At 42.7% G+C, this 144,179-nt stretch overlaps 1 protein-coding gene across 1 annotated transcript; it reads left to right on the top strand.

Annotated features, from left to right (window-relative positions):
• The first annotated feature begins 31,575 nt into the window (after positions 1–31,575).
• LOC138830002 (DENN domain-containing protein 5B-like) lies at positions 31,576–133,866 on the top strand. The gene is made up of 22 exons (XM_070026478.1): positions 31,576–31,594; positions 37,126–37,191; positions 40,224–40,333; positions 54,164–54,830; positions 68,820–69,007; positions 77,055–77,591; positions 82,169–82,400; positions 87,668–87,818; positions 92,412–92,505; positions 96,844–96,975; positions 97,934–98,086; positions 100,160–100,238; positions 102,910–102,991; positions 109,698–109,826; positions 112,204–112,325; positions 115,893–116,038; positions 124,479–124,597; positions 125,488–125,675; positions 126,497–126,579; positions 126,735–126,861; positions 128,955–129,129; positions 133,638–133,866. Exons 1-22 carry the CDS (start codon positions 31,576–31,578, stop codon positions 133,819–133,821), a joined length of 3,783 nt encoding a protein of 1,260 aa, XP_069882579.1. The 3' UTR covers positions 133,822–133,866.
• The last annotated feature ends 10,313 nt before the right edge of the window (positions 133,867–144,179 follow it).

Genomic DNA, 144,179 nt, shown 5'->3' with positions numbered 1-144,179 from the left:
CATTTCCTAGTGTCTTCTGCAATTTCTTTCTTTAACTTTTTATAGTTCTCATTAAATAGTTCTTTACATCTTTGGTTAGGTTAATTCCTAAATATTTTATTTTTCGGGAGGTTATTGTGAATGGGGTTGCTCCCTTTATTTCCCTCTCTTCCTGTACATTATCAGTGTATAGGAAGGCAACTGATTTTTGTGGGTTCATTTTGTATCCTGCTATTTTGCCGAAGTGATTTATGATTTCTAAGAGTTTGTGGATGGAGTTTTTGGGATCGTGGAGGTATAGTATCATGTCGTCTGCAAAAAGGGATAGTTTAACTTCTTCTTTCCCTATGCGGATCCCTTTAATGTCTTTTTCTTGCCTTATTGCCCTGGCTAAGGGTTCTAGGACTATATTGAAGAGGAGTGGAGACAGTGGGCATCCTTGCCTGGTTCCTGATTTTAGGAGAATTGGTTGTAGCTTTTCCCCATTAAGTATAATATTGGCTATTGGTCTGTCATAAATGGCTTTTATTGTTTTTAGAAATGTTCCTTCTTGGTTTGGAAAAAATTATATTAAGTGAAGTAAGCCAGGCCCAAAGAAGCATAGGTCCCATGGTTTCCCTTATTTGCAATATCTAGTATAGGTATGAGTCAAGCGGAAAAGATCAGATAATGTGATGTTAGGAAAAGGAACCCTTAAATATGTATTTTAATGTTTTCGTTTCTTTCATGCATGTGTTTCTAACGCATTTATAAGAGTATTTCTTTGTTGCTTTGTATGTCCCTCCCCCACAGTGTAACCCCCGCTTTCACTATATTTGATGTCAGTATAACATGTGGAGGAGATGGGGACAAACAAGTCGTTTAAGGATTCAGGTGGACCTGTTGCAACAATGAGAAGAACAAAATGTCATGTCAAAACCAGCTTTACAATGTCGGTGTGGGGGGGGAGGGGAGTATAATTGGGTGGGGGGAGGGGGGTAAAATTGGGTGGGGGGAGGGGGGAGGCCGGGAAGGGAAGTGAAGGGTAAACAAAGGAGGAGGCTGCAATGCTTGGTAAGAAATATATGCATTATCCTGCCCATGTAATTGTAGCCCCCCTGTACAGTATGTTCTCAAATAAAATAAAATACAATTAAAAAAAAAAAAAAAAAAAAAAAAAGAAATGTTCCTTCTATTCCTATTTTCTCCAGAGCTTTTAGCATGAATGAATGTTGAATTTTGTCAAAGGCCTTTTCTGCATCTGTAGGGATAATCATGTGATTCTTGACCTTGGCTCTGTTGATATGTTGGATTACATTTATTGACTTACGTATGTTAAACCATCCCTGTGTCTCTGGGATGAAGCCTACCTGGTCATAGTGAATTATTTTTTTTATGTGTTTCTGGATTCTGTTAGCTAGAATCTTGTTAAGGATCTTTGCATCTGTGTTCATTAAGGAGATTGGCCTGTAATACTCCTTTTTGGCCATCCTTTTTGCCTGGTTTGGGGATGAGTGTGATATCGGCTTTGTAGAATGAGTTTGGGATAGCTCCTTCCTTCTCTGTTTCTCTGAAGAGCTTGAGGAGTATGGGTATTAGTTCTTGTTTAAAGGTCTTATAGAATTCTGCTGTGAATCCATCTGGTCCTGGGCTTTTTTTTGTTGGAAGACTTTTGATAGCTTCCTGTATCTCATTATAGGATATTGGCTTATTTAATTGGTTAACTTCTTCTTTGCTCAGTTTGGGCAACTTGTATTTCTCTAAAAATGCATCCATTTCTGCCCGATTTTCTTCCTTTAGAGAGTATAGCTTTTGAAAGTAGTCTGTTAGAATTGTTTGGATATCTTGGGTACGTGTGGTGATGTTTCCCGTGGCATCCCTAATCCTATTAATATGGGTTTCCTCTCTTCTTTTTTTAATTAATCTAGCCAATGGGCCATCAATTTTGTTTATTTTTTCAAAGAACCAGCTTTTTGTTTGGTTTATTTTGGTTATGGTTTTCTGATTTTCTAATTGGTTAATCTCTGCTTTTAATTTGGTTATCTGGCTTCTTCTAGTAGCTTTAGGTCCAATTTTTTCCTGTTTTTCTAGCTGTTTTAATTGCAACATGAGATTATTTACTTGGTCTGTCTCCATTCTCTTGATGTGGGCACTGAGGGCAATAAATTTGCCCCTCAGGACTGCTTTTGCTATGTCCCACAAGTTTCTTTGTGAGGTGTTTTCATTTTCATTGAGTTGTAGGAAATGCTTTATTTCTTCTCTGATCTCTTCTGTTATCCAGGCATTGTTAACGAGTGTGCTGTTCAATTTCCATGTATTGGAGAAATTTCTGCAGTATGCTTTGTTATTGAGAGCTAGCTTGATTCCACTGTGGTCAGATAGGATACAGGGGATTATGTCGATCCCTTTGTATTTGCTTAAGTTCCTTGCATGAACTATGATATGGTCTATTTTGGAGAAAGTTCCGTGAGCTGCTGAGAAGAATGTGTACTGTGTTGTTTTAGGGTGAAATACTCGGTAGATGTCAGTTAATTCCGCTTGAAGTATGGCCTCTCTTAATTCGGTAGCTTCTTTGCCAATCCTCTGGTTGGTAGACCTGTCCTTTGGTGAGAGTGGTGTGTTAAAGTCTCCTAGTATTATCGTATTGGGATCTATTTTATTCTGTAAGTTTGAGAGCATTTGTTTGATATATCTGGGTGCACCAATATTTGGGGCATATAAGTTGATGATGGTTATATCCTCCTCTTGGATTGTTCCCTTTATTAACATGTAGTGTCCGTCCTTGTGTTTCTGTACTGATTTTAATTAAAAGTTTATTTTGTCAGATATCAGGATAGCTACACCTGCTTTCTTACTGGGGGCGTTTGATTGGTAGATCCTTTTCCACCCCTTCACTCTGAGTTTGTATGTTTGGCTGAGAGGTGGTTCTCCTGAAGGCAACAGATGGATGGGTCTTGTTTACTGATCCAGTCCTCAGTTCGTTTTCTTTTAATTGGAGAATTCAGCCCATTTATATTAAGAGAAAGTATAGAGAGATGCATTGTTGTCCCTGCCATTCCGTTTTCCTAAGTTTTTCTTCTTTCCTTTCCTCCTGTGCTTGCTCAGTTAGACTTTGAGTAACGCCTGTTTGGGGCAGGCCCCAGTTCCTGGCTGCTTTCTTCAGGTTGTGTCCCCCCTCTTAGAATTCTTTGTAATGCTGGCTTAATGTTTATGTATTCATTTAGTTTTTCTTTGCTATTAAAAGTTTTCAGTTCTCCATCGAATGTGAATGCTAACTTTGCCGGGTATATCAGTCTGGGTTGGCAGTTATTGGCTCTGAGGGCTCGTATGGTGCTTTCCCAGGCTTTTCTTGCATTCATTGTTTGTGGAGAGATCTGCAGTGATTCTTTTTTTTTTCCCGTTGTAGTATAGCTCCTTCTTCATTTTTGCTGCATGCAGGATTGTTTCCTTATTATTCAGATCTATCATTTTTACTATAATGTGTCTAGAAGTGTTTCTCCTGGGGTGTTGCTTGTTGGGTGTTCGATAAGCTTTTGTGATGTAGTTAAGATGGTCGTTTTTGAGGTGGGGAAAATTTTCATTGATTATATTGTTAAATAGGTGTTGCATTCCCTTGCTCTGGAATTCCTCACCTTCGTCCACTCCAATTATGCGAAGGTTAAATTTTTTAGCATTATCTGCTTGCTCTTGAATATCCCTTTGGTTTGAGTGATTTTTCCATATCTGTCACTTTTTGGTCCAGTTGGTGTATTCTGTCTTCTGTATCTGACACTCTACCTTCCATTTCATTCACTCTGTTGACAGTGGCTTCTATTGTGGTTTGCATGGAGGAAATGGATCCCTTTATGGATTCAATGTTGGTTCTCAGAGTACTGATCTCACCTCTCAATGAGGTATGCATTACCTCTAATTTGGCGTTTATCTCACTTCTTACTGAGGTTTGTGCAGCTTCTATTTTTGCATGCATCTCTTGTTTGATACCCTGTATCTCTTTGGATAGTTCATCCTTGTGCTCTTTCAATTTCTGATCAATTTCTCGCTTTATTTCTTGAGTCATTGCCTCCAGCAACCCTTGGATGTAGCTTTTGTCTTCCATTCCTGCTTTGCTCCCATTGGGGCTCTCCCCTGTGTGGCTGCTGGCTTTTGAGGTGAGCTTGCTGTCCTGGGTGGTGGTAAACCTTGTGATTTTTCTCTGTGATTTTCGCATGGAGGTTCAGGAGACTGCTCTTCAATTTTGTTTTGGTGTGTCTGTCTTTGCTTGGTTGCTGATTCTGTATTGGTAGAGAGAGTCTGTGCCTGATCTGGGTTCTGTTGGGAGCCTATTTCCAGCTGCTATTCTGACTTACTTAGGATTCTCAGCTCTCTGCTGTAGATTGCTGGCAGTTCCCGCCTTTGGAAGGGTTGAGCAGCCTAGACTGCTTGTGTTTGCTCCTATGGGTGCTCTTGTGAAGAACAGATGCTCTGGATGCACTCTCCCAAATACTGGAGTCTGCTATGGGCTCCTGATGTGTTTTTGTTTGTTTGTTTTGGGCTGGTTGTGGGCTTGAACTCTAGGTTTAGGTGCTGTCCCTCAGCTTTTCAGCTCAAGGCTGGCACCCTACCATTTGAGCCACAGCACCACTTCTGACCCTTTTTGCTTTTGTGATGCTGAGGAATCAGATCCAGGGCCTCATACATCCAAGACTATCACTCTATTGCTGAGCCGCCTTAACAGTCTGAGCTCCTGCTTACTATCAGGTGCTGGCAGCCTGTGTTGCCCAATTCCCAGTCTAGGGATATGGGTGGAGTTTTGGTGGGGTTTGGGCTTCTCTTGTCCTGGGCCTCCAGATCTTTTGTTGTCACAGGCGTGCTTCCCGGGGAGTGTTGTTTCCTGGTTTTCTCCCCTCTGTTGAGGTGTATGCTCAGCTTTTTACTTCAGTTGGGAAGAGTTGGTTGTGTTGTTCAGGCGCCGGATCCCCGGGCCTGGTTCCGGCCCCAGCCTGGAGCTCGCTCGTTAGGCCTGTGCTGATGTGTATACCACCTAGGTTATGCAGCCTGGAGCGCACTCGTTAGGCCTGTGCTGATGTGTATACCACCTAGGTTATACAGCCTGGGGGACACAGTTCAAATTTCTTCTACTGTTGGTAGTCTTGACCCAGGGGCGCTGTTCCTGGCTTGGGCATTTAAGCTCCCTTCCAGGGGCGCTCTTGCTCTAGCCTGGCCAGCTGAGTGTGCTCCACGGGCTGGTGGAGCTCTCAAACAGTTCCCAGTTTTAGTGGGTCCTGTGGTCCGGGTGCTGGGGTAGGGAGTCTAGGTCAGGGTCTGGGGATTCCCTCCAGCTCTGGTCTCCCTTGAGGGATACACTTCCCCTGTGGGGTACTCACCCTGGAGCTGGTTGTTTCTGTGTGGTGTAGGTCGTCAGTTGTTGTTGCTATCCGAGTTCGGTTGGGGTGGTTGCGGGCTGGGTTGGGCGGTTGTGGCTCTGTGTGATTCTTTTCTGTCTCCGCCTCTGTCGAAGCTGTCGGGTCAAAAGTGTCCACGCTCAGGCAGCTTCTTTGCGGTGTCTCTGGGGCCCAAGCGGCCCCGCCGGGTCGTTGCTATCGCGATTGGGCGGGTGGTCTGCCGACAGGGTCCCTTTGTTGGATGCTGGTGCGGAGCGGCTTTGGCGGGATGGAGCCTCTCTGCTCGGGTGGAGAGTGAGGGGTGGGTGTGGGATCCTCGTGGAGACTTCCGGCTGGTAGGTTTCTCTGTTCCTGGCGATCTGCTGTTCTGCAAACCGGTACCTGGTGATCTGAAAGTGGCCCCCTGTGTCTCTGGGGCTCCCGCAGCCCCCGCCGGGCTGGCTGGCCGGCGGCTTGGGGCACTGCCGCGCTGCCAGTAAAGGTTGGGGGAGGGGTCTTCGCTTTTTTCTGTTCCGAAATTCTTCTTTTTCTCTTTCTTTTTTTGTTATTCTCCGCCTCTGGTTTTTCTCTGAGTGTTCGTCTTTTTGTTGTTGTCGGTCTCTTGGGGAGATTAAGCGTTGGAACTCGGACTCTCTTTTTGGTTGGAGAGAGCTGTGGCGTTTCCCTACTGCCCCATCGCCATCTTGGTACTATATTTTATTTTTAAGGTAGGATCTTTTTAAATTTGCCTAGGCTTGATCTTGAACTCTTTTATTTTCTTGCCTTCACCTCTCTAGCAGCTGGGATTACAGGCATGTACCACCACACTTGCCCCATATTTCATTTTAGACTTCATATTGCCAATTTACTCTTCTTTTGATATTTTTTATTTTTTTAAGATGTGGGGCTTAAACTCAACTTAGGTGCGGTTCCTAAGCTCTTTTGCTCAAGGCTAGTAGCACTCTACCACTTGAGTCACAGCTCCACTTCCAGCTGCAGCTCCACTTCCACTTTTAGTAATTTATTGGAGATAAAGAGTCTCATGGACTTTTGGGCCTGGGCTGGCTTTAAACTGTCATCCTCAGATCTCAGCCTGAGTAGGATTATAGGCATGAGCCACTGGCACCTGGCTAGCTAAATATTTTATTTATTTTTTGGTCAGTCATGGGGCTTGAACTCTGGGCCCAGGGGCCTGTCCCTCAGCTCTTCAGCTCAAGGCTAGTGCTCTACCACATGAGCCACAGTACTACTTCTGGCTTTTTCTCCTTATGTGGTGCTGAGGAATCGAATCCAGGGCCCCATGCATGCAAGGCAAGCACTCTACCACTGAGCCACTTTCCTAGCCTAGCTCAATATTTTTATGAAGCACAATTTGTATTAAGTCATTGAAATACTGTATATTAAAAGGGTTTCCCACACAGTATTTTTCAATAATTTTCAAAAGGTGATTGTATCCCTTTTCTAGACTGAACCTGCATCTAATATCAAAGAAGAATAATAGGAATGTAGATCTGAGCATTCATATATTTTATAATATTTGATAGTTTTTTTCCCCCTGTTGTGGGGCTTGAACTCTGTGCCTGGACACTGTCCGTGAGCTCTTCAGCTCAAGGCAAGCCCTCTGCCACTTGAACCGCAACATCACTTCCGGTTTTCTGGTGGTTAATTGGAGTTTCTGGGAATTTCCTGCCTGGGGCTGGCTTTTAATTGTGATTCTTAGATCTCAGTCTCCCTGAGTAGCTAGGATTATAGGCATGAGCCACTAGTGCCAGGCTATGTTTTATAATATTTCATAGTTACTGTGAACTTAGGTATTACTTCTTTATCTAGGTCATGAGTATGAAATCTAAGACTAGAAGGTCAGAGTCTCAACCTATATAAGAAAGAACTTTGGAGATGGTGCAGCCCAAGTTCATGAATTAATAAGTCTCAGAAAACTGATCCCCAAGGAAATTGTGACTTGTTAAAATCAGACGTCATTTTGTAATGGCCGACCCAGAACTTGATCCCAGATCTTATCATCCTTTAGTAACCTTTTCTCTCATTTTATAAAATCATATTCAGTTAGACAGTTTTGTTTTTTTTTTCTAAGCTAGAACATGGTCTCCTTCACCTCAAATAAAAAATTTTGTCATTATTCTTTAATAAGTTAGTACCACAATCTAGCCAGTTGCGAAAGTCAGTAACCTAGAGTTATCCTCCCTTGTTTCCCTCGTGAATTTTTTTTCTTCTTGTGCTGGTACTGGGGTTTGAACTGAGGGCCTGGGTTCTATCCCTTAGCTTTTCACTCAAGGCTTACCCTCTACAATTTTTTTAAACTTTTTTTCTTTTTTTTTTTTGTCAGTCATGGGGCTTGAACTCTGGGCCTGAACTCTGTCTCTCAGCTCTTCAGCTCAAGGCTCGTGTTCTACCACTTGAGCTACAGTGCCATTTCTAGTTTTCTGGTGGTTTATTGGAGATAAAAGTCTCATGGACTTTCCTGTCTGGGCTGGCTTTGAGCCGCAATCCTCACATCTCAGCCTCCTGAGTAGCTAGGATTATAGGCGTGAGCTACCGGTGCCCAGCTTTTTTACATTTTTAAAAATTATCATATAAAGTAGTTGTACAAAGAAGTTCCCATTCTACAAAACAGTATATGGGTACAAGGAATCTGACAACATTGTCTCCCATCACTCCTAACCCATACCTTCTCTCACTTTTTCTTTAATTGAGATTAGGTGATTATATAAATTTCACATATTTTTTCACAGTATTGTGGAACAGTTATACTTAGTTAAAGTCACAAACACATTTTAACCTTCACAAGGCAAATCATCATTATCATGGTCTATAAAATTTGTGAATTCTGTGAGCTTTGACAATACAAATTATTTCTTCCACGTCAGGTGATGATTACATTTCTTTCCTTTTGCTTAGTGTAGACTGTTCCCTCCTTCCCTCTCATTCCTCCCTTCCCATCGCTGTCTTTGGGTTGCTTAGGTCTTTTTCTTCTATGTCCAGTGCAGCTGATGGGCCCCTTTATTGTATGTTGTTCCGTTTCCACTTATTCTGTTCCCCCTTCTCTGGCTTCCTTCCATTGCAAGCATATATCTCCCATATATATGGTCAAGAACATGGAGTCATTTAGCAATGATATGACAAAGTGGGTGTCTATCCTTTGTTTCTTGAATCCTGTTTACTTTGTCATATCTTGCATTTTGACTCTAGCATCCTCATATCAGGGAGACATGTGGTGTTTGTCTCTTTGTTCTTGGCTTACTTCGCTCAAAATAATCAGCTCTAGTTTCATCCATGTCCCTGCAAATGCCATTATTTTGACCTTTCTAATGGCTGCATAATATTCCATTGTATACAGGTACCACAATTTTTGGACCCACTCATCAGTAGTGGGGCATCTGGGTTGTTTCCAAATCTTGGCTCTTGTGAACAGTGCTGCAATAAACATGGAGTCGCATGTGTCTTTGTATACTGGCTCCTGTTGTTCTGACCCTCTACAATTTGACCCACAGCTCCACTTCTGGCTTTTTGATGGTTAATTGGACACAGGAGTCTCATGGGCTTTTCTGCTCTGACTGTCTTTGAACCATGATTCTCAGATCTCATCCTCATAAGTAGCTAGAATTATAGGCATGAGCCATCAGCACATGACTTTCCACATCTAATTTTATCCTTGGGTCCCTTTGATTTTATCACCTACATAGACCTCATTTATTCACTTCTCTCTATTCTTCCACCTTCCTACTTTACTATTGAATAACTGGCTAATTTTCTCTCACATCCATTCTGGCCGACCTCCATTCTGTTCACACCACAGCCAGAATGCAATTTTCAAGATGGAGACTTTTCTCTCTGTCTGCCAGGTCACTTATATTCCACTTAAAACCATCACATGTGATTCAAGTGATAGAGACCTTGCCTGGTAGAATGAGGCTGTGAGTTTTAAATCTTGAATACAGAAAACATACTACTTTATTTTAATTTAATTTAATTTTGTTGGTTGTGGGGGTTGAACTCAGTGCCTCTTTGTGCTCAAGGCTAGCTTTCTACCACTTGAACCACAGTGCCACTTGCAGTTTTTTTGAGTAGTTAATTGGAGATAAGAGTCTCATGGAGACTTTTCTGCCCAGGCTGGCTTTGAACCACAGTCTTCTCAGGTCTCAGCTACCTGAGTATCTAGGATTCCAGGTGTGAGCCACCAGTGCCCAGCACAACTTTATTTTTTATTTTTAGCATCTCACTTTGTAGCCCAGGCTGGCCTGGAACTCAGAGATGAGATCCCCACATCGCAGCCTTTCCAGTGCCCAGATTATACACTTGACTATTCTATTTTGAAGTAATTTCAGATTTGTGGAAGATTTCCAAAGACAGTACAGACCTCCAAATATTATGCTTGTTAGATAGACTAATCAGACTTCATCCCTGAGGCCAAATACCTGATAAAAACACTTAAGTTAGGCAATAATGACTCACACCAGTAATCTTAATGACTTGGAGACTGAGATCTGAGAGTTGTGATTCAAAACCAGTCTGTGAAAAAAAAGTCCCTGAGACTCTTATCTCCAGTTAACCACCAAAAAAGCTGCAAATGAAGCTTTGGCTTAAGTGATAGAGCTCTAGCCTTGGGCCAGACAAGCTCGTGGACTGTGCCAGGCCTGAGTTCAAGCCTCGACTGATACATGCAAACACACACACTTAAGAGAGGAAGGGTTTCTTTTGGCTCATGGTTTCAGAAGTTAAGAGTCCTCAGCTGCTCCCATCTCTGTGATCCTGGGGGTAAGCATCATGGCAAGGTCATGTAGTGGAGCAAAGCAGCTCACTTCCCAGTAGAAAGAGCAAGAGAGAACAGAGAGTGATTAGGGATAAGGTATAGTTTTTCAGGGCACTACCCTGTGACATTTCCTTCAGTTAACCCCATCTCCTAAAGTTTCTGTCATCTCTCAAAAACCTTCACACATGAGCTTGTTGGGACAAACCAAACCAAAATACTAGGCTAGTGCTCACCCATTGAGCTGTCTCCTATTCATCACACTGCACTTACTTATATGTCTTTACTTTCTTTGAATTTGTAGAGAGCTGCTTCTGAAAAGATTGTAAAATTAAAGGTGTATCAATTGTAACACTTTGCAGCTTGTGCATTATTTTACAACTGACTACTTCTAAAGGAAATAAGGATGATAGAATAGAGCATGCATAGCCAGAGGTCACTAATGGACTTGAGACAAGAAGGTCATAGGATTTCACATTTTCTGGGTTATTTTTGTGTATATCTAGTCTGTTTTCTTCAGTGGTCTGAGCTTCCCAATATATGTTGTCAATTGAAAAGATGAGTCCTAGGACATCTTTTTTGCTCAAGGCTTACCACTCTATCACCTGGAGCCACAATTTCAGTTCCAGTTTTTAGGTGGTTAATTGGAGATCAGTATCTCATGGACTTCCTGCCCTAGCTGGCTTTGAACCATGATCCTCAGATCTCAGTCTCCTGAGTAGCTAGGATTACAGACATGAGCCAACAACATCCCTCCTTCCTCTCTCTATTTTTTTCTTTTCTTTCCTTCTTTTTTCTGTCAGTCATGGGGCTTGAACTCAGGGACTGGGTGCTGTCCCTGAGCTTTTGTTATCAAGGCGTTACCACTTTGAGCTACAGCACCACTTTCTGTTTTCTGTGGTTATTGGAAATAAGAGGCTCGTGGCCTTTCCTTTCCTGGGCTGGTTTTGAACTGGGCTCCTCAGATCTTAGCCTTCTGAGTAGCTAGGAGTACAGGCATGAGCCGCCAATGCCCAACTTCAAACACATTTAAAGTGAACAAATCAGTGGTTTTACATACAGTCATGGAGTTGTACAATTGTCATCACGATCAATTTTAGAATATTTCCATCTTCCCCAAATGAGACCATATACCTGGTTGAGAACAGTTGGCCAAACCTGTAATTCTAGCTAGTGGAGAAGCAGAGATTGGGGGATCAAGGTTTGAGGCCAGCTCAGTCATAAAAGTTCAAGGCTCCTTCTCAAATGAGCATGGTGGCACACCTGTTATCCTAGCCACAGGGAAAGCACAAGTGGGCTTACAGCTCAGGCTATGCTAGGCAAAGAGAAAAACACGGCCTGAAAAAATAACCATTGAATAAAGGCATGGGAGGTGTGGCTTAAAGTCTTAGATTGCTGCTTAGCAAGCATAAGGCTCAGTTCAAATGCCAGTACCACACACACAAAACAAAGAAACCCTATACCTGGGATAGAAATGTAGCTCCATTGTAATGGACACTTGAGTAGCTTATATGCAGGCCTGGGTTCAGTGCTAAGCAACAGCAACAAACACACACATACCACAATTTATGCTTATTCCCCATTTTCACTTTTCTTCAGTCCCTGACAACAAATCTACTTCATATTTCCACAGAACTGTCCTGTCCTGCCTGTTTCGCATAAATAGAATCATATGATGTTTGACTTTTTTTTGGGGGGGGTCCAGTTATGGGGCCTGAACTCTGGGCCTGGGCGTAGTCCCTCAGCTCTTCAGCTCAAGGCTAGTGCTCTAGCACTTGAGCCACAGCGCCACTTCCGGCTTTTTACTGTTTGCTTATGTGGTGCTGAGGAATCGAACCCAGGGCCTCATGCATGCAAGGCAAGCGCTCTACCACTGAGCCATCTTCCCAGCCCCTGATGTTTGACTTCAAGGTTCATTTCTGTTGTAGCACATATTGGTACTTCTGTTTATTGTGAGATGTCATTCCATTTTATAGAAATAACTACTTTTGCATTGATCAATTATGCATTTAGAATTTTAAAAAAATACTTATTATAAAGGTGATAGTGGAGGATTATAGTTAGTATAAGGTAATGAGTACATTTCATTTTGAACACTGTTATCCCCTCTCTCCTTTTCTCCTGCTTTCCACTGTCCTCCCTTAGATTACTGCCACTTTTTTAGCTCTTATAAATAGTAGTCCTGTGAACAATTGTGTGCTGGCTTTTGCATGAAGTATATTTTCAATAATTTTGGGTATGGAATTGCTGGTTCATAAACATCTATATTTAATTATTTAAGAAATGATCAGGGACTGTGAATGGGGCTTAGCAGTAGAGTGCTTGCTTAGCATGCATGAAGCCCTGGGTTCAATTCCTCAGTACTGCGTAAACAGAAAAAGCCGGAGGTGGTGCTGTGGCTCAAGTGGTAGAGTACTAGTCTTGAGCACAGAGAGGCTCAGGGATGACGCGTGCGCGTGTGTGTGCGCGCGCACACACACACACACACACACACACACACACGGAATCAGCCTGTGTTCCAGGGCATATATAATTACATATAAATGCATATAGTATTTTCTGTATTCACACACACACACACACACACACACACACACACACACACACACACACACACACGGAATCAGCCTGTTTTCCAGGGTATATATAGTTACATACAAATGCATATAGTATTTTCTGTATTTACCATCTACATTCCCACCATCAATGTGTTGGGGCAGTTTCTGTAAATCCTAGTTAACATGTTAATGCCTATTCTTGTAGCCTTTCTAGTGGGTTGTGGTCTTGTGTGGTTTGGATGTGCATTTACCTGCTACCTGAGGAAGAATGTTGAACATCTTTTTATGTGTGTACTGCACATTTGCATATCTTCTTTAGAGTTTTTTTTGTTTTTGTTTGGTTGTTTTTGGTGGTCATGGGGCTTGAACTCTGGGCTTGGATGCTGTCCCTGTGCTTTTCAGCTCAAGGTGAGCGCTCTACCGCTTGAGCCACAGCACCACTTCTGGTTTTATTGGAGATAAGAGTCTCATGAACTCTTCTGCCTGGGCTGGCCTTGAACCGAGATCCTCAGATCTCAGCCTCCTGAGTAGCTAGGATTACAGGTGTGAGCCACTGATGCCCAGCTTTTAGAGTTTTTTTTTTTTTCTTTTTTTTTTGGGGGGGGGGTCCGGTCGTGGGGCCTGAACTCTGGGCCTGGGCGCTGTCCCTCAGCTCTTCAGCTCAAGGCTAGCACTCTACCACTTGAGCCATAGCGCCACTTCTGGCTTTTTTCTTTTTGCTTATGTGGTGCTGAGGAATCGAACCCAAGGCCTCATGCATGCAATGCAAGTGCTCTACCACTGAGCCACCTTCCCAGCCCGAGGTTTTTTTTGTTTTGTTTATTTATTTATTTACAGTACTGAGTTTGAACTCAGGATATCAAGCTTGCTATGCAGAAGTCTACCTTTGAGTCTTGGCTTCAATTATTTTTTTTGAGTTGGAGGCTCACTTCTGGCCCAGGCACTACTTAGTACCTTCCTCCACCTATTTTAGGCTTCCCATTGTAACTGTGCTACCATGCTTACCTTCTTCCATTGGATGGAGTCTCATGGACTTTTACTATCTGAGCTGGATTGGAACCACAGTCCTCATAATCTCAGCCTTTCAATTAGCTAGGATTACAGATAAGAGCCTCTATCACATTGGCTGAGGGGTGGAATTTTAACAGATGAAGAAAGGGAGCAGGAGAATAGGGACACAGGCCTAAGAAATGAGAGAATCATTAAAGTTAGTAAGAGAGGACAGGGAAAACATTCTCTGTCTCTCCTTACTTACATTGTCCTCTGCTTATCTTAAATGCACATTACTCAAATTTCAAGGATATTTCTTCTTTTGCAAATATCAAAGTGTTGTGGCTAGCTCATTTAATTTGATTCATCCATCCAGGCTTAAGGAAATAATTATTGAAGGTCAGTTTTAATGCAGGCATTCTGGGACCTGTTAGTGAGGTCAGACTAGTTAGCAAAACCAGACAATATCCTTGCTTTCTGTGGAATTTATTTTCTAGAGAGATTATCATGTGTGAGAAAACACTGTCTTATTTGAGGCAGCCTTTATCCCAGTTTCATTAACAAATCTGGGTCTACTTTGTTCTTGCTTTTATTGATTTTACTGGTTTGAGCTATAACTCTTTACAGCGTTCACCTTTTCAGACTAACATTTCCATCTTTTTAATTTTTTTATCTTTATTTTTTGCCAATCTTGGGGCTTGAACTCAGGGTCTGGGCACTGTCCCTGAGCCTCTCTTTGTTCACTTTATCTATCACTTGAGCCACAGTGCCACTTTCTGCTTTTTCTGGTTTTTTTTTTTTTTCTTTGTTTCTTTTCTGAGGAATCAAACCCAGGGCTTCATGCATATTAGGCAGGTACTCTACCACTAAGCCACATTCCCAGCCTAACATTTTAATCTTTAACACATGCACAGGCATGCATACACATTTAGCAGCAGCAGCAGCTCATTATCTATCCTTCCTGGCATTTTAGTTTTTGTGTACTATAGTTGAATTCTCTTCTCCTACTGTAGTCCTGGCCATCTAATAAACTGTTAAACTGAAGTATAAAAATTCACATGAACATTTTTATTTATTCTTGTTGGTCATGGGGCAGGATGCTGTCCCGTCCCTTGAGCTCTTTTTGCTTAAGGCTAGTGTTCTACGACTTAGAGCCACAGAACCACTCTGGTTTTTTTTTTGGTGGTTAATTGGAGATGAGTCTCATGGAATTTCTTGCCTGGGCTGGCTTTGAACTGCAATTCTCAGATCTCAGTCTCCTGAGAAGCTAGAATTACAGATGTGAGCCACAATGGCCTGGCTTAATTGCAATTATTTTAAAATTTTACTTTTTGAGTTTTTTTTTTGGTCTTTTGTGGGGCTTAAACTCGGCCTGGGCGCTGTCCCTCAGCTCTTCGGCTCAAGGCTAGCACTCTACCACTTGAGCCACAGCGACGCTCCTGGTTTTCTGGTGTTTTATTGGGAGATAAGAATCTCACGACGCAAGGGCTGGGAAGGTGCCTCAGTGGTAGAGCCCTTGCCTTGCATGCATGAGGCCTTGGGTTCGATTCCTCAGCACCACATAAGCAAAAAGAAAAAAGCCAGAAGTGACGCTGTGGTTCAAGTGGTAGAGTAGCCTTGAGCTGAAGAGCTGAGGGACCGCGCCCAGGCCCAAACTTCAGGCCCCACTACCGGACAAAAAAAAAAAAAAAAAAGAATCTCATGCAAACTTTTTCTCCCTTCCTCCCTCCTTCCCTCCCTTCCTCTTTCTTTCCCTTCTTCTCTTCCTTCCTTCCTTCCTTCCTTCCTTCCTTCCTTCCTTCCTTCCCTCCTTCCTTCCTTCCTTCCTTCCTTCCTTCCTTCCTTCCTTCCTTCCTTCCCTCCTTCCCTCCTTCCTTCCTTCCTTCCCTCCTTCCTTCCTCTTCCCTCCCTCCTTCCTGCCTTCCTTCCTCTTCCTTCCCTCCCTCCCTCCCTCCCTCCTTCTTTTCCCCCCTACTCCCTTTCCCCCTCCCCCCTCAAGAAACCGTTGTCCTTTGTCTGCCAGCCTGGTGCACTCCAGGGGAAACCCGGCCACTCTTCCGCTCTGTCCTGTGCTGTGTTCTCCACCCTGGCACTGGGGATAAAGATGCACACCCTCCCCTTGACCCTCCACCCTGCTCTCCACCATACCCCGTCTCTCCTCCACCAAACCCTAAAATAAATATAAACTAAAAATTATAAAAAATAAAGAAAAAAAAATAAAAAAATATAAAAGAATCTCACGCAAAAAAACAAAAAAGGGGCTGGGAAGGTGGCTCAGTGGTAGAGCGCTTGCCTTGCATGCATGAGGCCCGTGTACGATTCCTCAGCACCACATAAGCAGAAAAAGCTGGAAGTGGTGCTGTGGCTCAAGTGATAGAGCACTAGCCTTGAGCTGAAGAGCTGTGAGACAGCAGCGCCCAGACCCAGAGTTCAGGCACCATGACTGGCAAAAAGGAAAAAAAAAAAAATCTCATGGACTTCCCTGCTTTCCTGCCTGAGATGGCTTTGAACCGTGATCCTCAGATCTTAGCCTCCTGAGTAGCTAGGATTACAGGCATGAGCCACCAGCACCCAGCAAAAGTATGTTACTTTTGGACAATGTCATCCTTCCCTCTCTCTCTCCCAGTTTACATGCATATTGTAAACATTCTCTTAAGGACATACATGTATGTTTCTATGAACTTTTTGTTTTAGAATCAAGGCTTTTCCTTTGAATAAGGATTCTGCCAACTAATGATTTTTGTACACTGCTTTACATAAACATTGTCAATAATGAGCTATCTATAATTTTTAGTTTTTTGTTTCTTTTAAGTCAAGTGTGCAAAAATCCTAGTTTTCTTATTTGTTTTGTTCATGCAAATTATATAGGTTTGCTTAAAAGGGGAATTAAATTGTGAATGTGGTACAACTGTATTAGAAGGTTGGAAATGACCCTTGGAAAGCAGATTTAAGCAGAGAAAGCATGAGAGCTATTGTCCCTGAGCACATAGCCAGCCAGGACCACCCAGCTGTTGCAGGTCCCAGGGGAGGACATTAGTACACGTGTCAGTTAAGGAGGGAGAACTTGCTTAAGAACACATCTGTGTCCTTTTTTCTTTTTCTCTTTCTTTCTTTCTTTCTTTCTTTCTTTCTTTCTTTCTTTCTTTCTTTCTTTCTTTCTTTCTTTCTTTCTTTCTTTCTTTCTTTTTTTGTCGGTTGTGGAGCTTGAACTCTGGGCCTGGGCACTGTCCCTAAACTCTTTAGCTCAAGGTGAGCACGCTACCACCTGAGCCACAGCACCATTTCTGGTTTTCTGAGTGGTTTATTGGAGATAAGAGTCTCACAGCCTTTCCTGCCCAGGCTGGCTTTGAACCACGATCCTCAGATCTCAGCCTCCTGAGTAGCTAGAATTACAGGTATGAGCCACCAGTACCTGGCTTGTCTTTTTTGAGTACACATTAGTTTACTCTTTTACAACATATATTCCACTAGTATGATTGCTTTGTTTTCTTTTTCTTTTTCTTTCAATGAAGAAGATTGAAGGCATGGCCTCACACGTGTAAGCACACATTTTCCCACTGAGCTCATTCACAAGTCTAATTGTTCACTTTCCTCATGGGATTTTTTTTCAGTTTTTGAGGACATTCCCATTTTGTTATAATTCAGTTCCTAGTACATAGATCCTTGGCATATACTTATATATTCACTTCAAGAACAATTGACTGTAAACTCAATGTAATTTAACTATGATGAGGCAAACATGAAAAAGTTCAGTGTGATTCTTTGTTTCTACTCTCTTCAGAGTAAGTCCACCATATCTGCACTTGTTGAGCTTGGGTGTCAGATTTTATTTTTTGCCAGTCCTGGGTTTTGAACTCAGGGCCTGGGTGCTGTCCCTAAGCCTCTCTGTGCTCAAGGCTGGCACTCTACCACTTGAGCCATGGCGTCACTTCTGGCTTTTTCTGTTTATGTGACACTGAGGAATCGAACCTAGGGTTTCATGCATGCTAGGCAAACTATCAGTATGCCACATTTGAGGCACCCTCCCTTTTTTTTATGTGCCAGTCCTGGGGTCTGAACTCAGGGTCTGGGTACTGTCCCTGAGCCTCTCTGTGCTCAAGGCTAGCACTTTACCACTTGAGCCACAGCATCACTTCCAGTTTTCTGGTAGTTAAGAGTCTCACAGACTTGCCTGCCTGAGCTGTGATCCTCAGATCTCAGCCTCCTGAGTAGCTAGGATTACAGGTATGAGCCACTGGCATCTGGCTCTGTGAGACTCTCATAATCACTTAACTACCAAAAGCTAGAAGTGGAGCTGTGGCTCAAGTAGTATAGCACTGGTCTTGAGCAAAATTAAAAGGTTAGGGACAGTGCACAAAGCCTGAGTTCAGGCCCCAGAACTGGCATAAAGAGAAGAAAAAGAAAAAAAAAAGAAAAAAAAAGAAAAATAATTTCTGTTTTATTTTCCATTTACAGGAATTCTTTAAAATTTTGGCCATAATTTCTTTTTTTCCAGATATAAGGGCATTTAATTTTGAAAGTTACAAAGTTACAGCTGGGCACCAGTGGCTCATGCCTGTAATTTTAGCTACTCACGATACTGGGATATGAGGAATGAGTTCAAAGCCAGACAGGGCAGCAAAGTCCATTAGACTCTAATCTCCAGTTAACCACCAAAAAAGCCAGAAATGGAGTTGTAGCTCAAGAGGTAGAGTGCTAGCCTGAGGTCAAGCCCCAGGACCAGCACCAAAACAAAACAAAACAAAACAAAACAGTTCAATTTAGAGATTTTAAGGATTCCTTAGGGAACTCAGTGATTGGTCAGTTTATTACTGGCAGGAGTATAATTCCAGTCCTAAATCTAAGGTTTGGGGGGAAAATTGACTAGAGTGTTAGAATATATCAGTTATTTATTACTTCATTACTGATTATCTTAAAGAGTGGTTTAAGCCATCAATGAAATACTATTTGTTATGGTGTATAGGCTGGGAGGCAGTTATTCTATTTCTAGTACTGTTGGTTGGGATCGTTGACGTGGCTGGTATTTGCATTGCTTCTCACACTGATTTGGTAGCTGTAAGGCTGGCACTAGCTGGGCTTCTCCTTACTTCTCATGTCATCTCTTTAGATGGCAGCTAGATTCCAATAATAGGAGTAGCCAGGACTCTTAGAAGCTGAATTTGGTTCACTGGAACATTTCTGCTATATTCTGCTTGTTAAAGCAAGTCATATAAGGCCAGCCCAAACTTCTCTTGGTGGAAGTAAAGGGGCATGTGTATACAGGGCAGGAAAGAAGTAATGTGGGCTATGTTTTGAGACATTTTATCTGAAGGAAGTACATAAAGAATGCCCGAAAAAAAGATTGTTTAATTAAAAATATGATTATCATCCTCCCTTTCTTTACTTCCTGGTTGCTATTCTGCTCCACCACTTCCTCCTCACCAAACCTCAGATCAGATGCAGGTGTTGTCTGTGTAGTGCTGTGTACAAAGACAGTGATGGCAGGGAGACAAAGGTGGGTCATCCGAGAAGGCCAGAGAGGAAGCTGGTGGGAAAATGGGGAGTCAATTTTCCTGGAGAACATTGTGACCACCTGTTGACTGTGATCTCTGTAGAGTGTATGAAGAAACTTACTTCTCTTGGCTGCCTGTTCAGTCGTGGAGGAAGCTCTGAGAGGAAGGCTATTCACATAGGAGATCTCACTTCCTGTGAGGGTGGTGGAGGGTAGGACTGAGCAAGTCTGCCTATTAGCATCTGTTTGGGCGTGGGTGAGCCTGTAAGGAATCCCTGTTACTTGGCATTTCTGACACCCTTATTACCTTGATTAAATAAAATTGCTAATGAAGATTTTGAGACTCTCAAAAATAGGATAGTTTTTAACATCCATGTGTGCTAGGAATCAGCCTTCTTTCCTTCTAACACACTAATTTGCCCTTTACCACATATTCTGCTTCTAGTGTCCTAACACGTGAGCAAAAAGTGAGATTAAAAAGGCTTGGCGGGGGAAGTGGCGCTGTAGCTCAAATGGTAGAGTGCTAGTCTTGAGCTGAATTGCTCAGGGTCAGTGCCCAGGCCCAGAGTTCAAGCCCCAAGACTGCCAAAAAAAAAAAAAATATCCAATCTCTTTGGGCTGGGAAGGTGGCTCAGTGGTAGAGCGCTTGCCTTGCATGTATGAGGCCCTGGGTTCTATTCCAGCACCACATAAAGAAAAAAAAAAAGAAATGTACTCAAAAAGGCTTGGCGGGGCTGGGAAGGTGGCTTAGTGGTAGAGCGCTTGCCTTGCATGCCTGAGGCCCTGGGTTCAATTCCTCAGTACCACATAAGCAAAAGGAAAAAAGCCGGAAGTGGCGCTGTGGCTCAAGTGGTAGAGCGTTAGCCTTGAGCTGAAGAGCTGAGGGACAGCGCCCAGGCCCAGAGTTCAGGCCCCATGACCGGACCCCCCCCCCCAAAAAAAAAGGCTTGGCATAGCCAGGTATTGGTGTCTTAAGCCTGTAATCCTAGCTACTCAGGGGGTGGAGATCTGAGGATTGTGGTTCAAAGCCAGCCCAGGCAGGGAAGTCTGTGACACTCGTCTCCAATTTGCCACCAGAAAGCTGTAAGTGGAACTGTGGCTCAAAGTGTAGAACACTAGCCTTGAGCAAAAAGCTCAGGGAGAGTGCCCAGGCCCTGAATTCAAGCCCCAGGACTGGGAGAGTGGAGGGGAGGCTTGGCAGGAGGATCAAGATTTTGAGGCCAGCTTGAACTACACAATGAGACCCCGTGTAGTTCAAACACAAACACAACACACAAAACAAGCAAAGCCCAGTAATTTTTGCTCAAGACAAGAAAGAGGCTTACTGGGCTATTATAGCTGTTAATAAGAACACTATAGTACCACTTTACTGATGAGCAAACTTACCTAAGCACAGCCAAATAGCTAAGTATGCTGACATTTGCAATAGCCACTCTTGTTGCATAGTCACTCCAGCAGTCAGGATCAGCATGCTCTTTCTGGGTTTGGTTATAGACCCAAGTGTGTCATATACATACCTGTGAAGGAAAACATAATGACCTGTTAATACTGCAGTGGCTCACATGCCATTTTAAAAATTGAGGCAAAATTCAAATAACAGACCTTTTATTTATTTTTATGCCGGTACTGGAGCTTGAGCTCATGTCCTGGGGGATGTATGTAGCTCTAGGCCATAGCTTGAGCCATAGCTCCACTTCTGGCTTTTAGGTGGTTACTTAGAGATAAAAGTCTCATGGAAAGCCAGGCACAGGTGGCTCACACCTGTAATCCTAGCTACTCAGGAGGCTGTGATCTGAGGATCATGGTTCAAAGCCAGCCCGGGCAGAAAAGTCTGTGAGACTCTTATCTCCAGTTAAGCACCAGAAAACTGAAAGTGGTACTGTGGCTTAAGTGGTAGGGACAGCACCCAGGCCCAGAGTTCACCCACAACTGACCAAAAAAAAAAAAAAAAAAAGTCTCATGAACTTTACTGCCTTGACTGGCTTTGAACCTTGATCCTCACATCTCAGCTTCCTGAGCAGCTAGGATTACAGGCATGATTCAGTATCTTGCTCTGTTGTTATGTTTTTGTGAGATCAAGAAGGAACTGGAGAAATTAATGTGTTTAAAGATGTAAGATTTTTTTCCACACATCTCTATTAGGTTAAAGAATGAACTGCCACCTCCCTTGACCTAAAAAGAAAGGTATAAAAAGAAAAATAACTTCTTTAGATAGTAGTACTCCAGTGATGTAAAAGAAAACAAACACATGACTGTGGACAAGCAGCATTGGTGATTATGGGACACACTAGGAATAATATTAGCAATCTTAATAGCTTTCAATTTCTGAACCAGCCACATTCCTTCATTTATGAAATCAGGATCTTCCAACTCTCAGAGGAAGGTACATGCATTTAGGACTGCAAAATACAGCATATTTCAGTTCCCAATATGACCATGTCTTCCTAAGAAGTTTCCAAAGATAATTTGACTTTGATTTTAGCCCAATAGTGTACTATACAATGTGATATAAATTCAATAAATGAAAATTTAGAGCAATGACTCTTGTAAATGGGGAATGTTTCAATGGAAATGTAAACTGAACTAGGAGCAAATGTTTGCTAAATAGGCAAGGATTGAGGGGAAGATATTTTTTTTGTGGGTGCTAGGTCTAGGGCTTGAACTCAGGGTCTCAGCACTGTCCATTAGCTTTTTTGTTCAAGGCTGGTTCTCACAACTTGAGCCATATCTCTATTTCCAACTTTTTGGTGGCTAATTGGAGAAAAACCCAGGCTCACTTCAAACCTCAATCCTCAGCTCTCAGCCTCCTGAGTAATTAGGACTACAGGTGGGAAGGGAGGATATTTTAAAATGAAGGATAACATTTGTAAGGGCACAAAAGGGTGAGAGGATGACAGCAAGTTAATTACTATAGCTAATATGAAAGAGAAGAGAAGGGCGACTGAGGGAATCAGTGATGAAATACAAGTTTTATATTACAGACTAAGGAATTTAGACTGTTATTCAACCCATAAAGAGGTACTGAAATTTTTTTTTTCTGTCTCCTCCCACCCCTAAAGCTTTTTTTTTTTTTTTCTTCTTTTTTCTTTTTTTGTCAGTCATGGGGCGTGAACTCTGGGCCTGGGCTCTGTCCCTCAGCTCTTGAGCTCAAGGCTAGCATTCTACCACTTGAGCCACAGTGCCACTTCCAGTTTTCTCATGGTTAATTGGAGATAAGAGTCTTAGAGACTTCCCTGCCTGGGCTGGTTTTGAACAGCGACCCTCAGATTTCAGCCTCCTGAGTAGCTAGGATTATAGGCATGAGCCACTGGTGCCTGGCGCTTCTTCTTTTTTTGGTGCCAGTCCTGGGGCTTGAACACAGATCCTCTGTGCTATCTCTAAACTTCTTTTGCTCAAGGTTAGTGCTCTGCCACTTGAGCCACAGCTCCACTTCTGGGTTTTTGGTGGTTGTTAGGTTTTTAAAAAGAGGTAGGTGAGTAAGAACCGCACCAGCACGCACGTGGTATTCAGGTAAGGGGTAGGTTTATTCAGTAGACCTGCTTGGACCAGGCAAGGGTGGCACTCCACGTGGCTGGGAAAGGCCTGGGAATGAGAGAGCTGGGAAGAGAGGAAAGAGAGAGAAAAGAGCAGAGAGAGGGGTAAGAACAGTAGCACTCACGTGGTATTCAGGTAAGGGGTAGACCTGCTGGGACCAGGCAAGGTTGGCACTCCACGTGGCTGAGAAAGAGAGAGAGCAAGAGAGCAAGAAAAGAGCAGCAAGAGCTAGAAACGAACAGAGAGAGAAAAGAAGGGAGAGTCTGGGCCTGGGCTAGGCCTTATGTAGGGTATGGGTGGGGAAAGGTGTGGCCACATCAAATTCAGATGTGACCTCTTCCAGGTGTCCCAGTTGCCTAGGTAACGCAGGTACTGGGTGGAGACTTTGCTGCGAGGAGGGTGGAGTCTGCTCGCCATCCAGGTGCAGACCTTACAGTGGTCAAGTGAAGATGGAGTCTCACAGACTTTCCTGCCCAGTCAGGCTTCAAACTACAGTCCTCAGATCTCAGCTTCCTGCATAGCTAGGATTACAGGCATGAGCCACTGGTGCTCAGTAGTACTGAAGCATTTTAGGAAGGGAATTGTGTGTGTGTGTGTGTGTGTGTGTGTGTGTGTGTGTGTGTGTGTGTGTGTGTGTGTGTGTGTGCAAGTGCACGCGCACTTAAACTAAGGGCCTGAGAACTGTACCTATTATAAGCTTTTTTTTTTTTTTTCCTCAAGGCTAGCACTGTAGCACTTGGAACTCTACTTCCATAGGCAGGGAATTAATGCTTAGGCTAGCATATTATTAAGAAAATGGTTTTGACAGCAGTATGGTAGGAGTCTAATTCACATGGAGAAGGAGAGGAAGTTAGCATTGCAGGTGGTTACTTAAATATGCTGGGTGTGGGGGGTCAGGAAGCTGGAGGAAGCAGGAATCCTTTAGAAATCAGTGATCAGCTTGGATGGTAGAAGCCTTCACTGGTATAGAATACCAGGAATAGAGAGGCCATTTACATCTCTCCCTCTCCCCCCCAACACACACACACACACACACACACACTTTTCTTGGGTTTTGTTGGCATCTTGTATAGGACAGCCTGATAAAAATACAAGTGTTTTTTAAGGTTGAACTGAAAAATAGTCACTGAATTTTCTGATTAATAGAATACCTACCTTCTACAGTTTAATCTATAAAAATAAGTATTGGTTAAATTTTTAATGCTAAAATGAATAACAGTGGTATATCCTATATCTGTACAGTAGAATTTTAGGCTTTATCTCTGAGCTTGTATATATCATTGACATTGATAAAACCTTCCCTCTTGTCTATGACCCTTATTCAATTAATTTAATTCCCTTGACATTTTTATTTCCAGGTGATCCTTGATGGTGAATTCAAACGAAACTACACTCAGTGATCTCAGGCTGTGTTGCTCGGCATGGAAGCCACTTAGTCTCATGTGCCTATTGAGTATTTGACACTTAGTGCAAAATGAGATATCTATAGATGTCAGATCCTTACTGAATTTCAGAGACTTGCTATCTTGCTAATAGTTTTGCATATTGATTATATGTTGAAGTAATATTTGGGTATAGGGATTAAACATAACATTAAATCATTATTATTTTGCCATGTTCAGTCTAAGAAATGTCTGAATGGATAACAAACACATTTAGCAGATAGGGCAATATGATAGAGAGATATCAGAAAGTGACTTTTTTTTTTTTGTCAGTCTTGGGGCTTGAACTGTGGGTGTGGGCGCTGTCCCTTAGTGCTTTAGCTCAAGGCTAGCACTGTGCCACTTGAGCCACAGAGCCACTTCCCATTTTCTGGTGGTTAATTGGAGATTAGTCTCATGGACTTTTCTGCTTGGGCTGGCTTTGAACAGTGATCTTCAGATCTCAACCTCTTGAGTAGCTAGGATTACAAGTGTGAGCCACCAGCACCAGGCATGAAAGTGACTTTCTTATTAGAAAGTTTCTGCTAATTGGTTCAGGATTACTCTTGAGGTGATGAAAGTATTCTAAAATTCGATAATGCTGATGTTGCATAACTCAGTAAATATAATAAAAATCACTGAATTATGTACTTTAAAAGGGCAAATGGGATTGGAGGCATAGCTCAAGTGGTAGAACACTTGCTTAGCAAGTAACCTCCCACATAAACAGAAGGGCAAATAGTAGGATATGTGGGATATATCTCAATAAAACTGTTAAGAAAAACAGCTCATAGGCTCATGCCTGTAAATCTTGGCTATTTAGGAGGATGAGATCTGAGGATCATGGTTCAAAGCCAGCCCAGGCAGACAAGTCTGTAAGATCCTACTTCCAATTAAACACCCAAAAGCTGGAAGCACATGTGTGACTCAAGTGATAGAGCACCTGCTTTGAGTGAAAAAGCCAAGTGAAAGAAGGAGGTCCTGAGCCGGGCGCTGGTGGCTCACGCCTGTAATCCTAGCTACTCAGGAGGCTGAGATCTGAGGATCGCGGTTCAAAGCCAGCCCAGGCAGGAAAGACCGTGAGACTCCTATCTCCAATAAACGACCAGAAAACCGGAAGTGGCTGTAGCTCAAGTGGTAGAGTGCTCGCCTTGAGCTGAAGAGCTGAGGGACAGCGCCCAGGCCCAGAGTTCAAGCCCCACGAACGACAAAAAAAAAAAAAAGAAAAAAAAAAAGAAGGAGGTCCTGAGTTCAGGCTTCATACCACCACAAAAACAAAACAAGAAATTTGAAGGGGTTCAATTTGCACTTGCATATGTTGCAGTAGTTACTTATTGGCCTTTTAATAAAACTTGCGTGAGCAGACACAGTAAGCAACTATATGCTCAAGATTTATTATGATTAGAAAGGAATGGACTGTCCCATTTAACTCATTTGCTAGCCTCACAGATCTAGTTGTGTTTTTAGGAAACTGTAGTGGCCACTTTCTGTGGGTAGAAAGAACCCAGCAGGTGAATAGGGAAAAGTTTGTACCTACTATTTGAGGAATCTAGCCTTTAACAGAGGTATTCGATATTCACTATGTTCTGGATCTTGTTAGACATGCCTTCCCTAATACTTTAGATTCATACTGCCAAAAAAGTCTCCTTCCTCCAAGTCATTCATGCAAATTTCTTTCCCATTTGCTATTATCTGAAGTTACTAACATTGTCCAGCTAGTCACCAAGTAATCCAGAAAGAGATCCAGTACATTTGATGCATCTCTTTTCCTAATACCCCCTCTCCAAGTGATTTCTTCTTTTTTTTGGGGGGGGGGTCCAGTGGTGGGGCCTGAACTCTGGGCCTGTGCGCTGTCCCTCAGCTCTTCAGCTCAAGGCTAGCGCTCTACCACTTGAGCCACAGTGCCACTTCTGACTTTTTTCTTTTTGCTTATGTGGTGCTGAGGAATCGAACCCAGGGCCTCAGGCATGCAAGCAAGCGCTCTACCACTGAGCCACCTTCTCAGCCCCTCCAAGTGATTTCTATAGAAGTGCCAAAGTACAGAAAAGAAGCTGGGCTCCAATTTTACTCTTATGAACAAAAACTCTTTGCATAAATTTTACGCAGCAGCTGCATTTGTCGTAGTCCCTTCCTGAGCAGCCTTGTGGCTGCTTTCCCAACCTTTCTGACACAGGTTTTAATGCTGATGAGTCCCAAAAAAATTGTAGGACAGAGCTCCCTGCAGAAGAAAGGATGAACACAATTACACACACGCGCACACTCACACACACACGCATACACATGCACACCAGCTGCAGGTGCAACAATTCTAGGCTGTCAAATGAGGACTGTTTCCTTGTTTTTGAAGATGAGGTAAAATTAACACAAACAGAAAAAAAAATAAGATTTAAGAAAAGAATAAAAGCAAACTAGTCACCCATATCAGTTACGATGCAGTAGGTATGAAATCCAGATGCTTTTTAAGTCACTTGGAGAAGGAAAGGTAATATACAGTACGAAGGTTTAACTAAAAGTCATGTGAAGCCAGTCATCAGTGGCTTACACCTGTAACTCTAGATACTCAGGCTGAGATCTGAGGACCACAGTTTGAAACCCAGCTCAAGCAAGAAAGTATGTGAAACCTTCAATTAACCACCAAAAAAGGTCCAAGTGGAGCTGTGACTCAAGTGGTAGAGTGCTAGCTGTGACTAGCTCAGGAACATCTCCCAGGCCCTGAGTTCAAGCCTCAGGACCAGCACCAAAAAAAAAAAAATCAAGTGAAAGATTTGCTTGCTATTCATCCTAGAAAAGTAATATATTTGAATTGTGCTTCAAAGCCCACATATTATATTTAAGAAACAGTGCTTAGCCCAGCTCTATGTGCTTCATGTGCAACCCTTGTCTTAGCCTAAGGATTCAGGGTGGTCATTTAATACTGGAGGACACAACCTTTGGGTATCTGGGTAGTTTAATTCAAGTCAAAGTTGTCTTTAACCGTAGACCACAGAACTGCGCATCTGGATCCTCCTAAGGTAAAATAAGAGTGGAGAAAAGGATGGATTGCGTAGTCTCCTTAAAAGTTATTCTAGCCCAACACTGTATAAACTATTTCTTTAGGCACTGTTATTTTCTAAATTATTTGAAGCAAATATTATTTACAGAACAATCTTTGATAGAGGTAATTGTAGCAGAGAGGAAGAGTTAAGAGGAACCATGTAATTAAAGAACCCAAATGTAAGAGGTATCACTTCCAGAGCATCAGTTTACAAGGTTCCCATCTTCCCCTTTTACTCTCTCCCCTTTTCTCCATCCTCTCTCCTTCTCTCCCTGCTAGTGTTCCAATTTGCTCACAGATCTCACACACATGTGCACATATGTGCTGGTACCAAGTCTTGAAATTCAGGGCACTGAACCCTGGGCACTGTACCTGAGCTTTTTTGCTCAAGGCTAGTGCTTTACCACTTGAGCCATAGCTCCATTTCCAGCTTTTTTTTGATGGCTAATTCCAGAGAATAGTCTCACAGACTTTGCTGCCTAGACTGGCTTTAAACCACTATCCTGAGTAGCTAGGCATGAGCTATTAGTACCTGGCTGGGACTCTCAACTTTTAACCCCGATAGAAGGAGTTGAGCATAGGAGGATCCCCTTGTAGACTACAGGGGCAGAGTACATAGCTGAGAGTAGGAAGGACGGGTACACAAAGGGAAAAGGGGAGTGTGGAGATAAGGGTGTGAGACAGAAAGGCATAGGGAAGGTTAATGCTGTAGTGGTATTCCATGACATCTCTTAGATCCCAGAGTAGTGGTTCATCTCCCAGCATTTGTGAGCTCTGCATTTGGAAGCTTCTAGACTTTGATATCAGCTCCTCTAACTTCTCTATTTTACCTTCCCAGTTTGGGATCAGTAAAATCTATTCATTTAAGCTAGGGAGATAAACACAACTTTTAATAACATTGTTCCTTCGGGAAATGAACTCTTCCACATTTTACAGACTGTTTGTTAGTCAGCTTTCTATTGCTATGGTAAAATACCTAAGAAAGTCAAGTTAAAGGAAGAAGGATTTATTTTGGTTTCATGGTTTCAGCCCACAGTCAGCTGGGCCCAATGGCTTTGGGTCTGAGATGAGTCAGAACATCACTGTTGTGGGAATGGGTGGAGGATGAGACTAATTTATCTCATGGTGACAGTAGGGACTGGTGACAAGACACTCTCCCAGTGACCTATTTCGCCCAACTAGGCCCATCTGCTATGAACTTACAGTTGGCTAACCCACTGATGAAGTTAGTGCCATGCAGTCACCATCTGGGGACATAGTCTTCAATGCATGTATTTAGGGGACCTTCCACATCCAAACCATTCATTGGAACATCAGTGAATAGAACCTTCAGTAAAATTGAGAGTATTAACTTTAAAGCTTGTGATTTTAGATAAGTCCTTCCTTTTTATCAACTCATCTGTCTATGTACTTCTCACTCAGATTGTATGATTGTTTTCACTGTCCTTTTTTTTTTGCTCATCTTGACTAAGATAGTTTCACCTGTGTCTTAAGGGAAAAATAGCAGTAGCCAAGACAAAATTAGGACACTGGGCATTTAGTCAGGGTGTTAGCTACTCAGAGTTCACTCCAAGGTCAAGCTGGAGGAACTTATCACAAAAGAATATACAGACAGATTTGCCTGAATTAGCTAATAGAGAATGGATAGGGCTTAGGAATGAGAGGCTCTTGTGGACTATAGTGGGCTGATTTATTCCTGTAGAGTGAAGTTATTACTAAAATAGAGTAGAGCAGACAAGCTGGCAGTCAGAGCTCTACACTTAAAGTCAGGGAAAAGTACAAAGGGACTTTCATCCTATCTCTGACATTTTATTTGTTTTGAAAAATGTGAAGCAAGTAAATGTGAAATAAGTTGTTCGTTATTTATGTTCTGTGTGAAATATTTTCTAGTTATCAAAAGCAAAATAATGGCTGGGTGTGTAACTCAATGGCAGGGCATCTGATTAATTTAGCAAGGCCCTGAGTTCCATTTCAGGATGGGGGTTGGGAGGTAGGGGGAGAAGATGTGACTCAAATGGTAGAATGTCAGCTTTGAGAAAAAAAAAAAATCTAAGTGAACTGAGCACTAGTGGTTCATGCCTGTAATCCTGGATACTCAAAAGGCTGAGATCTGAGGATCCTGGTTCAAAGCAACCCAGGCAGGAAAGTTGGTAAGACTTTTGTCTCTAATTAACCACCAAAAAGAAGTGGAGCTGTGGCTCAAATGGTAGAGTGAAAAAGCCTGGGACCAGCACCAAAAAAACAAAAAGATCTAAGTGGGGCTGGGAATGTGGCTTAGTGGTAGAGTGCTTGCCTAGCATGCATGAAGCCCTGGGTTCAGTTTTTTTTTTTGGTGGGTCATGGGGCTTGAACTCTGGGCTCAGGCACTGTCCCTATACTCTTCGGCTCAAGGCGTGCACTCTAACACTTGAGCCACAGTGCTACTTCCAGTTTTCTAGTGGTTTATTGGAGATAAGAGTCTGATGGACTTTCCTGCCCAGGCTGGCTTTGAACCATGATCCTCAGATCTCAGCCTCCTGAGTAGCTAGGATTACAGGAGTGAGCCACCAGCGCCCAGCTTGTGTTAATTCTTCAGTACCACATAAACAGAAAAGGCCAGAAGTGGTCCTGTGGCTCAAGTGGTAGAGCACTAATCTTGAACAAAAGAAGCTCAGGGATAGTGCCTAGGCCCCAAGTTCAAGCCCCAGGACTGGCAAAAACAAAGATCAGGACTCTCCCTGAGTTCTAGTCCCAGTACTGGCATGAGAATAAGGAAGGAAGAGAGGGAGGGAGGGAGGAAGTGAAGAAGGAAAGAAGGAAGGAAAAGAAATTACCTTAAAAGTTAATTGCACAAGAGACAAAGGAAAAGAACTTAATATACAAATTGGATTATTAGCTTTTGAATAAGCAGTTATTAATGGCAATCACTTGAAGGAGCATGTAAATGCTACACTTGTTCTGCAGTAAAAGAATTGATAAAGATCATCCAAAATGAAAGAACAGATGCAATGAAGAAGTGAAAATAAATAAGTGGGGGGAAAAACAGCTCAAAGCTCCTTTATGGCTTGGGCTTAACTTCTTTTAGGCATGATATATTCTAGCATTCATTGTGTATCATTAGAGGATATAAATATGTAAAAAGAGCTGGACACAGCTGGCTCATGCCTGTAATCCTAGCTACACTGGAGACTGAGATCTGAGAATTGGGGTTCAAAGCCAGCCCAAGCAAGAAAGTCCATGAGACTCTTATCTCCAATTAACCACCAGAAGTGGCGCTGTGGCTCAAGTAGTAAATGGCTAGCCTTGAGCTGAAGAGCTGAGGGACAGTGCCCAGGACCAGAGTTCAAGACCCATGACACTCCCCCCCCCCCCCAAAAAAAAAAAAAAGCGAAATCAAATTCAAGATTACTGCTGGGCGCTGGTAACTCAAACTTGTAATCCTAGCTACTCAGGAGGCTGAGATCTGAGGATTGTGGTTCAAAGCCAGCTGGGACAGGAAAGTCTGTGAAACTCTTATCTCCAATAAACCACCAGAAAGCCGGAAGTGGCGCTGTAGCTCAAGTGATAGAGTGCTCGCCTTGAGCTGAAGAGCTGAGGGACTGTGCTCAGGCCCAGAGTTCAAGCCCCATGACCAACAACAAAACAAAACAACAACAAAAAAAAAACCTGTACACCTAGTGTTTGCATCCATACACTGATAGGAAGAAGAATATCTTTTTTGGAAAGGCAGAGTCAGATAAATCTTTTGGCTAGCCCATATACAAAATTTCTCATTTACTTTTTTGTGTATGTGTGCACAGGTCTTGAGGCTTGAACTCTGGGTCTGGGTGCTGTCCTTGAGTTTTTTAGCTCAAGATTAGTGTTCTGTACTACTTAAGCCACAGCTTTACCTTTCTCTTATTTTGGTGATTAATTTAGGATAGATTCTCACATACTTTTCTTCCCATGGCTGGCTTTGATCTACAGACCTAAGATCTCAGCCTCCTGAGTAGTTTAGAAGAACGTGTGTAAGTCACCAGCACTTGTCTCTTATTTACTCTTGCAGTTTCTGCTATACTACATTCTATGCAGGCCATAGGGATTTGATGGCAAACCTCATAAACCTCTACCCTCAAAGAACTGAACATTTTCCCAGATAAAAAGCACTGTACACTTAGATTTGGCCAAGAATTTCCAGGTGGGACAACAGGGCACTGATGGGAGAAGTGTTTTTGGCAAACAGAACAACACATGTAAAGGCTAAGTTGAAGCATTGTCGCACATTTGAAGATCAGCTAGAAATTGCTTAAGTACAGAGCACAAAAGGGATGGGAAAGACCTGCAGAAAGGATTAAGATATAAACAGATTTTGAAGCCTTGAGCAGGTTCTGAAATCAAGTTAAGGAATTTTACACTATTCCTTAGCATGATGAAGCACTACTGAATGAGAATATTACCAGGTTTGTATTTAGAAGATTTCTCACCTACATTATGGTATAGAGGTCAATGGAGAGCCAGTTAGAAGGTAAGCAGAAGAAAGATGATATTTGTAATAATTTACACGAGAAGTCACATTGCATTGTAGTAAAGTTTCAGAAATGGTTAAATAGATTTCCTTAAAATTGCATGTTAATGGGACAGAGTGGCATGGGCCAGTGGTATTGACCTTCTCCCCTAAAATGTGGAGGCTAAATCAGTAAGATAAAATGGTTAATAATCAAATGTGGGTAGTAAAAGGGAGACATATTAGGAATTTCTTCCAACTCCGAATCAGTGCTCAATTGTAGATGTGGGTTAGGGACATTTTTTCTAGTAAAATATTGATACAAGTACATAACTAACTATAAGGCAAGAATGCTGTTAAATACTCTTGCGGTCATGCTTACTTATTCTTGAAAAGTATTTTCATAACATTTAGGGAGGAGTTAAAAATGGATACAAGGATCTTACCTTTATAGAAACTGGGCATGGTGGAACATGCCTTTAGTTCCTGCGCTCAGAAAGCTGAGATTCACTTGAGACCAGGAGTTAGAGACCAGCCTGGATAAGAACCCTGTCTCAAATAAATAGTCAAGTCATCATATTTACTGTTTATTTATTTTTTTTGGTCGGTCATGAAGCCTGACCTCTGGGCCTGGGTGCTGCTGTCCCTCAGCTCTTCAGCTCTAGGTGAGTGCTCTACCACTTGAGCCACAGCACCACTTCCGGCATTTTCTGCTTATGTGGTGCTGAGGAATCGAACCCAGGCCTCATGCATACAAGGCAAGCACTCTACCACTGAGCCACTTTCTCAGCCAGTTACTGTCTTTTTGTGTGTGTGTGTGTATACTGAGGAATTGAACCCAAGACATTGCACTTGCAAGACAAATGCTTTGCCATTGAGCTAACTCCCAGCATATTTACTGTTTTATGACATAAAAATTCACTTGTCATTGCCATTTTCCTTCCTGGAAAACACAGAAAGGCATAAATAGCTTACCCAGCAAGCATCACATATGGCTGAGTCATCATGTATTTATGCTCTGGAAACCGAACACTAAGATTCATTTTCCACATGATGAAACCCGTCATTATCATAGAACATGATTCTTATGCTAAAGGAGGACATCGTTCATTCTAACGTACTTTCCTCAGCCTTGTGCAAGAGTAGAGCCAGTAAGCCCCACATTTGTGTCATTAATTGGCACAAGGATCAGAGGAAAAAGAAATAGTCTAGGAGATATAGGAGTGATTCACTTTTAGATATTTGGAGATTTGGAACTTGTGGTAGAGGTTTCCAATAGGCAGTAGAAATGCTGGCCTGAAGAGAATCAGGGTGGAAATAAGTATATTTGAAAAGTCATGATATGAGTATTAGCAGAAGCTAGCATGTATAGATAGAATAAGAAGATACAAGCAAAGAGAATACTATGAAAATGAAATATGCGTAAGGAACAGTAGAAGAGGAAATCTATAGAGGTGGCTGACAAACAAGCATTCTTAATAACTGCCTGCCTCCCCCTTTTTGCCTGCCTGCCCACCCACCTGCCCTCTCTCTCTCTTTCCTTTCTCTTTCTGTTCTCTCTCTTTCCATTCTTTCTTTTTCTTTCTTCCTTTCTCTCTCTCTCCTCTCTCCCTCCCTCCCTCCCCTCTCTTTTTCTCTTCCCTCCCTCCCTCCCTCCCTCCTTCCCTTCCTTCCTTCCTTCCTTTCCTGTGTGTGCATATGTGTGTGCTTATATGCCAGTACTGGGGCTTGAACTCAGGGCTAAGGTGCTCTCCCTTAGGTTTTTGGATCAAGGCTGGTGCTCTACCACGTGAGCCACAGCTCTGCTCCCAGATTTCTCTGGTTAATTGGAGATAAGAGAATCACAACTTTTCTATCTGTGCTGGTTTTGATCCTTATATCTCAGATTCCTGAGTAGTTAGGGTTATAGGCATGAGCCACCAGCACCCAGCTCTACCTATAATAATGTTGTTGCTAAGCTCCCCTCTGCTTGAGATCTCTCTCTTTTTGGGGGGGGGGTCTGGTCATGTGGCCTGAACTCTGGGCCTGGGCGCTGTCCCTCAGCTCTAGGTTAGTGCTCTACCACTTGAGCCACAGTGCCACTTCCAGCTTTTTTCTTTTTGCTTATGTGGTGCTGAGGAATAGAACCCAGGGCCTCATGCATGCAAGGCAATCGCTTTACCACTGAGCCACCTTCCCAGCCCTCTGCTTGAGATCTCACCAATCTGCTGTCCTCACTATGCTTGACTTTGGGAATACAGCTTCTATTTTACTCACTGGCCTCTCTTTACTCTTATAGCTGAGCATAGTAACACATTGCCAAATTTTAGAGAAAACAAAAGAAAATCGTAAGTGGAAAAATAACAATGAGTTTAAGGAAATGTTTCTGTGACTGCATTCATTGTTCCTAGGACCAGGTGGTCATTTGGAAAAACCTGTTCAGAATTCATTCTTCCTCAGATACAGAGTTGTCTTTTTGTTAGAATCAAGATGTTACTCCCATGTGGGAGAGATTCTTTTTCTCTTACCAGTGAAGAAAGTGATTAAATATATTTGGACCACCAGTGATCTGGCTGTAAAGGAACAAGATCCCAGGAGAAAAAAAAGCGTTCCTTCAGTGAAATAAGGAGTCATTGACAAAAAAGAATCAAACATTTATCTGGCCTGCATATTCAAAAAAAAAATGAGTCTAGGTAATTAAATGGAATCCTGGACATGTGACTTCTAATGGGAGCACACAGCCCTGTTTAGGAAGCAGTCTTGCCTTCTCCAAAAGAAAGAATAAATAAATAAATACCCAAATCTACTCAAGCTTCTAAATTACCATTGCCCATAGAACTTTTTGTTGTGATGAAAATACTCTATTTTCTGTGTGTAATATGGTAGCAACCAGAAATGTGGCTGATGCAAGAAAGGAACTGAACTTTAAACACTAGTTAACTAAAAGTTTAATTTAGGCTGGGCATTGGTGGCTCAAACCTGTCACCTTAGCTACTCAAGAGGATTTGAGGATTCTGGTTAGGAGCCACAGCAGGCAGTAAAAAACTGGATGTGGTGGTGTGGCTCAAGTGGTAGAGTGCCAACTTTGAGTAAAGTACTCGGCTTGAACTCAGGCCTTATGTTCTTGCTTGGTTTTTCTCTCAAAGCCTGTACTCTACTGCTTGAGCCACATCTCTGCTTTTTGCTTTTTGCTGGTTAATGTCAGAGATGATTCTTTTAGATATGTCTGCCATAGCTGGCTCATTACCTCAATTCCTAGATCTCAGCTCCCTGAGTCTCTAGGATTATAGGCCTAAGGCACTGAGTGCACCTGGCTTTAGTTTTGTTCTGATTTGAGGCAGTCTTGCTATGTATCCTAGGCTGGCCACAAACTTGAGATTTTCCTGCCTCAGCTTCCCAAGTGCTAGGATTAAAGGCATAATACCCCCATGCCTACCCTTATGTTTGTACAAAATTATTTATGAGGTGTTGGATGTATGGCTTAGGTAGTAGACCACCAGCCAGTAAATGAAAGCATCAGATTCCAAGTTTGAGTCAAGTTCTGGTATTAGACTAAAAAAATTCATATATTTATGAAATGCTGATTATAAGATTTGATATAATGTGTGAAGTTATCTTGAATATTCAGATATAAGTGGAGGTTTGTTGTTGTTTTTAGTGATGAGGTCTCATTGTATTGGAAATTCGTAGCAGGGACTGCCAATTAGATTCACTCTCATATCCAACTTTGAAATGTAGCTTTTGCAGTATACATACCTGTTCTTCTATAGTAGTTTTATATTTACAGAAAAAGAGATAATCAATCACATGTAGTTTACCAATTATTGATGTTTTGTAGTAGTGTGGTACAGTATTGATGCATTAATGTTAACTCAATGTATCTCATTTAGATTTTCTTAGTCTTACCTAATGTCCTTTCTCTCTTGGAGGATTGAATCTAATATACAGTATTCAGAAATTTTATCTCTCTAGTTATTGTCCTAGCTGTCTTGATTGTGACAGTTTCTCAGACTTTTGTTGTTTTCCATGTCTTTCACAGTTTTGATGAGAACCTACAGGTATGTTATAGGTTGTCCCTCTTGGAATTTGGTGTTTTACTCATAATAGACTGAAATTATGGGATTATGTGTATCAAGATTGTGTTTACCCTTATAAGAATTTGCCAAACTGTCTTGAAAAGTGGCCCTCACATTTTGCATTTCTGTCAACAATGAATGGGATTCCTTCTCATTCCACATCCTTGTCAGCATTTGGCACATTTAGGTTTTTGACTTAAACAATAATAGGTGTGCAGTGGTTGGGATACAATTCCCCCCCCCCCCCCCCCCCGCTTCCTTTCTTCCCTCTCTCCCCTGCCTCCCTCCCTCCCTCCATTCCTTCCTTCCTTCCTTCCTTTTTTTTTTTTTTTTTTGGTGGGAGAGCAGTTCTAAGAGTTTTACGTTAGGGTCTCATGCTCACTAGGTAGGTGCTCTACCATTTGAGTCACACATAACCCAGCTCTTTATCACTTAAGTTTTTTTCAGTTAGGGTCCAGAATTACTGACTAGGACCAGCTTCAGACCATGATTCTCCTACATAGCTGGGATTACAGGCATGTACCACCATGCTCAGATTACTAAGTTTTGTTGTTGTTTTTGCCTGGTCTTGAACTATAGTCCTCTCGGTGCTTCTGAGTAACTGTAATTACAGATGTGAGCCACCATATCTGGCTTGAATACATTTCTTAAAGTTAGTCATTTATTCTTTTTTTTTTTTTTTAACCAGTCCTGGGGCTAAAACTCAGGACCTGGACAATGTCCCTGAGCTGCTTTTGCTCAGGAATAGCTCTACCCCTTGAACCACAGCACCACTTCTGTCTTTTTCTGTTTATGACTGAAGAGTTGAGCCCAGGGCTTCATGCATGCCAGGCAAGCACTCTGCCACTAAGCCACCTTCCCATCCTTCCCTGGTCATTTATTCTTTTTTTTTTTTTTTTTTTGTCGGTCGTGGGGCTTGAACTCTGGGCCTGGGCGTTGTCCCTCAGCTCTTCAGCTCAAGGCGAGTGCTCTACCACTTGAGCTACAGCGCCACTTCCGGTTTTCTGGTGGTTTATTGGAGATAGGAGTCTCACGGTCTTTCTTGCCTGGGCTGGCTTTGACCCACGATCCTCAGATCTCAGCCTTCTGAGTAGCTAGGATTACAGGCGTGAGCCACCAGCGCCCGGCCCTAGTCATTTATTCTTACTGTCATACTTCATTATATCTCACAGAGACATTAACTTTCTCTTGATATTTTTTTTGAAATTAGCTTTAATATAGGTGTGCTTTTTCCCACACAGATACCTATTACAGATGTTAAAGCGGCATTTCACTTACTGTGTTAAAAATGACTCATTCTCTTTGCTTTCTCTTACTACTTATAGTTTATAAGCTATATTACAGTGATCTTGAAGTGAATGTCTCCTGGTCTCATGTTGAATTGCTTTTGCTTAATTTTTGTATTCTCATTTTCCATTCTTCACAGCCATTTTGCTTTTTCATGTTTGTTTTTGTTTCTTTGTTCATAAAGCTTTTTGTTTCTGTTACATCATGTAGTTTTGTACCAATGGCTAGAAGCCGATCGCCATGGCAAGAGCCAAGATGCTGCAAATACGACTTCAGGTAAAAATAAGTTAGAAAAGAACTAGTACTAGAAGTCATTATTATCTTCATTCACTCCATACCAGTTTAGAAATGTTGCTTTATTCTGTTTTGCTTGGACAAACCTACAGTTACTTATTCTGTTCTGTTATCTGCACCCTAATTTGCATAAAGACCTCATTTGCTTCCAAGCTTGAAAAAATATATTCGCTAGGCTTTCAGCTGTCTTGACATATGTTTCCTACTTTCTTAGGATGAAGGTTTTAATCTGTAGGTTATGATTATAGGTTACCCAGCAGGATTTATGTTTATGTCTAATTTACAGCAAGGATATTAATTAAGGAGCTAATTTTTTGGCAGTGTAGAGACTTGAACCCAGGGCCTCACAAGGATATTAAGATTGGTACAAGTTTGTTTGGTCCTTGTTTGTTTCAGGACAGTATCTAAAATTTCAATAAGGAATGTTGTATAATTTCTACTTCTGGAAATTTAAATTCCCAAATATAGTCATTTTTCTTGCTTACTCCTGGCAGTAAATTTTAAGCTACAATTTTATAAACCTAGCATTCAACATGGAAGTAGGTTGTTCCTCTCTAGCTTTGCCTAAAAGACATCTCCATGACTCTTTGCTAGCTGGTACTAGCCCTTATTGAGGATTGAGCTGTATTACTCAGTCCTTACCAGTGATAGCAGAATTCATAAGTATAGATTCTTAATTTCCTTCAAAGTATTATTTGTCAAGACAGCTGAATATGTAACAATGATCTTTCCTTGTGCTCCCTTTTTTAAGTATGAGAGATGGTGGTGGTACTGGTGCTGCTTGCTGCTGCTGGAGTTGGTGATGGTGGTGGTTTATTTCTCTTGTTGGTATTTTGTAGGCTTTCTGGTTTTGTGAGATTCTTTCTGGAGGTAATTTCCTTTTTTCTCTCTTATTGATTCATTGTGCTTCAAAAAGGTATGATGTTCCTTATGTAACAGAACAATTACAGTGACAATGAAACTGTCATGCTTTCTTTATTTTCTCTTCTGTCCCATTCATTCCTTGACATATAAGTGAAGATAATGTTACTATTTTAAATCAGACAGGCAAAAACTCATTGAAAGGTAAGTGTTATAAGGATTCATAACCTAGGTTGGTGTCAGTTATGACCTGCTTCTATTGTGTTTAGTATTTTTCTTCTATTTATGGATGATAAGAAGCATTTTCTGTCATTAGTGGTGTGTGTAGGACAAGGCTTCCAAAAATATGCAGACTGCCTGCACACTCAGAACCAGGAGATTGTTTTTTTCTTTTTTTTTTTTTTCCCCGTGAACTCACAGTGAGTAGAATGTAACCTTTTTTTTTTTTTTCTTACAAATAATCTAACCTTCTTAGTGTTATGGGAAAATCTAGCATAAGCCTGGGGATGTCATTTATCCACAAGTCCACAGCGCTAAACTGTCTCTGTCCTCAGCCACACTGTTTCCCATTTATCCACTGACCTTTTGATGTTCACGGAACCTAAGACCTACTGCAAAAAGTGGTACCCTCTCCTTAGGAATGCTGCCGGCACTTTCTCTTATGGAAGTAAAAGCTTTCAAGTCTTAAAAAAATGGGACTGTGCAGTAAAAAAGATAGAGCAATGATGTATGTGGTCCTTGGTTAAATGAAACAGAAAAATCTCAAGGAAAATGATCACTAGCCACAGATTTCCATTAGAAGCAGTAGTTTCTTTACCTTAGCAAATAAATTTAAATTATGTGTCCTTATTTTTTTTTAATCTTCTATTTCATACTGCAGTCTCCAACAAGATTTTCAAGTGTGACTTTTCCCTCCTGTTATCTGTTAAGTTTTGCACTCACTTAAAGGTGTGTTAGTATCTGTCTTCATATTTTTCCCAAAATGGAAACTGAGTTTAACAAGATGTCAGCATATCACTTACAAGTTAGATTGCTTTGCGGTGTTCTTAATTGTGCAAGTACTGGTAAATTACATTTATATTTTGCTATAAATTAGTAGTTTACACTTTATTCCAATTTAGAAAAATAGAAAAATGCAGGACACAGATTGAAATTACTTCAAGGTCTTCCAATTCCTTGATCTCAGCTTTTTTTTTTTTTTTTTTGGTCAGTCATGAGGCTTGAACTCTGGGCCTGGGTGCTGCCCCTCAGCTCTTCAGCTCAAGGCAAGCACTCTATCACTTGAGCAACAGTGTCACTTCTGGTCTTCTGGTGGTTAATTGGGGATAAGAGTGTCACAAACTTTCCTACCTGGGCTGGCTTTGAACTGTGATCCTCAGATCTCAGCCTCCTGAGTAGTTAGGATTATAGGTGTGAGCCATTGGTGCCTGCCCTCAACTTTTTGACATTAGAAATTTAAGATCATCCACATGAAAATGTTTTCTGAAACTGAGGCATTTAGAAATAACAGAATAATGGAATTCATTTGACTAAGAAGATAAAGAACTGATCTGATAGCTGTTACTGAGTTTTCTTATGTAAAACAGTGTACATTTTTATCTTTTCAGAACTTTTGACAGATAATGAATTTGGTTAGCTCATTTCTTTTAGGAAGTTTATCTAATATATCTGTCTACTGGCAAACTCAGCAGTGATATTCATAATTTTGTCCCGTTACTGAGGAGCCTGGATATAAAGCCATATGTACCAGAGATTTTTGTTGTAACACAAATAAAATTGCCTTTTCTGTGACTGAAGCATTGGGTCTGTATATTAAACTTTATCAGCCTATGAAGAGGTTCCATCAATGTTTCTTTAGTGTATGTTAAAATGATTATGGTAATTACATGATCACAGTGACTATATTACCATGTTTTGATGTTTAATGTTGATTGTATAGCTAAAACTTAAAAACTCAGAGTATAAACTGTTAAGATTTCTTATTTTACTTCTTTTCTAGTTGTCCACTAGACAACTCTTAGCAGACTTAGAAACTTAATTTGCATTTCAGCAAATATATTTCTATAAATATATATCTATATACGCAAATAATTATAAAACAATGGAGATAGTACTGAGGAAGTCAGTTATTTATCAATTATTATTTGTTGTAGGTGAAAATTTTGACCAGAGTCCTTTGAGAAGAACATTCAAATCCAAAGTTTTGGCGCACTATCCTCAGAACATAGAATGGAACCCATTTGATCAAGATGCAGTAAACATGGTCTGTATTTATTTTTTTCTCCATTTTCTCTTTAGCCTTCCTTTTATTTTAAGATAGCAGTAGTTTGAATGACATTATTTCATTTCATTTCAATAATTGCATGAGAAATATACTATTATCCACATTTTACAGATGTAGAAACTGAAGTTCAGAGAAGTTAGGGTGCCCACCCAGGGTTCCCAATGGCTAATAGCAACGTCAAAGCCAATTATGTTTCCTACTCTTGAGCTGTCTTGTTGGCTTGTATTAATATAAAGAAGTATTGATAAACAGTGGTAGTACCTTGTGGGGTTACAGTTTGTACATTTCAAGGAACGATGCCCAGTGGGCCTGTAATTAATCTTCCTAGATACAGGAAGCTAGAAAGGAACATAAATGTGTCATTTAAGCCATAGTTGGAATTTGATTATAAGGAATCTGAATCCATGTACTTAGTTAACTACCAATAGCAATTAGAGAGATTTTTAGAAATGAAGCTCATTGTTTTCTGGTCACTTTAAGTGCTTAGAAGCCTTGATAATATTTTAGACTTCCATTGACTTTGTGCTTACTTAATTTAGGAAACCCCAGGATACAGATCAGAGATCTAGCATGGTAAACAAAGAAATGATTCATGGTAGACTAAACCCCTGGTACAGGCATAGTTCACTTTAAGAATTTTTATTTGTTTGTTTGTTTTGTTGGTCATGGGGCTTGAACTCTGGGTCATGCTGTCCTGAGCTTTTCAGCTAACCGCTAGCGCTCTATCACTTGAGCCACAGTGCCACTTCCGGTTTTCTGGTGGTTTATTGGAGATAAGAGTCTCATGGACTTTCCTGCCTGGGCGGGTTTTGAACCCTGATTCTCAGATCTCAGCCTCCTGAGTTGCTAGGATTATAGGGGTGAGCCATCAGCAACCGGCTTAAGAATTTTCAAGTTAGAACTGAAGACTCATTCTTGCAATACTCTAAGGAAAAGAAGTTAGTATTTATTGAAAGCCTGCTAGGTGTTTAAGCCTTGTTATTTTCACTTGCTCGTTTATATTGACCCAGTATGACTTTCGTTCAAGTTTCGTAGAGTAACATGTCCAGAATCACGTAGTGGGTATAAGAAGTAAATACAGATAGTTTTTACTTTCTTTTTTTTTCTTTTTTTTTTTTTTTGCTGGTCCTGGAGCTTGAACTCAGGGCCTGGGCACTGACTTTGAGCCTCTCTGGGCTCAAGTCTAGCACTGAGCCACAGCTCTACTTCTGGCTTTTCCTGCTTATGTGGTACTGAGGAATTGAACCCAGGGCTTCATGAATGCTAGGCAAGCACTCTACCACTAAGCCCATTCCAAGCCCTTTAAATAAAATTTAAATTTTTTTTATTTTATTGTAAAAAGTGATATACAGAGGGATTATACTTACATAAGTAATGAGTACTTTTCTTGTTGAAATGTTACCCCTCCCTTTTTTCCCCCACTTTTCCTCCCTCCTCACTTTTACTTTCTATCTTGATTTCTTTTTCCTACCTTCTTTGGTACCTCCTTAAAAGAAAGACTAAAGGGGCTGGGAAGTTGGCTCAGTGGTAGAGCGCTTGCCTTGCATGCCTGAGGCCCTGGGTTCGATTCCTCAGCACCACATAAGCAAAAAGAAAAAAGCCGGAAGTGGCGCTGTGGCTCAAGTGGTAGAGCACTGGCCTTGAGCTGAAGAGCTGAGGGACAGTGCTCAGGCCCAGAGTTCAGGCCCCACAACCGGACCAAAAAAAAAAAAAAAAAAGAAAGACTAAAAACTATGTTTTAGCCAGGCTCTGGTGGCTCACGCCTATAATCCTAGCTACTCAGGAGACTGAGATCTGAGGATCACGGTTGGAAACCAGCCTGGGCAGGAAACTCCATGAGACTCTTTTTTTTTGGTCGGTCATGGGGCTTGAACTCTGGGCCTGGGCGCTGTCTCTCAGTTCAGTTCTTTAGCTCAAGGCGAGCGCTCTACCACTTGAGCTACAGCATCACTTCCGGTTTTCTGGTGGTTTATTGGAGATGGGAGTCTCACGGTCTCTCCTGCCCTGGTTGGCTTTGAACCTCGATCCTCAGATCTCAGCCTCCTGAGTAGCTAGGATTACAGGCGTGAGCCACCAGTGCCCAGCTCCATGAGACTCTTATCTCTAATGAATTACTCAAAAAGCCCAGAAGTAATGCTGTGGTTCAAGGGGTTAGAACATTAGTTTTGAGCACAAAGAGACTCAGAGACAGTGCCTAAGCCCCAAGTTCCTGCCCCAGGACTGACAAAAACAAAACTATGTATCTTAGTGATTTAATTTGCGTTAGAAATGATATTGGCCATACTGGCCCCTTAGTGATATTTCTGCATCATAACAAAACCTTTCCAGTTTGGGTTTGCTCTGTTCCAGCAAGCCATTAGCATATGCTTTTGGTAAAGACAGATGCCTAATGCAGTTGACTTTGATTTTTTTTTCTTTTTCCTGCAGGTCCTGGGGCATGAACTCAGGGCTTAGGTGCTGTCCCTGAGTTTTTGTTCTCAAGGCTAGGGCTCTACCAATTGAACCACAGCTCCATTTATGGCTTATTTGGTGCTTAGTTGGAGATAAGATTCCCATGGACTTTGTTGCCTGGGTTGGCTTTGAATCTCATCCTCTTGAGCAGCTAGGATTATAGGTATGAACCACTGGTGCCCAGCTTGACTTTGATTCTTTACAGAGCACAGTGTAGTCCCAAGTTTACATTTTGATAATACTGTGGATGTTTAAGATCATCTTTGATGAAGAGAGTACTATAGAAATTGAATAATGCACAACTCTAAAGTTATTTTTATGAGACTCACAGTCTAAACAAGTTTCTGAATAGTTAACCATCAGTAGTGATAAAAAGTAATCTGTCGCTGGGCGCTGGTGGCTCACGCCTGTAATCCTAGCTACTCAGGAGGCTGAGATCTGAGGATCGCGGTTCAAAGCCAGCCCGGGCAGGAAAGACCGTGAGACTCCTATCTCCAATAAACCACCAGAAAAACCGGAAGTGGCGCTGTAGCTCAAGTGGTAGAGCGCTCGCCTTGAGCTGAAGAGCTGAGGGACAGCGCCCAGGCCCAGAGTTCAAGCCCCACGACTGACCAAAAAAAAAAAAAAAAAGTAATCTGTCAGCTGCCCATGCCAGCAAAACATAAAGTGTTAGTGGTTCTAACCAAAGCACTGAAAACATGGTTAAGAATGTGAATAAATGATAAAACATGATCTTATATTAGTTAGATATTCAAAGTATAAATGATGTTGTGAAAAAACAGAATCATTTTTAAAACTATGTTCTTATTACAATATGATTTTGTAGTCCTTCAGAACAAAGTGTCAAAAACACTCATCATGTTTTCTTTTTTAATCATTTGAGTGAGCAGTAAGATACCCATAATATCTTTTGTCTCCGTATGCAAAACATTCATCTTTAAAGCAATTATCAGCTTCCTTGATTTGTCTTTGATTTTTTTTTTTTTTTGGCCTCTGCCACTTTTTTTTTTTTTTAATGCAAACAGCAGAAGTCTCCCTGGGAGGAATAGATATCAAGGCTGGGTTTTGGTTATTAAATACCACATGACATTTTGCTTTTTGCTGCAATTCTAAAAAGATTTACTATCATTCCTTGAAAATCTCCAAAAAAAAAATCCCATTTTACTAGTCTGAATTTGGGTTTTATATACTGCCCTTAATTTCCTCTTTGATTCATTAGTAAGTATTTTATGAGGCTATAATTTATTCTCATCTAAAGGTTAAAGCATTGTTTTGCCTTTAGCAAAATCCCACCCCCAAGGCATCACTTTAGAGTTACTCCTCTAACAAGCTACAGTGGTGCTTTGAATGATCATCATATAAATTAGATACCCGAAGCAATGGACTTGGTTAAATAAAACATTGCATTGCAAATGTAATAGAAAATAAATATGAGTGACAGGTGAAATTGTTACTGAATTCATTGCCCTTTTTAAAATCTCAATTGCTGATTGAGAGATTTTTTAATGAAAAATAAGGTGAAATAATCATGAAACATCACATACCCAAAATCCAGGACTAACCTGTGTAAACATTAACATGTTTATTTCAGATTAGTACCTTTAATCTTTTTTTTTCATTTTCTATTGGTATATATTAGCTGTACATGGGGAAATTTCATTTACACACATGTATACAGTATATTGCAATCAACTCCCCCATCACTCTCCCTTATCTCCTCACCCCTTCCTAATACAATTTCAACAAGGTTCATTGTTCTGTTTTCATATATGTGAACAATGTTTTCACTGTATTCATCCTCTTTAACCCCCATTAGCCGAGCCTCCTCTTTGTACTAGTATTTACTAGTATAGCAGACCCCTGTTTCTATTTCCTCTCTCCTCCAGCCCCCTATTGATCAACAGCTTCATTTAAGCACGTTTAATCCTAGAGGAAACAAAATCTGCAAAGCAGATCTGAAATTCTCCCATTTCCTCCCCCAGTCTCATTTTCAGATCTCTTAGAGATAATCTGATGTTGACATCCATAATTACCATACTTTATAATATTTGAATAGATAAATTTTAACCTTGCTGGGTGCTGTTGGTTCACACTTGTAATCCTGGCTACTCAGGAAGTAGAGACCTAAGGATCCTGGTTCAAAGCCAGCCTGGGCAGACAAATCTGAGAGACTTTTTTTGTGTGTGTGTGTCCGGTCATGGGCCTGAACTCTGGGCCTGGGCGCTGTCCCTCAGCTCTTCAGCTCAAGGCTAGTGCTCTACCACTTGAGCCATAGCGCCACTTCCCGCTTTTTTCTTTTTGCTTATGTGGTGCTGAGGAATCGAACCCAGGGCCTCATGCATGCAAGGCAAGCACTCTACCACTGAGCCACCTTCCCAGCCCCTAAGAGACTCTTTTTTGTTGTTGTTGTTGGTCATGGGGCTTGAACTCTGGGCCTGGGCACTGTCCCTCAGCTCTTTCGCTCAAGGCAAGCACTCTACCACTTGAGCCAGAGTGCCACTTCTGGTTTTCTGGTAGTTAATTGCAGATAAGAGTCTCACAGACTCTCCTTGATCTTCAGATCTCAGCGTCCTGAGTAGCTAGGATTACAGGTGTGAGCCACTGGCACCTGGTGCCTCTTATTTTTAACTAACCAGTAAAACACCAGAAATGGAACTGTAGCTCAAGTGGTAGCACTATCCTTCAGCAAAGAAGCTTAGAAACAATGCCTAGGTCCTGATTTCAAGTCCCACAATCAACACACCACCATCCCTCCCGCCTCCCCCCCCCAAAAAAAAATCCAGTGTAATAAAGCTGGGAACTGGTGGCTCATGCCTGTAGTCCTAGATGCTCAGGAGGCTGAGATCCGAAGATTGTGGTTCACAGCCAGCTTGTCAGGAAGTCTGTGAGACTCATATCCAATTCAGAAATCTGAAATCTGGAAGTAGAACTATGGCTCAAATGGTAGAGTGCTCAGGGACAACACCTGGGCTCTGAGTTCACCTCCAGAACTAGCACACACACACAAACACACACACAGTGTAATGATAAATTTACTGTTTACTTTGATCACAAAGAAAGTTGGAGTGGAATGAAAAACAAAGAGTGAAGGGTGAAAGGTCAGAGAAAACTATCAAGATCCCTCACTTTGCACACTCAGCAAGTACTTGAATTTGAAGTAGATAACCCCAAATTCTATTCATAGGTTTGACATTAGAAAGTAATCCCTTATTATGATTATGATTATTATTTATTTTTAGTAAGCCCTCATTTTGACCCAAGTGTAAGCTCTCATCTTAGAGTAAACTCAGAGTTGGGAATCTTCGACAACCATTACTGGAAAAGCAATCTCCTCTTCATATTACAGCTGAAATATTTCACTAACATCACCAACTCACATGTCCAAAACTCTTCCACACTGCTTTTTTTTGTTGGTCATGGGACTTGAACTCTGGGCCTGGATGATGTTCCTGAGCTCTTTCGCTCAAGGCTAGAGCTCTACTACTTTGAGCCCAGTGCCACTGCTGGCTTTCATTGGTTAATAGGAGATAAAAGTCTTATGGACTTTCCTACCCTGGCTGGCTTTGAACTGTCATCCTTAGATCTCAGTCTCCTGAATAGCTAGGATTACAGGCATGAGCTACCAGAGCCCAGTTACACTCCTTTCTATTAATCTTGTTTAGCAAATGATACAGCCAACTTCCTGAGTGCCTCAACCAGAAATCTATAAATTAGCCTTGAAAACTCACTCCCTTAATTAATCCCATCTGCAGACTATTTACTGTTTGCTTCCCTCTGTTTCTTCATACCCACCATGGTCCTAACCACCACAATCTCTTACCTGGACTGCTGCAGTTACTGTCTAACTGGCTTCTGCTCTTATTTGTCACACTGTCCCCTTGCTTATGCTGATCTACATCCCCTTTCCTCCCACATGCAACTCAGGGCCCTAGGCATTGTCCCTGGGCCTCTTTGTGCTTAAGGCTAGCCGCTCTACCACTTAAGCCACTGTGGGCTTTTTCTAGTAGTTTATTAGAGATAAGAGTCTCACAAGCTTTCCTAACCAGGCTGGATTCAAGCTGCAATCCTCAGCTCTCAGTATCCTGAATAGCTGGGATTATAGGCCTGAGCCACCAGTGCCCAGCTAGTGAATTCTTATCGAGCCTTAAGATTTTATTTTAAATAATTATCAATTTTGTGAGTTAACAATACCATGGTAAGAAAACCTTGATTTGTATCTCAGGTTTCTGAGAAGTAAAATGTCTTTTATTTCCCAGTAATTTATATAACTGTCTTTTTTTTTTTGTTTTTTTTTTTTTGTCGGTTATGGGGCCTGAACTCTGGTCCTGGGCACTGTCCCTCAGCTCTTCAGCTCAAGGCTAGCACTCTACCACTTGAGCAATAGTACCACTTCCGGCTTTTTCTGCTTATGGTGCTGAGGAATGGAACCCAGGGCCTCATGCATGCAAAGCAAGCACTCTACCACTGAGCCACCTTCCCAGCCTATATAACTGTCTTTTAAAAGTTAAAAATGGGGCTGGGAAGGTGGCTCAGTGGTAGAGTACTTGCCTTGCTTGCCTGAGGCCCTGGGTTCCATTCCTCAGTACCACATAAGCAAAAAGAAAAAAGCCGAAGTGGTGCTGCGGCTCAAGTGGTAGAGCCCTAGCCTTGAGCTGAAGAGCTGAGGGACAACGCCCAGGCCCAGAGTTCAGGCCCCACGACCGGACCCCCCCAAAAAAATAAAAATAAAAGTTAAAAATGAAATAGTATTTTCCAATTCATGGTTCCCAGATTACAAATATAATTTTTACTTTTTTATTTCTGGGAAAGAGCATTTAAGAAAAATTCTTACATCTGTTATCTGTGGCACAGGAAGTCTTCTCTTTTTGAGCACAACTTTTGGCAAGCCTTTTCTGTAAATGTTTGACTGTGTGCTCAAGAAAGCTACAAATCCTTAAGACTATTTGGATGCTTTTCAAAAACTATCATGAGCTGTAATTCTATGGTTTATGATATCTGGAAAGCCTGTCAATAAAATGAAATCTTTATTTCAGTGACTTTGGAGGTAACTGTATTTCTACATTGCCTAGTTGCAGAAAGAAAACTTTCTTGGTATACAAAGAGGCTGAATCAAGAGATGAATTAAGCTGGGCATGGGTAGTTCTTGCCTAATTTTAGCTACTCTAGAGGCTGAGATCTGAGAATCAAGATTCAAAGTTAGCCTGGGCAGGAAAGTTTGTGAAGCTCTTACTTCCAGTTAACCACCAAAAAGGAAATGGAGGGGTAACTCATAGTAAAACACTAGCCTTGAGTGGAAAAAGCCAAACATGAGTGTAGAGCCCTGAGTTCAAGCCTCAATATTTCTCTCCTCCTTACCAATAGTCACTTTCAAGAAATATTAAGTTTGGGAGGCTGGGAAGGTGGCTCACTGGTAGAGCGCTTGCCTCGCATGCATGAGGCCTGGGGTTCGATTCGTCAGCACCACATAAGCAAAAAGAAAAAAGGCAGAAGTGGTGCTGTGGCTCGAGTGGTAGAGCGCTAGCCTTGAGCTGAAGAGCTGAGGGACAGCGCCCAGGCCCAGAGTTCAGGCCCCACGACCAGACCCCCCCCAAAAAAAAATTAAATTTGGGAGTTGGCAGAATATATTTAAAATTGTGGAAGAATTTGTTTGGGAAATGAGCTTCATTAGCAAATAGAACCAGACTGTGGCTGTATCATTTGGTGATATGAGCTACAAAGACTAGGACTTTTATGGAAGAGCCTGGTCTGAAGTAGCTATATGTAGCATTTATGTTACCACTTGCCTTCATTCTCAGTGAGAATTTTGTTGCATTAATCCCTTCCCCCTCTTCTCCTCCTCCACCACCTCCTGGTCCTCCTCCTCTTCTTCTTGTTGTGCTGCTTGAACTCAGGTCTAGGGCACTGTCCCTGAGCTTTTTCACTTAAGGTGCTCATTCTACCACCTAAGTTATACCTCTAGTTCTACCTTCTTTTAGTGGTTAATTGGAGATAAGATTGACACAGAAGCTGGGAGCCAGTGGCTCATGCCTGTAATCCTAACTACTCAGGAGGCTAAGATCTATAGATCATGATTTGAAGCCAGCTGGAGCTGACAGTCCTTGTGAAAGCACTTTTAATCTCCAATTAACTACCAGAAAACCAGAAGTGGCACTGTAGCTCAAAGTGGTATAGCATTAGCCTTGAGAATAAAAGCTTAGGGAGAGCACCCAGACCTCAAGGTCAAGCCCATGACCGACCAAAAAAAAAAAGGTGTCAGGAATTTTTTCTTCCCTAGCCACCTGAGTAGCTAAGATTTTAGGCTTGTACCACCAGTGCCCAACATCTACCTAGCACCTTCATTTTACTAACTGCATGCACCATTGGGTTCCCATTTGAACTTAATTTTTACCTGATAATTCTCTTTTCTTACTGTTCCCCCCCCCCCCCCGCCCATAGAGGCCTGCACTTCCAACTGTCATTCTTTTTTTTTTTTTTTTTTAGGTAAGGAGTAGGTTTATTCATCATTCCGGCTGGCACCAGGCCATCTTGGTCCTCCACGCAGTGGGGAAAGGCCTGGGAAAGAGAGCTGGGAGAGAGAGAGAGAGAGCTGGGAAAGAGAGGAAAGAGAGAAAAGAGCTAGAAAAGAGTAGAGAGAGAGAGCAGAGAGAGGGCATCTTAGCCTGGGCTAGGCCTTATCCTAGGGTATGGGTGGACAAAGGTGTGGCCACATCAAATTCAGATGTGACCTCAGGGGATGCATATGTGACCTCTTCTAGGTGTCCCAGTTGCCTAGGTAACACAAGTACTGGGTGGAGACTTTGCTGTGAGGAGGGGTGGAGTCTGATAGCCATCCAGGAGCTGACCTTACATTCCAGCCTTTTAATAATCATGAAATTGGGCACGGATTCTCTCTGGTTACTTCCTGCTGACAAGGGGCGTCGACAATAGGGGTAAAAGGCTGGAACTTGGTCCCCTCCCAGAGAAGGCAGTGAACAGCAGCTGTCCCTTAATGGCATGAGTCCTTAGATGAAGTCTGGAGAAGTCTCATGAGCATTGAGGGGCTGGAAAAAAAAATACTAGAGAGCAAATAAATGGCAAGAGGAAGGACTTGGGGCTGAAAATGTTGGTAGAAATGTCCCTAGCTACTTCTGACATCTAGCAACTAGGTAGAGAAGTCAGATGACAAAGGCAAGAATATAAATTCCTGTTCAGTTAATAGGTAGACAGGTATAGACATTGGATGGGCAGGCTTCTTACTTCTACTGACCTCCCGGCTCTGGTTAATTTTGAAAAGGCAGGCACAAAGTAGCTGATGTGACAACTCCTCTTACTCCTCTCCATGTTCCCCTCTTCCCCAGACTGGCTAGTCTAGGTGCTCATTGCTGGGTATGTAAGGAGGTTTGAACTCAAGGCCTGGGCACTGTCCCTGAGCACTTCTGCTCAAGGCCAGCACTGAACCACTTTGAGTTATAGTACCACTTGCAGAGTTTGGCTGGTTAGAGATGAGAGTCTTGAGCCATGCTTCTAGCCAGGCTCTTTGCAGGTGAGCTGGGAGATTGGAGTCTTAGGGATTTTTCAGCCCTGGCTGGCTTTGAACTGAAATCTTTGCCACAAAAACCCTTTATTATTTCCAATTAAAGCAACAAGGAGATCAAGTAGAATAAGTAGAGCTTACCTGTTCCTTATCAAGAATTGCCAACAAATTTTCTGAAATGACAAAACTCATTAGATGTGATGAGAATTTTAGCACAGATATGCCCAGTATTTTAGAACCATGTAGTCAGTAGTACACAACACAAAACAAAAAAGGCAAAACTCAAAACCTAAAATTTTGACAACAATGTTTAGACATCTTTGCTAACAAAGCACATCACATGATTTGGCCTCAGTTACCAGGGCCTGTGAAAAGAGCAACTTGTTAGCAAGGCATCTTAGAATAGATGGATGGAGTAGTAAGTTTGGTGGAAGGTTAAGGGCCAGATGGGGCCAAACCCTTAACCCACCAAGATGTGGCCAAGATGGCGAATTTCTGAAAAAAATGCAAAGAAACCCTGAACAAATAGATCAAGCCTACATTGGCTAGCCTTTGAGAGGGAGCCTAGAGGGGGGTCCCAGGGACCCAGCCTGCATCACACTCTTCAGGGCACAAGCCAAAATATAGAAAAGAGAAAGGGAGAGATAGGGAAAGTTGGACATGAATGGCAGAGAGAGCAAAGAGAGCCCAAAAGTAAACAGACTTCTGACCATTTACCATTGCAGTAGCAAAAACTGTGCACATCTGAGACTGGCATAAAATTAGGCTCTCTGGCTTTCCAGGGAGCTCAGGAGGCATTTCAAAGGGGTTTCATGGCTCAGGCATGATTTGCAGCACCCCATTAAAAGAGTAGGAGAGTCAGTCTGGTGAGTAAAGGAGAGCTGACTAGGCAGAAGCAGCATCTCGACTTCCTCCAGAGCCCTCTAGAGAGAAATGGCCAAGCCCCCAAAGCCAAGCGTCCTCGGCTTCAGAGGTGACCGGCCTTTCAGCTAAAGGCCGTAGGAGCTCTCTGGCGTGGCGCCATGTCTGGACAGAGACTGAGCAACAGAGAACCATAGAAAGTAGTTTCACTCACCAGAGTAGAGAAGTGGTGTGTACATGGATGTGAAGCCCAGCAATGGTATCGAAGCGCTGTGTCCGCAGCAGACAGATGGGTTCGCAAAAGGCCATCAGAACTGTGGGTATTCCTCAGAGCAGAAAGGCAAAAACAAACAGAAAAAGAAAAAAGGAAAAAAAACAGAGAGGAATCCCAGCTATCCTGACTTTAAGCCCTTTATCCGAGTCATGGCACCATTTACGTTAGGTTTTTAAAAAGGTAGCCGAGTAAGAACTGCACCACGCATGTGGTATTCAGGTAAGGGGTAGTTTATTCATCGTTCCAGCTGGCATCAGGCCATCTTGGTCCTCCACACGGTGGGGAAAGGCCTGGGAAAGAGAGCTGGGAGAGCTGGGAAAGAGAGAGAGCTGGGAAAGAGAGGAAAGAGAGAAAAGAGCTAGAAAAGAGCAGAGAGCCCAACTGTCATTCTTAAAGCCTGGGAACTCCACAGAGGGTGGGACCAAGTCTTTCTCAGTTCTGTGTCTTGATCACAGGGCCTAGCTACTAAAGGCACTTAATAAACATTTACTCACACTTTGAGTGGAGGATCTATAACTTTAAAGATTAATTACATTTTCTTAGTAATGTGGAGACTTGGGAAAACTTGTAAGTTTTGCACCAGATTTGGTTATTAAATATAGAAAGTATTAGAAAAGTATAGGGTATGATAAAGTTATGTTTATGTAAAAAAGCATCTAGTAGAGGCTATGGCTTAAGTGGTAGAGTACAAGTGTGAGGCTCTGAGTTCAATCTCCAGCACCCTTCATTAATGAAAAAAATAAAAAAGGCATGTTAGAATACAAAAGTAGAGGAGGCTGGGAAGGTGGCTCAGTGGTAGAGTGCTTGCCTTGCATGCATGAGGCCCTGGGGTCGATTCCTCAGCACCATATAAGCAGAAAAAGCTGGAAGGTGGCACTGTGGCTCAAGTGGTAGAGTGCTAGCCTTGAGCTGAAGAGCTGTGGGACAGTGCCCAGGCCTAGAGTTCAGGCTCCACACCTGACCAAAAAAAAAAAAAAAAAGTAGAGATATATAAAAGCAAATCATAGTTTGTTAGAATTAAAAGTTCTGTTGTTCTTAGTATGTTTCAGATTTTCTATAATTTATTTAGAAGAGTTGAAGGAATTATAATTTCTCATGCATTTTAAGCATTTTATATATATCTCCTAGCTCCTTGGGTAATTTTGTTCCTGAGTTTGACTCAATCCTGGGTAGTTCCCAAGAAGGAGAGCATAATTTCCATTATAGTTAATCTAAAATATCTTGCTTCTGCTCTTCTTCAGTAAATCAAAGATTTTTATTTTAAAGTTTGTTTTTCTAAGACAGCAAAGATGAAACCAGTTGCCTTTCTTTTTAAATTCTTTTTCCGTTTTTCAAATAAGCTTTCAGCTATTTCCCATTTCCTCTGAAGCACCATCACAATTACAAAAAAATACACTTAATGATCTGTGTTCAAATTCTTGATGTAGCAACTCCTGAAGACAGAAGCTGAGGTCCAGAGCAATTACATGACCTGTTCCAGGTCACAAGCTTGATTAGAGGCTTAACTGAACCAAACCAAAGATCTCATTCTTAAACATTCCACACAGTAAATAGCTACACAGTAAATATTTTTTCCTTTTATGTATTTATATGTGTATTTCTTTAAAGAATATTTTTATGCATGTATAAAGCAAGACTTAATATTTGTGTGTGTGTGTGTGTGTGTGTGTGTGTGTGTGTGTGGGTTTGGGGGCCTGAACTCTGGGCCTGGGCGCTGTCCTTCAGCTCAAGGCTCACACTCTACCACTTGAGCCACAGCACCATTTCTGGCTTTTTCTGCTTATGTGGTACTGAGCAATTGAACCCAGGGCCTCATGCATGCAAGTCAAGCACTCTACCACAGAGCTACCTTCCCAGCCTCTCCCTTTTTTTGTTTTTATCTTCTCTTTTTTGGTACTGGGGATCAAACCCAGGGCATTGCACTTGCTAGGCAAACACTTTGCCACTGAGCTACATTCCAGCCCATGTATTTTCTTTTTACTTGAGCCATACCTTCACTTCTATCCTTTTTTTTTTTTTTGGTCAGTTGCGGGGCTTGAACTCTGGGCCTGGATGCTGCCCTTCAGCTCTTTAGCTCAAGGTTAGTGCTTTACCACTTGAGCCACTTCTGATTTTCTGGTAGTTTATTGGAGATAAGAGTTTCACAGGGACTGGGAAGGTGGCTCAGTGGTAGAGTACTTGCCTTGTGTACATGAGGCCCTGAGTTTGATTGCTCAGCACCATATAAGGAAAAAAAGCTGGAAGTGGTGCTGGCTCAAGTTGTAGAGTGCTAGCCTTGAGCTGAAGAGCTGAGCGACAACACCTAGGCCCAGAGTTCAGGCCCCACAACCAACCAAAAAAAAAAAAAAGTTTCACAGACTTTCCTGCCCAGGCTGGCTTTGAACTGCAATTCTCAGATCTTAGCCTCCTGAGTAGCTAGGCTTACAGGTGTGAGCCACCAGTGCCCAGCTCACTTCCAGCTTTGTACTGGTTAATTTCAAACAGGAACCTTATAGACTTTTCTATCTGGGCTGATTTTGAACCTAGATACTCAACTCTCAGCCTCCTGCTTAGCTAGGATTATAGATGTGAGCCACTAGCACCAGACTATAATGTGTTTGAACTGAAGTCTCCTGCAAAAGTCAAATCCCCTTAAATAAGTTGAATCCATTTTATTTTCTGAAGTTGCTTGTATGTTGCCTTCTGATGCCTTTCCTCCCTTCCTCCACAGTTGTGCATGCCGAAAAGTCTGTCTTTCAGAACACAGGCTGACAATAAAGACCCTCAGTTCCACTCATTTATAATCACCCGTGAAGATGGTTCTCGCACATATGGTTTTGTTCTCACTTTTTATGAAGAAGTAAGCAGCAAGCAGATCTGCACGGCCATGCAGACGCTCTACCAGATGCACCATGCCGAGCAGTACAGCGGCCTGTACACCTCGTCCTCCTGCAGCATGGACTCCCTGGCAAGCAGTATTGATGAGGGAGACACAACGTCCCTCCTGAAACTCCAGCGCTACAACTCCTATGATATCCACAGAGACACCCTTTATGTGTCCAAGAGCATATGCTTGATCACGCCACTGCCTTTCCTGCAGGCCTGCAAGAAATTCCTCATCCAGCTTTACAAGGCTGTGACTTCCCAGCAGCCCCCACCCTTGCCACTGGAGAGCTACATTCATAACATTCTCTATGAGGTCCCCCTTCCGCCACCAGGGAGATCCCTGAAGTTTTATGGTGTTTATGAACCTGTCATCTGTCAGCGGCCTGGGCCCAATGAACTCCCCCTCTCTGACCACCCTCTTCGAGAGGCCTTTGAACTCCTGGGATTAGAGAACTTAGTGCAGGTGTTTACCTGTGTACTTTTAGAAATGCAGATCCTTCTCTACTCACAAGGTAGGTGTCCTCAGCTGCTCTATTTCCTGGAGCTGCAGTCTTAGAATCTGACAATGCACTTTCAGGAGTCTCTTCTGGTTTAAAGAAAAAGAGCAGGCATGGTGGAGCCAAGTGGGCAGCATTGATTCTCTTTGAGGTAGCATTGCTGTGGAGAGAAACAGGAATATGCAGAACTTCCTCTTCTTAAACCAGGTGCCAGTGGCTTGCACCTGCAATCCTAGCTGAAATCTGAGTATCATAGTTTGAAGCCAGCCTGGGCAGTAAAATTCATGAGAAGCTTACCTCCAATCAGTCACCAAAAAGCTAGAAGTGAATGAATTCACACTTTATAGATCATGATAATGACAATTTGCCTTGTGAAGGTTAAATGTGTTTGTGACTTTAACTAAGTATCACTATCCCACAATACTGTGAAATTTATGTAATCATCTAATCTCAATTTTAAAAAGAGAAGGGATGGGTTAGGAGCAATGGGTGACAATGTTGTCAGGCACCTTGTACTCATATACCGTTTTGTAGAATGGGAACTTCTTTGTACACCTACTTAAAGATATAATAACAAAAGTAAAAAATTTTAAAAATAAAAAAATTTTAAATAAATTAATTTTAAATAAATCAATAATTTTTAAAAGAAATAAAATTTTATTTATTAAAATGATTTTAATAAGTAGAACAAATTTAAATTAAAAAAAAAACTTCCTCTTCTTAAGCCCGGTGCCAGTGGCTTGCACCTGCAATCCTAGCTGAAATCTGAGTATCATAGTTTGAAGCCAGCCTAGGCAGACTCTTACCTCTGATCAGTCACCAAAAAGCCAGAAGTAAAGCTGTGGTTCAAGTGGTAGAATACTAGCCTTGAGCAAAAAAGCTCAGGGACAGAGCCCAGGTCCTGAATTCAAGCCCCTGGACATTCTCTATCTTTCCCTCCCTCCCCCCCCCCGCCTCTTACTCTCTGTCTCTCTCTGTCTCTGTCTCTGTCTCTCTCTCTCTCTCACACACACACACACACAAACACACACGCACACACACACACCTCCTGTTCTTTAGAAATTACTAATTGTCCACATGGAAATGTAGCTGGCCTTGGACAGGCTAAGTGAGACTGTTTACTCTGCAGCCTGTTCCTGTAGTCAGCTCTGCCTGTTAGGTGCATTCCACGTGAATGTGCAGAAGGTAGGTGTGTGTGTATGACCCAGATGCCACTTTACAAGCTCTGCAGCAGTTCTGCATAGAGTTGTGTTGTATGTTTGGGGGAAAGGGGATACTTCAATACCAGAAGGAAGTTATCTCTGTGATACCTTCCTTCCTTCCTTTTTTTTTTTTTTCCCCCGTCAGTTGTGGGTCTTGAACTTTGGGCCTGGGCACTGACCCTCAGCTCTTTCAGCTCAAGGTGAGCGTTTTACCCCTTGAGTCACAGAGCTACTTTCAGTTTTCTGGCAGTTAATTGGAGATAAGAGTCTCACAGACGTTCCTGCCCGGGCTGGCTTTGAACCACAATCTTCAGGACTCAGCCTCCTGAGTAGCTAGGATTACAGATGTGAGCCACCGGCGCCCAGCCCATTTTCTACCTCTCTCTCTTTCTCTCTCATTTTCTCTACCTCTCTCTCCCCCCCTCTTTCTTTCTCTTCTCTCTCCTCTTTCTCTCTTTCTCTCTCCCCTTTTTTTGTTGGTCATGAGAGCTGAACTCTGGGCCTGGGCACTGTCCCTCAGTTCTTCAACTCAAGGGCTAGCCTCTACCACTTGAGCCACAGCGCCACTTCCTGCTTTTTTCTGCTTATGTGGTACTGAGGAATTGAACCCTGGGCCTCATGCATGCGAGGGAAGCACTCTACCACCATTGAGCCAACTTCCCAGCCCCTTTCTTTTTGGTGCAGGTACTAGGCTTGAATTCAGGGTCTTGCACTCTCACTTGCCTTTTTCACTCAAGACTGGTGCTCTGCCACTGGAGCCACACCTCTACTTCCTCTTTGTGATATATTTTATTCAAAGGTCTCCCAACCCACATTTAAGATACTATCAAACAGATTTATTTGACCAGTGCATTTATGAAAACTAAATGGGGAACCTAGACTAAGGTACCAGTTCATATCTGAATATGAATTCACAAATGAAACACAGATAATATATCTTAATGAATAGTGAATTGAAGGGAATTATAAATCAGAGCACTTGAATGCATTGGTGCTTTAAAAAAAACCAATGTGAGACAAACGTTTGGGTTAGTGTTCTTTTAACTATTTAGGCTGACAGAATTGTAGCAGTCTCCCAACTGCTGCCATCAAGCTTATTTTATCACCTCTCTTTTTTTTATTTTTCTATTTTAAATTGGAGGAAAAGCTGAGCCAAGTCAGCTATATTTGTACTTCCCCGTCTTGTGTGTATGTTGACACTATTTGTGTGTTGACAGCCCTTCACACGGTTGTTTTCCTTCAATTTGGCCTACATAATGTTCTTTGATAATGGGTTCCAGTTGTTAAGAAGTTCTCCACTAGCCAATCATAATTCTTCTTTTTCTTCTTTTTTTTCCTTCCCTTTCCTCTTGCTCTCACTTTCTTAGTGCTTATCATTACCTGTATATCACTAATTCTTTCTCGTTTTCCTTTTTTACCCTAAAGATGATAGTGTTGCAAAGTCATATAATGTCACTCTCAAACAAGTTTCAGATTTTTTATGTGTGTACAAGCTAGTATTGGGGTTCAAACTCAGGACTTCATGCTCTCCCTTAGCTTTTTTGCTCAAGGCTGGCACTCTACCACTTGAGCCACAGCTCCACAAAGGGCTTTTTGCAGGTTAATTGGAGTTGAGTCTTTCAGATTTGGGGCTGGGAAGGTGGCTCAGTGGTAGAGCGCTTGCCTTGCATGCATGAGGCCCTGGGTTCTATTCCTCAGCACCACATAAGCAAAAAGAAAAAAGCTGTAAGTGGTGCTGTGGCTCAAGTGGTAGAGCATTAGCCTTGAGCTGAAGGGCTGAGGGACAGCGCCCATGCCCAGAGTTCAGGCATCACTACCAGATCAAAAAAACAAAACAAAACAAAACCAAAGAGTCTTTCAGATTTGTCTGCTGAGACTAACTTTAAATTGTGATCCTCAGATCTCTTTCTCCTGAGTAGCTACGATTACAGGCATCTGGCTCTGGTAACAATTCTTGATTGAAGTCTCTACACTCTGTCATACTAACTAAACGGCAACTTACTTAGTTTTCCAAAGGATTAGTTTTCCGAGTTAAGTTATGTCTGTTGGGATAAGTTTATCTATCAACATCATTGATTTATTGTGCAGGTGTTAAGCAAGAAAATTTGTACAAATACTAAGTGTACACTTGGCACTGATAGGGCTGGGAAGGTGGCTCAGTGGTAGAGTGCTTGCCTTGCATGCATGAAGCCCTGGGTTCGATTCATCAGCACCACATAAGCAAAAAGAAAAAAGCTGGAAGTGGCGCTGTGGCTCAAGTGGTAGAGTGCTAGCCTTGAGCTGAAGAGCTGAGGGACAGTGCCCAGGCCCAGAGTTCAGGCCCCATGACCAGATCCCCCCCCCAAAAAAATTGGCACTGATAGCTGATGTTATTGTTATTATTAGCACTGTTAGTCCCATAGAATCCACTATACATCATGCTTAGATTGTGACAGCCTAACATACTACTATTTAAACTATAACTTTGTAAAATTAAATAGTCAAGGTATTTATTTAGGCTGATGCTGTAGCTCAGTGATAAGAGTGCTTGCTTAGCACTTATGAGGTCCCTGGGTTCCATCCCCTGTACTGGGCATTGGTTCCAGGATTAAGAAGCCAGTAAATGGGTGACGGGTGAGTGGAGAGCATCTCTCCAACATGTTTGAGGCCATGGGTTCCTTCTCCCACATTGCAAAAATCCCTAATAAACGTTCTTTCATACTGTGTGCCATACTTTATTTTTAGAAAGGAAAAAAAAAAGCTTCCCATTATCTCACTTCCTTTTTAAAAGAGAACTTCATGTCTCACTGCTTGTCTGCCCCGAGACCTCAGCTTTTTATTCTGTTTGAATAGCTTGTCCCATTTTGTTTAAGGAATCTGTTGAGAAGTGTTAGTTGATGATTATCTACCAATTAATTTTAGTTTCAAATGAAGAAGAGTGAATATTTATGAACATGATTTTGGTACTCTATTTTTTTGTTGTTGTTGCTAACTTAGTCAACTAAGAACAGAGTGAATTCTGAAATAATGGAAGTATATTTTTTTCAGTCTGTCATGGGACTTAAATTGGGCTTGGGCACTATCCCTGAGCTCTTCAGCTCAAGGCTTGTGCTCTACACATTTGAGCCACAGCGCCACTTCCCGTTTTCTGGTGGTTTATTGGAGGTAAGAGATTCACAGACTCTCCTGCCCAGGCTGATTTTGAACTGTAATCCTTAGGTCTCAGCCTCCTAAGTAGCTAGAATGACAGGCAGGAGCCATCAGCATCCGGCTTTTTTTTTTGGATACAGGATCTCACTGTGTTGCTAAGGCTGGATTCTTATCTTCCTGCCTTAACTTCCCAAGTAGCAGGGACTATAGTCATGCCCCATGGTGCCTGGCTCCTAGAACTAGATTTTTTTTCCTCTCAGTGTCATACAGTATAAAGAGCCCACAACAGTAAGTTTATAACCACTCTCGTTGAGAATTGTGCTACCAAAGTGAATTATTTAATCCCTTCACACGTGAGTTAGTGCTATTATCTGTATTTTATCAGGGAAGAAATTGAGGCTCGGGGAAGTTGGGTCTGCTCAGTCTTTGCCCAAATACTGAGCCTCCATAGTAGCTGTACTGGGACTGTACTTAACCTTTTCTTACCTGTCTCAATATTTATTTTTAAATCATTAACTCATTCTTCAGCTCTGTTAAGGAGGTATCATGCTAAATACTTGTGGAATATGAAATGAAACCTCTGGAAAAGGCCTCTTGCCTTAGAGAGATTTCATTTAGGTGAATGTGGTAAGAGAGTCATTACATTGATTTATTCTCTGGTGATCTCTTTCATCCTTCCTGATTCTGTAAGGGACATTTAAGAGCATACTTCATTTTTTATTCACTGATAAAACTTCCATAAAATTTAAAGATGTTCTGCACACTAAATAATTACCACGAAAACCCACCTGCATGAAGGGAGAAGGATTCCAGTGATAAAAATGTCCATTCAGACTGATTGGAAATTCTGGTCCATGACCTGTTGAAACAGATTCAGTCTATCATCTCAAGATATGCACACAGGCGTTACTTTACTGGTAATTAGCTAGAATCTGAAGTAGAAAATGTTCTCAGGAGGTGAAGGCTCTTTTCTGAGGACTCCCACCCCCAAATTTTTTAAAGGCACTTTGTTTTGCAGCCATGAAATCTATGAGCAGTAGCGTGGGAAGAGGGGAGTGTGACCCTCTTCAAAAGAACAGTAGAGGAATAAAAGATGGGGAATCTAAACACCAGTGTCTAACTTTTGATACCACTAATTAAAGCCTCTGGAACATTTCTGCTTACCTCCTTTAGCTGTTGACAAAGAAAATAAGCAGTTAGGGCTGCCTACGGCGCTCTGTGCCTTGCAGCACTCTGCTCTCTTCTCTTGTAAATGGTGTGTGGATTAACCTTGCCAGAGTCAAAGCTCTTTCTTGATAAATTGTTAGTTATGCCCAAGCAAATACCAAAAGTTGTTGATTCTGGAGTTTATAAATCATCAAAGCAAAACTAGTATGCTGATGACAGAATGTGGGATTCATATGAACTGCATTTTTAATGCAGTAGAATTTGACTAGCTTTGACCAGTATTTTAATGTTACTGGTAGGTGGTCTCTGAGGTGAAGATGGCAGATTATTGGTATGTTGAGCAAAGAATTGAACAAACAGACACAGAAGTAAAGTTGCAAAGCAAGGACTTTATAGAGGAAGCTAGAAGTGTAATGGCAATGATGGGCTCAAGCTAGGTGACATAAGAGCAAGCACATAGTTAAAAGCAGTTTTTTTAGGGTTCAGGTCATATGGGAGGAGTTCATGGTAATAATAGTGGGCTGAGCTTAGGAGAATGAGGGATCATGATTTGGAAGGGATCTGGGCATATCCAAAGATGCCATTCCAGGATTTTAAATATATGTATGAGATGCAGCCAACATGCATGACACCTTAAGTAGTCATTTGTTCTAAAAAGGTCATGCTCAGAACACATGAGTTTCTACTGCACATGTGCCTCAGTTAAATTAGACCTGAGATTGTCTACTTTTAATGAGAAAGTTCTAGGCAAACTGACCGCTTAATTACTCCCAAGCAGCAGTGACCTTGGGGTTTGGGGGGGGGGAGTTAAGAACACTTGGGTGTTTCTCAGGGCATGACTTGGAGAAAGAATCAGTTTTAGCATTCTTTTTCTGTAGCTAACCTGCCTCATTAATACTATTAGCTTTATTTTATGATAAGCTTAAGAGCATATTATGATAGTTCAGGGTAGAATGCTTGCCTAGTAATGTGCAAAGGGCCTGGATTTGATCCCCAGCACTGCAACAATAACTACAAAGCAAAATGTTACCATAAACAGCCAGCCCCACCTTGGCTCATGCCTGTAATCCTAGCTACTCAGGAAGCTGAGATCTGAGGATCCTGGTTCAAAGCCAGCCTAGGCAGGAAAGTCTATGAGGTTCTTTTTTTTTTTTTTTTTGGGTCCGGTCATGGGGCCTGAACTCTGGGCCTGGGTGCTGTCCCTCAACTCTTCAGCTCAACGCTAGCGCTCTACCACTTGAGCCACAGCGCCACTTCTGGCTTTTTTCTTTTTGCTTATATGGTGCTGAGGAATCGAACCCAGGGCCTCAGGCATGCAAGGCAAGCGCTCTACCACTGAGCCACCTTCCCAGCCTCCACTTCCTGTTTTCTAGTGGTTTATTGGAGATAAGAGTCTCGCTGAATTTCCTCCCTGGGCTGGCTTTGAACCATAATCCTCAGATCTCAGCCTCCTGAATAGTTAGGATTACAGGTGTGAGCCACCAGCACCCAGACCTATTCATGATATTTTTTAAACACTAAGGTTGGCTGAGATAGATATGGGAGACTACCCCGTATAGGCATCCTTTTATTAGTCTGACTTTTTATTGCTCATCTACCTGACCATGTTACCAGGCCATTGGCCACTGCCTATCAGTGATTATAAACCAAGAAACTTGGGCTTTTACCTTTGTTCAGCTCTTATGTCATTGTTAGGGAAAAAAAGTGTGTGAGTCAGTCACCAGCTGAGCTCACTACCTTTTAAACAGGATATGGCCATTCATCTGATACCTGCTATCCATAAAGCAAGCAGTTCTGTTTTTTAGTCTGATGAAAAGTGACAATAAACCTCGCAATTTCGCACTGAGTTCCAGTCAGTCCTGGGGGAAAGAGGCTGCCTTGCCCTCATCTTGGTAATGAGTGTCAGTAATAAATTATTCCCATCTCACTGGGGAACTCTTAGGCATTGCCCTCTCCCATCAGAGTATTTTCTGACCTCACTGATGATATCATGAATATTTTAGGTTTCACAATTCGATGCATTTCTATCATGGCAACAGTTTCAGTTCATCTCTGAATACAAGGTCAGAATTTTCCTTCTGATGTAAACTTTCTAGCCCATTGTCCCAGTAATTGCCACTGAAAGCTGCTTGGCAGGCTTTTGGCATAGCCACAAAGTGGCTATATACCAGCCACTTTCCCTTCCGTTCTGTTTTTTGGGCTCATGGAGACTTACTCCATTCATACTGTTTTAGGGAACATCTCTGTGCTTTCTGTGCTATAGTAGAGGATGAGGAAAGCATTTTCTAGGCTTTCCTTCAAACCACTATCCTCAGATCTCAGTCTCTTTAGTAGCAGGATTTCAGGTATGAGCCACTAGTACTTAGCCCAGTCACCATTTATTGAAGGATTTGTGTTTTTAGAAGATTGGACATTTCCCTCAATAATAGTTCAGTAACCAGATTGCTAGGAATTTGATTTGACTACTCAAATCCCTGTGCCTTTCATCTTAGGTCCAACTAGGAGACTGAAACCATATAGTACTTTGAATAGAAGCATGTTAAGTATAATAATACTCTAATAGAAGATTAACTGTGGAGACATAAATAAAACTCTAAAGAATACCCCAGAAATGACCAACACTGCCAGGCACTGGTATCTCATGCCTGTAATCCTAGCTACTCAGGTGACTGAGATCTGAGGATCGTAGTTCAAAGCCAGCCTGGGCAGGAAAGTCTGTAAGACTCTTATCTCCAATTAACTTCCAGAAAACTGGAAGTGGTGCTGTGGATCAAGTGGTAGAGCACTAGCCTTGAGCTGAAGACCTCAAGAACAGTACCCTGGCTCACAGTTCAAGCCCCATGACCAACCAAAAAAAAAAAAAAAAGGACAAACATGGAAATGGCACCCACATTCTAAGCCTGTAGTTTATGCCTCACTGAAGAAATTGTGTTTATAAAGAAGGGAGACCTAGCCACTGGTGGCTCACTCCTGTAATCCTGGCTACTCTAGAGGCTATCTAAAGGATATAGTATGAAGTCAACCCTAACAGAAAAGTCCATAAGACCCTTATCTCCAGTTAACGATGAAAAAAAAGCAGAGTTGGAGCTGTGGCTCAAGTGGTAGCAAAAAAGCTTAAGAGACAACACCCAGACCCTTAGTTCAAGTCCCAGTACAGCATAGAAAAAAACAGAATAGAGATAGTCAACACACCTAGGCCAGAACTGATGTTGGTTATTGATCTAAGACAAACCTCCAAGACACAAGTTGCTATTAGGGGCACCACAGTGGGTGTGAGTACAGAATGTACAGTGTCTTGTTGGAATGGCCCTGAGAAGGTGGCCATTGAGGCCAGTTACTGGAGCACTACTCTCTCTGGGCGTGGGATAATGTTCCACCAGATGTTTTCATATATTCATACCACTAGTCAATAAGTAGCTGAACACTGCCCATTGCACACTATGGTATCTCCATTGCCCTCTATTGGCAAAGCTAGGTATTGTAAAGAAAGGTGCTTAGAAGCCAGCCAGGTATCACTAAAACACATACGTACTCAGTGGGTTTGCCACTGAGAGCACTGTGGTGTTGGAATTGATCCAGTGCTCACAGCTAAACCATGTTGTTCTTTAGTAAGACATGTAGCCTCACTAGAATAACATCTGTCTGTATAACCTATAAAATATTCAGCGTCCTCTTTTTTTTTTATTACATTAACATCTGATACTTGCTAACCAGCCTTTTTGTGGGTACAAGGACTAGGGCTTGAACTAAGGCCTCAGACTCTTGTAATCTCCACTTCTGACTTTTTGTTTATATGCCAGTCCAGGGACTTGAATGCAGGGCCTGGGCTCTGTCCTTGAGCTTTTTTGCTCAAGTCTATGCTCTACTACTTGAGCCATGGCTCCCCTTCTGTGTGTCTGTGTGTGATTAATTGAAAATAAGTGTCTCATAGACTTTTCCTGATGGGCTGGCTTTGAATCATGATCCTCGGATCTGTCCTCCTGAATAGCTAGGATTATAGACATTGGTGCTCAGCTCTCAAAGCTACTTAACTTTTTTATTTACCTGTTTCTGTGGTACTGGGAATCAAACTCAAGGTTTCACATACACTATGGAACTGGGCTACATCCCTAGCTTTATTATATACTCTATCTTCCCTCCTAATAAATAGATCAGATTTATTGGAATATCTACACTGTCACAGAACTGTCTTGATTTCTGAGAGCTCACAATTCAAAGCAAGTCTTCATTTTCTTAGACCCTGTCCAGAATTATCTAATGAAAGCCCAAATACTGTACAAGAGTCTTTCTTCACTGATATTTCCCTAAGGGTGTGCTTTCCCCTTCTCTGAAATGAGTAATGTACACACCCAGCTTGCTCAAGTAGAGATCTGTTACTGGATCTTTTTGACTGAAGGGCATTGATAAAAGACATGTTTATAAAAGTAATTTTGTGTGTGTGCATTTGTGTGTATGTGTGCGTGCATGTGCTGCTGGTACTGGGATTTGAACTCAAAGCCTCATGATTTTTCTGTGAATGTTGGCATTCTGTCACTTAGGCCACATCTCCACTTCCAGGTTTTTAACTAGTTAATTGAAGAAAAGAGATTCATGGTCTTCTCTGTCTGGCTTAGCTTTCAACCTTAATCCTGAGATCTCAGCATTCTGAATATAAGTAATTCTTAACCAAATAAATCTTCTTCCTTTTTTCATAAAAGGAAAAAAAAATAAGGCATTCTGAAGTTGGAAATGAAATATGCCCCTACTTTAAATTATTAGAGGGACTTTAAGTAATTCTCTTTTTCCTATTTAATGTTCTTAAAAACCATAGTTCTTTTTTTAAAATCTAGAGTTTCACTTTAGGGAGGTTTTATGATTTGGTTTGTTTGTGGTGCTCACACCTGGTAAGCCTGCACTCTACCACTGAGCTACTCTCCTAGTCCATGTTATTTTTTGTTGTTAGTTTTGTTTGGGTATTTCATTTGCTATAAATATGGTCTCACTATGTATCCCAGGCTAGCCTGGAACCTGTAATTCTCCTGCCTCAGCCTCTTGAATACTGGGATTATAGGCATGTGTCAACATTCTTAGCTAAATAGTTCTTAACCTCCTGAGAAAAAAAATCGATCTACTTAACATTATAAAACTTGCAGATTTGTGCATTTTTATCCAAATAAGTTACTAATTTACTCCAAAATAAATTGAGCTGAGTATAGTAGCTCATACCTGTAATTGTAACTACTTGGGAGGCCCAGGCCATACCTACTAGTGTGGGCAGTGGTGCTTGACTGTCATCCCAGCTACATGGCTAGATAAGATTAGAAGGATCATGGTTCCAGGCAAGTCTAGGCAGAAGAATCCTTGAGAATGCATTCAAAAGAAGAAACTGAGTGTCATCCTAACAAAGATGGAAAACAAAATTAGGTGGTTTGAGGTCCAGACCCCTGCCAGGACAAAAAGTGATACCCTAAGCCAGGTGTATTGATCTAAAGTCTATAATGTTACTTAGGTAACAGAGATCTAGGGATATGTTTTGAAGCCAGCCCAGACACAAAGAAGTTTGAAAGCCATCTCAGCCAATGGCGGGGCTTGGTGGTACATGCCTGTCTTCCTAGCTATAGGGGAAGCACTGTCTGGGCACTGTGGTATATACCTGTAATTGCCAGTGACATAAGAAAGTAGGATTGCAGCCCAGGCTGCATAACTGAAAACTACCTCAAAAATAACCAATGCAAAAAGGGGATGGAACCAGATGCCAGTGGCTCATGCCTATAATATTAGCTACTCAGGAAGCTGAGACCTGAGGATCATGGTTCGAAGCCAGCCCAGGCAGAAAAGTCCATGAGACTCTTATCTCTAATAAACTACTCAGAAAAAGCTGGAAGTGCAACTTTGTCTCAAGTAGTAGAGTACCTTGTCTAGCCAAACAGTACTGAAAACAGAGTGAGAGGCCCTATCTCAGAATAACCAATGGAAAAAAAAAAGTACTGAAGGCATGGCTTAGCAGTTAGAGCATATAAGTAATCACAAGGCCCTGAATTCAAAACCCTGTGTGTGTGTGTGTGTGTGTGTGTGTGTGTGTGTGTGTAAGAAAGAGCCTACATTATGTTAGATATTGTGCTAAATACTGAGGTTACAAACTTTTTTAGAAAATAAAAACTAATCCTTGACTGAAATGGATGACCACAGAATAGAATCTAAGGATATTTCTCTAAAATTTTTTTTTGTAATTAATTACAAGTCTGTCTTGCCTACACTGGGGGAGAGGTGGTGTGCATGTGTGTCCATTTGTCCATGCCATGTCATGTAATTGAGTTATCTCTGTGCTCATATGACTGACTTGCTGTTTGTTTTAAAAATATTCATGTAAATAGCTTTTTCCCTAAATCTTGGTCTTAATTAATCAAATAAGGAATTTTTATCAGCAAGGGATTTTCATTACATTTCTACACATGCATATAATGTATCCTGATCAATTTCCCTTCCTCATATCCCTCCATTCCCTTGCCCCTTCTTGAAATGATTTTAATAGTTTTCCAAATAAGGACATGTGTTTGTGCATGCATGTGTGTGCATATGAGTGTGCCAGTCCCGAGGCTTGAACTCAGGGCCTGAGTCCTGTCCATGAGCTTTATCACTCAAGGTTAGCACTCTGCCACTTGAGCCACAGTTCTACTTCTGGCTTTCTGGTGGTTAATTGGAGATAAGAGTCTCAGGGAAGCCAGGCGCTGGTGGCTCACACCTGTAATCCTATTTATTGAGGAGGCTGAGATCTGAGGATCGCGGTTTAAAGTCAGCCTGGGCAGGAAAAGTCTGTGAAACTCATCTCCAATAAGCCACCAGAAAACCGGAAGTGGCACTGTAGCTCAAGTGGTAGAGTGCTAGCCTTGAGCTGAAAGAGCTGAGGGACAGTGCTCAGACCCAGAGTTCAAGTCCCATGACCAAAAAAAAAAAGTAGTCTAGGGACTTTCCTGCTCAACCTGGCTTTGAACCATGATCCACAAAGTTCAGCCTCCTGAGTAGCTAGGATTATTGGCATATGTTACTGGCACCTGGCAAGGACAATTTTTTTCAGTACACTTGGACTGTAGACAATTCACTGCAAAATCCCATTGTAGACTGTTGAAGACAGTCATTTAAAAATTGTAAAATGACACAAGCCAACTTAAAAATGGTCAGCATTATCCGGGCGCCGGTGGCTCACACATGTAATCCTAGCTGCTCAGGAGGCTGGATCTGAGAAATGTGGCTCAAAGCCAGCCCCGGCAGGAAAGACCATGAGGCTCTTCATTAAACCACCAAAAAACGGGAAGTGGTTTTGTGGCTCAAGTTGTAGAGTGCTAGCCTTGAGCTGAAGAGCTGAGGGATAGCACCCAAGCCCAGAGTTCAAGCCCCACAACCAAAAAAAAAAAAAAAAAAAAGTTCAGCATTCTGTTTATGCGGTCATGTGTTCATTGAATTGATAAGTAGCCTCCACATTTTTTTCTTAAAAATCCTCCCTCCAGGCTGGGAAGGTGGCTCAGTGGTAGAGTGTTTGCCTTGCATGCATGAGGCCCTGGGTTCTTTTCCTCAGCACTACATAAGAAGAAAGAGCCGGAAGTGGCACTGTGGCTCAAGTGTGGTAGAGTGCTAGCCTTAAGCTGAAGAGATGAGGGACAGCACCTAGGCTGAGTTCAGACCCTATGACCAGCCCCCTCCCCCGCAAAAAAATCCATCATCTGCTGTCATCAATCTTTTTTTTTTTGTCATCAATCTTAAACTCCAAAATTCTGAACCTCATTGTAACTGAAAATCATTTTGTAACTCATGTATCACCAAAACCAGATATGAACCAAAGTGTGGCCCTATTTGTAGTCTCTGGTTTTTCTGCCCTATTGAAACACTTGCATGATTTTCTTTAAAAATATTAAGGTATTTTATTACAATGGCTGCCCTAGGTTATGGCTTAGACACCAAATTACCTTTAACAATTTTTTAAACTTAAAACTGACTCCACAGATTTTATTAGAGATTGTGGATTATAGACTGTAGGGATTAATTCATATGAACAAAAAACAACTAAAAAAATCTAACCTTTAGTTGGGCTCCAGTGGCTCATGCATGTAGTCCAAGCTTTTCAGGGGGCTGAGATGTGAGGATCACAGTTCAAAGCCACCCTGGGCAGGAAAGTCCATGAGATACTTATCTCCAATTAACCAGCAAAAAGATAGAAGTACAGCCAGGCTGGGAAGGTGGCTCAAGTGGTAGAGTGATAGCCTTGAGTGAAAAAGTCAAAGGATAGTACCCACATCCTAAGTTCAAGCCCCAGTACCAGCACCAAAAAAATAATATTAAGGAAATAATTGAACTTTTCAATTATACAGTTAGGATGGGCCAGAACTGACATATTTTCTACAGGATCATCCAAAAACATTTTGTCTGTGTTTTGCTTATTTTTAGCATCACATTTTTGTGATACTTTCAAGCTTACTGCAGCAATATGTGTTTACTTGGACTCTTCCCTTCCATTTCTCCTTGTCCTGTGCAGATTATCAGCATTTGATGACCGTGGCAGAAGGCATCACTACACTTCTCTTCCCATTTCAGTGGCAGCACGTTTATGTGCCCATCCTCCCTGCCTCTCTACTACACTTTCTTGATGCTCCTGTCCCTTATCTGATGGGTCTTCAGTCCAAGGAAGGAACTGACCGTTCTAAACTGGAACTTCCTCAAGAGGTAAACTTCCAATGAATGATGAACCTTTTGCTGTGTGTTCATTCAAGGTCCAGATGTGGTTCAGTAGCTTTGTCTTCCTAATGTGTCCTATGACAGTGTCCCATGTATAGCTAGCTTAGGGTCTGAGCCCTAGAACGCATGGTGGTTCCTAATGGTTGCTGCAACATAACCATTTAGCCTGGACAGCTGCGAGCCGATAGCAAAAAAAAAGGATAAGCATAAAATTTCACAATTTTTGAAGGTTGAGTAATAGTAGCATGATCTCATTGTTTTATTATTCTAATGACACTTCATTTTAAGCATAGTGTCCTAAGTTTAATATCCCTCTGAAATCATTGTTGTGAGGTGAATTTGTGTTGTGAGTATATGTGCGCGCACGGGTGCGCGTGTGTGCATGTGGACATGCACATGGGCCCCACTCCTGGGGCTTGACCTCACAGCTTCATGCTCTGACTTGGCTCATTTGCTCAAGGCTGACACTACTACTTGAGCAATACCTCCACTTCTGGCTTTTTGGAGATGTGAATTTCACACTTTTCCTACTGGGGCTGGCTTTGAACCTCAGTCCTCACATTTCAGCCTCCTGAGTAGCTAGGAGCTGAGCAGTTGATGCTAGGCTTGAATTTGACTTTTGACTTGTTAATATCTTCCAACTAGCTGGATTGATAATGGAAATATCAAATGCTTTATGCTCTCTATTTTTTAAGTATGAGACTATTTTATCAGTCTATTCTAAATGTTATAAATTAGTATGATCAGCAAAACAAAAGTTTTATCCCTTTTTTGCCACCTTAATGTTACTATGTTTCCTGTGGGGTTTTTTTTTGGTTGTTGTAATTCTTAACTAGCATATGTATGTGGGGGTGGGAAGATCATTGAGACATTTCCATGCATGTTTACATTGTATACCAATCAATCTCATCCCCCCCCCACACACACATCCTCCCCTCCCCACTTTCCCCTTCCTAAAGCAATTTCTACAGTTTCATCATTTCTGTTTTTTGTGATGCAAATGATCTACTTCAACAGGATTCACCCTCCTTCATCCTCCTTGTTACCCCAAACCACTTTTCCTAGTACCTATCATGTGTACTATATATATTTTTTTAAGTGTTGCTTTTGTTTTTTGTGTACTGGGTCTTATGCTTGATAGGCAGGCACTCTTACTACTGAGCCATATCCCCATCCCTGCACTGGTTATTTTTGAAATAGGTGTTACTTCCTGCTTGGGCATGTGCCTAGACATCTGGCCAACTATTCTAGCTTCCCATCATAGCTGAATGACTGGCAAGTGTTGCTGCATCCTCTGTTGAGATGGAATCTTTTATTTTTTTTTCTGCCAATCCTGGGGTTTGAACTCAGGGCCTGGGCACTGTCCTTGAGCTTCTTTTTTTTCAAGGCTAGCACTCTATCACTTGAGCCACGGCGCCACTTTTGGCTTTTTCTGTTTATGTGGTACTGAGGAATCAAACTCATGGAGTCATGCATGCTAGGCACTCTACCTTTAAGCCTCATTCACAGCCCTGAGGTGGAATCTTGTGAACCTTTCTGCCTAGACTGGTCTGAAACTGCAATCCTCCTTATCTTAGCTTCCCAAGTAGCAAGGATTATAGGCAATGAGCCACCTCACTTGGCTCAACATGTTTAAGAGGAAAATAAGCACAAATTCCTCAGATCATTTTGAGGCTAATGTTTATTTTTAATGGCACTGAGAATTACAGTACAAAGCTTTGAAATGAAATATTGATGAGAGTCCTATTACATTATATTATTAGCTGTTTAATTAGCACCTTTCTTAATAAAAACCCTCTTGCTGTGCTTCCCTTTTATTCATGTTTCCCATAGAGATTCTCATTTTAATAAGTGAATTTAACACACTAAACCACAGTCATACTCAGTAATGATTCCTGTAATCATCTACTGTTACTCTTAATCTAATGAATGTTTCCATATGAGAATTAATATTTGTGTTCAAGAAAAGAGAGCTTGACTCAAGCCAATATCAAGTACAGACATGTAGCGTCCTGTTTGGACTTCTTTGCTTTCTCCTCCCTGCTTTGCCCTTTTCTCTGTTTTCCGACTTTTCTCTTTCATTAAATTAATCTAGTGTCTTGTGGGTTCCCAAGTAAAGCCTTAAAATTTTCAAGGAGAAAGACATAGATCTGCCAAATGAATTTTATTTCAAGATTTAATGACATGTTTTAGTTTCTTGTTGCAATATATGTTAATCAAATGATGTTCTCTAAGACAGTTTAGGTACATAAGTATTGTTTTTCCATTTAACAGGAGTAATTGTTGAGAAGAATTTTATGCCTTCTTAATATTTTTGTAGCTGGAAAATCTGAGTCTGTGTCTGCCCTTGGACTCTAAACATAAGTTAAAATTTCTAAAAGCTCTTGTGATAGCTATGATTTTCTCAGTTTTCAGCCAGGAGCTCAACACAATTTAATAAGTGTGTGCACTAGTCTAGGGTAGAATGACATGAAATAGTCTGAATCACGGTGAAAATAGCAGTGCTGTGTAGAAACTAGAAATTAAGTGCATCATTATATGAGAAGAAAAGACTAGCAGTTTTGTCACTGTACTCATATCTTTGTGCAATGACATAATCTGCTGCACATAATTTAGGGGAGGAAGTAAATATTAAAATAGCCATTTTAAGCGAGCCCCAGTGGTTCATACAAGTAATCTTAGCTATTCAGGAGGTTGAGATCTGAGGATCAGATTTGAAGCCTGCCTAGGCAGGAAAGTTCTTGCAATTCCCTTACCTCCTATTAGCCACCCAAAATTAGGAAATGGAATTGTGGCTCAAGTGGTAAAAAGCTCAGGGGACAGTGCCCAGGTCCTGAGATCAAGTTCCAAGATACACACACACACACACACACACACACACACACACACACACACACACACACTCTCTCTCTCTCTCTCTCTCTCTCTCTCTCTCTCTCTCTCTCTCTCTCTTTAAAAAGGAATTTAGCTTGTGGCCAAAATCAGGAAATGGAGTTGTGGCTCAAGTGGTAAAAAGCTCAGGGACAGTGCCCACGTCCTGAGATCAAGCCCCCCCGCCCCCCCACACACACACCAGGGACAGTGCCCAGGTCCTGAGATCAAGACCCAAGATACAGGTCCTGAGATCAAGACCCAAGATACACACACACACACACACACACACACACACACACACGGAACAGTGCCCAGGTCCTGAGATCAAGACCCAAGATATACACACACACACCAGGAACAGTGCCCAGGTCCTGAGATCAAGACCCAAGACACACACACACACACACACACCAGGGACAGTGCCCAGGTCCTGAGATCAAGACCCAAGACACACACACACACACACACACACACACACACACACACACACACACACCAGGTCCTGAGATCAAGACCCAAGACACACACACACACACACACACACACCAGGGACAGTGCCCAGGTCCTGAGATCAAGCCCCAAGATACACACACACCAGGAACAGTGCCCAGGTCCTGAGATCAAGCCCCAAGATACACACACACACACACACACGCACACACACACACACACACACACACACCAGGAACAGTGCCCAGGTCCTGAGATCAAGACCCAAGACACACACACACACACACACACACCAGGGACAGTGCCCAGGTCCTGAGATCAAGACCCAAGATACACACACACACACACACACACACACACACACACACACTAGGGACAGTGCCCAGGTCCTGAGATCAAGCCCCAAGATACACACACACCAGGGACAGTGCCCAGGTCCTGAGATCAAGACCCAAGACACACACACACACACACACACACACACACACACACACACACACACACCAGGGACAGTGCCCAGGTCCTGAGATCAAGACCCAAGATACACACACACACCAGGGACAGTGCCCAGGTCCTGAGATCAAGCCCCAAGATACACACACACACACACACACACACACACACACACCAGGGACAGTGCCCAGGTCCTGAGATCAAGCCCCAAGATACACACACACACACACACACACACACACACACACACACACACACACACACACACACACACACACACACACACACCAGGAACAGTGCCCAGGTCCTGAGATCAAGCCCCAAGATACACACACACCAGGGACAGTGCCCAGGTCCTGAGATCAAGCCCCAAGATACATACACACACACACTTTAAAAAGGAATTTAGCTTGTGGCCCATGCCTATAATCTGGGCTACTCAAGAGTCAGAGATCTGAGGATCACAGTTTTGAAGCCAGCCCAGGCAGAAAAGTCCATGAATCTCATCTCCAACCAGCAAAAGGCCAGAAGTGGAGGTGTGGCTTAAATGGAAGAGTTCCAGCCTTGTGCAAAGAAGCTAGGGGAGAACACCCTGGCCCTGAGTTCAATCCTCAGGATTGGCAGAAAAAAAAGGGGGGAGGTGAAAGGCTTCTAAAAACAGTTATAAAAATATGTTTAGCTGGCTCACTCATATAATCCTAGCTACTCAGGAGGCTGAGATGTGAGGATCACGAATCAAAGACAGCCAGGGCAGAAAAATCCCAGTGAGACTCTTTATCTCCAATAAACTACTCAGAAAAAGCCAGAAGTGGTAATGTGGCTCAAATTGGTACAGTTCTAGCCTTGACCAAAAGAGCTCAGAGATTGTGTCCAGGTCCTGAGTTCAAGCCCCACAACCAAAAAAACCAAACCAAACAAAAAACAGAAGCCAGACCACAGTGCCTCATACCTGCAATCCTAGCTACTTAGGAGGCTGAGATCTGAGGATTACATATTACAGTTCGAAGCCATCCCCGGTAGAGAAGTATGTGAGACTCTTATCTCCAATTATCTGCTAAAAATGCTGGAAGTGGCACTGTGGCTCAGGTAGAAGACCACTAACCTTAAGCAAAACAAAGCTCAGGAACAGCGCACAGGCCCTGTATTTGAGTCCTAGGACTGGCAAAAACAAAAAAACAAAAACACAAAAACCAAACCAAAAAAAAAAAAAAAAACTGAGAAAAACAGAAACAGAACTATTTGCTTTCTTTTTTCTTGTTCTTTTTATCCTTTTGTCAATTGGTTTTTGAGTGGTTAATTGGAGATAAGAGTCTCACAAGGACTTTTATGCCCAGGCTGGCTACACACCACAATACTCAGATCTCAGCCTTCTGAGTAGCTAGGATTACTGGTGTGAGCCACTGGCTCCCAGCTGCAGGTCGTTCTTTATGCGACAGTATTACTTATTTACCTTTTTTTTTTTTGAGGGGGTAAGGTAGCAGCAGTACTGGGTATTTAACTTGGGACCTCATACTTGCTAAGCAAGGCGCTCTACCACTTGAGCCAGTCTTCTGACTACCTTTTGCACTGGTTATTATTGTCAAGATAAAGTCTTGATGTTCTAGAGCCTATGCTACCTGAGCTGCAGTCTTCCTGCTTGTGTTTCCCTGAGTTGATGGAGATGACAGGAGCACACCAGTATGCCCAGTGTGTGCTTCCCCCCCATAGCTGGAATAACAGGCATACAACACCTAGCCACTGGTTAAGATGGCTGGCCTCAAACCACAGTCCCCTGATTTCTGCCTCCAAAGTAGCTAGGATTACTATGTCTGGCTTAGTTACCTTTTATGTGGTGCTAAGGATCAAATCCAGGGCCTCATAGGTAATAGTTCAAGTACTCTACCACTGAGCTACACTTAAGTCCCCAAGGGAATGTTTTAATGTTTGCCTGTGCTATGCCCTCTGAACAACCCCCAGGCATTGAGAAGAAAACCTGTCCTAGATAGGTTTCTTTTTTTTTTTTTTTTTAATACTTCCTGCACCTGTCTTCATTTTGGGGATTCCTTCAAGTGGGCATCACCTTGGGGCTTTATTTACCAATTTGTGTAAATATCAAGACAAATAGAGTTGTTTTCATTTTAAAAGAAATGCAAACTGAAGCCCAGTGCTGGTGGCTCACATCTGTAATCCTTGTTACTCAGGTGGCTAAAATTTGAGGATCATGATTCAAATCCACTCTAGGTAGTAAAGTCCTTGAGACTTTTATTTCCATGTAACCACCAGAAAGCCAGAGTGGAATATGGCTCAAGTGTAGAGTGCTAGCTTGAGCATAAAAGCTCAGGCATTGTGCCCAGACTCTAAGTTCAAGCCCTAGGACCAACATGAATGAATGAATGCAGGCATGGTGCTGGTGGCTCATGCCTGTAATCCTAGCTACTCAGGAGGCTGACATCTTAGGATCATGGTTCTAAGCCTCTCAGGGCAGGAAAGGTTGTGAGACTGTAATCTCCAGTTAACCAGCAGAAAGCTGCAAACAGAGATGTTCAAGGGGCTGGGAAGGTGGCTCAGTGGTAGAGGGCTTGCCTTGCATGCATGAGGCCCTGGGTTCAATTCCTCAACACCACATAAGCAAAAAGAAAAAAGCTGGAAGTGGCGCTGTGGCTCAAGTGGTAGAGTGCTAGCCTGGAGCTGAAGAGCTGAAGGACAGCGCCCAGGCCCAGAGTTCAATCCCTATGACTGACAAAAAAAAAAAAAAAAAGTATTAGGAGTAAATAAAAAAAGAGGATGACAGGTAAGAGCCTTCAAGGTAGAGACACAGGAAGGCTTACAAGAGTTAAGTTTTAGTCCTTTGTTCTCTTACTTTTGAGGGAACTTGTCTTGATTATTTCTTCTGGTGCTACAATCTGAACTAGGCTGGCTCATATTACGTAAGTACTCTTAATAGTAAGCTACACCCTCCAGTCATGGTGTTGCTTGTGACTAGAAGTCCATGATAGCTTTTGGTTGGAGCTGATCAATAGAAACATGGTATTTAGTTCTCACAGCATGTTTATTTGAGTTGTTCAATATAGTTTTAATTCATGTGTACAGTACTTCTTGGGATCTTCTGATAGAATTTTTTAAATTTAATGATGTTAGGAGAGTGGAAGCAACTTTGCATAATTCTGTTGTGTGAGATTTGGCTTTCTTCAGTAAGTTTTCCTAGCACAAGTTTGTATTTCCTGTTTCTTCTTTCTGAGAAGACATAGCGGAGCAAAGGAGACCTATGTGGGAGTATGCAGACAGGCCAGTAGCTGTGACACTGGGACTCCTATCTGACTATAACCTTTTAGTCGGTAGAGTACAGTTTCCTAGTGTCTTCTTGCTTCTCATGGGAGAAGCTGGGATGCAGAGGGATAACAGGAAGATACCATACAAAATGAAAATGGAGCTAGATACTGGTGCCTCATGCCTGTAACTCTAGCAACTCAGGAAGCTGAGATCTAAGGATCATGGTTTGAATCCAGTCTGAGCAGAAAAGTTCATGAGATTATTTTCTCCAGTTAACCAGCAAACAGCCAGAAGTGGAGGTGTGGCTCAAGCAGTACCAGCCTTAAGCAAAAAAGCCAAGTAAGAAGAGCACAAGGCCGGAGTTCAAGTCATATGGTACTGACACAAAAGAAAAAGTCTGAGCCTTGAAGTGGCTAACATAAAAGACAATGTGGGGGAAAAAGTGGATCAGAAACAAAATTAAAGAAAAATGCAGCTGAATGCTGATAGCTCATCCCTGTAATCCTAACTACGCACCAGACTGAGATCTGAGTATCACAGTTCACAGCCAGCCAGGGCAGGAAAGCCCAGGAGATTCTTAACTCCAGTTAAATACCAGAAAGCTGGAACTGGAGCTGTGGCTTGAGTAAACACAAAAGCTCAGGGTCAGTATCCAGGCCCTGAGTTCAAGCCATAGGACTGGCACCAAAAAAAAGATAAATGCAATATCATCTTTTTTTTTTTTTTTATTTGTCAGGCCTGGGGCTTGAACTCAGGGCCTGGCCTCTGTCCTGAGCCTCTCTATGCTCAAGGCTAGCATTCTACCTCTTGAGCTACAGTGCACTTCCAGCTTTTTCTTTCTGTGTGGTACTGAGGATTCAAACCCAGGGCTTCATTCTTGCTAGGCAAACACTCTACCACTAAGCCACATTCCCAGCCCCATGTTGTTGTTTAAATAATATTTGTTGAGAATATTTTAGGCCATAAATTCCTTTACTTTCAACTTTTGTATTTCTTTTTCCTTTTTCAGGCTAACTTGTGTTTTGTGGATATCGATAACCATTTTATTGAATTGCCTGAGGAGTTTCCACAGTTCCCCAATAAAGTTGATTTTATCCAGGAACTCTCTGAGGTTCTTTTTCAATTTGGCATTCCTCCAGAGGGCAGCCTCCACAGCAGTGAGAGTGCCACCAAATTGAAGAATCTAGTTCTGAAAGATCTGGTCAATGACAAAAAGAATGGCAATGTGTCCACCAATAACCTCAGCATGTACGAGCTCCTGAAGGGCAATGACACTATAGCCCGCCTGCAGGCTCTAGCCAAGCGGACTGGGGTGACTGTAGAAAAAATGGACCTCTCCTCCTCTCTGAGTGAAAAAGAAAAGGATTCGAAGCTGCAGTGTGAAGAAGTGGAGCTTCGGGACTACCAGCTCAATGTACAGCTGCGAGAGGTCTTCGCGAACCGTTTTACTCAGATGTTTGCTGATTATGAAGCATTTGTGATTCAGACAGCCCAGGACATGGAATCTTGGCTCACCAATCGGGAACAGATGCAGAACTTTGACAAAGTAAACAAAGCCCTACCTTCCCTTTCCATATTCGTGTGCCAGACTGCTGTGTGTGTGTGTGTGTGTGTGCGTGCGTGCGTGCGTGAGTGCGTGCGTGTGTGTATGTGTGCGTACACGTGTGTGCGCGTGTGCACACACGCTTGCACTAGAGCTTGAACTCTGGGCCTGAGCATTCTCCTTGAGCTTTTTTGCTCAAGGCTGGCACTTTACCACTCCCAACTTTTTGATGGTTAGAGATAAAAGTCCTGTTGATTTATCTGCCTGGGCTGACTTCCAACCTGTCTTCAGATCTCAGCCCTCTGTCAGGTGGCTAGGATTTGTTTTGCGTAGCTAAAATTATAGACATGAGCCACTGCTGCCCAGCCTTGAGACCTCCCATCCAAGTACTAATCAGGCCCAACCCTGCTTAGCTTCTGAGATCAGACAAGATCTGGCACATCACATTCAGGGTGGTATGGCCATAGGCACTTAGCTCTATTACAGCTTTTGTTCAAAATACACATTTTTCGTCTCTTCTATCCCATTAGGAACTTCTGTTTACCAGTATTTTATATTAGGAGAGTTTCTTTAACTTTTTAAAAAAAATTTTGCCATTCGTGGACTTGAACTCAGGGCCTGGGCACTGTCTCTTAACTGCTTTTGCTCAAGGCTAACATTCTACCACTTGTACCACAAAGCCACTTCCAGCTTTTTCTGTTTATGTGGTACTGAGGAATGGAACCTAGGGCTTCATGCATGCTGGGAAAGCACTCTACCACTAAGTTATATTCCCAGCCCTTACATTAGTTATAGTAATTTTTCAAGATTGCAAATCATAAGGCTAGTCATTGACTTATGTTATCAAACTGCTATAACCTTTTCTCTATACTTTGATAGTGCTTAAATTATAGACATGCTTAAATCTCACTGGTTTTCTTGTTGTTGTTGATGTTGTTGTTGTTTTGTCAGTCCTGGGACCTGAACTCGGGGCCTGGGCGCTATCCCTCAGCTCTTCAGCTCAAGGCTAGTGCTCTACCACTTGAGCCACAGCACCACTTCGACTTTTTTCTTTTTGTTTATGTGGTGCTGAGGAATCAAACCCAGGGCCTCATGCATGCAAGGCAAGCACTCTACCACTGAGCCACCTCCCCAGCCCAATCTCACTGGTTTTCTAACCTTGTAAAAGTACCCCCCCACCCCCCACCCCAGTCATGAGGCCTGAACTCTGGGCCTGGGCACTGTCCCTCAGCATCTCAGCTCAAGGCTAGCACTTTACCATTTGAGCCACAGTGCACTTCCAGCTTTTTCTGCTTATGTGATGCTGAGGAATCGAACCCAGGACCTCATGCATGCAAGGCAAGCACTCTACCACTGAGCTACCTTCCTAGCCCCTGTAAAAGTCTTATTCACACCTCTCCCTCCCTCCCTCCCTCTCTCTCTCTCTCTCCCTCTCTCTCTCCCTCTCTCTCCCTCTCCCTCTCTCTCCCTCTCCCTCTCCCTCCCTCTCCCTCTCTCTCTCTCTCTCTCTCTCTCTCTCTCTCTCTCTCTCTCTCTCTCTCCCTCCCTCCCTCTCTCCCTCCTTCCCTCCCTCCCTCCCTCCCTCCCTCCCTCCCTCCCTCCCTCCCTCCCTGAGCTTTTTTGCTCTAGACTAGTGCTCTATGACTTTGAACCAGAACTCCACTTCCAGCTTTTTGGTGTTTCATTGGTAATAAGAATCTCACAGCCTTTCTTGCCTAGGTTGGATTTGAACCACAATCCTCAAATCTCAGCATCCTGAGTAGCTAGTATTACAGGTATGAGACACCAGCACCTGGCTTATTTTCTCTTCTTTTATAATTAGTCTAAGTCTACTAAAATGAAGCTTATTCCTCTTCCTTGCAGGTGCCAGGGCTTGAACCATGTTGAGGCTTGCTCCAGCTTTCTTGCTAAAAACTAGCTCTTGAGCCACACCTTCAGCCCAGTCTTCACTGGTTAGCTGGAGAGGGAATCTTGTAAACTTTATTGCCCAGGCTAGTTTCCAACCAAAATCCTCCAGGTCTTAGTTTTCTGAGTAACATACTAGCATCTGGCTTAAAGCTATTCTCTTTTTTTTCTTTTCTTTTTTTGTCTGCTGTGGCACTTGAATTCAGGGCCTGGGTTCCTTCCCTGAGCTCTCTTGTTCAAGGCTAGTGCTCTTCCATTTTGAGCCACAGCTCCACTTCCAGTTTTCTGTTGGTTAATTGGAGATAAGAATCTCACAGACTTTCCTGCCCAGGCTGGCTTTGAACCATGATCCTTCAGATCTTCCTGAGTAGCTAGGATTACAGGTGTGAGCCACTAGTGCCCAGCAGAAATCTTTTTACTTATGTTCAATCTTTCCCTTATAATAAGGTCATAACTTACTCTTTAAAAGGTAGCAAATAGTTTATTTTCAGAAGCCAAGGTTGTATCATTGTAGGATCCAAAAAAGATAAAGAATAAATTAGGTTTGATTGCTGTTAGTGTAAGACTGTGTTCTGAAGTTTGGGAACACGGAAGACAGAAAATGACAGAGCTTTTGATTGTCATCCTGCAGCTTCTTTCCAACATTCACAACATCCTTCTGACAGATGTTCCTCACTGATCCACCACCTCTTTCCACCAGACAAAAGCACTCAGAAATGTGCATTAACTATTTTAGGTCCCTTGGGTACAGTCTCTCCCTGCTGCTGTAACTGCCCAAGCCTGAAGCTGTTGTTAGGTTGAGTCATCACTTTCACTAAATTGTTTCTTTGTGTCTTGGAAAAAAACCTCCCTAAGGTGGAATCCCTAGAGGTTAATCTACAACCTTGGGGCAGCTGTCAGAGAAAGATTAAGTAATTGTATAAAGGTAGGCAGCATAAAAGATTGTTTTCTGATTTCATCTGGTATTTTGTACTGGAGGTTACTGTATGATGATGTACAATCAGAACTTGCTGATGTACTTTATGTTTGACTAAACTCTAAGATTAAAATGCCATCACTTCAAATATACTCCTTCTCTGAGGTACCGTCTCATTTACTTAACAATATTTTAACATATTTTTATCCAACTTGAACATAATTTGTATACATTCATGATTTATTCTTGGGGAAATTCAAGTTCTAATTTAAATCAAGCCCTGGACTTTTCTTCCTTCTTAATCTTTATGTAGTTTCAAACTAGAAGTGGGATTTATTTATTTATTTATTTATTTATTTATTTATTGTCTGTTGTGGGCTTGAACTCCTGCCCTGTGTGCTGTCCCTCAGATCTTCAGCTCAAGGCTAGTGCTCTACCACTTGAGCCACAGCACCACTTCTAGCTCTTTCTGCTTATGTGGTGCTAAGGAATCGAACCCAAGGCCTCATGCTTACAAGGCAAGCTTCTACCACTGAGCTACCTTCCCAGCCCATAGAAGCACATTTTTTTTTTTTATGTAACTCCTAAAGGAAAGAAAGTTTTATGGGTTGGGAAGGTGGCTCAGTGTTAGAGCGCTTGCCTTGCAAGCATGAGGCCCTTGGTTCGATTCCTCAGCACCACATAAGCAAAAAGGAAAAAGCCGGAAGTGGCACTGTGGCTCAAGTGGTAGAGTGCTAGCCTTGAGCTGAAGAGCTGAGGGACAGTGCCCAGGCCCAGAGTTCAGGCCCCACTACCGGACCCAAAAAAAAAAAAAAAGTTTTATTTTCAATTTCAAAAGACTTGTGACCATCTCATTTTTCACTAGGAAAATATTTAGGGCACACTAGACCTGATCTATGAACAAGTTTTATTGACTTTAAATCTTGTAGTCCATTAACATCTGAACATCAAAAGCCAGATATTTTGCCCATTTTGTTTTTAAAGGCTATTTGTACTATAATAAGTAAAATTGTAGACAGGTGCTGATGGCTTACACCAGTAATCCTACCTACTCAGGAGGCTGAGGATGAGGATCTGAGTTCGAAGCCAGTCTAGGTAGGAAAGTTTGTGAGACTCTTACCTCCAGAAGTGGAGGTGTAGCTCAAGTGGTAGAACACCAGCCTGGAGCAGAAAAGTTAAAGAATACAAAACCCCAGTATCAGCACATACATACACACACATCATATATATATATGTATATATGTATATGTATATATATATAATACATGTTTTGAGAGGTAAGATCAATGCTAAAGACATAAGTGTCCTAAAACCTATAATTTTAGAAGGCAGAAAAAGTAGGTTTTTAGGAATTTTTAAAAATTTCAACTCAGATTCATATATTATGATTTTTTTAATGATCTTAGCAATAGATCATTTTCAGGTTCATCCTATATTATTAAGATGGTCTTGCCGGGCGCTGGTGGCTCACGCCTGTAATCCTAGCTACTCAGGAGGCTGAGATCTGAGGATCGCGGTTCAAAGCCAGCCCGGGCAGGAGAGACCATGAGACTCCTATCTCCAATAAACCACCAGAAAACCGGAAGTGGCGCTGTAGCTCAAGTGGTAGAGCGCTCGCCTTGAGCTGAAGAGCTGAAGGACAGCGCCCAGGCCCAGAGTTCAAGCCCCAGGACCGACAAAAAAAAAAAAAAAAAAAAAAAAAAAAAAAAAAAAAAGATGGTCTTACTATAAAAATAATTTTCTAATTATCTCATTACAGGCTTCTTTCCTGTCTGACCAGCCTGAGCCTTACCTGCCATTTCTTTCACGCTTCATTGAAACTCAGATGTTTGCCACCTTTATTGACAATAAAATTATGTCTCAATGGGAAGAAAAAGATCCTTTGCTTCAGGTCTTTGACTCTCGGATAGAGAAGATGAGATTGTATAATGTAAGGGCACCTACCTTGCGGACGTCTATCTATCAGAAATGCAGCACTTTAAAAGAAGCAGGTACATTTGACATGCCTTTGAAAATGAAAGCCCATGATCATTCCTTTTTATGTATTGTTGGCCTCATATACCACAGAATTAATTTTCAGTTTTAGACTTCCTGGTATTAAATCAAGTTATGGTGCTAGCCAGATACCAGGGGCACATGTTTGTAATCATAGCTACTCATTATCTCCAATTAGTTAGCAAAAAGCCAGAAGTAAAGGTAGCTCAAGTGGTAGGACACCAGCCTTTAGCAAAAAAGCCAAGGGAAAGTGAGAGGCCCTGAGTTCAAGTCCTAATACCAATACACACACACACACACACACACACACACACACAGAAGTGATATAGTTTTTTTTCTGTGCATCCCCATTCTTATGATATTCCTCTTAGTTAAAAGAAGAAAAGCATAATAAATTGGAGGTAAAGTAGAAAATTGCTTTGATTTCTCTTAATCTTTTTGTTTCAGTGGAAAAAAATTTGTCTTGCTACTGATACTGGGTTTTTCTTAACCTCTCACTTCTTTTTTCTTTATTCAAGAAAAAGTATGAATTTAAACCAGGAAATCTAAAGCTGGGAATAGATATATACACCTACAATCTCAGCACTGGGAGGTAAAACAGGAAGATTACAAGATCCAGGCCAGGCTGGGCTAGTCCCTGTGTCAAAAAAAGAAAGAAAGAAAGAAAGAAAAGAAATATAAACTTTGAGATGCTGTCCAATTTACATAACTAAAACAGAGATTATATTTGCCTTATAGAGGTTTGTTCCCTGAAATTCAGTTTCTGGATTCTGGCATCCAAGTTAGAGGTTCCCTCAACCCTGACAACCAATTTTTCCCTCATGGAATCATGAGTTTGGTTAGTCTTCTCTGCCAGTTTAATAAAGTAATCATTGATAGCCAACAACTGAGTATTATATGCTCCAAGTACTTCACATGTGATTCTGTGTATGTGCAAGCCAGTCCTGGGTCAGGCCCTGAGTTCAAGCCCCAGTACCCGCACCAAAGAGAAAAAGAGAGAGAAAGCTCAGCCATGTGGAGCTCTGAACTCTGTCTGCTTTTGTTTCTGGCCTTTCCTACCTTCCTCTTTCCCTTAAGAAAAGAAGTATTAGTGTCTTATGTGGCCATTGAGATCTCTGATATATCACCCTGTGCTATACCTCACATCCTTGAGCCGGGCATTGGTGACTCACCCCTGTAATCCTAGCTACTCATGAAGCTGAGATATAAGGATCTCAGCTCAAAGCCAGTCAGGGCAGGAAAGTCCATGACACTCTTATGTCCAATAAACTACTCAGAAAAAGCTGGAAGTGGTTCTATGGCTCTAGTGGTAGAACACTAGCCTCGAGCACAAATTGGCTCAGGGACAGTGCCTAGGCCCTGGGTTCAAGCCCCAGGACCAGCAAAAACAAAACAAAAACAAACAATAACAAAAAAAAATCCTTAGAGTTCTACACAAAGTGACAGTAATCTCTGTATCTCTAGAGATTGAAGTAGAATAAAAGTTATTTGTGCCTGTGCAAAGAACATTATGACTTCAGTGCTTTAAAAGCCATGTGAAAAGCCAGGTGCCATGGCTCATTCCTATAATCCTAGTTACTCAGGAGGTGGAGATCTGAGGATTATGGTTCAAAGCCAGCCTAGACAGGAACGGCCGTGAGACTCTTATCTCCAGTTAACCACTCAGAAATCCGGAAGTGGCTCTAGTGTTAGAGCACTAGTCTTGAGTTAAAGAGTTGAGGGACAGTGCCCAGGCCCAGAGTCCAAGCCCCATGACTGACAGAGAAAAAAAAAAAAAGCCATATGAATTATACAATGCCTTTTTGAGCAAATTTTATTTCTCCTGACAGAATTAGTAAACTAGAATTAAGCACCAGTTTCTTAATGTCTGTGCTTCTAGAAAGTCTTTCCAACTGGTGGCACATGCCTATGAAACTGGCTATTCAGGAGGCTAAGATCTGAGGATTGAGGTTCAAAGCCAGCTTGGGCAGGAAAGTCCATGGGACTCTTATCCCCAATTAACCACCAGAATACCGGAAGTGGTGCTATGGCTTAAGTGGTAGAGAGCTTGCCTTGAGCTGAAGAGCACAGGGATAGTGACCAGGCCCAGAGTTCAAGCCCCATGACCAATAAAAAGAAAAAGAAAGTCTTTCCAATTAAAACTGATTTCTTTCAACCTCTCAGTCACTTTGCTACTTCTACTGCCTTTCCAAAAATTATATGAAACTCTTGAAAAGTACCTTATAGATGTAACCCATATGAAAATTAAATAAGATGAAGGCTTTCTTTTCCTAGGAATTTATCAAAGAACTTTTTTAGCCTAGGGCTAATTTTTTTCTTTTCAAGCCTGAGGCTTGAACTCATTGCCTGGCAATGAGTTTCTTTCTCTCTTCTTTTCTCTTCTCTTCTCTTCTCTTCTCTTCTCTTCTCTTCTCTTCTCTTCTCTTCTCTTCTCTTCTCTTCTCTTCTCTTCTCTTCTCTTTTCTTCTCTCTTCTCTCTTCTCTTTTCTTCTTTTCTCTTCTTTTCTTTCTGTCGTGGGGCTTGAACTCTGGGCCTGGGCGCTGTCCCTTAGCTCTTTAGCTCAAGGCAAGTGCTCTACCACTTGAGTCACAGTGCCATTTCTGGTTTTCTGAGTTGTTTATTGGAAATAATAGTTTTACAGACTTTCCTGCCTGGGCTGACTTTGAACCCCAATCCTCAGATCTTAAGCTCCTGAATAGCTAGGATTACAGGCCTGAGCCACCAACACCTGGTGGCAATGTTGCTCAAGGCTAGCACTCTACCACTTGAGCCACAGCACCACTTCCAGGTTTTTCTGCTTATGTGGTATTGAGGAATTGAACCCAGGGCCTCATGCATGTAAGGCAAGCACTCTACCACTGAGCCACCTTCCCAGCCTCAAAAAAAATTTTTAAAGACAAAAAAAGGCAGTTGGTTGTGAATGTAAATACTCCTCCCAAATAATACTGTGGGGTTTTTTTTTGTTTTTTGTTTGTTTGTTTGTTTGTTTTTGTCGGTTTTGGGGCCTGAACACTGGGCCTTGGCTCTGTCCCTCAGCTCTTTAGCTCAAGGCTAGCGCTCTACCACTTAAGCCACAGCACTATTCTGGCTTTTTCTGCTTATGTGGTGCTGAGGAATCAAACCCAGGGCCTCATGCATACAAGGCAAGCACTCTACCACTGAGCCACCTTCCCAGCCCCTGTGATTTCTTCTATCAGACAAAATTGTCTTCTCCCCGTCTCCCCCCAAAAAGATGGAGTGTGTATGTACATGTTACAGGTACATATATATATGCAGTGCTCTTGCTGTTGCTTTTCCTCTAACTACAAAAAAATTGATTTTTAGGGGAACTCTTTAGGCTCTCTGAGTTGATATTGTATCACCAGAACCTCTTGATTTCTGTGCAGAAAGATGAGAGGTGGATAGTAATACAGTTTGCCTTGTACTTGACTACTGCAAACCAATAGTGACACAAGCCTTTGACAGTCTTAACAACAGAGCCCTGATGTCTGAGGCAGGCATTTGATCACTTCTACTTTTTTTTTTTTTTTTTTGCCAGTCGTGGGGCCTGAACTCTGGGCCTGGGCACTGTCCCTCAGCTCTTCAGCTCAAGGCTGTGCTCTACCACTTGAGCCACAGCGCCACTTCTGGCTTTTTCTGCTTATATGGTGCGGAGGAATCGAACCCAATGCCTCATACATGCAAGGCAAGCACCTTACCTTCCCAGCCCATCACTTCTGAATGTCCAGTACTCACTGACAGTATACTCACTGGAAAGCATCACTGGATTATTCTCATAGCAATTTTAAATATATACTCAAGGGGAAGTGGCAGGACTGGTGATTTAGTTGATGCCTATAATCTAGCTACTCAGGAGGCTGAGGAAAAATGGATCATGGTTTAAAGCCAACATGGTTTAAAGTCCAAGAGACTCACATTCTCCAACTAACTAGCAAAAGGCCCAAAGTAGCAGTATGGCTCAAGTGGTAGCACCAGCCTTGAGTGAAAAAGCCAAGTGAGAGGGCAAGATCATAAGTCCAAGCCCATTGCCAACAATTAAAAAAAAATTCAGTTCTTAAAGTCCCTTAAAATTAAAGTTGCTTTGTTTTGTTTTGCCAGAAAAATAGCTCACTTTCTTGGGTCTTTGAGACAGTCTCCAATATTCCCAGTTTAAAGTGTTTTCGTTTTGTTTTGTTTTGTTTTTTTGTCAGTTATGGGGCTTGAACTGAGCTTTTTTGCACTCTTCCACTTTGAGCCACAGGGCAACTTCTGGTTTTCTTGTAGTTACTTGAAGATAAGAGTCTCATGGACTTTCCTGCTTGGTTTGCTTCAAACCATGATCCTCAGATCTCAGCTCCTTAGTAGCTAGTATTCCAAGTAAGAGCCACCAGCACCTGGCCCAATTTAAGGTGTTTTAAAAATAGAAGTGTTGAGGAATTCTTGTCTTCTGACTTTGGCTTATTTTATTTAAGGCTAGTTTCTTCTGGACACGTAAGAAATGCATGTTTATTTGTCTGTTCTTGATCTAATAAACACTCCTAAATAATTCCTATTATGAGCATATGATAGTTGCTAAAGTAATATAATAAACTTTACATAGTTCCTTGATTGTGCACACGAAGAACCATGAATATTTCATAGGTCTTTGTAGAAAAAAATAAAGCAATAAGGCTATTGTACGTACTTCTTCCCTCCCCCCCCCCCCAATCTGGGGCTTGAACTCAGAGTCTGGGCATTGTCTCTTAGCTTGTTTGCTCAAGGATAGCACTCTATCACTTGACACATATCTCCCTCTGACTTTCTGTTGGTTAATTGGAGGTAAGAGTCTCAAAGAGTTTTCTGTCTGTGCTGGCTTCAAACCCCAATCCTTAGATCTCAGCATCCTGAGTAGTTATGATTACAGGCATGAGCCACCAGTGCCCAGGCTTGGCTTTTCTTTATATTGTATTTCCATCATTTTCTTTAATGTTGCCCTTAAATCAAGTACAAATTTGTTAAGGATATTGAATTACCCACTTAAGAAAACTGTTTCAATACTAAATTATAGATTTTTCAATCCTGCTGCCTCATGTTTGACAAAGGCAGAAAATACCATAAAAATAACCATCGAATATTTACTTAAAATGAACACTCTTATCCTTACTGATTTTTGAAGAAACTGTATAAAAATCTGTTTCAGAGTGTCAGGATGATTGAGTCTTCTGTAGGTGCACAAGGGGGAGAAGCTTTATTTTAGAAGGTTTCCCATTGAAATGTCTAATTTGTTATAAATTTAACTTGTAGCCCAATCAATTGAGCAAAGACTGATGAAAATGGATCACACTGCAATCCACCCGCATTTACTGGATATGAAAATTGGTCAAGGCAAATATGAGCAAGGGTTCTTTCCAAAGTTACAGTCTGATGTCTTGGCAACAGGACCAACCAATAACAAGTAAGCATGTTCTTCACTGGAGTGACTGCAGGAATGAAGGGCAGGGTGGTCTGCAACTCTAATCAGGCTTATCTATCTGATTCTTGTTTTCTCCCTCCCTCCTTCCCTCTTTCCTTCTTTTTTTGTGCCAGTACTGAGGCTTGAACTCAGGGCCTTATACTCTTGCTTGGTTTTTTCCATTCAAGGCTAGCGCTCTACTATTTGACCCACAGCTCCACTTCCAGCTTTTTGCTGGTTAGTTGGGGATAAGAGTCTCTCAGATTTGTCTGCCTAGGCTGGGAACGTGGCTTAGTGGTAGAGTGCTTGCCTAGCATGCATGAAGTGTTGGGTTTGATTCCCCAGTAGCACATAAACAGAAAAAGCCAGAAGAGGTGCTGTGGCTTGTGTGGTAGAGTGCTATCCTTGAGCAAAAAGAAGCTCAGAGACAGTGCCGAGGGCCTGAGTTAAAGTCCCAGGACTGGGAGGAAAAGAAAAAGATTCATTTACCCAGGCTGGTTTTGAATTCTGATTCTCAGATCTCAGCCTCTGGAGTAGCTAGGATTACAGGCGTGAGCCACTGCCATCCCAGTGTCTTTTTTTTTTTTTTTAGTAACCTGAAAGAAATGACAGCCTTGCCACTTGCTCATCAACTAAAGATGGCTGTTCAGATTGTTTCTGAACTATATTAGAATTTTCTATTTACTTAGGTTTAAATAGAAAGTTACTGTGGAGGGGCTGGGAAGGTGGCACAGTGGTAGAGCGCTTGCCTTGCATGCATGAGGCCCTGGGTTCGATTCCTCAGCCAACACATAAGCAAAAAGAAAAAAACCAGAAGTGGCGCTGGGGCTCAAGTGGTAGAGCGTTAGCCTTGAGCTGAAGAGCTGAGGGACAGTGCCCAGGCCCAGAGTTCAGGCCCACAACCGGACCCCAAAAAAAAAAGTTATCGTGGATCCAGGCACTAGTGGCTCACCCTATAATCCTAGCTATTGATCACTGTTCAAAGCCAGCCCAGGCCCATGAGATTCTCACCAGAAAACCAGAAGTGACACTATGGCTCAAGTGGTTGAGCACTTGCCTTGAGCTGAAGAGCTGAGGGACAGCACCCAGGCTCAGATTTCAAGCCCTACAAGTGACAAAAAAAAGTTACAGTGATATCAAGTATATGTGGTTTGAGGAGGCAGTCTGTGAACTTAAAGGAAAGAGTTCTAGTGTAGTATACATTATGGGTTGAGCTTTCAGAGTCTTTATTTTTGGTGATTTTATTTTATGTATGTATTGTTCTCCCCCCTGCCACTTATTATCTTTAAGTAGTTATACAAAGGAGTTGCCATTCAGCAAAGCAGTTGATGAATACGGTGGATCTTGATCAATGTTATCCTTTTCAAAATTCTCATTCATCCCATCTGACCCACCCCTTCCCTCACTTTTCTATATTTGGTAGGATATAGTACATTGAAATTTTTTTTTTTGGTCAATTGTGGTCAACTCTGGGCCTGGGCACTGTCCCTCAGCTCTTCAGTTCAAGGCTAGCGCTCTACCACTTGTGCCACAGCACCACTTCTGGCTTTTTCTGCTTATGTGGTGCTGAGGAATTGAACCCAGGGCCTCATGCGTGCAAGGCAAGCTCTCTACTACTAGGTCACATTTCCAGGCCCAGTACATTGAATTCTTTATCAGCGTCTTAATTAAAGCAGCTTCCACCCATTACAAGTATCAGTCAGAAAACTTGAAAATAATTATCATTTCTATATTTAAAGTAATTACTATTCTTTCTAATAACTTTTTTGTGATTAGAAATATACCTTTCCTGCCAAACACATCAGCTCATTAGTCATTATAAGTATCCATGTATATAAACTTTATATTTTACTTATCATATAAAAAAAGGTCAGAGAGGGTAAACCATTTATGCCAAGATCACAAAGCTAGAAAGTAGTGAGACTAGAATTAAAGCCTAGGTCTGTTGATTCAGCAACCCACACCCTATACATAATGCCTGCCGCTCTAAGAGAAAGGCACAAGATAATTTTTGTTCTTTAAGATCTAGAAACTCTTTGGTAGACCTTAAGAAATTTTTATTTTATTTATTTATTTATTTATTTTTTTTTTTTTGTCAGTGGTAGGGCCTGAACTCTGGGCCTGGACGCTGTCCCTCAGCTCTTTCTTTAGCTGTAGACTAGAGCTCTACCACTTGAGCCTCAGCCCCACTTCCGGCTTTTTCTGCTTATGTGGTGCTGAGGAATCAAACCAAGGGCCTCATGCATGCAAGGCAAGCACTCTACCACTGAGCCACCTTCCCAGCCCAAATTTTGTTTTATTTTATGTTACTTTGTATTTCATTTTTGTATGACTGGGGATCAACCTGGGTCTTGCAAGTGCTCAGGCAAGTAAGTGCTCTACCACTGAGCTCCATGCCCATACCCAAGCAAATCACCTGAAATACAGTACTGAATATAAAAGAATTTAGCAATAGCTGCTGAGCTGGTAACCTGCTTCACCTTGTGCCTACAACTGAGCTGTCAGGAAAGGTGGATCCAAGAGAGACAGAAGTGTGGGAATCAATGTGCAATCTCATTTGTCCCTCTGCGCCCCCCCCCCCCCGCCCCTGCCCCCACCCTCCTTCTGTGTGCCTTTTTTATGCAGTGCCACAACTGTCTAGGACTTGAACTCAGGGCCTCAAACTCTATTAGCTTTTTCATTCAATGCTGACCCTCTACGACTTGACCCACATCTCCACTTCTGGCTTTTTGCTGAATAATTGGAATAAAAGTGTCAGGGATTTGCCTGCCCAGACTGGCTTTGAACCAGAGTAGCTAGGATTAAGGATTACAGGTGTTAGCCACAGGTTCCTTCCTGGCTTATCTTCTGTCTCTTTTGTTGTTGTTGTTATTGTTGTTGTTGTTGTTGTGGGGCATAAACTCAGGGCCTGAGTACAGTCCCCTAAGCCCTTTTTGGCTCAAGGCTAGCACTGCACCACTTTGAGCCTCACCTCCACTTCTGGTTTTTGAGTAGTTGATTGAAGGTAAGAATCTCTCAGAGACTTTTCTGCCCAGGCTAGCTATGAACCACAGTCCTCATTTCTCGGCCTCCTGAGTAGCTAGGATTACAGGCATGAGCTATCTGGTGCCCAGTTCTTCCTTTACTTTCTAAATTCATTACCTAATGCTTCATATTTTTACTGTTCATTTTGATTGCCCTGTCCCTTAACCCTATTTTTTGTTAGATCCTTGAGCAAATTTTGCTCTCAGTACCAAATTATTTTGGTCATAGGGCTATTTTCAAGGCTTCTACGTCAAGAGTACATTTTGTTTGTTAATTTATCTTCTCTTCCTCTGTGTTTATTATATAAGCTCCTCGGATATTTATGTGGTGGTTTAGTTTTTCTAGGAATAAGTTGTGGAATGAGGTTTTGTGTTACAATCTTCAAGTAAGTGGTAGTACTGAAAAATTAAGTGAGACAGTTGCAGTAGTCTTTAGGAGTACAGGGAAGAGCTGATGAAAGAGCAAATAGAGCGGGGCTCAATAGTTCACACCTGTAATACCAGCTACTCAAGATCTGGGTATTAAGGTTTAAAACCAGTTCAAGCAGACAAATCCAAGAGAGTCTTATTGCCACTTAACCAGCAAAAAACCACAAGTAGACACATGGCTCAAGTAGTAGAGGGCTACACTAGCCTTGAGTACAAAAGCTCAGGGACAGTACCCAGGCCCTGTGTTTAAGACCCAGTACACACACACACGAACAAAAACCCTGATAAAATATGAGCTACCATTTTACAGAAACACAGTCATACAAGATTAGAGCAAAAGAATCACAGTGGCCAATGGGCTAATCCTTAGACCTTATAGTAGAGGACTTACTCTTTTTTTTTTTTTGGTTGCTCATGGGGCTTGAACTCTGGGCCTGGGTGCTGTCCCTCAGCTCTTCAGCTCAAGGCGAGCATTCTACCACTTGAGCCACAGCATCACTTCTGGTTTTCTGGTGGTTTATTGGAGATAAGACTCTCACGGCTGATGTTGAATCATGATCCTCGGATCTCAGCCTCCTGAGTAGCTAGGATTACAGGCGTGAGCCACTGGTGCTCAGTTCTTTACCTTTGTTTTTAGTTTTAGTTTTTTGTTTTTTTTTTTTTTAAAGAATTCATTGTTGGGGGCTGGGATGTAGCTTAGTGGTAGAGTGCTTGCTGGCATGCATGAAGCCCTGGGTTTGATTTCTCAGTATCATATAAATAGAAAAAGCCCGAAGTGGTGCCTTGGGTCAAGTGGTAGAGTGCTAGCAAAAGAAGCTCAGGGAAGTGTCTAGGCCCTGAGTTCAAACCCCAGGACTGGCCAAAAAAAAAAAAAAATCGTTGTGGTGATGGTTGCACATTATCTGTGAATATACTAAAACACATTGGACCAAGTGCTTTGGATATGAGGATTGAATGGTATTTTGATTATGTCTTAATAAAGCTGTTATATATTTGTAAAATAATTGATTGCAAAGGAGGGGATGTCCTTCTTTTGTCGGGAACAGTTTATCTTGCTGTGTGAAAGATAGAGACCATTCTTTGGTCGGTTGTCTAGACTCAAGCTACCCTGGATGTGGGGTTTTTTGTTGTTTTGTTTTTTTAGTCACTGGGTCAGCCGCAGTGCCACCACACAGCGCAGGAAAGAACGCCTTCGCCAACACTCAGAGAACATTGGACTGGACAACGATTTGAGGGAGGTATGTAGGTTGTCTGGATGCAAAGCTAGGACAAGGCCCACCCTGCCAACAGGGTTCTTTGTGTGGGTCCTTTCATGTTATCAAAAAAAATTGTCCAATTGTATTTGAAAATATCCTTTGGGTACTGATTTGTGAAAGGCAACTTTTTTCCATTTTTGTAATTTCGGTCCTTCAGCAAGAGGATCACAGTTCAAAGTCAGCACAAGCAAGAAAGTTCTTGAGACTCTTCACTAACCTACAAAAACAAAAAACAAAACAAAACTGGAATCGGAGTTGTGGCTTAAGTGGTAGAGCACTAGCTTTGAGCAAAAGAGCTCAGGGACAATGCCCAAGCCCTGAGTTCCAGTCACAGAACCAGCCAAAAAAAAAAAAAAGTGAATGGTAAATTTGGGAACAGTAGTCCTTGGTTTCAGTATAATTTAATTTAAACCTAGTAAGTAAAGGAGCATTTACCTAAGCTTTGTCCTGGCGGCTTGCTGACACCATTTAAGGGAATTTTTGAGCGATTTTCAAATTAAAATCCATATGCTTTATTTGTACTCTTTGAAAATAAAACTGTAATTATACAACTGAGTAATTTTAAGTAAGTTTTTGTTTCATATGATCAAAAGAAAATGTGGTAAGAAAGCCTGTTAATTGTTTTCTAAGCTCAAATGTGTAGAAATAAAGCAGAAAACAGCATTGTAAACATCTTTGGCTTTTTCTTAGTGTGTTCATCCATCCATACATGATTTTGAACATTTGCTTAAGAACTGAAGCATCCTGTCTTAGTGCCTTCCTTTGGCAACTGTATTTCTTTTCTTTTGCCCCTTTGCTGTGGTTTTCTCATGTGCATGCTTGTTTTGCCTATCTATCTCCCCCTCTCCTTTTTATTTTTTGCTTTTCTGCCATTGGCACTTCATGCTCTTAGCCTTCCGGGGACCTTTCAGTCTGTCAGAACTTCATGGGATTCTGGGAGTGGGAGCAGGGTCCACCTCCTCCTGCACAGCTTCCTAAAAAGTCCTTCTCTGAGTGCTGCCTGGTATGTCCTCTGCCTTGTAAGTGCTGCATCAGATGTGCCCACGTGTTGCCCTTGGTATTGCCTGATGATGTGCGCGCACGCACGCACGCACACACACACACACACACACACACACACACACACACACGGGAGTTCATGTAGCTGTAGAGTGCTTCCCATCACTGTCACATGAGCACTCCATCTCCCTGCTTTGCCTTCTGCGTTCCCTTGTGTGTGATGCTATTTTGTTCTGTGAGTGTTAACGTAAATAATCCCTGTTGACAGTGAAACTGTCCCTATGCAGTGGGAATTTTTTTTTTCTTCCATTACTGGAACTTGACTCAGGGTCTGATTCTTTAGCCCAAAGGCTGGCACTTTACCACCTGATCCATGTCTCTACCTCTGGGATTTTTTTTTGGCATTAGTCCTGGGACTTGAACTCATGGCTGGACACCATCTTTGAACTTTTTTTTTTTTTCTCAAGGCTAGCACTCTACCACCACTCAAGCCGCAGTTCCACTTCTAGCTTTTTGGAAGTTAATTAGAGATAAGAGTCTCACAGAATGTGTGTGTACCAGTCGTGGCTTGAACTCAGGGCCTAGGCACTGTCTCTGAACTTTTATGCTCTACCACTTCAGCTACAGCTCTACCTCCTCTTGGGATCTTTTTTTTTTTTTTTTTTCAATAAAAGCAAATTGTGCTGGTGCCTGTGGCTCAGGCCTGTAATCCTAGCTACTCAGGAGGCTGAGATCTCAGGGTCACAGTTCAGATCCAGCCCAGGCAGGAAAGTCTGTGAGACTCTAATCTCCAATTAACTACTGGAAAACCAGAAGTGGCGCTGTGGCTCAAGTGGTAGAGTGCCATCCTTGAGCTGAAGAGCCCAGGGACAGGGCCCAGGCCCAGAGTTCAAGCCCCACGACTAACAAAATAAAAATAAAAATAAAAAAATAAATTGTTTTTATTTCAGAGAGGGAAAAATATATTCAATATACAAATTCCCTCTTACTTATTTTTTTTTCGTTTTGAAGAACAAAAGTATTTGAATTTTGGCTTTTCTCTCTTAGAAATTTGTCTCCATAGCAATTTACTTTCCTAGTATACATTGTATGTTTCAGGAAATGCAGTCATCAACATCGAGTATTGAATGCTAAGAAGGAACCCTAGAGTTCATCTTATCCAATCTGACATAATTAGCTAAGGTCCAAGACAGTTGACCAAAGGTTAAATGGACATACAAAAGCAGAGTTGGGCTTGGAGCCCAGAAATCCTGATGTCCAGCCAGTTTTTCCTACTGACCCTACATGCCAGCTTGCATTCACCACTGTTTTCCTGAGAACACAAATAATTTAGGAGCCTTGCTCATATTTTTTCTCTGTTTATGTCATTAAAGTTTAATTTTATGAAAGATCTTTTCACAAGTTCAGCAGCAATTTAAGGGATACGAGTGTTTATTAGAAAACTAAGGAGGAGTCTATATTAAGTAGCACTTAAGCTAGGCACTGGTGGCTGAAGCCTGTAATACTAGCTACTCAACAGGCTGAGATCTGGACATTCAGAAGCCATCCCATGGAGCTAAGACTTATGAATCCAGAAGCCTGGGTTCTAAGCCAGCCAAGGCAAGAAAATTTGGAAGACTGTGATCTCCAGTTATTCACCAGAAAGCCAAAAGTAGTCGGGGCTCAAGTGGTAGAGTATTAGCTTTTGGCAAAAAAAGCTAAGAAAGTATGCAAGGCCTTCAATTCAAGCCCTCCAGTACACACACACACACACACGCACACACACACACACACACACACACACACCTCGAATATAAAAACATTAGTTGTTATGCCTAATGTCTACTCAGTTCTAGAACTTCTAGATTTACTGTTGGGATGTTAATTAGAACTGGTCAAGCTAGACAGATATGTGAAGTTCTTGTGTGGAGAGAGGAGTGGAGGAAAGAAATGATCTGAGACCCACTAGGCTTCTCCAGAATTTGCACTTAAAACCAGATACCTGCCTTTTCATCTGTCAGGTAATCTAAGTCACTAAACTAGGTGTCTTATACCTGTAATCCTAGCTACTCAGGAGGCTGAGATCTAGGATTGAGGTTCGAAGCCAGGGAAAAAATAGTCTGGTGGAATTCTTTATTTCAAATTAACCACTCAACACTCAGAAGTGGCTCTGTGGCTCAAAGTGGTTAGAGTGCTAGCTTTGAGCAAAAGAGCTCAGAGACAGCACCCAGGTCCTGAGTTCAAGTCCCACGGCCAACAAAAAAATAAATAGAAAATAAAAACTAAACTAAGCCCAATGCTGGAAGCTCACACTTGAACTGTGTTTCAGAGCCAGTCCAGGCAGGAAAGTCCTTGAGGTACTCTTGTGCATGCGTGTGTGCTCTCTCTTTCCCTCTCTCCCTCTCCTCCACCCTCTCCCTCTCCCTCTCTGCCTCTCTCTCCTTCTCCCTCCCCCCTCTCTCTTTTTCTCCCTCTTTCTCTCTTGGTCATTGTGGAGCTTGGTCTGGACCTGAGTGCTGTCCCTGAGCTCTTTAGCTCAAAGCTAATGCTCTACCTCTTTGAGCCACAAGCACTACTTCTGGTTTTCTTGTGGTTAATTGGAGGTAAAAGTCTCATGGACTAGCCAGGCGCAGGTGGCTCACGCCTATAATCCTAGCTACTCAGGAGGCTGAGATCTGAGGATCACGGTTCAAAGCCAGCCTGGGCAGGAAAGTCCATGAGTCTCTTATCTCCAATAAACCACTAGAAAACTGAAAGTGGTGCTGTGGCTCAAGCGGTAGAGCACTCACCTTGAGCTGAGGAGCGCAAGGACAGTGCCCAACCTCAGAGTTCAAGCCCCATGACTGACCCACCTCCCCAAAAAAGGCTCATGGACTTTCCTGCCTGGGCTGGCTTTGAACTGCAACCCTCAGATCTCAGCCTCCTGAGTAACTAGGATTACAGGCATGAGCCATTGACACCTGGCTTGAGACTTTTATCTTCAGTTAACTATATAAAAACCAAAAAACTGCAAGTGGAGCTGCTTCTTAAGTGGTAGAGAGCCAGCCTTGAGCAAAAAGGCTAAGGGATAGTACTGAGCCCTGAGATCAAGCCCCAATACTGGAGTGCACAAACACACACACACACACATACACACACAAGTACTAAGTAAGCTCCACATGGTTCTGAATGATTTTAAACTTTAAATTAACAGATTTAGGAGAGCACAGCACAACACTTTCTCCAAAGTGCCACACGCTAATCCAGCCTGTCCGTATCTCACTTATTCCTCTATTTGTTGGTATAAGGTTAAGTAGAACAGAAAATGATACTTATATATTTTTAAATACTCTTGATTTTTAGAAATATATGCAAGAGGCACGAAGCTTAGGAAAAAACCTGAGGCAACCCAAATTGTCAGACCTCTCTCCTGCAGTAATTGCACAGACTAACTGGAAATTTGTGGAAGGCTTATTAAAAGAATGCAGAATGAAGGTATGTATTACTGATGCTGGACAGTGTGAATTTACACTTGTGCTGGGGATGGGAGGTATGGCTAAGAGGAGATGAGTCAATCTCCACTGGGAACATAGCTTCCCTAAAAGGAATCTTGCATGTATTCTTACATGAAATCCCACCATACCAGTAATCTAGGAGCCCCACATAGTTTTTCTCATCTTTGTGTTCTCTGCCATCAAAAGACATTGCCAGGTTCTGGTGGCTCACTACTATAATCCTAGCTACTCAGGAGAATGAGATAAAATGATCTTGGCTCAAAGCCAGCCTTGGAAAAAAGTCAGCAAGACTTTTTATTTTCCAATTAAGCACCAAATAAAGCTGGAAGTAGGGCTGTGACTCACGTGTTAGAGTGCTAAACTTGAGCAAAAAGAGCTCAGAGATAGCACCCAGACCCTGAGCTCAAGCCTTTTGACCCACAAAAAAGAAAATTATTGTATAAAAGCTCTTTTCCTACATGGGTATGTTATGCAAATATCTCAGTCTCTCTTTAGTGTCTCTCCATTTCTCTGACATAATAGTAATACTCAGATGATATTATTGCATAGAAATCAAAACATTTCCCTAGGGTATTAAAATATCTGTAATTAGGCTGGGTGCTAGTGGCTCAAGACTGTAAACCTAGCAACTCAGGAGACTGAAATCTAAGGATCGTGGTTCAAAGCCAGTCCATGAAACTCTTAGCTCAAGCAGTAAAGGAGTCGAAAGTGTGAAGCTATGACTCCCGTGGTAGGGTACTATCCCTGAGCACAAAAGGGACAGTGGCTATGCCCAGAAAATAAGCCCCAGGAACAGCACACACCACACACAAACACACACACACACACACATACAATGCAAATCTGTAATTAGACAACGAAGGGACGCCAGGTCTCTTAGGCTGGTAATTGACTCACTTATGGGATGGATTAAAGACTGATCACATGTGATATTTCAGACAAAGCGCATGTTGGTAGAGAAGATGGGACATGAGGCAGTGGAGCTGGGCCATGGGGAAGCAAACATCACTGGTCTGGAGGAGAACACCCTGATCGCCAGCCTCTGTGACTTGCTGGAGAGGATATGGAGTCATGGCTTGCAGGTCAAGCAGGTAACTGCTCAGGTCATAGTCCATTAGGAGATCTGTAAGAAATGTGACATAGAGAAAGAGATGTCATTAAAAGGCCATCTTTAGTTGGGTGCTTATGGCTCACCCCTGTAATCCTAGCTACTCGGGAGGCTGAGATCTGATGATCATGGTTCAAAGCTAGCCCACACAGGCACATCCATAAGACTCTTATCTCCAGTTAACCACCAGGACCAGAAGTGGTGCTGTGGCTCAATTGGTAGAGTGCCTGCCTTGAGCTGAAGAGCTGAAGGACAGTGCCCAGGCCCAGATTTTAAGCCCCACCACCGACCAAAAAAAAAAGCAGGGAGGGGGGCGTGGCGGGGGCGCTGTCTTCAGACAGGCACTTAGGACTTGCGCCTATAATCCTAAATTTAATTGGAAGTCTGAGATCTGAAGATCAAGATTCAAAGCTAATCCTGGAAGGAAAGTCTGTGAGAAAATCTCCAATTAACCAGAAAAAAGTCAAAAGTGGAGCTGTGACCTTGAGGGGGAAAAAAGCCAATAAGGAAACAAAACAAAAAAAGCCTATGTTGCTTTGTCTTTTGTTACAAATGACTGGCAGTGTATCACCAGTTTTGTTTGGTTTTGTCCATAGTGGGGCTTGAACTCTGGTCCTGGGCACTGCCCTTTAGCTCTTCAGCTCAAGGCTAAGGCTCTACCACTTGACCTATAGCATCACTTCTGGTTTTCTGGTGGTTTATTGGAGATAAGATCTTACAGATGTTCCTGTCTGGGCTGGCTTTGAACTGTGATCCTCAGATCTCAGCTTCCTAAGTAGCTAGGATTACAGATGTGAGCCACCAGCGCCCAGCTTGTGTCACCAGTTTTTTAATGCCAGAAAAGGGATAATCAACAATCAGGCAATGATTTGGGAACAAATGATAAAATGATAGCAAAAGAAAATCCCACACTCACTGCATGTTCATTGCTCTGTGGGACCCACACAATGTGTGATACAGTGTTTAAGGGTGGAAAAGTTTAGATAGTTTCTTTGCTCTGGTCCTCAGTCTCCTTTTCTGATGGGACTCCCCTTTCTCTTTATCTGGTTATGCCAGTTTTCTTCCTTCTTTCCACCCAAATATTCTACATATAAATATGTATTTTGTGCTACTAGAGCCCCTTAATTCCATGGATACTAATGTAACCTAATTATATCCAACAAAGTGACAGTCAAGCTGACCTCAATCATCTCCATGCCAGTCCTTCTGGCCTTCTGCTGAGCTAAGTCTCTTGCCAAGCTCCTCAACAAGGTGAAGGAGTTAGATGCTCAAAATGTCACTAGGCCTCTGTGTGTTGCTTAGTAGTTGTGTGCCTACAATGTACAGGGCCCCGCTTCAATCCTTAGCTCCACCAAAAATAACTGTAAAAATCATGCTAGGCTGGCTGGGAAGGTGGCTCAGTGGTAGAGGGCTTGCCTTGCATGCATGAGGCCCTGGGTTTGATTCCTCAGCAACACATAAGCAAAAAGAAAAAAGCCAGAAGTGGTGCTGTGGCTCAAGTGGCAGAGTGCTAGCCTTGAGGGACAGCGCCCAGGCCCAGAGTTCAGGCCCCACGACCGGACCCCCCCAAAAAAAAATTAAGTCATGCTGGGTACCAGGGATAACACCTATAGCCTCACTACACAGGAAGGTGAGAGCTAGAGGATCACAGTTCAAATCCAGGGAGAAAAAAGCCACAAGATGGGGTGGGGGAATGTAGTCATAGAGATGGGAGGACAGGGATGGTAGGGAAAAAACAAAGGAGGAGGCAACAATGCTTGATAATTACCTTGCTCATGTAATTGGGCCCCTCTGTACAGTCTTTTTACAATAAAAACCTTATTTTAAAAAAAGCCACAAGACGACATCTCCACAGGAGCTCTTCAGCTCAAGACTAGCGCTCTACCACTTGAGCCACAGCACCTCCCTCTTTTTTCTTTTTGCTTATGTGGTGCCGAGGAATCAAACCCAGGGCCTCATGCATGCAAGGCAAGCGCTCTACCACTGAGCCACCCTCCCAGCCCTTCTTGATTCTTTTTTTTTTTTAAGTAAAACTTTATGAACCTTTTATTTTCAGGGGAAGTCAGCCTTGTGGTCACATTTAATTCAGTTTCAGGACAGAGAAGAGAAGCAAGAGCACCTTGCAGAATCACCAGGTGAGTGGGCACTGGTTTGGGATAGATTGTTTCCACAGGGAGCATCAGTTCTGGGAAGCTGGGTTTGTCTCTTCTCTGTCTCAAGTGAAACTTACCCATCTTGCCAGAAGTAGAGTAAAGCAGAGGTGATCAATGGGATTTATTAAATGGAAGGCTGTAGAAAGCCACTTAACCTCTCTGATCTTCTGCCTCCTTACTCATAAGACAGGGAAGGTAATGTTGGCTATACCAAGTTAGTCGTGTCCATCAAAAAATGTAACACATATGAAAAACTCATAAAGTGTGAAGGACAATGCCAGGGTACATTTTTGTCTTACATAAAAGATGGGTGGGCTGGGCACCAGTGCTCACGCCTATAATCCTAACTACTCATGAGGTTGAGATCTAAGGATCACAGTTCAAAGCCAGCCCAGGCAGGAAAGGAATGAGACTTTTATCTCCAATTAACCACCAGAAAACTAGAAGTGGCGCTGTGGCTCAAAGTGTTAGAGCACTAGCCTTGAGCACAAAAACCAAGCAATAGTACAAGGCCCTGAGTTTAAGCTCAAAAACAAAAATCCTCTCCTAGAGTCATAATCTTTTTCCATCATTACTTAATTGCTTATGTATGTATGTATGTTATTTATCTATTTGTGAATGATGGCGTCTCACTGTGATACCTAGCTAGTTTCAAACTCCTAGGGTCAGGAGATCCTCTCACTTTAGCCTCTCAAGTACCTGGGGTGTATAGCTTATACACACCTGTATACAGGTATGTACCACCACACTCAGATTAGAAGTCAAATTCTCTTACAATTTATAGAAGATATCTCATGTTAGAAGTATCATAATTCTGCTAATTAAAAGTACATGTGGCTCACACCCATAATCCAGAGATCCGAGGAATGGGGTTTGAAGCTAGCCTGGGCTGGAATGTCCATGAAATTCTTATTTCCAATTACCCACCAAAAAATCTGGAAGTGGAGCTGTGGCTCAAGTGGTAGAGAGCTAGTCTTGAACAAAAAAATCTCAGAGATAATGCCCAGGTCCTAAGTTTAAGCTTCAGGACACCCTCCTTCCCCCCCCCCCCCCCCCCCCCCGCCAAAAAAAAGGATGTCTATGTGGTTCTGTGTGTATTTATAGCAGGGAGCTTGCTTGCTTTTTGTTTGTTTTGTTTTTGGGTTTTTTTTGGCAGGGGGAGCAGTCCTGGGGCTCAAACTCAAGGCCTGGGCACTGTCCCTGAGATTATTTTTGCTCAAGGCTAGCACTGTACCACTTGAGCCACAGCATCACTTCCAGGGCTTTGTGCATGCTAGACAAGCACTCTACCACTAAGCCACATTCCCAGCCTTGTTTGTCTTTTCTTTTCTTTTTTTTTTTCTTTTCTTTTTTTTGCCAGTCGTGGGGCCTGAACGCTGGGCCTGGGCGCTGTCCCTCAGCTCTTCAGCTCAAGGCTAGCGCTCTACCACTTGAGCCACAGTGCCACTTCTGGCTTTTTCTGCTTATGTGGTGCTGAGGAATCAAACCCAGGGCCTCATGCATGCAAGGCAAGCACTCTACCACTGAGCCACCTTCCCAGCCCTGTCCCAGAACTTTTTAAGCTCAAAGCTAATGCTCTACCACTTTGAACCACAACTTCAATTCTGGTTTTCTAGTGATTTAAATGGAGATAGAATCTCATAGACTTTCCTGCCCAAGCTGGCTTTGAACTGGGATCCTCAGGTCTCACCCTCATGAGTAACTAAGATTACAAGCATAAGCCCAGCCTGTTTGTTTTTTGTTGTTTTTATGAGTTGTGGGGCTTGAATTCAGGGCCTGGGCACTGTCCCTGAACTGCTTTTTTTGCTCAAGGCTAGTGCTATTCCCCTTGAGCCACAGCAGTTTCCGGTTTTTGAGTGGTTAGTTGGAGTTAAGAGTCTCCTGGGGACTTTTCTGCTCAGTCTGGCTTAGAACCTCGAGCCTCAGATCTCATCTTTCTGAGTAGCTAAGATTACAGACATGAGCCACCGACACCTAGCTTGCCTTTTTTGTTGTTGTTGTTTTTTGTTTTTAATCAAACCAGTGACCAAAAAGATGCTCTACCACTGAATCACACCAGTTGTTCAGAGCTTTCTTTTCTTTTTCTTTGTATTTGTGTATGTATGTATGTATGTGTACATGCATGTGAGCTACTAGAGCTTGAACCCAAGCTCTGAGAGCTATCCCTTAACTTTATTCATTCAAGACTGGCACTTAACAACTTGAGCCACAGCTTCACTTCCATGTTTTTGGTGATCAGTTGGAGATAGAGTCTCACAGACTTTCCTGCTGGGTGGCTTCAAACCATGATCCTCAGGTCTTACCCTCCTAAATAGCTAGGATTACAGGTGTGAGTCACCAGTGCCCAATCTAACATGTTACTTTATTTTTAGCACTTTTTCCAGATTTTAATCTATATATTTCTACTTCATGAGTCCAGAGATAAAGATTGACATACCTAGTACCTTAATTTAGAGATTGTTTTCTGTAATTATGCTATTAGAATGAGTAGCTGTAGAAAATGAGTAGTCATTAGGGCCAGAATTGGCACACTTTGCCTTATTTGCTAGGTGAACTTCTATAAAAATTATTGTAACTGTCTAAATATAGCCACAGATTAAAGTTCTTTCTGTTATTTTTTTCTAATTAATATTTTGCTGATGCTTTTCCATAGTTGCCCTTGGACCAGAAAGAAGAAAGTCTGACTCAGGAGTTATGTTACCTACACTCAGGGTCTCTCTCATCCAAGACATGAGGTATTTTTTGCATATGTTAAAATGATGATAACTTGAAAGTATTTTATAGTTTATCACCTAACTAGCTCAAATATATATGGCTACATGTATTTTTCCTTACATATTCAGAAGAAAGCATTTTTTAATCATTGATTTATCTTTTATTTTTAATTGGTCATGGGGCTTGAAGAGCTGTCCCTCAGCTTTTCAGCTCAAGGCAAGCATTCTACCACTTGAGCCACAGCGCCACTTCCAGTTTTCTTGTGGTTTATGGGCGATAAGAGTCTCATATACTTTACTGCCCTGGCTGGCTTTAAACTGGGACCTTCAGATCTTAGCCTCCTGAGTAGCTAGGATTACAGGCATGTGCCACCAAAGCCTGGCTTGATTTATCATTTCTATCACTGATTGATCACTGATGTCTATGCTATTATATTTTTTCTGACATTAAATCCAACTGAGTTTTCTAAACTATTTCTTATCTATTATATAACTTTTGTTTGTTTTTTTTTAACTCCCTTAAATATCAACTATCTACAGATACAGGCAAAAAAAAAAAGGTGGTCAAATAATAACAGGTTACTTGACTCTAAACTTACTGTCAGCAGATTTTGTTTGAAACAAATACAAATTTGAACTTTTTTTTTTTTTTTTGGTCCGGTCGTGGGGCTGAACTCTGGGCCTGGGTGCTGTCCCTCAGCTCTTCAGCTCAAGGCTAGCGCTCTACCACTTGAGCCACAGCGCCACTGCCGGCTTTTTTCTTTTTGCTTATGTGGTGCTGAGGAATCGAACCCAGGGCCTCAGGCATGCAAGGCAAGCGCTCTACCACTGAGCCATCTTCCCAGCCCTAAATCTGAACATTTTTATTTCTCACTAACTGGCCTTAGAAATCTTCAGAGGTGCCGGGCACCAGTGACCCACGCCTGTAATCCTAGCTACTCAAGAGGCTGAGATCTGAGGATCACGGTTCAAAGCCAACCTGGGCAGGAAAGTCCGTGAGACTCTATCTCCAATAAAGTGGAAACTAGAAAACTGGAAGTGGCGCTGTGGCTCAAGTGGTAGAGTACTCACCTTGAGCTGAAGAACGCAGGGACAGTGGCCAAGCCCAGAGTTCAAGCCCCACGACCGACAAAAAGAAGAAAAAAAAAAAAATCTTCAGAGGCATTAAGATATCCAAAACAGCCAGGCACCTGTAATCCTAACTACTCAAGAGACCAAGATCTGAGGATTACAGTTTCAAGTCAGCCAGGAAGGAAAAGTCTGTGAGACTCTTAACCATCAAAAATCCAGAAGTGGAGCTGTAGAAGGCTAACCTTGAGTAATAAATAGATAATAAAAATTAAAAAGCAGGCTGGGAATGTGGCTTAGTGGTAGAGTGCTTGCCTCACATGCATGAAGCCCTGGATTCAATTCCTCAGTACCACATAAACAGAAAAAGCCAGAAGTGGCACTGTAGAGTGCTAGCCTTGAGCAAAAAGAAGTTCAGGGACAGTGCCCAGGCCCTGAGTTCAAACCCCAGGACTAGCAAAAAATACATAAAATAAAATTAAAATTAAAAAGCTCAGGAAGAGTACCCAGGTCCTGAGTTCAAGTCCCAGAACTGGCACAAAAAATAAATCCCAAATAGATTTTTTTCAGATGAAGAAGGCTTTTTAAAAAAAAAAAAAATTTTAGGCACAGTACTCAGCTCTTAAGATGTATAAGTCTAAAATGAGTGTCATACCATTTGTAACAACAGTAACATTTATGGTTTGCCTTATAAATATTGTTGATACTTATTTGCTTTGTTAAATATTTGCAGCTCTTAACAACTAGTACTCAAACATAGTGGTGACACATCTTGTCTTTACCTCTGGCTACCTGTGTGACCATCCCTGTGCCTCAGTTTCCCCAGGTCTCAAGTAGACACAGGAACAGCACCCATTTCATACCTTTTTTTTTTTTTTATCTTAGCCACAGTGAAAGTTCGGTGAAGCCAGGCAACAGTGGCTCACGCTTGTAATCCTAGCTACTCAGGAAGTTGAGATACAAGAATTGTGGTTCAGAGCCAGCCCAGGTAGAAAGAACTGTGAGACTGTTATCTCCAGTTAACCATCAGAAAACCAGAAGTAGCACTATGGCTCAAAGTAGTAGAGTACTAGCCTTGAGCAAAAGAGCTCAGGGACCGGGCTGGGAAGGTGGCTCAGTGGTAGAGTGCTTGCCTTGCATGCATGAGGCCCTGGGTTCGATTCCTCAGTACCACATAAGCAAAAAGAAAAAAGCCAGAAGTGGCACTGTGGCTCAAGTGGTAGAGTGCTAGCCTTGAGCTGAAGAGCTGAGGGACAGTGCCCAGGCCCAGAGTTCAGGCCCCACGACCGTACCCAAAAAAAAAAAAAAAAAAAGAGCTCAGGGATAGAGCACAGGCCCTGAGTTCAAGTCCCATGACTAACAAAAATAAGCGGGGGAGAGAGGAAGAAAGGAAGGAAAGAGAGAGAGAGAGATCTTGGCTCCTGTAACTAGCTTTGCAGGATTAACATTTTCAGCTGTGCTGTTAGCTAGCTCTACAGCCAGGAGCCTATAAAATATGGTGATGAGACATCTTCAAATGTTGGAGTAAATATTCAGTAACTTAATAAATGCAGATTACCCAAAGTAAGCATGAAAAATGCATATTTAGATACTAGTTCTTACCAGCTACATTATACATGCATCTTTACATTTGTTTCCATCTTTACCTGTGTATGTATTTTGTCATAATTGTACACAGGAATTTTCAAACTGTGAGTTAATGATGTCTCTCATTTCATATTAGTACCAGGGGTCCTTCTTTCCTTATTAGTAATTTTTTTGTCCAACAACCAGAGATCTGATTCTTGTTATGGACAGCATATTTGCTTATTGTGCAAGCCTCGTAAGTCATGGCTCAATGACCAGCCCATAACACTCTGGACACTAGTTCATAACTGTTTTCATCTACTTCTACTTTTGTTTTTCAAGTTTCAGGTCCAGTCAAAATACTAGTTTCCAAAGCTTAGGTTTTAAAAGTGTTTTTTCTTCATTCTCTTCAGTGTATTGCATTATTTATTTGTAAAACTGTTCTGTTAGGCCAGTTGCTGGTGGCCCATACCTGTAATCTTAGCTAATCAGGAGACTGAGATCTGAGGATTACAGTTCAGTCAGCCAGGGCAGAAAAGTGTATGAGACTCTTACCTCTAATTAACTACTAAAAAGCAAGAAGGAGGGGCTGGGAAGGTGGCTCAGTGGTAAGCGCTCACTGTGCATGCTTAAGGCCCTGGGTTCAATTCCTCAGCACCACATAAGCAGAAAAAAAAGCCGGAAGTGGCGCTGTGGCTCAAGTAGTAGAGTGCTAGCCTTGAGCTGAAGAGCTGAGGGACAGTACCCAGGCCAAGAGTTCAGGCCCTACTACCGGACTCCCACCCCCAAAAATAAAAATAAAAAGCCAGAAGTGGATGTATGGCTCAAGTAATAGAGCACCAACCTTGAGCCAAAAAAAAAAAAAAGACTAGAAAAAAAAGGTCAAGGTACTGGCTCAAGCCCTGAGTTCAAGTCCCAGGACCGGCATACAAAAAAATAATTCTGATGGGGTTGGAAGGTATGGCTCATTTGGTAGAACACCAGCCAGTGAGCAAAAGTGCCAGGTACTAAGTTCAAATCCCAGTCTTGGACAGAAAAAAAAAAAAAGCAGTTCTGTTCTTATTTTGTATTCTATTTAGAGTTCCCTTCTTATCCTGGTTGACCATTTGTTTTGCTTTGTTTCCCTGAAATTTATGTATGATCAAATTCATTGTTTGTTAGTGTTCAGTGCTGTGGACCTTACAAATAACACAACCATGGTACAAAACAGTTTCATTATCCCAACCCCCAGGCTCCTCCTTGTTAGTCAGCCCCTCTCCTATTGCCTGGTTCTGACAGTAACTGGCATATTCTAAGCTTTCTCCCTTGACAGGAGCTAGAGGAAGCATTCCCTCAGCCATAGTGAGCATACCTACCACCCATTTACTGGTTTTCAAATATTCTCTAATGAGAAGTACCAGGCAGGGGACAGGAGGGGATGACACCAGGGCTACAGATGGAAAAATATAGGAAGAGTCCCAGGCATCTTGTAATGCCAGAACATAAAGACACGATCAGAAAATAATAGTGGCTTTAGCTAAGAGGTATTTCAGTTACTAAACATCAAGGAATGTAGTAGAACATGTAGTTGTTGAAAGCTGAAGTCCTGTGTCCTGATTGGATGAAGTCTGCAGGGCTGAGAGAGAGCCTCCATTGTTTTAGAGGCTCACCTTGAAGGGAAGGTGTCTGGATCCCCAGGGACCCAGGCTGCTGCTACCACCAGTGTAAGGCAAAGCCCACAGAGGTCGTGCTTAACACAGATTCTCATGGCTATGTAATGATCCCTTTAGAATAAGTTTGTTATAAATTCTGAAAAATTATTAGAGGTGAGGTGGATTGTGGCCAAGCTCCACAAAAATGGTAAGGGTCAGGTGCTGTTGGCTCACACCTGTAATTCTAGCTTCTCAGTAGGATGAGATATGAGGATCATGGTTAGAAGCCAGCCCAGGCAGGAAAGTCGGTGAGACTCTTTGGGTCCGGTCGTGGGGCCTGAACTCTGGGCCTGGGCTCTGTCCCTCAGCTCTTCAGCTCAAGGCTAGCACTCTACCACTTGAGCCACAGCACCACTTCCAGCTTTTTTCTTTTTTGCTTATGTGGTGCTGAGGAATGGAACCCAGGGCCTCAGGCATGCAAGGCAAGCGCTCTACCACTGAGCCACCTTCCCAGCCCCTCCGTGAGACTCTTACCTCTAGTAAACTACCAAAAAGCTGGAAGTGGCTGTGGCTCAAGTCATAGATTGCTAGTCTAAGGTAGAAGAAGCTCAAGGACAGTGCAAGGCCTGGAGTTCAAGCTTCAGGACTGGCACACAAAAAAAAGACAAAAAGCAGATTGTATTTGATGCTAATTCTTTTTTTTTTTAATCTTTTTTTTTTGGTCAGTTGTGGGACTTGAACTCTGGACTCACTCTTCAGCTCAAGGCTAGCTAGCACTTTACCACTTGAGCTACAGCACCACTGAGCCACCTTTCCAGCCCAGTATTCATATATTTTTGCTTTCATGCAATTGTTTCTAACATATTTATAAGGTGATTTCTTTGTTGTATGTCCCTCCCCCATGGTATAACCCCTGCTTTTACTGTATTTAATGTTGGTATAATTTGTGGAGGGGAAGGGAAAAATCAAATCGTTTAAATAGGGATACAGGTGGACCCATTGCAACAATGAGATGTACAAATTGTTATGTCAAAAAACGAACTTTACAACTTTGGCTGGGGGGGTGGTAGGAAGGGATGGGAAGGGATGGGAAGGGGAAACAAAGGAGAAGGCAACAATGCTTGATAAGAAATGTACTCATTATCTTGCCCATGTAATTGTAACCCCTCTGTATGGTATTTTCACAATTAAAAAAAAACAAAAAGAGTCTCACGGACTTTCCTGCCCGGGCTGGCCTTGAACCGAGATCCTCAGATCTCAGCCTCCTGAGCAGCTAGGATTACAGCGCCCGGCTCCTGCTAATTCTTATTAGTCCACAAGTGTTGGAAGAGATTTTTGTAACTATAAGGGAAGGAAAAAAAGGTAGACCTGGGGATGACAGAAACAGCCTCCATGATGCTACTCTGCCGTGCTTCACAGCCTATCCTGTCCCTACGCCTGCCTTGCTCTTGCTCTTGCTCTTCTTCCTTTCCTTCCTTCCTTAGGAGGAAAATCATTTAGGAAGATAGATTCAGACTCACTGGAATAGTATTTATGTACATATGCAATAGTTCATTGATGTCAGGTACATCATTTTTGTAATGTATAATTACCATGCAATTTTCCAAGCCTCTTCCAATTTTTTTTTGTGTGTGTGGGGGTGGTTTGGCTTGAACTCTAGGCCTGGGCACTATCCCTTGGCTCTTCGGCTCAAGGCTAGCGCTCTACCACTTGAGCTACAGTGCCACTTCTGGTTTTCTGGTAGTTTATTGGCGATAAGAGTCTCACAGACGTTCTTGCCAAGGCTGGCTTTGAACCACAATCCTCAGATCTCAGCCTCCTGAGTAGCTAGGATTACAGGCATGAGCCACCAGTGCCTGGCCCAGTTTTTAAGATCATCAACACAGTATAGCTGGACTTACCTAATATCCTAAACAGTAAGATTTTGTATTTTCTACGTAATATCTGAGACCACATGAAAAATAGCTCAGTAGATTAAACTTGTGGCAAAAAGCACTGTGAATACAAACTTGACTATTCTGATTGTCTTATTTTTTATCTCTTGAGGGTCTGGAATAAGCAAATAAATATTTATAAGTGTTTTGAGACCAAAACAAAGAAAAATCAAAAGCCTTAAAAAGTGGGTTGGAGGGATGGCTTTCAGGAGGCAGAGCACCTGCCTAATAAGCTCAGAGCCCTGAGTTCAAAACTCCAGTACTGCCATAAAAATAAAAAAAAATACATAAAGCTGCAAAGCTCATGAGTGTGGATAATTCCTTATAAGATGCTGCCTGTGAGCTCGAGTTGCCATGCAGAGGTGACATGGGCTGGCTTTGTGAATGCAGACTGGCTGAGTTTAGCTAGCCTTCACATTGTGGGTAATGGCAAAAAGAGCTTTCCTGTCTTGTGGTTCCTGTCTGTCGTCTGTCCATAGGCTCCAAGCCACACAGAGCCAAGCCCTCATTGTTGTCTGTGTTCTCTAGGCACATTCAGAGCATGAGTGAGATCAAGACTGATGTGGGGCGTGCTCGGGCATGGATCAGATTGTCCCTGGAAAAGAAGCTTCTGTCCCAGCACCTCAAACAGCTGCTCTCTAACCAGCCGCTCACCAAGTAAGACCAGGCCTTTCAGAACCATTTCTGCTCCCCTGAAGTGTGTGCTGGTAGAGCACATTGTGACCGTATCATGTAAGCTGACTAACTGGTGTCTCGGTGTGAATTGCTAATTCACAAGCCACGTGTATTATTACTGTCCTATAGACATGTGCTCCAGAAACTTCATGGTTGTAAAACTTCATGGTTGTAATACTTGATCATTCTGGAAGTGCACACCAGATTGCACAGCCAAAGAACAGATTGCTGTGCTGTAATGGGGTGCGGGAGGAAGCTGACTAGTCCACACAAGCTGACAGTAACATCCGAAGGATACACAAATTAATATAAACCTTGTACTGTAAAACTCACAACAAAGCCTGGAGTGACTGGGCAGGGCATGGTTGATCACATCTATAATCCCAGCTTACTCAGTCACACCTAATACTAGCTACTCCAGAGGCAGAGATCAGAAGAATTGAAATCTGAGGCCAGCCTGGGCACAATGGTAGCAAGAACCCATCTCAACAAAGCTGTATATGGTAATACACATTTTTATAATCACAGATACAGCGGAAGGCCTAGGTAGGAGAATCATAGTCTAAGGCTGGCCCTGAGCAAAAAGATGAGACCCTATTGAAAAATACCTAAACCCAAATAGGACTAGGGGTGTGATTCAAGTGGTAGAGTGCCTGATTTGCAACCACAGATTGCTAAATTCAAACCCCAATTTCCTATCCTACCCTACCCCCCCCAAAAAAAAAAAAAAACTAAAGCCAAAAGCTGCTGGCTCATACCTGTAATCCTTCTTATAGCCTTTGTTTTATTTTGTTTTTGGTGGTTGTGGGACTAGAACTCGGGTCCTGGATGCTGTCTCTGAGCAATTTTTGCTCAAGATTAGCTCTCTACCACTTTAAGCTACAGCTCTACTCACCCCCTCTCCCCCTTCCCCCCCTCCCCGAGCTATCTGGAGATAAGAGTCTTATGGAAGGGCTGGGAAGGTGGCATGAGGCCCTGCGTTCAATTCCTCAACACCACATACGCAGAAAAGCTGGAAATGGTACTGTGGCTCAAGTGGTAGAGCACTAGCCTTGAGCTGAACAGCTGAGGGACAGCGCCCAGACCGAGTTCAGGCCCCACAACCAGCAGGAAAAAAAAAAAAAAGAACCTTATGGACTTTCCTGCCCAGGCTGGCTTTGAACTTCTATTCAGCCTTCTGAGTAGCTAGGATTACAGGTGTGAGTCACTGGGACCTGGCTCTGCCATTGTTTTTTTTGTTATTGTTATTGTTGTTGTTTTTTTCCTTGGTTGTGGGGCTTGAACTCTGGGCCTGCGTGCTGTCTCTCAGCTCTTCAGCTCCAGGCTAGTGCTCTACCACTTGAACCACAGTGCCACTTCTGGCTTTCTCAGTGGTTTATTGGAGATAAAAGTCTCATGGCCTTTCCTGCCATGGCTGGCTTTCAACCGAGATCCTCAGATCTCAGTCTCCTGAGTAGCTAGGATTACAGGAGTGAGCTACTAGCGCCAGCTTCTGCCATTGTTTTTAAACCCTTGTCAGTATGATCAACAGTTTACTGGTGGGCACCTGTAATCCTAGCTACTCAAGAGGCTAAGATCTGAGGTTCCTGGTTCAATGTCATCCCAGGCAGGAAAATCCCTGAGACTCTAATCTTTAACCAGCAAAAAGCTAGAAGTAGAGTTGTGGTTCAAGTGGTAGAGCTCCAGTCTTCAGTGGAAAAACCTAAAGGATCCACCCCAGGCCGTGGAGTTTAAGCCCCAGTACTAGTACCCCCCCCCCCCAAAAAAAAAAGTCAGCTGGGCATGGCAGCTCACACCTGTAATCCTAGCTACTCAGGAGGCTGAGATCTGAGGATCATGGTTCAAAGCCAGCCCTGGCAGGAAAGTCCATGAGACTCCTATCTCCAATAAATCACCAGAAAACTGAAAGTGGCGCTGTAGCTCAAGTGGTAAAGCATTTGCCTTGAGCTGAAGAGCTGAGGGACAGTGCCCAGGCTCAGAGTTCAAGCCCCACCACCAACAACAAAAGTCTTTAACTGGGGGAAGGTGGCTCAGTGGTAGAGTACTTGTCTTGCATGCATGAGGCCCTGGGTTGGATTCCTCAGCACCACATAAGAAAAAAGAAAAAAGCTGGAAGTGGCGCTGTGGCTCAAGTGGTAGAGCACTAGCCTTGAGCTGAAGAGCTGAGGGACAGTTCCCAGGCCCAGAGTTCAGGCCCCACGACCAGACCCCCCCCAAAAAAAAAAGTCTTTAACTGTTGATATGTTCATTGTTTGAATTATCTGTATGAGATGAAAGTCTCTTGTTTTATATGGTAGATGTATTAATGTGGAATCAAGGCATAATGGAAAATATATCATGTGTTTGTTTTCCCCTTTAGGAAGCTCTATAAGCGCTATGCTTTCCTGCGTTGTGAAGAAGAGAGAGAGCAGTTTCTGTACCATCTCCTCTCCCTCAATGCCGTGGACTATTTCTGCTTCACCAGCGTCTTTACAACCATCAGTAAGTCTGGAGAAAGGGGAATCATGTTTTCAAAAGTGAGACTGCAGCCAGGTGTTGTGGCTTACACCTGTGTTCCTAAATACTCAAGAAGCTGAGATCAGAGGATCAGACAGAGTTCAAAGCCAGCCAGGCAGAAAACCTGTGAGACTACAGAAAAAGCTTGAAGTGAGCTGTTGCTCAAGTAGTAAAGCGTCATCCTTGAATGAACATCATCCTTGAAAGAAAAGGCTAAGAAACAGTACTCAGGCCCCGAGTTCAAACCCCATTACACATAAATCTTTAGGATCTGTGTTTTAAAAAAACTAATTTTCCAGAAGTATCCCACTAAACATCATTAACATTTTATAGGCCAGAATTATGAAGATTTGGCTTTCCAGTCTCTGGTAGAGACAAACAAGGAGAAAGGCAGTTATAATGTCTACTAATAGGACCAACCTGTTTTTGAGGTTACTACAGGTTTAAGAATCCAAAATACAGCCGGGCGCTGGTGGCTCACGCCTGTAATCCTAGCTACTCAGGAGGCTGAGATCTGAGGATCGCGGTTCAAAGCCAGCCCGGGCAGGAGAGACCGTGAGACTCCTATCTCCAATAAAACCACCAGAAAACCGGAAGTGGCGCTGTAGCTCAAGTGGTAGAGCGCTCGCCTTGAGCTGAATAGCTGAGGGACAGCACCCAGGCCCAGAGTTCAAGCCCCATGACCGACCAAAAAAAAAAAAAAAAAAAAAAAAAGAATCCAAAATACAAGCTGGGTGCCAGTGGCTCACGCATGTAATCCTGGCTACTAAGGAGGCCTCTGAAATCTGCCAGCTTGGGCAGGAATGTCCATGAGATTCTTACCTCCAGTTAACCACTAGAAAACTGGAAGTGGTGCTGTGACAGCTCAAGTGGTAGAGTGCTGGCCTTGAACTGAAGAGCACAGGGACAGTACCCAGGCCCGGAGTTCAAGCCCCACAACCAACAATAATAACAAAAAGAATCCAGAATACCATCTCTTATGTCCAGGATTTTATCCCAGTGCAGGGGATGGGAAGAATGTAAAGAGTAAAGATAGAGCATGCTGATGTACTCTTGTAATCCTAGAAGGTAAGAGGCTGAGGCAGAAGGATCATAAATTCAGGGCCAACCTGGATTACATAATGTAGCAAGACCTTATCTCAAAAAGGGGGGGGGGCTTGGAATATGACTTAGTGATAGAGTGCTTGCCTAGCATGCACAAAGCCCTGGATTTGGTTCCTTAGCACCAAATAACAGAAAAAGCCAGAAGTGGTGCTGTGGCTTAAGTGGTAGAGTGCCAGCCTTGAACGAAAGAAGCTCAGGGACAGTGCCCAAGCCCTAGGACTGGCAAAAAAAAAGTCTCAAGATACTATTTACATTTTCATTGTTTTTGTGCCAGTGCTAGGGCTTGAATTCAGAGCCTGGACTCTGTCACTTAGCTTTTATCTCAAAGCTTGTGCTGTACCCCTTGGTGGTAAAGAGTCATGGACTTTCATGCCTTGACTGGCTTTTGAATCATTATCCTTATATCTCAACCTTCTGAGTAGCTAGGATTATAGGCGTAAGTCACTTGCATGTAGCATTGCTGTTTTAAAAGAAGAAAAACCCATTTAGGATTCCTAGGTTTCTCTTTATCTGAAGAATTGAACTGCTTCATGAAAAAAAAAGTATTCTGGTTTAATAAGATTGCTATTTTTATACTTAAACTGTGAAATCACTGTTGTGCCATTGTAGGCCTCTGCAGCCCTGACTGCTGACCTTACCTTGGCCTTTTCTAATCCTAGCAATGCAAGACATGAACTCCATCTCTAGCACTCCCTTCTGCTTTCCATTTCAGAAGTCATTTGACTAAACCATGAAAGGATGGGCTTTCTCTAGCAATTTCCTGCCTTCAACAAAAATTAAAAGGATCAGAAAGGAGCTTATCCACCCAACAGATAGTCATTTTTGTACATTTAGGGAGATGAACCATTTACTCTACCCACTTTCCTGATAAGAGTTGGCTGATCTTGAGCTCATATTGTGAGGCTATATCTATTTTGCCTTGTCTGGAGTGTTTCCCATCCTGTTTGCATCTGTCTCTAGGATTAGTCCTAATGCCCCTCTTGGGACTGTGTAGAAATCCCAGAAAGTTATAGAAATCTGTCAAAAGTATTGATTCACCAGGCATCAGTGAATCACACCTGTAATCCTAGCTGTTCCAGAGGCTGAGATCTGAGGATCATAGTTCCAATCCAGCCCAGGCTTGTACATGAAACTCTTGTCTCCAATTGACCACTGAAAAAAGCCAGATACTGAGCTGTGGCTCAAGTGGTAGAATAACAGCTCTGAGTGAAAAAGCTTAGGTACTGTACACACAACTGAGTTCAAGTCCCAGTACCAATGTACACATGCACATGCATACACACAGATATACAAATAAGTTTGAGTTAACCCCATTTGAAAAGACAAAACATGTAATGTCTAACTTCATGCTGCCAAGCTTGAGCCAATATCTGTGGTAGGACAGTGACATCTAGTGGCCCATCATTAGAAGAACCTGGTCAGTATGATCAACAGTTTATTCATGGGCACCTGTAATCCTAGCTACTCAAGAGGCTAAGATCTGAGGTTCATGGTTCAATGTCATCCCAGGCAGGAAAATCCCTGAGACTCTAATCTTTAACCAGCAAAAAGCTAGAAGTAGAGCTGTGGTTCAAGTGGTAGATCTCCAGTCTTCAGTGGAAAAAACTAAAGGATAGCACCCCAGGCCGTGGAGTTTAAGCCCCAGTACTAGTACCCGCCCCCCACCCCCCCAAAAAAAGTCAGCTGGGCATGGTAGCTCACACCTGTAATCCTAGCTACTCAGGAGGCTGAGATCTGAGGATCATGGTTCAAAGCCAGCCCTGGCAGGAAAGTCCATGAGAGTCTTATCTCCAATAAACCACCAGAAAACGCAGTTTGAGCTGGGTTCCTGTGGCTTATTCCTGTTGTGAAATCCTAGCAACTCCAGAGGCTGAGATCTGAGGATTGAAGACAAGCCTAAGCAGGAAAGTCCATGAAACTTTCATCTCCAGTTAACCAGAAAAAAGTCAGAAGTAGAGCTGTGGCTCAATTGTAGAGGGCTAGCCTTGAACAGAAAAGCTAGGGGATAGAACCCCTATACGCTTAGGCTCTGAATAACCACCAAAAAGCTAGAAGTGGAGTTGTAATTCAAGTGGTAGAGCACTAGCTTTGAACAGGAAAGCTCAGGAGCCAGGTGCCAGTAGCTCATGCCTTTAATCCTAGGTACTAAGGAGGCTGAGATCTGAAGATTGCATTGGTTCAAAGCCAGCCAGGGCAGAAGTGGTGCTGTGGCTCAAGTGGTAGAGTGCTATACTTGAGCAAAAGCAGCTCAGAGACAGTGCACAGATCCCTGAGTTCAAGCACCAGGACTAGCAAAAAAAAAAAAAATCATACAAAGCAAGTTATCTCTGAAAAGCAAATTAATAGATATTGATACATAGATTGGATTCATGGGTGGGTACATAGATGCATACATAGATAATAATCTCTAATTATATTTTTTCATGAATTTCTACCTTTTTCTTTCAGTGATTCCCTACAGGTCAGTGATCATCCCAATTAAAAAGCTGAGCAATGCGATCATCACGTCAAACCCCTGGATCTGTGTGTCAGGAGAGCTAGGAGATACAGGAGTAATGCAGATTCCCAAAAACCTCCTGGAGATGACTTTTGAGGTAAGTCAGCTCATCTCAGTCCAAACAGAAAGTGTCCTATTTCCTCTATAGGAGTCTAGTTTTGCTTTCATTTTTTTCTTTGAATCAAATAAAATAAAGAACACATAAGCAGACCAGATTATTTCTGCATTCATAGGCTATTATATCATAGGCTGTTGTTACCTAATGCAGCTTACATTAGTCTAGTCTTGTCACTATTTTCTTTGTTAAGTGCTACCTTTCTGCTTGTAATGGGCTATACCTGGTCTTATTCCTTGATTTCCAGTGCTGGACATAGATCCTCCCAAGCAGAGAGCATTGGAAATGCTTCTTCCAATCCTGGATCCAGCTATCCTTAGACACAGGCACCAGAGTCCCAACACTTACATGCTCATGGCTTTTAGAACTGCTGTAAGGAAACTCAGTTGGCAAGATAAGAGAAGCCACCACTTAAAAGGCCAAATTAGCTGGGAAGATGGCTCAGTGGTAGAGTGCTTGCCTTGCATACATGATGCCCTGGGTTCGATTCCACATGAGCAGAAAAGGCCAGAAGTGGTGCTGTGGCTCAAGTGGTAGAGCGCTAGCCTTGAGCTGAAGAGCTGAGGAACAGCGCCCAGGCCCAGAATGCAGGCCCCACAATCGACCAAAAAAAAGAAAAAAGGCCAAATTATGAGTCTTTATTGGAGAGCTGGAGGACTGCTGGTAGACTCATGTCTCAAAGACCAGCAGCCCTGAATGCAGCTAGCACAAACCTTATATAGGCCAAATCCACATAAGGTGTGTAGAATCAAACCCAACAAAAGCGTTTTACATGAGCAAAGCAAACCAGATGAGGATACTTGAACCTAATAGAAAAGCAAACCATCAAAAATCAGGGGAAGGGCTGGGAAGGTGGCTCAGTGGTAGAGTGCTTGCCTTGCAAGCCAGAGGCCCTGGGTTCAATTCCTCAGTACCACATAAGCAAAAAGCCGGAAGTAGCACTGTGGCTCAAGTGGTAGAGCGCTAGCCTTGAGCTGAAGAGCTGAGGGACAGCGCCCAGGCCCAGAGTTCAGGCCTCACAACCGGACAAAAAAAAAAAAAATCAGGGGAAATCAAGGGCCAATTATGAAGAGGAAGCATAGACCTAGTCTCCTTCAGAACACAGAGAGACACCAAAAAAAAAAAAAATCTAACATACTACTTACTTCAAGTGATTTTATAAAATTCCCTTTTAGGCAAGCACCAGTGGCTCGTGCATGCTTGTAATCCAAGCTACTCAGGAGGCTAAGATGTGAGGACCCAGGTTTGAAGCCACCTCAGGCATAAATATTGCCCAGAGAGTCAGTCTCTCTCTCTCTCTCTCTCTCTCTCTCTCTCTCTCTCTCTCTCTCTCTCTCTCTCTCTCTTTTTCCTCTTTTTCCGTTGGTCATTGGGCTTGAACACTGGGCCTGGGCACTGTCCCTTAGCTCTTCAGCTCAAGGCTAGTGCTCTACCACTTGAGCCACAGTGCCACTTCTGGTTTCTGGTGGTTAATTGGAAATAAGAGGCGTGTGGACTTTCCTGCCCGGTCTGGCTTTGAACTGAGATATTCAGATCTCAGCCTCCTGAGTAGCTAGGATTACAGGCATGAGCCATCGGTGCCCCAGCTCTAGAGAGTCTCTTATCTCCAATTAACCAGCCAAAATTGGAACTGTAGCTCAAATGGTAGAGCACCAGCCTTAAGCTAAATGATAGCTCCCAGGTCCTGAGTTCAGCTCTAGTACCAGCAAACACACAAAAAAAATAATATTATAATCAGCTTTGTGGTCTCATCTGGTGAAGGATTCCTTTATTTGAGTCTACATGCAGGTTAGTTCTGATACATAGAAAGACCTGTTTGGTTTTCAGGAGGGAAGTAGATCTAACTTCAAGTCTCTCCTCCTGTTCCTGGGCTCTAAGAATAGCAATTTCTACTTCCAGTTGTAGCATTCTGCAGGAGTAATGGACTCACAACCATCTGTTCATGAAAGATTAAAGGTCTGTGTTATAGTATTGTGAGATAGTGATACTTAAAGTCACAATCACATTTTAACCTTCACAAGGCAAATTGTCATTATCATGGTCTATAATGTTTGTGACTTCTATGAGCTTTGACAATACAACTATTTTTTCCACATCAGGTGGTATTTACATTTCTTTCCTTTTGCTTATCTGTTCCCTCTTTCCCTCTCATTCCCTCCTTCCTATCGCTGCGTTGACTTGCTTAGTTTTTTTTGTTTTTTTGTTGTTGTTTTTTTTTGGTTGGGTCGTGGGGCCTGAACTCTGGGCCTGAGCGCTGTCCCTCAGCTCTTCAGCTTAAGGCTAGCGCTCTACCACCTGAGCCACAGCGCCACTTCCGGCTTTTTTTCTTTTTGCTTAAGTGGTGCTGAGGAATCAAACACAGGGCCTCAGGCATGCAAGGCAAGCGCTCTACCACTGAGCCACCTTCCCAGCCCTTGCTTAGTTTGTTTTAATCAATGTTATACACCCTCTGTTATACACCTTCTGTTGTATATTTTCCCATTTCCCTCTGATTCTGTGCCCTCCTCCTAGTTTCCCTCAGATGTGTACATATATACCTTATATGTGGTCAAGAATATTGAATCAATTAGAAATGATACGACAAATTTAGTGGAGGTCCTTTGTTTCTCGAGTCCTGTTTACTTTGTCATATCCTTGCATTTTGGATTTAACATCCACATATCAGGGAGACCATGTGCCATTTGTCTCTCTGCTCTTGGCTCACTTTGCTCAAAATGATTTCTTCTAGTTCCATTTCCCTGCAGATGCCATTATTTTGCCTTTCTAATGGCTGCATAATATTCTGTTGTATATAGGTAGCACAATTTTTTGATCCATTCATCTGTAGTGGGGCATCTGGGTTGTTTCCATATCTTGACTATTGTGAACAGTGCTGCCATGAACATGGAGGTGCATGTGTCCTTGTATCCTGGTTCCTGTTGCTCAAGGTAGATGCCTAGGAGTGACATGGCTGGGTTATAGGGGAGGCCTATATTTACCTTTCTGAGGAACCTCCAGACTGCTTTCCAAAATGGTTGTATTAGTGTACATTCCCACCAGCAGTGAAACAGGGTTCCTCCTTCTCTGTATCCCCTCCAGCATTTGTCATTGGCTGAATTTAGTATGTGGGCCATTCTGACTGGGGTAAGGTGTTATCTCAGGGTTTTTTCTTTGTTTTTTTTGGTCTGGTCATGGGGCCTGAACTCTGGGCCTGGGCGCTGTCCCTCAGCTTTTCAGCTCAAGGCTAGCGCTCTACCACTTGAGCCACAGCACCACTTCTAGCTTTTTTCTTTTTTCTTATGTGGTGCTGAGGAATCGAACTCAGGGCCTCAGGCATGCAAGGCAAACGCTCTACCACTGAGCCACCTTCCCAGCACCCTCAGGGTTGTTTGCATTTCCTTTACAACCAGGGATGATTATCATTTCTTACTGTGTTTCTTTGCCATTTTTATCTCTTCCTCTGAGAACTCTCTCTTTAGCGCCTGTGCCCATTTAATGATTGGTTTGTTAGATTTGGGAGGGATTAGTTTCTTGAGTTCCCTGTATATAATAGATATTAGGCCTTTGTCTGATATATTACTGGTAAATATTTTTTCCCAATTAGTTGGCTGTCTTTCTAGTTTGGTTGCTATGTCTTTAGCTGTGCAGAAACTTTTTATTTTAAGGTAGTGCTGTAGAGAGCTGCGTGAGGCCGCGCCTGGAAGATGGCGCCAGCTTCCGCCCTCCGCCTTCCCGATGGCGAGTGCTCTCTGTGGTAAACAACTCCTTATATGGCTAAGGCAAAGAATCTGGCTTGCTTCCGCGTACCTGAACCTATTGGTGATTCCCACGTAGTGTATCAGGGTTGGCTACCCAGCGGGTACTTAAGGCTGTGGGGAATTCTCCCCGGGGTTGGGGTCAGAAGATTACTAAAAGGTCCTGAATAAACTGCAGAGAGAAGAGTTCGGTGTCACGTCTTCCTTGCTGGTCAAGGTGGTAGCGACATAGTGCCATAAATATGTGATTTTATTTTTGGATCTTCTAATCTGTTCCATTGGTCTTTGGGTCTGTTTTTGTGCCAATACCAAGCTGTCTTTGTTAATATGGCTCTATAATAGAGCTTGAAATCTGGTATTATGATCCCTCCTGACTTGTTTCTTTTTTTTTTTTTTATTGTGAAAATACTGTACAGAGGGGTTACAATTACATGAGCAAGGTAATGAGTACATTTCTTATCAAGCATTGTAGCCTCCTCCTTGGTTTCCCCTTCCCATCCCTTCCCATCCTCCCCACCCCCCACCCAATCCTCCCTGCGCCCCTCCCCCCCAGTTGTTTCTTTTGCCTAGAATTTTTTTGGCTATTCTAGATCTTTTATTGTTCCATATGAATTTTTGGATTGTTTTCTCTATTTCAGTAAAGAACATCATTGGGATTTTGATGGGAATTGTATTAAATTTGTATATCATGGCCATTTTCACTATATTAATTCTGCCTATCTAAGAACATCGAAAGTCTTCCCACTTGCTGGTGTCCTCTCTGATTTCTTTTTTTAGGCTTTTATAGTTTTCTTTTCTTTTCTTTTTTTTTTTTTTGTCGGTCGTGGGGCTTGAACTCTGGGCCTGGGCGCTGTCTCTCAGCTCTTCAGCTCAAGGCGAGCGCTCTACCACTTGAACTACAGCGCCACTTCCTAGTTTTCTTTTTTTTTTTTTTTTTTTTAAATAGTTTTCACTAAATAGTTCCTTTACATCTTTGGTTAGGTTAATTCTTAGATTTTTTTTTTTTAGGTCATTGTGAATGTGGTTATTTCCTTCATTTCCCTTTCTGCTTATACATTGTTGGTGTACAGAAAGGCAGCTGATTTTTGTGGGTTAATTTTGTATCCTGCTACTTTGCCAAAGTAGTTTATAAGCTCTAGGAGTTTGGGGTTGTAGTTTCGGGGATTGTTAAGGTATAATATCATGTCCTCTGCAAATAATGTCCTTTTCTTTCCTTATTGCACTAGCTGAAGATTCCAGAACTATATTGAAAAGGAGTGGAGACAGTGGGCATCCTTGCCTTGTTCCTGATTTTAGGAGAATTGGTTGTCGTTTTTTCCTGTTTAATATAAGATTGGCTATTGGTATGTTGTATGTGGCTTTTAAACCATCCCTTCATCTCTGGGATGAAGCCTACTTGATCATAATGTATGATTTTTTCTTATATGTTTCTGGATGCTGTTGGCTAAAATTTTATTGAGGAACTTTACATCTGTGTTCATCAAAGAGATTTGTCTATAGTTCTCTTTTTTTGTTGGGTCTTTGCCTGGTTTGGGATGAATGTGATATTGGCTTCATGGAATGAATTTGGGGTTGCTCCCTCTGTTTCTATTTCTCTGAGTAATTTGAGGGGTATAGGTATTTTTCTCTTTAAAGATCTTGTAGAATTCCATTCTGAATCCATCTGGTCCTGGGCTTTTCCTTGTTGGAAAGTTTCTGATTGCTTCCTCTATCTCATTGTAAGCTATTGGCTTATTTAATTGATTTATTTCTTCTTGGTTGAGTTTAGGCAATTTGTATTTCTCTAAAAATTCATCCATTTCTGCTAGGTTTTCCTTCATTAGTGAGTATGGATTCTGGAAATAGTTCTTTATAATTGTTTGGATATCTTGGGTATTTGTTGTAAGTTTTCCTGTAGCATCCCTGATCTTATTGATTTGGGTCTCCTCGCTTCTTTTTTTAAATTAATCTTGCCAGAGGTCTGTCAATTTTATTTATTTTTTCATAAAAACCCAGCTTTTTGTTTTATTAATTTTATTTATAGTTTTCTTAGTCTCTATCATTAAGTTCAGCTCTTATTTTGGTTATCTTACTCCATCTAGTAACTTTGGTTTCAATTTTTTTCTTGCTTTTCTACCATTTTTAATTGCATCATGAGATTATTTACTTGGTCTGTCTCTGATTTCTTGATAAGGGCACTGAGAGCAATAAATTTGCCCCTCAGGACTGCTTTTGCTGTTTCCCATAGGTTTCTTAGTGATGTATATTCATTTTCATTGAATTATAAGAACTTTTTAATTTCTTCTGTGACCGAGGTGTTGTTCAGAAGTATGCTGTTCAATTTCCATGTGTTTGAGTAATTTCCATTGTATGCTTTGTTATTGAGAACTAGCTTGATTCCACTATGGTTGGACAGAATACAGGGGATTGTGTCAGTCCTCTTGTATTTGCTTAAATTGTTTGTATGAACTATGATATGATCTATTTTTGGAGAAAGTTCCAGGGCTGCTGAGAAGAATGTGTACTGGTTGTTGTTGGGTGGAAAACTATGTATATGTCAATTGAGTCCACTTGAAATATGGTATCATTTAATTTGGAGTCTTCTTTGTCAATCCTTTGGTTGGTAGACCTGTCCTTTGGTGAGAGTGGAGTATTAAAGTCTCCTAGTATTGAATTTCATCTGTGTTTTTCCTGTAAGTGTGAGAGTATTTGCTTAACGTATTTGGGTGCTCCAATGTTTGGATTGTATAAATTGATAATGGTAATATCCTCTTCTTGGATTATTCCCTGTATTAATATGTAATATCCTTCTTTGTCTTTTTGTATTGATTTTAATGAAAAGTTTGTCAGATATCAGGATGGCAACTCTTGCCTTATTGCTGGGAGTATTTGCATGTTAGGTCTTCTTCCATCCCTTCACTCAGAGTTTGTTTTTATCCTTGGGTCTCTTGAAGGCAACAGATAGATCCAATCTGCAGTTCTTTTTCTTTTGATTAGTGAATTGAGCCCATTAATATTTATGGTTATTATAGAGAGATGCATTGTGTTTCCTGTCATTTTCCTGCTTTCCTGTGTTTCTTCTTTCCTTTCCTCCTGTGCTTACTAAGTTGGTTTTCTAGAGATGTCTGTCTGATGTGGATTCCTGATCCTGATTGTTTTCTTCAGATTGTGTTCCCCCTCTTAATATTCTTTGTAGTGCTGGCTTGTTTATGGATTCATTTAGTTTTTCTTTAGTATTAAATTTTTAGTTTCTCTGTCAAATGTGAATGCTAGCTTCACTGGATATAGCAGTCTGGGTTGGCAGTTATTGATTCTCAGGGCTCAGATAGTACTTTCCCAGGCTTTCCTTGCATTCAGTGTCTGTGTGGAGAGGTCGCAGTGATTCTGACTTTTGTTCCCATTGTAGTATAGCTCATTCTTTGTTTTTGTTGCATGCAAGATCATTTCTTTATTGTTCAGCTCTAGCATTTTTACTATGATGTGCCTAGAAGTGTTCCTCCTGGGATCCTGTTTGCTAGGTGTTCGGCATGTTTCTGTTATGTAGGTCAGATATTCTCTTTTAAGATTAGGGAAATGTTTGGCAGTAATCTTATTGAATATGTGTTGCACCTCTCTGTTCTGGTATTGCTCGCCTTCATCAATCCCAATTATAGGAAGGTTAAATTTTTTGGCACTGTCTGCTTGTTCTTGGATTTCCCTTTGACATATTTTGAGTGTTTTTTCCATATCTATGACTTTTATTTCCAGTTCCTGCATTTTGTCTTCAGTACCTGATAGTCCATTTCATTCACTTTATTAACTGTGGCTTCCATTGTGGTTTGCATGGAGGAAATTGAATCATTTATGATTTCTATGTTGGTTCTCAAAGTATTAATTTTTTCTTTTAAAGAGGTGTGTGCTGCATCTATTTTTGAATGCATCTCTTGTTTGAAATTTTGAATCTCTTTTGATAATTCATTTATCTTACTTATTTTTCAATCTCTTTCTGTCCAAACTTTGTTTTTTCATTCCAGGCTGAAGCTCTTACCACTTGAGCCACACCCCCACTTCTGGGTTTTTGGTTATTAATTGGAGATAAAAGTCTTACAAGCCAGATGCTGGGGGCTCATACCTGTAATCCTAGCTACTCAGAAGAATTTAAGGATCATAGTTTGAAGCTAGCCTGGGCAGGAATGTTCCTGAAACTCTTCCTTCAGTTAATCACCAAAAGCCAGAAGTAGAACTGTGTCACAAGTGGTAGAGAATTCAAGCCACAGGACCAGCCAAAAAAGTCTCAGATATTCCTGCCAAGGCTGGCTTTGAACCTTGATCCTCAGATCTCAGCCTCCTAAATAGCTATAGTAGATTACGTGCATGAGCCACCAGCACTTGGCTTCATTTTTTTTTCTAGCTAGCACCCTTTCCAACTTACTGAAATCCCTGTCATCCTTCAAGACAAATCACTGTTTTGATGATGAATAAGGTTTCTAGGTTCCTCCATAGCTTTCTTCCGCCCTTGTTAGGTCTGTAGTCTGGCACTCACCATGATGGATGGCCAGTGTCCATCGTTCTCCTGTCTCTCCATGGGGCTCCCTAGTTTGTTTCTCTAGAGCAAATGCACAATAGGTCTCTAGTTATGAGATGGAGTTAAGTTCTACTGCAAAGCTGAGAAGAATGCAAAGCTGAGGTGGGATCACGGTTCTGATTCAGCTATGGTCCTGTCTCTGCAGTGCCAGAACTTGGGGAAGCTTACCACTGTTCAGATCGGTCATGATAACTCCGGACTGTTAGCCAAATGGCTAGTGGACTGTGTTATGGTCAGAAATGACATCACAGGACATACATACAGGTAAGCAAGTGACCTCAGGAGCTGGTGACACGTTGTGAATGGTTTTTGTTCTAAAGCTTTTTCTACTACCTTTTTTTTTTAACTTATGAGGTTTGAATTCAAGGCCTCCCAGTTTTTAGGCAGGTACTCTACCACTTGTATATTGCTTTATTTATATAATATAAAGTTAAATACTCATTACCTGATTTATGAAACTATATTCCCTCTGTATATCATCTTTATAATAACAATTATAAATAAATACAAATTAAAAAGCTGCACCTGGTGGTCACACCTATACTTCCAGGATGTGGGAGGGGAGAGTTGGAGGCCAGCCTTCAAAAAGCATAAAGGAAGCTTAAAACAATTAAGAAAGACGTCCTCTCAGCTGTCACCTGCACTACCCTATGTGGACATCCTTTTCTTTGCTTCTGTGACCTCCTTCTAGCTGGACTTGTGCTTTCAAAAGAATCTGCCCAAAAGTAACCAGACAGAACCAGGCACTGGTGGCTCACAATTGTAATCCTAGCTACTCAGGAGGCTGAGATCTGAGGATTGCAGTTCAAAGCCAGCCTGGGCAGAAAAGTCCATGAGACTCTTATCTCCAGTTAACCACCAGAAAACCAGAAGTGTGGTTCAAGTGGTAGAGCATTCAACCTGAGCTGAAGAGCTAAGGGACAGCACCCAGCCCCAGACCCACAAAAATTCAACAAGAAAAAGAAGCACATGGCAAAATGTTAAGTCTGTGATAAGAGTATGGATGTTCACCATACTCCTCTCTACTTTTCTGTATTTTTCATAAATAAACAACCTTCGGGCATTAACATACTAGGCTTTACCATTTCCATCTTAAACATCTAATTAAAATGAATAAACCAAAACAACAACTGAGCAGGCGGTGTGCCCTGCAGATTCCCATGCAGGCGGTGGCTGGGCAGAGGCATTGATGACGGGAGCCTGGAGAGGGTCCTCATCGGAGAGCTCATGGCATCCACATCGGTCGAGGACCTGGCGCGGCAGTGCCGCACTCCCCCACAGCAGAAGTCGCCCACAAGTGCCAGGAGACTGAGCATCACCTCCCTGACGGGAAAGGCCACCAGTGAGTACTGAGGTCTCTGCTTTCCAGTGTGCCTCAAAAGTCATATGTGGCCTCCAGCCACTAACAGACAACAGCTGCATTCATGCTATGGCCAGGAGATTAAGAAAGAAAATCGATGCCAGGCACCAGTGGCTCATGCCACTGGTAGGCTAAGGTCTGAGGATTATGGTTCAGAGCCAGCCTGGGTAGAAAAGTCTGTGAGACTCTTACCCAATTAACCAGAAAAAAGCAGGAAGTAGAGGTGTAGCTCAAGTGGTTCTGTCCAGTACTGGCACACAAAAAAAGGGGAAGGAAAGAAGAGAGGGAGGAGAAGAAAGGGAGGGAGGAAAGGGAGGAAGACCTTTGCCTTTACCCATCCAGGAGACCAAAGGTAGGGAGCATCTGAGAGACATAGGTAGGGATCTTCCCCACCAGCTCCTCACACCTAGAGAACTAATAGCATTTTGTGACAGGCTCCAGGCCAGGTGACTTAAGCCTCACACATAACAGGTGTTTTGTCAGAGGAGAGCAGTTGCGTGGCTTGCGTTAGAGGTTGTAAGCCATCGGCTGAAGTTGAATCTAGGATCACTTGGATTCCTTTAAATCTATCTCAGGCTGATTGTGAACCAGGATCCTCAGAATCTCAGCCTCCTGAGTAGCTAGGATTACAAGCCACTGGTGCCCAGCCTAGATTCTTTCCATTGTGCCAAGATAAAATCCTTGGCCAAGCCAGCCTACTCCAGTGCAATAGTTCCTGCAGAGTGGCCACCGGTGACATCCCATAATACTTGGCTTTGTTTATCTCTCATGAGAATGCAGCCACTGTGTTCATACTTTTCCAGAACCCAATGCTGGACAGATCCAAGAAGGAATTGGAGAAGCTGTGAACAACATTGTGAAGCATTTTCACAAACCTGAGAAAGAGGTACTAGGGCCATCACATGGGCCTGAGGGGCTTTGCACACTGCTCGTGCAGGTGGCGCAGTGGGCAGTGCACATACTGGGTTCTCCTGGGTAAGCTCTGGGCTGGCTACAGAGACCTGCTCCCTTAGCCCTGGTACTGTGTGTGATGCTTCACAGAGAGGGAGCCTCACTGTGCTGCTGTGTGGAGAAAACGGACTGGTGGCAGCACTTGAGCAAGTTTTCCACCATGGGTTCAAGTCCGCCCGCATCTTTCACAAGAATGTTTTCATCTGGGACTTCGTGGGTAAGTTAAGCAAATAGTCATTGTTAGAAGGTCATTGAGAGGCTTCTTGGAAAACTCCAGTATGTATAAATTCAAGTGAATAGGGCTAGTGATTAGGGAGGGTTTTTTTTTTCTTTTGTGCTGGTACTAGGACTTGAACTCAGGGCCTGGACACTGACCCTGAGATTTTTCACTCAAGGCTAATGCTCTAGCACTGGAGTCACAGCTCTACTTCCAGCTTTTTTGGTAGTGTAGTAGAGATAGGAGTCTCATGGACTTTCCTACCCCTGGCTGGTTTTGCAATGAGATCTTCAGTTCTCAGCCTCCTAAGTAGCTAGGATTACAGACACAAACCACCAGCACCCAGCTTGTGAGTTTTTTGGTCTGTTTTTTTTGGCTTGAACTCAAGGCCTAGACACCGTCCCTGAGCTCTTTTGCTCAAGGCTAGCGCTCTACCACTTTGAGCCATAGCAAATTGATATAGGAGGATAAAGAGCTTAAAGGGACCCTGAGCTCCAGAGCAAATTTGAGGCCAACCTGTATACCTGAGTATACAACAAATGCAGGCAAGGATGAGGGGAAAGAAACCCACATACACTTAGTGCTGCTATGATGGAAGTCTGCTCTTCTCCAATTAAACACCAAAAAAGTCAGAAGTGGAGCTCCAGAAGCTACCTCAAGTGATAAAGCACTAGCCTTGAACAAAAACACTTACGCAAAAGTCAGATGGAGCTTTCTCAAGAAACTAACAATAAAACTACCTAGCTATGCTCCTCCTGGCTGTGTATCCGAAGGCATGCAGGTCAACAATCAATGTACCTCACTCATGTTTATTTACAACATTACTTAAAATAGCCATGCTATCGAATCCACCTGGCTATTCATCACCTAATAAATGACTAAAGCGTGGTAAATATACACCACAGAGTATATCATCCATAAAGAGGATGAAGTTGTAAATTTTTAGGAAAAATGAGTAGAACTGGCAGGCATTATATTAAGAAAAACCAAACTAGAAAGAGAAATACCACATGTTCACTGTCTTATGCCAACACTAGACCTAAAAAAGAAAAGCATAAAACAAGGGGACTATTTGCAGATACTAGCAAGCAGAAGTGACAACAAAAAAACAAAAGGAGAGGATACAAGGGTATGATCACAATATTCATATTCATATATGAAAATAGACTAAATCATTTCAAGGGAAGCCAGATGCTAGTGGCTCATACCTATAATCCTCGCTACTTATGAAGCTGAGATCTGAGGATTACAGTTCAAAGCCAACTGGTGCAGGAAAGTCCATGAGTCTCCTATCTCCAAGTAAGCACCAAAAATGTCAGAAGTGCAGCTCCAGAACGTGGCTCAAATGATAGAGCACTAGTCTTGAGCAAAAGAAGTTTAGGCAGGGGCTGGGAAGGTGGCTCAGTGGTAGAGCGCTTGCCTTGCATGGCTGAGGCCCTGGGTTCGATTCCTCAGCACCACATAAGCAAAAAGAAAAAAGCCGGAAGTGGTGCTGTGGCTCAGTGGTAGAGCACTAGCCTTGAGCTGAAGAGCTGAGGGACAACACCCAGGCCCAGAGTTCAGGCCCCATGACCGGACCCCCCCCAAAAAAAAAAAAAAAAAGAAGTTTAGGCATACCATCCAGGCTTTGAGTTCAAGTCCCAGGACCAGCGCACAAAAAGAAAAAAAAAACTTTAAAATAGGGGAAATGAGTAAGAAAGAATAGTGGAATAGAATTTGATCAAAGTACATCATATGTATATATGGAAATACTACAATAAAATCCCTTAGTATAATTAGTATATACTAGTAAACAAGAAAAAAAAAACTGGGGATATAGATCAGTGGTAGAATGCTTGCCTAGAATGCATGAAGCTACAGGTTCAAACCCCAGTGCCATAGAGTAAACTTTCCAATCTTCTTAGAATGCAGCCTTGGTTAGAAAATTCCTTACTGGGAGCATACTGTGCTGCCATGAAGCATGGGTCCGTGTGGAAGCCATTCTCCCTTGCATGATGAAGTCATGATTTGAGCTAGAGGACCGGCTCCAGAATAAGATAAATGATGAGTCGTGCTGTATGGGAAGCATTGGTGTGGTTGCTTTCTTTCCTCAGAGAGAGCTGTGGCTTATTTCGAAACCACTGAGCAGATTGTGTACTGTGAGGCTGATGCCCTTGTTCAGAGGTCGTCCTGCAAAACCTTCTGCCACTACGTGAGCTCAATCAATGCCGCACCTAGGAGCATCGGGAAAGACGGCAAATTTCAGATCTTAGTTTGCCTTGGAGCCCGGTACAGTGCCACTTTCTCACTTTTCATTTCTGTGGGGGTGTGGGGAAGTGGTACTATGGCTCAGACTCAGAGCCTGTATGCTGGCCTTTAGCTTCTTCACTCAAGGCTGGCACTCTACCACTTTAGCCACACCTTCATTTCTGGCTTTTTGTGGTTAATTGGAGATAAGAGTCTTAGGCATTATGCTTTTCTTTGAACCACTATCCACATATCTCAGCCTCCTGAGTAGCCAGAATTATAGATGTGAGCTACCAGTGCCTGGTACATTGTGGGATCTTGCTGTGTGTTTTCTTTAAGACTGTTTCCTATCCCTTTACTTTTTATTTTACCTTACATTTTTATAGTGTTCAATATCAGACTTAGAGCTTGAGCATGCTGGGCAAACACTGTACCACTAAGCCATGCCCCCTAGCTGCCCCTTATTTTGTGACTCATACATTGGTGGGCTGAACATGTGGCTCAAATAGTAAAATATTTGCCTAGCAGACACAGGTTCCTGAGTTCAAACTCCAGCCCCTCTCTCTCTCTCTCTCTCTCTCTCTCTCTCTCTCTCTCTCTCTCTCTCTCTCTCTCTCTCTCTTTCTCTCTCTCTCTCTCTCTCACACACACACACACATACATATATACATACGTACAGATACACATAGGAACTATACAATTTATTAATTTTTAAGCAGCTCTCAGAATTGTAGGTTCTACACATGGACCTTAAAAGATTGGTGGAGGTGTGCACATATGGAGGAGGGGGGAAGGCACAGAATCAGTGGAAAACAGGTGAAAATATGCAGTGGCAGGGCGTACCTCCTGCACTGGACATTGATGATAGTGAACCACACATCTCATGGACAGAGATGGGAGGGAGAGAATGAAGGAACAGATGGTATGAAGCAAAAGGTACTTGTTACTTGACATATGTAAAGGTAACCCTGCTGAATACCACCTTTAGAACAACAATAAAGTAATTTTTTAAAAAAGATTGGTGGAGGACAGTAATGGGCTCTGAATTCAAGACCTCATGATTGCTTGGCAGGTGTTTGAGATAGGGTCTCACTCTTGCTAAGACCTGTACCACAGTCCTATGCTTCTTGAAGGAGCTGGGATGATTGGCACATGACACCACATCCAATGATTGCTTGAGAAAAGGGGGCTAGGGCTGGGATTATAGGCATTAGCCACCACATTTTCTCCTAAGCTTTAAGAGATTCACAGTGGCCTTTCTTTGGTTGTCCTTGTCATGAAAGGTATTTGGAGGGAAGCTATAGATGCTCAAGCCACTAAGCAGCAAAAGATGTGACTTGTCCTGTAGAAACAGCTGGCTTCCAAAAAACCCAACCCAGCTTCCCTATTTCTTCATAAAAGGGGCCCAATTTCAGCTGTGCTTCTACATTCTTTTTAAGTATGATCTGTGTCTCCATTTATTTCTATACTGCTCAATTTATTAGACCCACGCAAACCCTCGTCTGGGTTTCAGGATCTGCTGCTTGTGTTTCTGCTGTGATTTTGTTTCTCACATCATTACATGAATTTTGTTATAAAAAAAAAAAAAAGCAGCCCCTGCAGCCATGCAGGGCAGCAGTTCAGTAAATAAACTTTTCCTGCCTGAAAAAGAAAAAAAGAAGGACTGGCCTTGTAAGACAGTGAGTGTTGCATAGCATGTGTGAGACCCTGGGTTTGAGCCCTCATACCACAGAGGGGTGGGAGAAGCAGCATCAGTGGCTTATGCGTATAATCCTAGCTACTCAAGAGACCTGGAAGATCATGATTTGAAGTTGTCCAAAACAGAAAAGTCTGTGAGAGTTCATCTGTAGTTAACTAGCAGCATGCTAGACTGGAGGCTTTGCTCAAGTGGTGAGAACACCAGCTATAAGTAGCCTGGCTGGCTGAGAGCCAGAGGCCTTGAGTCAAGTCCTGGAACTGGCAACAAAAATTAGAAGCTAGGTATGAAGGCTTAAACCTAAATCTAGTAATCCTAACTACTTGGTAGGCAGAGATCAAGGGACCATGGATCAAGTTCAGTCTGGGCAAAAAGAAGTTGGCAAGCCAGGTGCCAGTGGCTTATTCCTATAATTCTAGCTATTCAGGAGGCTAATATGTGAGGATCTCAGTTCAAAGCCAGCCCAGACAAATCTGAGAATTTTTTATTTCAAATTAACCAGCAAAAAAGCTGGAAATGGAGGTGTGGCTCCAGTGGCAGAGCACCAAACTTGAGCAAGAAAATGCTAAGAGTCCAAGGCCCTGAAGTTCAAGTCCTGGTAGTAGCGCGCGCACACACACACACACACACACACACACACACACACACACACACACACACACACACGATATTCTGGGACAAAGGGCATGGCTTAAGGACCTGCCTGCTAAGCACAAAGCTCTCAGTTCAAACTTTCCTACTACTAAAAAGAAGTGTCCCTTGCCAGGCACCGGTGATTCACGCCTGTAATCATAGCTACTCAGGAGGCTGAGATCTGAGGATTGTGGTTCACAGCCAGCCCATGCAGGAAAGTCCTGAGACTCTTATCTCCAATAAACCACTCAGAAAACTGGAAGTGGTTCAGTGGCTCAAGTGGCAGAGCGCTAGCCTTGAGCTGAAGAGCTGAGAGGGCAGTGCTCAGGCCCAGAGTTCAAGCCCCATGACCAACAAAAAAAGAAGAAGGATCCCTCTTCTTACTACTGTTACTACTGTTGATTCTGTCCTGCATGGGTCTGGGGTGCTAGGGCAGCACTCTACTCCTGAGCCACATACCCAGTGCTTCTGCTTCTTTTTGTTTGGGTTTAGATCAGACAGGCTCAAACTTTCAGTCTCCTGCTTATACCACTCAAGTAGTGGGACTACAGAGAGGTGCCACCCTGCCTTCATTTATTTATTTATTTATTCATTCATTCATTCATTCTTTAGTTGTAGGGCTTGAAATCAGGGCCTGGATGCTTCTCTGAGCTCTTTTACACAAGGCTAGCACTCTACCACTTTGAGCCACAGCACCACTTCTGGTTCTTTTCTTTTCTTTTCCTTTTCTTTTTTTTCGTCGATTGTGGGGCTTGAACTCTGGGCCTGGGCGCTGTCCCTCAGCTCTTCAGCTCAAGGCTAGGGCTCTACCACTTGAGCCAAAGTATCACTTCCACCACTTCTGGGTTTTGTTTTGTTTTTTGAGTGGGTAGTTAGAGATAAGAATCTCGTGGGGGCTTTTCCAGCCTAGCTGGCTTTGAACCATGATCCTCAGATCTCAGCCTCCTGAGTAGCTAAGATTATTAGGCGTGAGCCACCGCACCTGGCCTAGCCCTACCCTTCTTTTTTTTTTTTTTTTTTTTTTTTTTTGGTCGGTCGGTTGGCGTGGGGCTTGAACTCTGGGCTTGGGCACTGTCCTTGCGCTCTTCAGCTCAAGGTGAGCACTCTGTCACTTAAGCCACAGCGCCACTTCCGGTTTTCTAGTGGTTTATTAGAGATGAGTCTCATGGACTTTCCTGCCCAGGCTGGCTTTGCACTGTGATCCTCAGATCTCAGCCTCCTGAGTAGCTAGGATTACAGGCATCAGCCACCAGCACCTGGCCCTACCGTCTCTTTTTTTGGGGGGGAGTGGGGGATCCGGTCGTGGGGCCTGAACTCTGGGCCTGGGCGCTGTCCCTCAGCTCTTCAGCTCAAGGCTAGCGTTCTACCACTTGAGTCACAGCGCCACTTCCGGCTTTTTTCTTTTTGCTTATGTGGTGCTGAGGAATCGAACTCAGGGCCTTGTGCATGCAAGGCAAGCACTCTACCACTGAGCCACCTTCCCAGCCCCCCTACCTTCTTTTAAAAAGTGGTTGAAACCACAGTAGGGAATTTCTTTCATGTAAGTTGATTTTCTAATATACTGTTAGAATCTGATGGATTTTTCTATTAGTCTTACTCTTTTTTTTTTTTTTTTTGGTCAGTCATAGGGTTTGAACCCAAGTCTTAGGTGCTGTCCCTGAGCATTTGTGCTCAAGGTTAATGCTCTACCATTTTGAACCACAGCTCTGCTTCCTGTTTTTTAGTGGTGAATTGGAGGTAAGAGTCTCACAAGCCAAGCACTTGATGGCTCATGCTTGTAATGCTAGCTACTGAGTGGACTGAGATCTGAGGATCCCAGTACAAAGCCAGTCCAGGCAGGAAAGTCAATAAAACTCTTATCTCCATAAACTACTCAGAAAAAGCTGTTGCTGACGCCCTAGAGTGCTAGCCTTGAGCACAAAGAGGCTCAGGGACAATGCCCAGGCCGAGTTCAAGCCCCAGGACCAGCAAAAAAAAAAAGTCTCACATACTTTCCTGCCCAGGATGGCTTCAAATCACAATCCTCAGATCACAGCTTCCTGAATAGCTAGTATGACAGGTGTGAGCCACCAGCATGAGGCTAGTCTTACTCTTTTGACCAGTAAATGTCCAACGTGGTAGCTTTGGTTTTCTCCAGCAGAATTTCCAGGTCTGTAGATACTGTGGCAGGGCTTCTTAGGGGCCCTCTGTGCTCAGACCTTGTCTGTGTTTGGGTCTGCAGGGACCACCTGCTCCCAGAGTGGATCCCCTTGTTGGCTGAGTGTCCTGTGGTTTCCCGGATGTATGAGGACAGCGCAATCCTGCGAGACCACATGGCCGTCAGCACCCTCATCCGCGTCCTGCAGACCATCCAGGACTTCACCATCGTCTTGGAAGGCTCTCTCATCAAAGGGGTGGATGTGTAGCCTCGCAGTCCTGACCCTTGGCTTGCTGTCCCTTCTCCAGCCGTGGGGACCCCACTTGAGCCTGTAGCTGTGGTGAGCACCGGCAGGGCTCCCCCACCATGGCCCCCATGCCCAGCTCTACTCTACAGCCTAGGCAAAGTGCCCTATTGTAGTTCATTTGAACCTGGAATTTAGTATAAAATAGAGTATTTTCATGTGTTAGATGTGTGTAAATATGCTATCTTCTTTAAGAAATTCTATTACTCTAATAAGATACTTTTCCTAGATTGACTATTCCTGTGATTTAAAAAAAAATGAAGTAGCTTAAAGTGGGGGGCATGGGGTGGGGAGCGTGGTGCTAGTCAGGAAGAAGCCAGTGAACCTGTAAATCCCCCACCACCAGCCACCCAGCAGTTCCAGATGCAGCCGTCCTTCTGTCTGTCCATCCACCCACTCTGCTGTCCTGTTCCCTGTGTGGAGAATGAATGTATGCACCATACCTGCTGTACCATAGTCCTTGCTGTGTTCTAAGTTATAAACCATTTTATAAGTCTTTTTGAAAATTGTTTTCAGTCAACACAAGGAAAAAAATCTAATTCCAGTATTGAAACCCGGGCTGGGGCTGCTGAGCACAGGGTAGGAAGCCCTGGGGAAGCCAGGCCAGCTTCATCCTTGGCATTTTTATTACTGTTATTTGAGGCAGGGTGGGAGATAAGAGTTGGAGCATTAGGGTCATTGGAGTCATAATGCCTCAGGAAGCACTTGATTCCCCTGTGCAAACCCACCAGCTGGCCCAGCCCCCTTTTTGGTTAAGTCCCAGCGCCTCAGAAGGAATGGCAGGGAGGGGAGGAGGTGGCATAGAATGTTTTTGTGAAAGTATTTGTTAGCCATAATAACTCAAATATCAGAACTAGAGGGAGGTGGAGCCCTTTCTGGGTGTCTGAAGGCAAGCTTTGTGTTCCTAGAGAGAGAAAAGACTAGCCCAAAAGGACAGAAGACAAAAAGCTTTCCAGTGTGGTATTTATAAAGACACGCAGTCAGCCCAGAGGCTTACACCTGAGTCCCAGCTCCTCGGGAGACTGAGGCAGTTTGAAGCCATCTGAGTAGGAAAGTCCAGGAGACTTTATTTCCAGTTAACCACCAAAAAACTGGAAGTAGAGCTGTGGCTCAGGTAGTAGAGCAAAAAAGCTCAGGGACAGTGCCCAGACACTGAGTTCAAACCCCAGGAGAGAAGGAAGGAAGGAACAAAGAAAGAAAGTCAATGAGCAGTTAGCTGTTGTCTTGAGATCATCTTCTGATTGGCACTGATGCCTGGTTAGCAGCAAGATGGCCTCAAACCCAAACCCACCCTTCCATCTTCCCATCTTTCATGTGAGGGCCACACCATTCCGCAGCCCTAGCAATGCGCTGCTGAGGACGTGCTGAGAAACCTGCTGAAAGGGATCAGAAGATGGCTCCAGAGAGACCAAAGGTTTGTTTACCTCAAAAGAAAGTGTAGCTGCCCTAGAGATACCAGAAGCGTCCTGTGGGCCACCATAGCACCTGGCACCCTATATGCAGGGATGCGAGTCGATCTGCCACTGTTCCCAATGACACAGTCAGCACGCAAGGAATGGAGGTGACCTCCTGCCCCTCCCCAGCTGCCCTGGACAACCAAGGCCTGAACTACACCAAGCTGCAGGAAGCACCCAACCTCAGGGCATTCTAACCCAAATTCCTCCTGGATCTTTATTCATCCACCCATACAGATAAGAAATAATAACCCCAGCAGGGCACAGTGGCTCCTTCTTGTAATCCTAGCTACTCAGAAGGCTCAGGACTGAGTCCAGGCAGGAAAGCCTATGAGACTTTAACCTCCAACTAAGCAAAAAGCTAGATGTGGAGGTATGCTTCCAGTGGTAGAGTGCCAGCCTTGAGTGGAAAAAGGCAAGTGAGAGTGTGAGGTCCTGAATTTAAGCCCTAATATTGGCGCATGTGTGTGCACACGCGTGTGCGCACGCACACACACATGATTTGTCCTAATGCTCATTTATGAAGACTATGAATTATTTTAACAGATTGCTCTGGAGCTATTAAAAGTATCATTTGTTGCAAAAACTGGGAGCAAAGTTGCATTCAAGCCTGTGAATGAAAGTATCATTTTACATGTTTCATCCCATCTTGTGAAGTATGACTGTACAGGATCATGTCTAATTAAAAACCTTGGCCCTCTTTCCCAGGGAGGCTCTTCCTCCCCCTGGGACAGTCCCTCACCTCCACCCCCACCTCACTCCGCACCCCCCAACAATGGGAAATCTTGGCCTTATTGAATAAATGTGTTATTTACAAGCAGCATCAAATCATTAAGATGCAAGTGTGAGGAGTAAGAAGTAGCCTTGCCCCCAGCCACGGCTTACCTAGTGAGTGTCAAGAAATCAGACTTCAGCCAGGCGCTGGTGTCCCACGCCTATAACTATTCAGGAGGCTGAGGTGTGAGGATCACAGTTTAAAGGCAGCCTGGGCAGGAAATCCCATGAGACTTATCTCCAAATAACCACCAGAAAACCAGAAGTATTGCTGTGGCTCAAGTGGTAGAGCGCTGGCCTTAAGCTGAAGAGCTGAGGGAAAGCGCCCAGGCCCAGAGTTCAAGCCCCATGACTGACCCAAAAAAAACAAAAAACAAAAAAATTAAACTAAGACAATTCCAGGCCCTAAGTTCAAGCCCCAATATTGGCAATAAGATTAAAACAAAAAGGCAATAGACAAGAATATCAGATCTGAGACATCAGAAATTCCTAAAGTATTTATTGAAGCTCTGGGAATCTAGCTCTTTATAATGGAATATCTTCTTTCTGCTAAGAATTACAATTTTAGGAAACTGAACGTTTTCTGTGAGGTTTACACGTACTTGTCACAATGTTGGAAAGACAATCAGAACTTTGCCTGTTTATGTTTTAATATTACCACACCTTCACTGCCTAAGAATGGAGTCCAGAGCTCTTCCCTGCTTTCCTAAAGGGAAATGCATTTCCAGGCCATCTGTGTCTCTAGCCATCTCTATTTCCTATATAGTTTGACATGTAGTTAGGGCATATAGTTTGGGCATAAGTAGGAAACCAGAAAGACAAATTAGTGCATTATTGATATGAAAATACATCGGCAAATCTGTCGAATAAGATGAATTCCAACTTTAGAAGATGTTGCTGTGATAGTACCATCAGAAGACTTAAGGCTAGGCACTGGCGGCGCACACCTGTAATCCTAGCTACTCAGGAGGCTGAGATCTGAGGTTGTAGGTTCGAAGCCAGCTATGGCAGGAAAGGATGTGAGACTACTCAAAAAGCTGGCCGTGGTCCTTATGGCTCTAGTGGTAGAGTGCTAGCCTTGAGCAAAGAAGCTCAGGAACACAAATACAATCTAAGGAAGGCCTGGGGTAGGATATATTCTAGAGTCCCTGGCTTCAGAAAAAAACAAGGATTCCCAAAACTCCTTAGAGCTGGTGTCCAGTCAAGGATAGGACCAGCTTCAAAAAACATACTAGAAAAACACTGATGTTTGTAATCCTAGCTACTGGGGAGGCCGAGATCTGAGAATTACAATTCAAAGCCAGCCCAGGCCAGAAAGTCTGTGATTACCTCCAGTCAACCAGCAAAATGCTAGAGGTAGAGGTGTGGCTCAAGTGGTGAGTGCTAGCCGTGAGCAGGAAAAGCTACTGGACAGTGCAAACATCAGAATGAATCATTACTATCAGAGAGGGAAAAAGTTTCCTTAAAAAAGTTTTGAAGGGATCCATGCACCCTGAAGTGGTACATGGGGAACTCGAAAATGTCTTGGTCCCAAACTTTACTGTAAACACCAGATTCTGTTGAGAGTAGACATATCCATCCAAGGATTTCCTGTTGTCAATTAGATGAAGGTGTGAAACTTAGAAAAACCCTCTGTGCTACTTGAACCGTGTCACCATTTCTTGTCTTTTTTTTAAATAGCATTTCTGCATTTAAATTATTGTTTTCATTTGTATTGTTAACACAATATATCAGAACTGGAATTTCTTTCCCTCATCTGAATATAACATGAAATTTAAAGAGTATTGTGATTTTAAGCACTTTAACATATCAGACAAACCGAAGTGGGTTTTTCAGGGTTTGGAGTACATTTCAATATGACTTTTCATGCTTTGTTCTTTACAAATAAAACTGTGGGGTTGATACTTAAGTGTTGCTTCATTTGGGGAATCTGTTTCACAGGGCTTTAAAAAAAAGTCTTTGGGCCGGCTGCTGGAGACTTTTTATCTCCAATAAACTACTCCAAAAAAAGAGCTAGAAGAGGGGCACTGTGGCTCAAGTGGTAAAAGACTATAGCCTTAAGCACAGAGAAGCTCAGAGACAGAGCCCAGAACCCGCCAAAAAATAAAAATGAGTAAAAAGTCTTTGGGAAACAGAGATCATATCCAAACCATTATATAGTTTTAAAAAGCCCTACCAGGGGCTGGGAATGTGGCTTGGTGGTAGAGTGCTTGCTTAGCATGCACTAAGCCCTGTTTTCCATTCCTCAGTACCACATACACAGGAAAAGCCAGAAGTGGTGGCTGTGGCTCAAGTAGTAGAGTGCTAGTCTTGAGAAAAAGAAGCTCAGGGACAGTGCCCAGGCCCTGAGTTCAAGCCCCAGGACTGGGGGGGGGGGAGACGGTGGGAAGGGGGGGAATCCCTACCAGGCAACTGGTTATCCAGAAGTAAGAAAAGATGAACCCTAGCCGGGCACTGATGGCTCACACCTGAAATCCTAGCTACTCAGGAGGCTGAGATCTGAGGATCTCGGTTCAAAGCTAGCCTGGGCAGGAAAGTCTGTAAGAGTATCTTATCTCCAATAAACCACTAGAAAACCAGAAGTGGCGCTGTGGCTCAAGCGGTAGAGTGCTCACCTTGAGCTGAAGAGCTAAGGGATAGCGCCCAGGCCCAGAGTTCAAGCCCCATGACCAACAGAAAAAGAAAAAGAAAAAAAGATAAACCCTAAGCTGGCGCCAGTGGCTCACACCTGTAATCCTATCCACACAGGAGGCTAAGATCTGAGGATCATGGTTCAAAGCCAGCCCAGGCAGGAAAGTCTGTGAGACTCTTATCTCCAATTAACCACCAGAAAACCAGAAGTGGGAAGGCCATGAGACTCAGTATCTCCAATTAAACACCAAAAAGCTGGAAGTAGAGCTGTGGCTCATAGTAGAGCACTAATTTTTTTATTTACTTTTTTGTCAGTCATGGGGCTTGAACTCTGGGCCTGGGCGCTGTCCCTGAACTCTTGAGCTCAAGGCAAGCACTCTACCACTTGAGCCACAGAGCTACTTCTTAGAGCACTAATCTCAAGTGGGAGGAAAAAAAGGCTCAGAGACAGTGCCCAGAGTTCAAGCTGTAGACACACACACACCAAAAGAAGAAGAAAAACAACAACAAAGAGAAAAACAGGGAAAGGAAGGTAGCAAGCATTGGAAAGTCGAAGCGTGGCTCAAGGTGTAGAGTACCAATCTTGTACCTAGAGTGAGGCCCTGAGTTCAAGCCTGAGTACCAACAGAAAAAGAGAAAAACAAGGAAATAAAAGAATTTTAGGACAGGCATCAGTGGATCATTCCTGTAATCCTAGCTACTCAGGAGGCTGAGATCTGAAGATCATGGTTCAAAGACAGCCCAGGTAGGAAAGTCTGTGAGACTCTTATCTCCAATTAACCACCAGAAAACCAGAAGTGGCACTAACAGAATTTTAGTTACTATATGGATGTAGCATGCTCCATTTGACATTTAAATTTTTCCTAATTCTGCACCTTATTGCTGCTATGATGCAAACTATTCGGCCATTCTGATGGTTCACTATTTTGAACAAACTACAATGCATAAGAATTCCTGTCTTCTGAGAAATTACTTTGTAGGTCAAAGTCAAATGTTGACAATTGTCTGATTCAGCCTAATTTTTTTTATAATTCTTTTGCTTATCCTGATAGGCATCATAGTTTTATTAAAAATAGATGTTCTAACCTAGATGGGGCAATTAATCTGGACTGCAAAGTCTAAAATAAGTCACTCAAAATTAGAGCTGACAAGTACATCAGTTCTGTCCCACAATATATCATTTGCTTCCTAATAACCTATGTTCTTAAATGCCTCAAAACTTTTAGATTCCTCAGTAATATCCTGGTCAAAAATAGCCAGCAGGGGCTGGGAATGTGGTTTAGTGGTAGTGTGCTTTCCTAGCATGCATGAACCCATGGATTTGATTACCCAGTACCACATAAACAGAAAAAGCCAGAAGTGGCTCTATGGCTCATGTGGTAGAGTGGTAGCCTTGAGCAAAAGAAGCTCAGGCACAGTGCTCAGGCCCTGAGTTCAAGACCCAGAACTGGCAAAAAAAAAAAAAAAAAGAAAAAAGAAAAAAAAAAGGCCAGCAATGGTGACTCACTCATGCAACCCTAGCTACTCAGGAGGCTGAGATCTAAGAATCATGGTTCAAATGCAGGAAAATGTGTGAGACTCTTTAACTATCAAAAAGCTGGAAGTGGAGCTGTGACTCAAGTGGTAGAGTATGAGCCTTGAGCAAAAAAGCCAAGTGAGAACAGGAGGGCTTGAGTTCAAATCCCAATACTGTAACAAAAAACAAAAGGAGTTTTTAACTCTCATTTTCTATATCGGGAGCAACTAGAACTCTTTTTTTTTGGGGGGGGGGTCCGGTCGTGGGGCCTGAACTCTGGGCCTGGGCACTCTCCTTCAGCTCTTCAGCTCAAGGCTAGCGCTCTACCACTTGAGCCACAGCGCCACTTCCAGCTTTTTTCTTTTTGTTTATGTGGTGCTGAGGAATCGAACCCAGGGCTTCATGCATGCAAGGCAAGCACTCTACCACTGAGCCACCTTCCCAGCCCCGGGAGCAACTAGAACTCTATAAAGAAGAAGAAAGAGAAGAGGAAAGATGGGCTCTGGTGGCTCACGCCTGTAATCCTAGCTACTCAGGAGGCTGAAATCTGAGGATCATGATTCAAAGCCAACCCAGGCAGGAAAGTCTGTGAGACTCTTATCTCCAATTAACCACCAGAAAACCAGAAGTGATGCTGTGGCTCAACTGGTAGAGCACTAGCCTTGAGCTGAAATGCTGAGGGACAGCGCCCAGGCCCAGGGATCAAGCCCCATCACTGACAAAAAACAAAAAAAACAAAACAAAACAAAGAACAGGGAAAAGGAGGGAGAAGAGGGAAGGTGAAAAGGAGGAGGGAAGAGGGAGGGAGAGGGAGAGGGAGGAGGGAAGAAGAAAGTGAAGAGGAGAGCTTGCATTTTCAATCTACGTTTTTGTTGCTGTTGTTGGTCTTGGGTCTTGAACTCAGGGCCTGGGCACTGTTTCTGAGCTTTGTCGCTCAGGCTAGTGCTCTATCACTTTGAGCCACAGCTCCACTTTTGGTTTTCTGGTGGTTAACTGGAGTTATAAGTCTCTTTGACTTTCCTGCCCTGGCCGGCTTTGAACCAAGATCCTCAGATCTTAGCCTCCTGAGTAGCTAGGATTACAGGTGTGAGCCACTGGTGCTGGCACAACCTAGTTTCTTAGATTGTTGTGCAGTACCCTATTATGACTCTTAAAACTCTTTCCTGCCGGGTGCCAGTGGCTCATAACTATAATCCTAGCTACTCAGGAGGCTGAGATCTGAGGATCACAGTTCAAAGCCAGCAGGGGCAGGAGAGTCCATGAGACTCTTTTCTCTAATTAACCACCAGAAAACCAGAAGGGGCATTGTGGCTCAAGTGGTAGAGCGCTTGCCTTGAGCTGAAGAGCTCAGTGACAGCGCCTAGGCCCAGAGTTCAAACCCCACAACTGACAAAAATAAAATAAAACACTTTCCTGAAAACTCCTTGCCTTGCTGGCCATTAATCCTAAACTAATGTATTACAGCCACACTCATCCTAACCAAGCCTCCAGGTCCACTGGTCACCTGCCTTAGGCTAGTTTTCTGAATCCAAGTAAACAGCCAGACTTGCTATTTCCCCTCTGACCTAACTACCAAGTCTCTTCCCAACAGGCTGAAATAAACTGTTTTGATAGTAATTCAGAAAGTCACCTTTTAACATTGCTCTCTTTTTTGCCAATACAGTGGACTGAATTAAGGGTGTAGGTGTGCTTGACTTGTTTAACTTGGCACCACTTGAGCCAGCTTTTGCTGGTTAATTGGAGATGGACTCTTGGGACATTTCTGCCCGGGCTGGCTTCAAATCTCAATCCTCCAGATCTTTGTCTCCTGAGTAACTAGGATTACAGGTATGAGCCACAAGTTAGCTGTCAACATTACTAAACATGACTATTTCTTCTGAATTATTTTTGTAATCTTTCCCAATATTTTATATACACACACACACACACACACACACTGGGCCTTGAATTCGCACAGCTTTTTCCACTCAAAGCTGGTGCTCCAGCACTTGAGCCACACCTCTACTTCTGGATTTTTGCTGGCTAATTAGAAATAACAGTCATGCATTTTCCTGCTTGGGCTGCCTTTGAATCACAATCTTCAGATCTCAGCCTCCTGAGTAGGATTACAGGCTAGAGCCATGCCCACCTTTTTAAAAATATATATTTTTTTATTATAAAGATACTGTACAGAGGGGTTGTATTTACATGAGTAAGGTAGTGAGTATATTTCCTGTTGAGCATTGTTACCCCTTCCTTTGTATTTCCCCTACATCTTTTTGTTTTTTAACATGAGTTTTTTTTATTCTATACTTCAATTCATCTTAAGCAGTTAATTTTCCATTTGCTCTAATATGTAAATATTTTGTTTCTAATTTCTGGTGTTATTTTTGGGAGGGAGGGATTAAACCAGGGCCTCTTGAAGGCTGGGCCAAGTGCTTACCATTGAACTAACTTCTGGTACTTTCTATTACATAGAATTGTTTCACTTTTTTTTTTTTTGGTTGTTTGTGGGAGGCTTGAACTCAAGGCCTGGGTGCTTCTCTGAACTCTTTCACTCAAGGCTAGCACTCTACCACTTTGAGCCACAGTGCCACTTCTGGTTTTTGAGTTGTTGGCTGGCTTCAACCACAACCTTAGATCTCAGCCTCCTCCTAAGTAGCTAGGGTTACAGGTGTGAACCACTGGCACCTGACAGAAATGTTTCACTTTTGGCTAAACACACACATACCTAATGTTTAGCTTTCAATTATTTATAAAAGTAGTTTTTAGAATCCAGGCCCAAAGTCCAGTAGTCCCAAGTTAGGTCTGCCCACTTGTCCCCTTATACCAAATAAACATGGTGAAGAGAACAGGAAAGGAGATATGGCAGCCATGGGAAGACAGCACTTCAGTGCATCTTCAGCCATCTTCCTGGCATAGACATAGGCTTTAGTTTTAAATAGACAAATAAATAAATTAAGGGATGGGGCAAAAGCATACATAACAATTAAAACAGTCCTCATGCTGGGTACCGGGGGCTCACACCTGTAATCCTAGCTACTCAGGAGGCTGAGACCTGAGGATCACAGTTTGAAGCTAGCCTCAGGCAGGAAAGACATTGAGATTTATCTACAATTAACCACCAAAAAGCTGGAAATGGAGCTGTCAAAGTAGTAGAGCTCTAGCTTTGAAAAGCTCAGGGACAGCACCCAGGCTCTGAGTTCAAACCCCAGTGCACACGCGCGCGCGCACACACACACACACACACACACACACACACACACACACACACACACACACACACGTCCTAGTTCCAAGCAGCCTGGTCTGGCTCTCCCAGTTCCGGCTCTGGGGAGCTTCTTAACAGCTGTCATCACTTAAGAGGAGCAAGCTGGTTTCTCTAGGGTGATCTGGTGCTGCCTCAGCCTTCACTGGGGAATGGGGAGGGGTCTAGCCTGTGCTTTTAGCTTCTCTTCATTGGGGCCTTCAATCACAGGGTAATAAGAAGGTACTGCCCGTCTGAGCAGCAGTTTCTCCTTTGTCACAGGATGCTTACCCATAAATTTGCCCATCTTGGAATGCTAAGGTGGCTAGGGGTAGGGGGAGAAGGAAGCAAGTGGGAGGGACTCTGAGGGAAGGACCTACAAACAAAATGGAGGCTTGTATCCTGCCTTCAATTAATTGAGGGGCCAAAGTTAATAGTCAGTGCTTTTCAGCCAAAGCAGCTGTGTGTGTGTGTTTTGTTTTTTTGGTCGGTCATGGGGCCTGAACTCTGGGCCTGGGCGCTGTCCCTCAGCTCTTCAGCTCAAGGCTAGTGCTCTACCACTTGAGCCACAGTGCCACTTCCGGCTTTTTGCTTTTTGCTTATGTGGTGCTGAGGAATCGAACCCAGGGCCTCAGGCATGCAAGGCAAGCGCTCTACCACTGAGCCACCTTCCCAGCCCTGGACCCTCAAACTTTAGACTAGAAAAATGTCAGCCAGGGGC

This window comes from Dipodomys merriami, unplaced genomic scaffold, assembly GCF_024711535.1.
Source record: "Dipodomys merriami isolate MVZ:Mamm:240054 unplaced genomic scaffold, mDipMer1.0.p SCAF_18, whole genome shotgun sequence".
Classification (NCBI taxonomy): Eukaryota; Metazoa; Chordata; class Mammalia; order Rodentia; family Heteromyidae; genus Dipodomys; species Dipodomys merriami.
The sequence above is the reverse complement of the archived record's forward strand: the minus strand, read 5'-3'. Positions and strand labels throughout refer to the sequence as shown.

Bases quoted from the DNA above. Each gene is read 5' to 3' on its own strand.
- LOC138830002 (XM_070026478.1), top strand. The intron at 102,992-109,697 runs GTATTTTTTGCA...TGTGTTCTCTAG, and splicing joins TCTCTCATCCAAGACATGAG to GCACATTCAGAGCATGAGTG. The intron at 124,598-125,487 runs GTAAGCAAGTGA...TGTGCCCTGCAG, and splicing joins ATCACAGGACATACATACAG to ATTCCCATGCAGGCGGTGGC.